Genomic DNA, 144179 nt, shown 5'->3' on the forward strand with positions numbered 1-144179 from the left:
CCTAGGATTGAGTCCCCCTTGGGGGGGGGGCCCTGCTCAGTGGGGAGCCTGCTTCTCCCTCTCCCTCTGCCTGCCACTTTCCCTGCTTGTGCTCTCCCTCTCTCCCTTCCTCCTCTCTCTCCTCACCCCATCAGATAAATAAAATCTTAAAAACAAAAACAAACTTGAAAGTACTAAATCACCAAAGATATCCTTGTCTCCTGTCTCCTGTGTATCTCTCTGTCTCTCTGCTATACATATTCAGAGATCAAGTCATGGTGTTTCTATAAGATTGTTCAGTCTTGGGATCTCTGGGTGGCTCAGCGGTTTAGCGCCGCCTTCGGCCCAGGTGTGATCCTGGAGACCTGGGATCGAGTCCTGCATTGGGCTCCCTGCATGGAGCCTGCTTCTCCCTCTGCCTGTGTCTGCCTCTCTCTGTGTCTCTCATGAATAGATAAATAAAATATTTAAAAAAAAAAAAGATTGTTCAGTCATTTGCAGCAAGCACATGAGAAATACATCATTATTTTATCACATAATTCATCTTATTCAGGCTTATTGGGAACAGGGTTTATTTTCTCAATAGACTGTAAGCCCCCTGAGGCTGCCGATCATACATGTTTGCATCCCATAAGCCCCTGATATGGTAGGAGGTGCTCAGCACCTAGGTTCAAACCCATCAGTAAGTAACTGTTGAACAAATTAATGAATAAGTGAGATTCCTGGTAACAAATTTGTCCTGCCTGCGTTAGGGTAACCTTCTGCTGACAGCTATAGAAAAGGGGGCAGGGTACCTGGGTGGCTCAGTCAGTGAAGCATCCAACTCTTGATCTCAGCTCAGCGCTTGATCTCAGTGTTCTGAGTTCAAGCCCCACAATGGGCTCCATGCTGGGCATGGAGCCTGCTTTAAAAAAAGTGGGGTGAGGGGTCAGGAAGCAGAGATGCAAAACTTGAGGAGAAACGCAGATTGTGAGCTGATTGAAAGTGTATCACTTTGAAACTTCCTTTGAATCTCCATAGGGATGTTGTGGGACAGAAAACATCTTTTTAAGGGCAACTATGTGTTTCAGTTGTGCATTTGGCCTATCTTGTTTCCAGAATTTCTTCTCCAACATTCCATCCGAAAGAAGGGAACCTAAAGGTATCCTGTTAACTTGTATTGTATTGTTTTGTATTAACAGCTGAATGGCACAATCATGGAGCTAGCAGACGCTGAAGATGATTGACACCATTGAGCCCAAACCCATGCACCTCCAGACAAATGGAAGGAAAATTAATCCTAAAACGGAAGTGACCACAGGAAAATCTTGTAATCCACCTCCGTATTTCAAATCATCCCTGAAAATCCAGGTCCAACTCAATCTTCAACATTTCCAGGAAAAGAGAATCTGAGTAGTATGTGCACGGCCATCAAGGGGAGTTTTAAAAGATGTACGTTAAAACCTCTTTCGGGTTCTAACAATGCCGGTTGCTAACAAATTTTGTGATGTAGCTTTTTAGGTCATGCATCTTTAAATCACTGCGACTCCTATTTGTCTCTTGTTCCAACTGTTTCCTGGTGTCTCTCTTGCCGAAATGGTTTCAATTAGAGCCTGGAAAGGCTTGATATCGAACTCTTGCATGGTGCTTGCCAACATGGGAATTGGTTTTAAACATTGCTGTTTTTCATCCAAAAAAAAAAAATCCCCCCTTCTTGCTTTTGAGTTAGAAGAGATTATTCTCAGACAGGCGTTTAGCTGATTTTTAATGTCAAAGAAACTTAATTTGCAAACTCGTTAGAAACTCTTTAGTAAAAGCTGCCTAGTAAAACAGATGATTAATACTGGTAAGCTCTTCATTTGCATATTAATTAGTCTCCATACTCAACTAATTAAAACTGCACTGCCTGTTGGAGGACTTTTCTCTAGACTGGTGGTCTTGTTTCTATGTACAAGCTTGTCTTTTAAATAAAGGTACTAATTATGTCTGTCCTTTCCTAATGTACTCATTTCCCCTCTGTGGCACTTAGGACTCCTTGGGAGGTCATAGAACCTTCTGAATCAGCCATTTCATTGGCCCAAAGATGACTTATATCCTAGAATGTGTGTATTTATTTAGGTTGTGATGGGAAGAAAACAGTTGGATTATCCATGACTGGTAATAATTGAAGATAAGTAAGAAAGACACTAAATTGTGTCTCAATATTTGTTTTCTTAAATCCTGCTCTGTAAAGGTAGCTGTCCAGTGTAACTTTTTTTTATATTTAATCTTAGCTACCCTAGTAATTTATTCTACTTTTTAATTTTTAATAAAGAATTATTGGGTGGGGGGGTCACCTGGGTGCCTCAGTTGATTAAGGGTCTGACACTGGCTCAGGTCGTGATCTCAGGGTCCTGGGATGAAGTCCCGCATTGGTTGGGATCCCTGTTCAGAGTTCAGAGGGGAGTTTGCTTGTTCCTCTCCTTCTGCCCCTCTCTCAACTCATGCTCTCTCTCCCTCCCTCCCTCTCTCTCTCTCTCTCAAATAAGTAAAAAAAATAGTCATAAAAAAAGAATTATTGGATGGGTAAATAGGCTAATCTGTTTTAGAAAATTATGCCTGTAGAAAGCTCAGTTATTGGAAACACAAGACCCTTGTTCTTACTGGAAAGAATGTATTTCCATTGTAGGCAAAACAAAACCAACTAAACAAACAAAATACCTATGTAAGTGAACAACCTTTGAGTAGAATGCCCTGAAATGAGAGTCAGGAGAAATTATATTAGTCCCAATAATCAAGAGACATTGGTCAAATAGCTGAACTTCTCTCTCATCTACAGCAACCAGAAACTAAATACTCATCGAATGTCTACATCAGGCATTGTCCTGTGACATTCTGTCCCCAAAATGAGTTATGTATCACTCCTAGGTTCTTCCATAACACCCAGACTTTATCCTTTGGATAGCCCATATCTGGCAGTACTATAATCAGATCTTTATTTTTTCAAACCCCTTACTGGATGTTTCTCTACGGCAAGGCCTTTGTCTTGTTCATTATTATATCTCCCTGTGCTTATCACGGAGTCTATGCTATAGCATGTGGTAATTAAATCATTGCTGAATAAATGAATAAACAAGTAATACATAGCTACAATAATAAATAAGTTATGCTTCAGTATCTATTATTACATAACAAACAGCCTCAGGACTTAGAGACTAAAAACAATAATTTATTATTTCTTATGACTCTGTGAGTTGATTGGAAAGTTCTTCTGCTCTTTTACATGAGCCCAATCATGAGTTGGGGGTCCCTAAGGGCTGGGCTTGGTGGGAATAGCAGAGAGTCTAGAATTTTCTCTCACTCTCAAATTTTGGCTCCTTGGACTTTCTAATATGGTGGTAGCAGTGTTCCCATTAACAAATCCTTGCTGAGCTTGCATCAAGTGTGCAGACATCTCATTGGCCAAAGAAAATCATGTGGCCAAGGCCAGAGTCCGGTGTGGGAGGGGATTGCACAAGGGCATGAGTACTTGGGAGGCCCTGAATGTAATGATCAACCACGACATGTCTCTACCTTAAGGGAGCTCCTAATCAAGGGAAATGATTGAGTATGTAACTTACCCAATGTGGTAAATGATGTACCAGAGATATCAACATACCGTTAAGGACATAAGTACAGACAGCATTAGGGACAGAAGATCTTAATTTGAATCTTTTCCCTTTTATGAACTGGTACACAACCTCCCTTAGGTAAGCTATTTACCTCCTAAAAGATCGGTTTTATAAAAATGGTTATTGGCCTTCTTGACATTTGTTGCAACCACCTTACAATATGGCTTCCTCATCTGCAAAATCTTAAAAAGCACAAAACTATATTCATTAGACTCCTTGCAGCTGAAGATCTTTATGTGACTTGGCTGCAACCAATCAGATTCACACCATGCAAGCCCATGTTGGGAATTGTGGGAAAATACGCTTGAAGGGCATCCACTGTTGACTGCCATGATCTAGCAGCTCCAGCATAGCTGTGGGGCCAACAGTCCTCATTGGAGTCATGTCCTGGCTGCACCGCTTTGATGGAAGGCTCTCAAAGTCTACAGCGGGGTGGGGTGGGGGCAATATCCAGAATCCTAGTACAGTCGAGGGTGCAGTTCCCATGGCAGCTTGGTTCCATGGTGGTGTTTGGGGCGCCATTATTCTTGAGGTCTTGTCTGAAGCTTGCTCACTGAGGCCTTTCAGTACTTTTGTAGGTACCAGATTCCCTTTCTGTTTAAAATAGCCCAAGTAGTTTTTGTTTTCTTCACTGAACCCTGATGGATATATCTCCTTCCAGGATTATTATGGAGTTTATGCAAGATATTTTATATGAAAGTGGATGGCACTTAGTGTGTACTTAGTAAATACTAATTTTGCTTCTCTTATAATTTGTATACAAAAAAGCACAGATGAATCATCCAGATGTTTGAAAGATTCTGATTACTCTCTCTTTCTCTTAGCTTTTCAGATGATGTGCAACACAATCTTTAACCAAAACCTAGTGTTGGAGCACCTGGGGGGCTCAGTCAATTGGGTGTCTGACTCTTGATTTGAGCTTGGGTCATGATCTCAGGGTCATAGGATTAAGCCTCATGCATCCAGCTCTGCCCTCAGTATTCTCTCTCTCTGCCCCTCCCCCCTGACCCCCCCAGCCTCTCTCTCTCAAATAAATAAATAAAATCTTAAAAAAAAAAACAAAACAAAAAACAAACCTAGAGTCACACCAATACACAAACATAAAAATAGAAATGCAAACTATATCATTCTTTTATTCATTCTTCTAACTAAGTCTAATGGACTATGTATTAAAATTAAGTACCTGATCTTAACCTTGAGCAAATCATTTTATCTTCCTAGGCCTCAGTTTCCTCACTTAAAAAAATGAAAGATTTAGAATGTATAAGTTCTAATATTTCTTCCTTCCTTGCTTTAAAATCGTATATTCTTTATATTAGTAAACAATTAACTCCCAATTCTGAGCTATACACATGCAGCTCCAGTTTGTGTCAGGACAAGAGCCTTCTATGGAGATTTGAGATTGGGTGAGAAGAATTGTTATGTTTTTATCTACTCGTTATGTCTCAGATCAACTAGGACTGCTGCTCCCTTATCAATAATAATATGTTTTCTTGACCAAATGGATCATGGATCTGACCTTTCTAAACACAATTCCTCCCTGTCTTCCGCTTTTAAGAAAGCACTACCATCATTATCATCATTGATAACATTTATTCAACAATTACTATTCATCAGGCACTTTATATTTTCTTATACACATGATTTATTGACCATGTAACATCCACTGTGCTTTATGTATTTTTTTGATATCATGAAACTGAGGCTAACAGTATTTAAACAAGTTGCCTGGAATCACGGAACTAGTAAGTGGCAGATTTAGACTTGACCAGGTTTATTTGAACTGAAACATTCTTTCTTAACCACTGCATTAGATGGCCTTTCAGTAATAATAATAATAGTAGTAGTAGTAATCACAATAGCAGTAGTAGTGGTTTTGAAAATAGTGTTATTTTTGCTCAACTTTTTTGAATATTTATTATATGCCAAGTACTCTACTCTTTTATTCATATTCTGAATTCTCGTAATTTGCAACCAAAATTTTTTATAACCTAAATAATTTACAACCCTATCATAACCCTCATTTTATAAATGAAGAATGGAGGCATATTAATTTCAATTGTCTTGACTAAAATTTTTCAAATTGTCCTTGGTGTAGCTTAGCTGAGAGCTTAGGGAGTATGGAACCAGAGTGTTTTTATGTGTCATGCCTTATTGCCTCCTGTTTCCTCTTGTGATGGTATTCAGGAAAAAAAACCTTGACTCTACCTTAATTTAGGGAAAACGTAAATTGTCTACATATTTAAAAGCCTTATAAGTACATACTTGTATTTATAGGCAACAAGTAAATGTGATGCTCCCCATAACTGACTCTGCCCAAAAGCATGCATAGACACCATGATGCCATAGCTGGGAAACACAAATAGTGAGACTTGTTGGAGGGAATGAACAGCACAGATGGAGGGAATGAATCAGTGATCTATATAAGTGAAAAGAGCTGTAGTCTGGATACATTCTCCTTTTTCTCACATTGGTATAAAGAACTATAACAACCCTCTTCATTATCCTCCCAGAACTGGAGTTTCTAACCCTGTTTCTATCAGGGTAGTGGTGATTATATTTCTGTTTGATTTTTAAAAAAGATTTTATTTATTTACTTGAGATAGAGAGCTAGAGAGTAAGAGAGAGGGAGAGCATGAGTGGGGGCAGAGGGAGAGGGAGAAGCAAGCTCTCCACCAAGCAGGGAGCCTGATATAGGGCTTAATTCCAGACCCCCAGGATCATGACCTGAGCCGAAGGCAAACGTTTACCTGACTGAGCCACCCAGGTGCCCTTATATTCTGTTTTAAACATAATTTCTAATGTTATATAGATTGTGTGTTTAAAACTCTTTTAGGGCAGGAGGGAAGGCATGGTCATTTTAAAATCCGAATCAATCTTTCAAGTGCCTACTAGATTTAATAAGGAGAAAAACTGTAAATCCAGGTAATTAATTATTAAACACCTAACAGACAAATATAGTACCTGTGGGCAGAGAGGTCCTCTCCTTTGAGGAGGTAAAAACTAATTGCAAAAACAGAGTTGCTGAGAAGTCACACTGGGAAGCATGGGGTGCACATAGCAGTTGTCGCTTTCTGTGTGTTGAGCCACATTAAAAGAAAGGTGGAGATCTAAGAAAAAATATTTAAAACCCCTTGGCGAATTTATTCAATAACTACACATGAAAAAGAATAGGTGATAATGAGAGCCAATGAGAAAGGCAGTAAGAGGATGTCTGTTCTGGGTTTCAGGGAGCTCTGTGAGTCGTGAAGTTTTCAATCCCTGAAAGATCAGAGATCTGGCACTTAGTGCATCCTCAAAAATAAAATTAAAATAACCAGCTAGAGGATCCTTGGGTGGTTTAGCAGTTTAGCATCTGCCTTTGGCCCAGAGAGTGATGCTGGAGTTCCTGGATCGAGTCCCACATTGGGCTCCCTGCATAGAGTCTACTTCTCCCTCTGCCAGTGTCTCTGCCTCTCTCTCTCTCTCTCTCTGTGTGTGTGTGTGTGTGTCTCATGAATACATAAACAAAATCTTTTTAAAAAATAAAAAATAAATAAAATAAAATAAAATAACCAGCTAATCAATGATGGATGGATGACTTTTCCCCCCAAGTTTGAGAAAAGAGAAATAATGTTTATATTTTTAAACGTTATTGACAATTGTGCCTGTTATATTTATGTCTCCTGCCCCCAGAATCACATGTTGAGGCCCTAACCCCCAAAGTCATGGTATTTGAAGATGTGACCTTCAGGAGGTCATCGGGGTTAGAAGAGGTCATGAGCATGGGGCCCTGGTCTGATGGGATTAGTGCTCTTGTAAGAAGAGACACCAGAGAGCTTGGGCTCTCTTGCTGGCTGCACAAATAAGAAGTGAGGTGAGGACCTAGCCAGAAGTGGGTCATCTGCAAGCCAGGACAAGTGCTCTCATCAGGAACCAGAAAGGTTATCACCTTGATTTTGGACTTAGCCTCTGAATTGTTAGAAAATGTTGTTTAAACACTTAGTCTGTGATATTTTGTTATGGGAACTCAGCACTTAACACCCAAGTCCTTAGATATCTTTAAGTCTTGCTCTACTTGGGAACACATATAATTATACCATAGTGTGTATATAAACACGTAGATCTATCCATCTATCAATGTATAGACATACCTATGTATGTCTATATATATATATATATATATATACACACATATATATACACTATATATTGTAAACTGTGTATACACATAATATAGAGTGTATTTATATAATATATATATACATTTATATATAAATATTGGTCATTTTAATGTTTTATTTTTTAATAAGTAGTTAACTTTCAATGTAAAATAACTTCCTAATTGAATGAAAATCACACTATTTTCTGACTTGGGGTCCACGTCTGAGGAGAAGTTGGCATTTAAGTCACAGGGCCATAACCAGGCCCTACAGTCAATGTGGTTGTACAATACCCAACATGTAAGCAGCATATCAAGTAAGAAATTCAAATTTCTATAATACGGGTGAGGCACAAATCTACACATTACAGCTCACTTTTTCTTGTTTTCTCTCTTTTTTTTCTCTCACTTTTTCTTTTATCTTTGTATTGGGCCTTTGGGATATATAATAGATAGAAAAAACAAAACCCACAGACCAGGTGGTCCCAAGATGGGATGTGCTGAATGCACTATGGGGCCGCCATAGCAAGAGCTTGCAGAGGAGGCTCAAAGCCCTTGGGCCTGCTTCCCGAGGTTAAGTTTCTGAGACTAGAGAGCATCAGAAGATGTAATTCTCTGAGTGTCAGTGTTCCTCACAATGAATACAAACCACTTCTGAATGTCACATAGAGTACCAACAAACCCCCAGGTAGGAGAGCTGTCCCTTCACCTGAAGAAGCAGCCCATTCCTTGGGTATACATAGCCAAGAGTTGAGAGATTTTTCTAAAATTTGTTGTACAAATGAGTACCTGGGAGCATGGAAAATAAAAGATTAGCAGATTCTGGAGACTAGGGTCCGTTCTCATCTGTAATTATCACCTGTGATCCTGAGTACATTTCTTGATCCTTCTGAGACTTTCTTCTTCTCTGTAAAATGGGGCAAATCATTTCTTCTCTACCTACTTCAGTTGAGTTGACCTGAGAAACAAGTGAGGTACGTTTGGGTATATGAAATCCTTTTGTGAAATATAACATCCTACACCGGGGGAGGCAACCACTGGCCCACAAGCCAAATCCATCCCACTGTATGTTTTTGTATGACCTGCAAACCAAGAGTGGTCTTTACATTTTTAAATGGCTGAGAAAGAGAATAACATTTTCTGACATGAAAATTATATATGATTCAAATTTCAGTGTCCATACAAATGAGTGTAAATGCATATTATCTGTGGCTACTTTAACACTATCACGTCAAAGTAGAGTATGGCCCACAAACCCAAAATATTTATTCTCTGGCCCTTGACAGGAAACCTTTGCCAGCCCCTGCTGTATACAATTCAAGGGATTATTCTCTTTTTATGAAATCGGTGCACTTTTATTTACAAGGTTTTCCCAAACAACCTGACCTGCCCATCATTGAAAGGTGAACGCTGACCCTTTTCTAGCCATAAAGTTGGGCATGCCCAGAAGTTTCATAACATCAGGAGAAGTGGTGCAGTAGGGCACCATCAGGAGAAGTGGTGTACAGGGCAGGCTGAAAGACCCTAAAGATACCATAGTCACAGGAGCAGAACCTTCTCCATGGCAGGTCTTTATCAATCCATAACTGTTGTCTTGGATGATGGGGGGAAGAAGATGTTGAGAGATGGCTCTGCATGATACAATGACATCAGTGAAAATGGATGGCACAGCATCATAGCCCTACTCACGGTGGTCCTGAAGGATAATCAGGAAAGAAAATCACTCCAGAAGGCAGAATTTCAAGAGGGACACCAGTGCATTTTTCTCAGAAGGAGACGTGGCCTGAGGTCAGGATCTATTCTGTTTCATAAACAGTAGCCAGTGATGATATGGTTGGAGGTCTGGGACTAAGAAAGCACAAGATTGGAGGATTGATTGCAAGAAAGTTTGGAGGAGTGGATGGTAGATTCCTGAGAATGGTCCAGAAATGTGAGACTATCAGTGTTCCATGTAAATGTTTACCCAAAAGTCCCTTCCAAAGTGGAAGATTTTAATCAGGTGGCCGAAATCATTTATTTGCTCTGCAAGTTAGTCACCCTCCTCCCCCAGGTACGCTAGGGCAGGATTCTGAACCACCATCACTGGCTATGATGGTAGAATCAGAAATAGTCCTAGGGATAACATCATGAACTGTCCTTCTCTCCTGCCATTGGCTCTTGCCACTTCTGAGTGCCAAACTAGCTCTCAGGTCTGCCAACATGGGAATATGATGTGGTGCCATATTCCTCAGAAGCCCATCTGATATATCCCTGTTCCCCACTGGTAACATTGAACTCCAGCCTTCAAGTAGGGAGTCAGAAATCTGTCCTCTCTGGAGTAGATCTATGCTCTGAATTCAGAATTATTTTACCTGTCCACCATGATTCTGCCCCCTTTGTTAGACAGAACGATGCCTGATGTATCGCCATGGTATCACACAGAGCATCGGTTCTGACCAAGGAATTTGCTATTCTCTGAAAGAAATAAAGCAATGAGACTCGCAGGATTTATTTCCCATTACCCAGAAGCAGCTGGCTTTATAGAATAGTAATGACAGCTAACATTTACAGATCTTCCTTGACTTAGAGTGGGGTTATGTCCCAATAAATGTATCGTAAGTCGATAATATCGTAAGTCAAAAATGCATTCAATACACTTACCCTTTCAAACACCATAGCTTAGCCTCGCCTACCCGAGGCATGCTCAGAACACTTATATTAGTGTACCCCTGAGCAAAAGCAGCTAACACACAGCCTATTTTATAGTTAAGTGTTGTCTATCTCATGTAATTTATTGACTACTGAAAGTGAGAAACAGAAGCGCCGCGTGGGACAGAATGGTTGTCAGTGTACCAGTTGTTCACCTTCATGATCACGAGGATGACTGGGAGCTGCTGTTGCCCAGCATCACGAGAGGGGACCATACTGCATGTCCTTAGCCCAGAAAAAGATCAAAACTCAAATTTCAGAGTATGGTCTCTACCAAACGCATATAGCTTTTGCACCATTGTAAAGTCTAAAAATTGTTCAGTAGAAGCATCATAAATCAGAGACCATCTGTATATTCCAGGGAATGTTCTAAGAACCTCACATGTGCCAACTCATCTAACCCTTATAACAGCCCTGTGAAGCAATTAAATCATTATACCAATTTCTCAGAATGGTCAATAAATTGCTTCTGGTCACCCAGTTAGTAAGGGGGGACTGAGATTTGAATCCAGATAGTGCAGCTACAGAGCCTGTGCTCATAAACACTACTATATACAGCCTACAACAGAGGAGTAGAAGGGTACATCAAAGGCCCAGTTATGGAACCTCAGTAGAAACTGCAGCAGGTGAGGTTGCAGTGTGGCCTTGGGAGACAAAGTTTATTTTCTGAACCAGCCGCCGATATATGGTGCCATTTCAGCCCTGGAGGAGATGACCCTACCTGGGAATCAGGAGTGTAGAAGCAGGAGTTATGCCTCACTACTACTTGTCAAATTCCACTTATGCTCCCCATAACTCAGCGCCCCACTGATGCAGAGAACTTAGAATCCAAAGAAGGAACAGTCCTGGGGGAGCAAGCAATAGTCCCACTGAATCAGAAGCGGAGACTGTCTCCGGGCCATTTTAAGCTCCTCATGACGATGGTGAACAGTCAAAAAAGGGAGCTCTGCTGTGTCAGGGTGCTTGAGCCCCACTGTTTAAGGGGAATACATCAGGATTCATTTGGCCTTAAGTAGCAAGGACAGCAATACATTAAAAGTGATCTAAATCGTAACCACCTAAATCGCGGGAAGGCTGGTGGGAGGCATTCAAGGGTGGATCAGTGGCTCAGCAATGTCATGCGAGAAGCAGGCTCTCTCCAGGCGGCCACTCCTCCATCCTCAATGCTTGGCCACATCTCTCTGTGGCGCCAAGAGGGCTGAGGCCCAGCCTGGAGGGAGGAAGCGGGGGAAGCAGAGCCAGACACGAGTGGGCAAAATACAGGGGGCTTTTAGGGCAGTGAAAACACCATGGGATTCTCTAATGGTGGATACACATCATTATACATTTGTCCAAACCCGTAGAACATGAATCCCCAAGAGTGAGCCCTAGGGTAAAGCAGGGACTCTGGGTGATAATGGTGTGTCAGTGGAGGTCATCACACGCAACCAATGCCCCACTCTGGTCGGGTGGTGGTAACAGGGGAAGCTGTGCAGGTACCGGGCAGATGGGGAATCTTTGTAACTTCTCAATTTCCTATAAACCTAAAACTGCCCTAAATAATAATAATGATAATAATAAAGTCTTTAAAAAAAAAAAGCCAAGGGATAGCAGAAAATGTATTCTGCAGCTGGCCCCAGTGGTTTCCAGGCCAGCAGTGCTTTGTGGCAGCATCAAGGTCCAGTGCTGGCGGGGTGCTGGCCCAGGCACCCCCTCAGCTGTGCAGGCAGCCCTGCAGGCTGTGGCTGTCCCTTCCTGCCTCCATTCATTCCAGATCCTTTTCTGGCCCTGATTCTCCAGCTGTCCCAGTGAGTCAGTCAGCTACCAACACCTCTGCAGCATACCTTTTTCCTGCTTCTATCCGCAAGAACCAATTTCTGTGGTGTGTAGCTAAGAAATCTGACTGATAACACAGCTAATCAGTTCGTTGAAAACGAAGAGGGGTTTTCTCTTTTTGTTGCGGTTCTTTTTGGCATTCCCCAGAGTTTTTAAAAGATGGCTAGAGAATAAATATACTTTACTGAAAGTTGTAGACTTTACCAAGTCTCTACGGTAATGGGCCCTCTGCAGTCAGAGGTTCAATTTCAGTTTCAGGAGAATTCAGTTTCAGAATTCAGGCCAAAACCATGTCCTCAGGAAAGGGGTACAGCTGCTGATAAATACCACATGTAGTTCATATGAGTACTTACTATGAGCCAGGTACTATGAAAAGTACTTAAGCATATAAAAGTACTTTACTTATAAAAAAGTACTTTTGAAGAAAAGGATTCCTATCAGCCCTATGAAGAAGATATTCCTGTGCTGTCTATGTCTGCAGTTAGGCAAGCTGGTTTGGAGACTGGTCACACTTGGTACACCCGACAAGTGACCCAGGTCTGTCTAACCCCAAAGGCCCCAGACTCTCTCCCGTGTACCAGACCATTATTTTCATTTCTTTATGCGATCAGAGGGCAAGACCAGAACTTTTACCCTCCCAATCCGCAGAGGACTGCTCAGCCATAATTGAAGTTAATGCCAAAAGCAGCTATTTTGGAGTCCATCCAAAGGGTTTTGCTCTGGAAGGACCATAAAGGCGTTGGTCACTGTTTAATGTAGAACACGGTCCTTGGCCCAGACACTGAGGTTTACCTGGAAAGTGTGGCTGCAGGCCATGTGCTCATTTTAACTCACTTCACCTGCCGTGTCTCCACTCCTTCATGGAGCATGTCCACCCACGTGCCCTGGAAGAGAACCTTCCCACCCCCATCGTCCCTGCAGCCGAAGCAGACGCCCTTACTACTAACCGCTACCACCAATGGGCGATGGACAGCTTGCCCAAAGGCCCGATTTTTTTTTTTTTTAATTCATGAGAGACAGAGAGAGGCAGACACACAGGCAGGGGGAGAAGCAGGCTCCAGGCAGGGAGCTGATGCGGGACTCGATGCGGGGACCCCAGGATCATGCCCGGGGCTGAAGGCGGCGCTAAACCACTGAGTCACCAGGCTGCCCAAGGCCACCAATTTTGAGACAGACCAGCCTGTGGCTCCTGTGGCCTGTGTTGAAAAGATGGGCCTCTCAGAGAGCTGTCCTAGGAATCAGGAATTGGGAAACGGGAACAAGGAATGAGGTAGAAGCGGAACTGAGGGTGAAAGGCGCCTGATGCCAAAAGGATGAGAAAACTCACACAGAAGCTGATGTTCCAGATAGACTAGATAGATAGAATCTATGCTCTGGAAAACCGAGGGTCGGGAGGCTAGTTGGTGGAGAGAAGATTACCAAGCAGATGCGCAGAGAGACACTCAGAAGCTCTGAGGGAGGACAAGGAAGGGGAGAGAAGTGGGAGAAAGCAGAGATGCCGAAAGAGAGACCTGGCCTCAGGCTTCTGGGACTTTCTGCATTTCCCAGGAAGTTTTGGGGGAGATCTGTTGTTTACAATCACATGATCCTGTTGGAAACTCTGCCTACTATTGAAAAAGGAAGCTTGCAAACTAATTTGTCTTTCATCATTTTGGTTTTACTCCATTCTTCCCCCTGTGACCTGATGAATAGTTCCAAAGGACGGAACCCCGAATGAGATGAAATGGAAGCAAGCCCCTGGGATCCTCCATAGACCTCAGAAGCAGACTCTGAGGGATAGAACCTGATTATGTGGTGCTGACACGGGGCCTCCGATAACCCCTCTGCTCCTCTCTGGGGATTAAAGGCGGAACTGAGAGCGTTTTATGTTCTTTATAGTCTAAAAGCAGAAGCAAAATGGAATTCTTTCTTTCTCTTTCCATTTCAGGACTATGAACTCAACGTGTAGGTCCATTTCCTTAGAAAAGGTATCGTTTTCTGATTCAATAACCTGCTGTACTTAGGCTAAGGTGGTCCAGACACACACATCTGGATCATTCGTCTGCCATGCCAGGCAGGTGGTGGGTGAGAAAAGATGCAGCGGGCTGTCCTTTTGCTATGGGCTACCTGGAAGACTAACATGTTCCTCCTTCACATGATGTTGCTGCAGACCCCAGGCGTCAGCTAACAAAGCTGAGGGCCTCTCTTGATTTCTGAGCTCACGATACTGACCTTCTGGAACAGCTCAGAAGCTGATGGAGACACAGAGGGTAGGTAGTTCCATCTTGGGCTGTGTGGCTTTCAAAGCTTCTTCAACCAGTCCACAGAGCCAGGTCTCCCGCCTCTTCCCTGTTTCTTTCCCCTCATATCTGCTACTGTCTTACTTTGCCTCCATAACACAGAATGTGAGTTGCAAAGAAGGAAATTGGGGCAGTGGGTAAGACCCCGGACCCTGGACACTTGTGCTCAAATCTTGTCTGTGCCACTTACGAATAGATCTCTCTCAACCTCAGTCTCTTCACCTGGGAGATGTGGATACTAGAGAGTTCATATTTGTAAAGGGTCTTGGAAAGTTCCCAGTATATAACACACCCTAGAAGCATTTGCTAAATCAGTAAACAAACCTGCTCCACCCAAAGGAGACGCCTCCCCAACAGAATAGCCAGGCTGGCAGAAACAGAGCTTGGCTTCAAAAGACCTGAATTGTGTTTCTTATTAGCAAGTGATTTTTTTTCCTTGCAGGAAATTTCCATTTGCTAATTAATCTTCACTAGGCCAGTGACTATTCTAAAGTAAGAGAGTGTTTCAAATTATTGGTAACTTGTTTTTAGAAAAAAAGGAAATTAAATACAGAAATGCACCATTTAGGTCAAGGTTAATTAATTGGCAATTGAGAGCATAGAAATCAGTGACAATGCAGAATGGAGGACTTGAGGGAGTTTGTGCCAAAAGACCTGGGCTGAATCCCAGCTCGGCAACCTTTCAGGGAACCTTTGGCAAGGCCTTGTCCTTCCCCAAGCTTCAGCATCTGCAAAATGGGGACACTAGTACGCAACTTACAGGGTGGCCCTGAGGATGTAGCATAGTGCAGGCCACAGAGTATGGCGCTTACTGACTCAGCCGTTTTTGGGATTTTTTTTTTAACATTTTATTTATTTATTCATGAGAGACACACACAGAGAGGCAGAGACACAGACAGAGGGAGAAGCAGGCTCCATGCAGGGAGCCCAATGTGGGACTCAATCCCAGGACCCTAGGATCACAACCTGAGCCCAAGGCAGACACTCAACCACTGAGCCACTCAGGTGCCCCCTGTGGTGTTTGGGTTTAAACCCCTTCAAACTTTCACTCAAAATGCATTTTTTTTTTTTTTTTTGCTGAGCAATATTTCATCTTGGTCATGGGCACAAGTTTCCAAGAGGCATGTACTCAGGAATAGGTACATGCTTCTTCCTTGAATGTCGACCCCCTGTGCACATATTTGTCTGTGTGCTGGCAGCATGTGAGTCCTTTGGTTTCCTCATACTTTTGTCAATGCTCAGTGTCAGCAGACTTTTAATTTTTGCCAGGCTGATAGGTGAAAAGCCACATCTTAATTTTCATTTCTGCATAAACTGAGATTGAGCATGTCTTTGTATACTTGTTAGCTATTCTAATGTCCTATTCTGAGAATTGTCTAGACATAGGTTTTGCCCATTTTCCTGTTGGGTTTCCTGTTTTTGTTGTTGCTTTGGAGTTGTTTCTGGTCTATTTTAGATATGGTGGACATTGGAAATATCTTCTTCCAATTTATCATCTTTTAATTACTTTTGTTTAGATTTTCCTTATTGAACAGAAATCCTGTGGTGTACTGAAGGTACCAAACTCAACTCAACTCCTGGCTATATTGACTTAACCCTCCGTCTCTATAGCCAGTCAGAAAAAAGCAGCATACCTATTTTTGGACATAAATGCTATTTATCTCAGTCGTGACTGTGTTTTTACATACAATGAGCAGCATTCAATAAAAAATTAGAAGACATACAAATATCAAAGGGTAACAATATTACTAAGACAAAGCAATCAAAGATCTTGACTCAGAGATGACCTAGATGGTCCAACTATCAGGCGAGGATCCTAAAGAACTATAATTAATGCGCTTAAGGATCTAGTGGGAAAGGAGGACAAGAAGCAGGAAGGAATTTCAGCAGAGATAGAAATCATAATAGTCCAAAGTCACACACATTCTATCTTTACTCTTCTATTTTCTTAAATTACTAAGACTTTTTCTTATGTTTATTTTTTTCTCCTCTCTCAATATTTTTTTGTTTCTCTCTTGATTTGTTTTGATAGTGTGGTGGGTTTGTCAACCTCTCTCTCACTTTTTTGGCATCCCTAGGGCTGAGATTAAGAGATGAAACAAAGTTTACCCTCTTGTCAGGAATCTGAAACCTCCTCCCGTGCCTCAGCTGTGATATTCAAACTCTGAGAAAGGTGGTTTCAGTGAAAATATCAAGAAATTGCCCCAGAGCTTAAATGGAGGACCTATATGATTTTTTGAAAAGGGTTAATTTGTTTTTTATTCAAGTAGAATATCTCATTCTCTCAAAGGGCCACAAAATGGAATACTGGTTACATGTAGAATAATATTACTAACAGGCAGTCAGATTGGAAAAACAAAACAAAATAAAAGCAGTTCATCAGCCAATAATTACTTGGCCTATAATTAAGTCCATTTTTTTCTCTCAGTACTATCAGACACTATGTGTTATGTCCATAGCCATGTACCCTGAAATACTCAGATTTGGATCAGATATTTTAACATTTACCAAGCTTTGGTTCTACTGCAACTTTTACATAGCTTATATTTCCCTCCATTCATTTGTTAATGGTTTTGATATAGCCTAGATTAGGCTAAAGAATGATTGCCAGAAGAAATGGAGGGTTGGGCACCTTAGTCAGTTCTACTCCATCTTGTTTCATCACTGGAAATCAAGAAAGTTGGACCCTTGGAGACAGGACACTGAGACACCTTCCTGCAGGCTATTTTTCCACCACATACTGAAGGCATGGTGCCATCAGCCTCTCAGTTTTTAAAGACTTTCAGAAATGTTTGAGACCAGAAAAAATTATTCTCTCTAATACCAAAAGAAACTTGTATGTTTGATACACTAGGATGGGGTAATGGGACTCCAAAGGAAAAGTGCTTAGGCTTTGCAAATCCTAAGACAGCCTTGAACATTCATAGTCATGATCTACCACCCACTTTGTTGTTTATCTACTGTGTTCTTTTTCTTGTTAGTTGAGAGCATTGGTTGATAGAGTACAATGGAGAAAAACAGAGAATGCTAATGTTTAATTCTGGAAGCTATGGTGGAGACCATCTAGTCAGAGTTTCAAACTGTGCCTAAGATGCAAAGGATGGTTGAGGCACGGGGCTCTGGTCCATCCTGCTCCCATATATACCCCTCATCTCCTTTCACTCTCTGTTCTCTCTGTTCTTCCTGCCATCAGAGTAGCTACTCTTGGATATTTTTAAAAAATATTTTATTTATTTATTCATGAGACACACACACACACACACACAGAGGCAGAGACACAGGCAGAGGGAAAAGCAGGCCCCACGCAGGGAGCCTGATGTGGGATTCGATCTTTGGTCTCCAGGATCACGCCCTGGGCTGAAGGTGGCGCCAAACTGCTGAGCCACCGGGGCTGCCTCTCTTGGATATATTTAATGTATTGAGATTCTCCATAAAGTTTTGTTTGGAAACAAGAGTTCAGGGGCACCCAAGTGGCTCAGTTGGTTAAGTGTCTTACTGTTGATTTCAGCTCAGGTCTTGATCTCAGGGTTGTGAGTTCAAGCCCCATGTTGAGCCCCACCTGGGATGTGGAGCCTACTTTAAAAAAAATAGACTTCTGGAAAGAGAGTTCACTGCTGAGCATGAAAAACACCACTGGCCTATCTGACTTCATCATTTTACTGATGAGTGCTCTGAGGTTCACACAATTTCAATAAGTTACCCAAGACTTCCCAACCAGTTATGTAAGCCAGGTTTTCTGACTCCCAGTTCAGGACTCTTTCTTTAGGCAGAGCAAGTTTATTCCAGAATCTGACCTATTCTGAGAGGGTGTGACTGCTGCCTTTGGGGAGCATGTGGTTTTTCGCTGGAGTCCTCATGAGGTGGTTCTATCACCCTTCCAATACTGAACACCTGCCCATTGCAACTGAGCCGAGAAGGCTGGAGTTCTTTCTAGAAGCAGCTTCCTCTTTGAGGGCATGAGACTAGGGTCTCCTTCGAAGAGCAGCTCCAAGCTTCCGGATTCAGGCACTCTCAAATGATGTGCCTCCAGGGAGTGACCATTAAAGTTAAGGATAATTTGACTTTCACCTGAGGATATGTAGCTGAGCAGGTTTTCAGGGGCTGCAGATAATGGCCTCAAGGGCCAACTAATTTCCTTGATTTTCAAGCATCAGTTGAGCCAAGTCAACAGCCGAAAGCTAAAGCACAAGACCCTAAGCAGTGAATTCCTCCCTCCCCTAGGTAGGAGGGGACTGGGTCTGCTAGGATCAGAAACATGAAAATGTGTCCATCAGCACTCTGCCGACCAGAAACCTCTGGGTGTTTTATATTCTACACCTCTAAGACAAACCTTCAATCAAATAAATATTTATTTAAGTTTTGTCTTACTAGAGGTAGCTTTCAAAAGAGACACCTGATATAAAACAAAACTGCTGTTATGTAGTTGGTATCATAATACATTTGCTCCTCCTTATAAAAATAAAGTTTTGGTCAATGAGAAATGAGAGGCAACTGCCACTTAGAACCAAAGTATGGGGAGGGCTGGATGGCTCCGCGGTTTAGCGTCTGCCTTTGGCTCAGGGCATGATCCCGCAGTCCTAGGATCAACCCTCATTGGGCTCCCTGCATGGAGCCTGCTTCTCCCTCTGCCTGGGTCTCTGCCTCTCTCGGTGTCTCTCATGAATAAATAAATAAAGTCTTTTTAAAAAGTGAACCAAAGTTTGATAAACATTGACAATTGCTGGAGTTCTGAAGAATAAAGAAACTGCTGAGCTCTCAAACCCCAAACCAAGCAAATAGAGCACCTGCTTTTTAAAAGAAGCAGTCCGGGATCCCTGGGTGGCGCAGCGGTTTGGCGCCTGCCTTTGACCCGGGGCGCGATCCTGGAGACCCGGGATCGAATCCCACGTCGGGCTCCCGGTGCATGGAGCCTGCTTCTCCCTCTGCCTGTGTCTCTGCCTCTCTCTTTCTCTCTGTGCGTGTGACTATCATAAATAAATAAATAAAAAAAATTTAAAAGAAGCAGTCCAAGAGAAATTCAAATTTCAGATGGGCCCGAGGTAGGCTGAGTGATGGGCCCTCAAAGATCCATATCCACACCCTAATCCCTGGAAGCTGTGACAGCTACTTTATATCAGAAAGGGGACTTTTGCAGATGTGATTAAGGATCCTTCTAGAGAAAGATTATCTGTGGTATAGGAAGAGGATCCCGGGTTATCCAGGTAGGCCCTAAATATAACCACATGTGTCCTTGCAAGAGGAAGGTAGAGGGAGACTTGACCACAGAAGAGAAGGCAAGGTGAACAGGAAGCCAAGATAGGAGTGATGTATCACAAGCCACGTTTTGTGGCAGCCACTGGGACCTGGAGCGGCTGGGAACAGATTCTCCCCTGGAGCCCCCAAGAAGGAGGCTGCTGACAGCTTGAGTTTAGCCCCATAAGACTCTTTCAGACTTCTGGCCTCTAGGACTGTAAGAGAGTAAATTGCTGTTGTTTTCAGCCACTACGTTGGTGGCAATTTGTAACAGCAGCAATAGGAAACTAAAATAGGACTCCAGTGACTTCACAAAATTAACCTAGAGGCTGAATATTTTTCCTCTTCAATCACATTAGTTTTTGCAAGCTTAAACCATGGAACATAGAAATATCTAAGGGAAAGGTCTTGGAAGAACACAAATCAAAGGGTAAATGTTCCAAATGGCATTTGCTCCCTCAGCTTTTCTATCATCCCATTCTCCAGCCCTCCCCCTCCCAACACTCTCCATCCTGAGTTCAGGGAATCATCCAGATGCACCCTCCAGGTGACTTCTATGTGTCTGACTCGCCAAACCTCCATAGTTTAACAAAAACATCCCGATGGTCCTTGTCAAGCTACATATGGTCTGATCGTTAATAACTATATAACTGTCAGCTCATAGATTTTTATACACATCCGTTCTTTTATTCAACAAATACCGACTGAGTGCCTACTCTGCCCGAGGCACTGTGCTAGATCCTGGCACACGATGAATGAGGTACATGTGCTCACACACACACACCCCGTCTTCTCACAGATTAGTAAAGAACCTGGGTTGAAGCAAGGAAACCACAAACGCATAGAAGTACTGCCTTCGGTCAAATGCTGTGGCAGAGACAGGGAATAGGGGAGCCTGCCTCTCTTTGGAAGTGGCACTGGGGTTGTAAAATGAGCTCACCTCCTAAAAACCAAGTGGGGGTGAAGGGAGCATCCCACAGACAGCATTCAAGGACCCAGGTGGGGGGAGAGCTTTGTCTGTTTCAGGGACAGAAACAAAACCCCTCTGGGCAGAGCAGGGTGGGAGGGGAGGTCGGTTGGAGAGGCAGGCAGCCCTTGATGATCTGGGGGTTGGGGGTAATGGCAGAGTGCCTGGTGCCTTTTCTCCTAGCAAACAGCCTGGAAATGTCAGGAGCTGAAAAGTGTCTACCTCAGCAATATGCCAATAGTTGAGGCTTTACCAAGAGAGATGCGCTCCTTTAAATTTATCAGAACATCCTCTAGACAAGCACTTGAACACATTATCAGTTAACGCTTCAGTGCAAATTCGCTTTCTGGACTCCTTTCCTTCATCCAGCACATTTTGCAATCCCTCTTGTATCAGATGGCCCCATTTGGGGTGCAGTGTGTGCCCTGGGTACCGGGGCTAGTAGGCCCTGGCCCTGCCCTTGTGGAGTACGGTGGAGGTAATGCACTGTGAGGGCAAAACAGCAGGGAGCAGAGGCAAGTGGCTCAAGGAGCCCCCAGACAGATCTGGGCGAAGGAAGAAGGTTCCTAAGAGGGGTGGCCCTTGAGCCAGGAACTGAAGGATGTATGGGAGTTGGCCAGGTTGGGTTACCTGTGGAGGGGACCCAGGAGCCACATTCCAGGCAGAGGGAGGCCTGTGGAATTAGCACCCCGGGGAGCAGGGGAAGCCCAGTGCTTAAGAATGAAGGATATAAGAGAGGGTGACAGAACCTGAGAGACTCCTAACTCTGGGACATGAACAAGTGTTGTTGGAAAGGGAGGTGGGCAGGGGGATGGGGTGACTGGGTGAAGGGCACAGAGGGGGCACTTGACAGGATGAGCACTGGGTGTTATGCTATATGTCGCCAAATCAAACTCCAATAAAAAGACATACAAAAAAAAAAAAAGAGAGAGAGAGAGAGAGAGAGAGAGGCCCGGATGGGTAAGCCGAGTAGGGACCTCACTCTAAGAACAAAGAGAAGCTGTTAGGGTTATAAGCAGAGGGGCATGGCATTAGGTTTGCATACCAAAAAGAGCACTCCTATTTTGGTACAGAGAATGAGATCAGAGGGAAACAAGATTTTAGGTGAGAGAATATCAAGGAGGTGATTATTGGCATTCGGGCAAGAGATGACAGGTGGCTTGGGTGAGGATGGTGGCAATGAGGACTGCCTGACTGCAGAGCCCCTTCATCTTTGCATTTACACTTACAATTTAGTTTAAACATCAAGTCTTATCAGTGACATTGTTCACATGCTGGGTATGATTTTTATTCTTTTGCAAAGGAGGAGCATATTGTTTTGTATATATGTGAAATTAATTTCAGTTTCAAGCTCTCATTCGTCTGGAAGTTGGCAATCTAATTTTAGTCAATTGGGGGGGGGGGTTTCCACCTCCTTGGTGTTGACCTGAGTTTAGTGGTCAAGGTATGCCGAGATCCTGTACAAGGCGGGTGTAGGGTGAACAATCTGGTCTCCTTGATCACTTTTTACAGCAGAGTCCTTGATCCCATCTGACCTATGGTGAGAGGTTCACCCGGGCTTCTGCTGTACCCTTTTTGTCCCATCTTGAAACCTACTTGTGTCCCCTCTTCCCTACACCATGTCTGATCTGTTCTCCAACAGAAAATGTTCTGCGTCTTCCAAAACAATCTGGCTGTGGACAACACTTTAAAGCTGTTTCAATCTTGCCATCCATATTAACATTCCACACGTCTCTCTTCTGCTCTAGAACCACACGTGGTGTATAGGACCAACAGATTCTTGTTGGATCTCCGAGACAGAGTCAACAGATATCTACCTAGAAAGAAAAAATGATTGTATTTGCTATTCATATACATCAAGGGTGAGGCTACAAGCATGACTCAGATTTTTTTTGTATGAGAAACTGGATAATGCCTTTTCATGAGACAGAATATGGGAAGAGAAGCAGGTGTAGGGCAGTGGGCTGGATTCATGAAGTCACTTTAGTGCATGATGTGTTGGACATACTCAAGAAGAGATATTGAGGATGGGGTTGGTAATGGGAAGTCCAAAGTGTGGAAAAAGCCCAGGATTGAGAACACACACCTACACACACATTGAGAACACACACCTCTCTTACAATGAAAAAAAAAAAAACAAAAACACCTTTTTTTTTTTTCATTGTAAGATAGATGGGCATGGAAGCCACAGCACAGCATGAGCTCCCCTGGAGAATGAGAGAGAGTGTAGAGTGAAATGGGAAGAGGGCTTCAGGAAAACAGTGAGGAATATTGAAAAATTAGGTAGGAGAACCAGCAAAATTGCCATGGAGGTGAGAGCAAAACAGGGAGAATGGCATGAAACCAGTCTCAAGAAGAGACTGTTTCAAGTAGGTGGGAGTGGTTAACAGCGTTAAGTGCTACCCACCAAGAGGTCAAGTAAGATGAAAACTGGAAAGTTTCCTTTGGATGTCAAAGTTATTGGTGTTCCCATAAAGAGCCATTTGGTATAGAAAAGGCAAAAGACAAACTGGTGAGAAGCGACTACCATGAACACCTGGGGTTGCCACTAGACACAGCAGAGGAATCATGCTTTTGTTGGAGGACTAAATTAGCCGTGTGGTAAGGCTACTCCAAACCCACTCCAGCAAAGCCTAAGGAAAAACTTCAAAAGGTCAAGCTGATGCACAAATAGATTAACTGCCTGCTAGAATAAAATCTAATATGCTTTAGCTAAGACAAACTCCAGTGCTCAATAACCAAACTTCACAATTTCCAGCATTCTAAAAAAAAATGTATATAAGAGAAAACAGGAAATTGGGACCTAATCAGGGACCTAAATCAATCAATACAAAAATAATCCACAAAAGGAAGAGATAACGGAATTAGATTAGCAGACAAGGACTTCAAAAGTTATCATAAAAATGTCCATGTATTTGAGGGAAAACATAAATATAATGAGAAGCAAAAGCTGTAAAAAATGAAAATCTAATCAATCATATGAAGATTTCCTTTTCCGTAAACCTCCCCCTCCCACACTCCCCAAAACCTATAACTAAGTAAGCCCTGCAGCTTCTTTCTATGAAAGATATTATTTCAGGTAAGTTTCTCCTTTGGTTTCCCCTTATGGAAGAATTTTTTTATTTATTTATTCATAGACACACACACAGAGAGAGGCAGAGACACAGGGAGAGGGAGAAGCAGGCTCCATGCAGGGAGCTCGATGTGGGACTTGATCCAGGGTCTCCAGGATCACATCCCAGGCTGCAGGCAGCGCCAAACCGCTGCACCACGAGGGCTGCCCTTATGGAAGAATTTTTAAATGATCTTGGGGATATCATCTATATCCTGAAGGAATAAAGTGACCTTGCAGGAGCTGGGGTATCAGAGAGATGGGTAGGACTGCCAGAGAGTTCCAGCGCACTCCTGCCCAGAACTGACATTGTAGCAAATACAGGACCTGGGGGTCTGTCTCTGTGCACCTGCATCGTGGTCCATCTGAACTTGAGGTCTAACAGTTCCGAGCCTGTTACAAACAGGTTCTATCTTTTTTGTAAAGATTTATTTATTTATTTGAGGGGGTTGGGGAGCTCAAGGGTAGGAGCAGAGAAAGAGAAAGTGGAAGAGCTGACTCTGCGGATCACGGAGCCAGACGTAAGCCAGATCTCAGGGTCCTGAGATCCTGACCTGAGCCAAAATCAAGTGTCAGTCTCTTAACCCACTGAGCCACCCAGTACCCCCAGAGCTCTTTAACTGCTGGCCATTTTATCTTTTTTTCCCTCCTTTGAGAGCTTTAAAGGCATTTTTTAAGGTACCCTTAACATTAAAAGAGAAACATTAATGAAAGGGAAAGCATTAACATTCAAGAGCTCATTTGAGATATTTGTGAGTCTTTAGCATGGCTATGCTGATTAGAGGTCAAATGGAGCATTTTAGGGGTAAAAGCAGAGGGCTGAACCTTCTCACCTAGCTCTGCATCCCCATCAAGGAGGTGTAGGTCAACTAGAAAGATATTCATCCCATAAACACTGCCCTCAAAGTTGAATTTTTCAGATGTGAAATCTCTCATATCATCAGCCTTTTCAAGTTTGTTCCTATGATGGAGAACGCATGGGGTTCACATTGCATTGGTTCAGAGATCACTCTGTTCCTAAAACATGACGACCAAGTGTCAGCTTTACAACTGTAACTGCTTGGACATATTTTTATTTAGAATCTTCAACTGAAAGCTCATTTATTTCTGCACTGCCCCGTGCCAGTAAGGGAATTAGAGATCCTGTTTTTAGCTATTCCCTGGATGAAGGGAAATAGAAACGTGGGTCTCAGTTGAGTGCACCAAGCTGTCATGCTTATATTTGGTGCCAGCTGGTCACCTGTTGGCAGGGCCAGAGAAGAGCCCCAGGATGAAATCCATCCTTGCCTTCTACATCCAGCTTCCAATAGAACATCTCCATCAGAATGCCCACTCCCCTGCAAGCCACTCCACTGAAGAGGAAACCTCTCTGCTTAAGTGATGTCTAGTTATCAGCTTGTATTTTAATAAACAACAAATTAAAAACTTAAATGAACTTTAAGGCAATATCTTCTCATTATATGTTGTTCAAAGAGACACCCATCTCCTTGCAACAGAGCATGTTTTTATCTCACAGACATACAGCTGGGAAAAGCCAGGATAAGAGTGAAGACACAAACTCCAAATGATGGGGATCTTTATTCAAATATCTCCATTATCATTTCTATGGGTTTATTTTTATGCCTCAGCCCTTGCACTCCTAACATCCTGCCTTCTTTCACCTACCTTAGTTCTTCCTTTGACCCTCCACAGACAGGTGAGGGAGGAAGATGGAAAGGAGAGGAAAGCTGGTCACCCGAACACTGTCATGATGATGACACATCATTAGGAACACAGCCATTTGACAGACCAGGCTGAGAATACGTCACTGATGACCTGGACAGAAGATTGTCATCTCCCATTATCATCTGAAATTTAAAAGTACCTCCTAAAAAACCGTTTGCTGCTTTGTCTGCAAAAGGTGCTCTGAACAGTAAACCAGAGACAAAACAGCCTTCAGTGGGTTGGTAGAGGACTTAAGGAGGTGTGAATTGTAATTAGCCATATGCTAGACGTTCACAGCCCAACACGAAATATGCCTGATGGTGCGGGATCTCTGTGGCCCAGTTTTATCAGGTCAAAAGCAGAATAGCTGTTGGGTGAGGAATCATCCACAAAGGAAAGTGACAACACTATTCCATTCTTCAGCTTCAAACACAACAAATGGGAGCTTGTTCTGCGTGTGCTTGTGATTGGAGCCACGTTGCTGAGTTATTACATAAACCCAACTAGAGCCCCTGGCTTGGGAGACAGGCAGGGAAGGTCTACTGAACTAATGCCCTAATCTTAACATCATTGTGGATTTGGGGACATGTTTACTCTGTTTACAGAGGAATCAGAGCACAGATGTGTTACAAAGATAATATTGTTCTGTATTAATATTTCCATGTGAGAAAAAAATGCTCAGAGATGGGACCTACCATCTGAGAGTGGTCTCTGGTAGTTTTAAAAACCAAAAAGGCACAAATTTTTGAGAAATGGGTTTTCATGTACTTCTCTACCAACCCTGTGACTTTTGTGATGTTCCTTTATCATCTTAAACATATGATCTAGGGGGTGCCCGATGGCTCAGTGGTTGACTCAGAGTGTGATCCCAGGGTCCTGTAATCAAGTCCTGCATTGGGCTCCCCACAAGAAGCCTGCTTCTCCCTCTGCCTGTGTCTCTCTTGAATAAATAAATAAAATCTTAAAAAAATATATGGCCTAATCTCTGATAGCCTTACATTCATCATTTCTATCATGTCGGGGCTGGACTTGGTGATTTTGAAAAAACAGTATTCCAAATGTGTGTATGAGTACACCCTGTCCTGTACCCTCATTTTCCTGAGAAAAACCATTCACTTGCATTAGATTTGCAAAAGGTCACGTGACTACAAAAAGGGTGATGGAAGCATCTCAGTCCTGGTAGGAGTGGAAAATGAAACTGAGAATACTCAAAATCCTGTGCTAGAATAGATGATTGACAGGAAGATCTGATTCGCTGTGTTTGGCTGTGAATAGGACATTCTCCTCATGCAAATGAAGGCTGATGAAGAGGAGTTTATATTAAAATACATTATGATCTTTTGGCTCAAATAGCTGTATGCCAGTAAACGAGGGATTCATTTGGTTCTGATGATCATGCAGATTCTTTTTGTGAATTTATGTATTACTGTAACTTTCTACTAAATGACTTTCACTACCGGGAGATAAAAGACATTTGGCTACCTTCTTCTTAAAGGAGATAAACACAGGGACAAGAGCTCTTAGACTGAAGATTGACTGGATTGCAAAGCCCCCTTTATGATTCACTTAATCCACATTGTTAGTTTGGATTTGGGGTTGATTTCATGATCAGATATATAGAGCAAGTGTGCAATTTCCATAGTTTCCAACTCCTCCTCTCTCTCCACCCAGGCCATCAGAATTGCAGCTAAGAAGGAAGTCAGAGGGAGAGGGAGAGGGAGAGGCTCTCCTGGTTTAATGCCATATTCCTCACACCCAGAACACCACCCAGTACAGAGGAGTTGCTCAGCAAGCGTTTGTCAAATGAATCTAATGCTTGCATTTTCAGAGTTTAGGATTGGCGACCTCTCTTTTCTGAGATTGAGTAGATCAAGGGTCTCACCCTTGATTCTCTGAAGTCTACTTTGGCTTCCTATTTTCTGCAAGCAGCGTCAATTGTTGGTTTTAACTGGAAGATCCAGTTGTGATTAACTCTCGATATGCAGGTTATCTTCAATTTTGGGCAATACTCACCAGCTAAAGTGTGTAGGCAGTTTCAACAGCAGCCAGATTTTAATCCTGGGCACCTTGGAAGCCCTTGTCCTTGTATGGGGTAAATGTTCATCCATCCTACTGCACTGTTGTCCCAGTTTATCAACCCCATGGGTAAAGCAAATTCATCATTTCGGGCTGTACTCCCTTGTTGGCTAACTTCCATGTAAGAAATAGTAGCAGCAACCCCAGAAACAGCAACATGGACATTTACATTAAAGTTGAGCACTTAGGAATGAATTTGTTGAATTAAATGAATGTCCTATTATCTAAGCTCAGTGCCTCTTGGGACAGACATCATGTAAAATTGGACTCTCAGCAAGCAAAACACTCTACTATCTAAATTCAAAGACAATGGCAAATTTCCCTCATATTTCATATTCTACCATAACCTCCTGAATTTTAGACTTAACTCTATTCATCCTCTTCTCTTGTTTTGTTTTTTTAAGATTTTTAAAAATTTATTTATTCATGAGAGACAGAGAGAGAGGCGGAGACACAGGCAGAGGGAGACGCAGGCTCTGCAGGGAGCCAGATGCGGACTCGATCTGGGGTCTCCAGGATCACTCTGAAGGTGTGCGCTAAACCGCTGAGGCACCCGGGCTGCCTTCTTGTTTTATTTTTAATTTAAATTCAATTAGCCAACATATAGTACATCATTAGTTTCAGTTGTAGAGTTCAATAATTCATCAGTTGCATATAACACTCAGTGCTCATCACATTATGTGACCTCTTTAATGCCCATCCTCTCTCCCTCTCTCTCTTTTTTAATTGCGAAGGTTTAAGACATGGGAATGGCCAATTTCTCCCCATTCATTTAGGTTTATTTTAGTATACATTTGTCATCCACTCAAAGATGGTTTTAAATGACAGTTGTTGGTTTGGGAGGCTAGTTGACCGAGACATGTTCATCCCCCTGCCAATTCCATCTGCTTTTTGCTTCTCCTCCCTCAGTCCTCTTGCTCCTTCCACCCAGGAGGGAGGCTTCCTTGTGATCCGTTTATTCCCATCATATTTGCTGTGTTTATATCATCTTAATGTTGACAGAGGTATTTGTCCTTTGGTTATCTTTATGAAGGTACGTTGCTGTGAAGTACTAACAATGAAGGGTTATCACAGCATGAAGGTTTATGCAGAAGGAAAAATGTTCTTCAGATTTTTAGAGAAGATAGTAATTCTCAGTACATTCAGGTGGGTCTAGACACTGATTCCCGAGGACTTAAACAACACTGGACGTGCATGACGCCTGTTACCTTGCAAATTTCAGTGGCCTTTTGGGACACCAAATTACCAACAGAGCAGAAGACAGGATACAGTGGTTAGGTGCGCAGCTTTTAGAATAATAACTTTAAAAAGATTATAATGATTGATTCTATTTGCCTCAGAGCTTTATATAATTTACCAAATCAAGTTTACCGTTTTTCTTCTCAGATCCCAAAAAGTATGTATTTGATAACCTATTCTAAACATTATTTTAATTTTTATTATCTAAAAAAAAAAAAATGAACCCCGCGATGCTCATTACTCCTGAGTGATAAAGGATAGATTCAGATTCAGGTACTATAAAAGTACGGTAGGAAAGGGCTTAAGAAAAAGAAAAATGAGAAAAAAAAAAACAGTCAGATGGGGAAAACAGGCTCTCAGAAAGGAACTCTTTGCTAAGAGCCACAGATGCAATACCTGGAGCCTCAGGAGAGCTTTAATTAGTCCTGCTCTTTCTTCCGCGCATGCTCAGAAGCTCGGCGCGGACTGTAAATTAGGGCAAGGAAATCCAGCAGGGGCCTGGGTGGGTTAAGGGGGGAGGGCAGGATCTTAAAGGGGCAACGGCCATTTAAAATAGCAATGCCTCTCAACAGGACCATTCCGGTCGGAGGCCCTGCAGCCCACCTCTCTACCAACCTACCCCACCCTCCGCGTTCCCTACCTCAGTTAATAGTACCTCCATTTTCTCAGTCATCAAGGTCAGAAATATAGGCGTCATTCCTGATTTCCCTCTCTTTTGCCTGTGCAAAATGCAGTCACTATCAATTTTTGAAATTTTACTTTTAAATCTGACTTCACTTCTCCATTTCTATTATTACTGTTCCCGCTTGAGCCCTCAGGTCCTCATTGGTTTTTGCCTGGATCATTACAGCAGTGTTTCAACTGGTGTTACATGCTCTTAACACTGCTGTCAAGTCATCTTTTAAAAATCATACCACTCCAGCTTAAAACACTTCAGTGGTTCCCCATTCCTTGTGGGAGAAAGTTTAAGCTCCTTAGCACTGCATGCATACCTGGCCTCTATCAACCCATCAGGCCTCATTTCTGACAATCCACAGGTTGCACTTTCCGCTCTCACACTAGCCAACTGCTTTTAGCATATATGTCTGATGTAAGATGGATTAATATATAAATTTTTAGGAAGTAAGATGAAATAACCAAATTTCTACTTAACAATTTATTAATTTAGCCATATATCGTACTATATTCGTATGTTTTCATTCCCCATACATCATGATGTCAAAGAATATTTTCAAGAGTTAAAAATATGACTCCCTTACCAATAGAGAATGACCCATGTCAAAGATTTTAATTGATGAAAGAACCAGTATTATGGTAAAGCTGGTGCCAAGAGCAGTTGAGAAACTGGTAATTTCTAGGGGAACAAAAGCATGTTAAAATAGGATTTCTAGATTTGTACAAAACAAATGAATGTTTTATAGGGTAATGAAATAATAGATTATCTTTTCTATCGAACATAATCATTTACATCTCCACTGAACAGAAATCTACAAATTTATATGGAGCTGCACAGTATCTAGAATCCAACTTGTAGTAAATACAAAGTTAAATGGAGATAAATTCTCTTACAGAATTAAATAATCCTGGGATACCTGGGTCGCTCAGTAATTGAGTATCTGCCTTCCATGTCTACCTTCTGCTCAGGGCCTGATCCTGGGGTACCGGATCCAGTCCAGCATTGGGCTCCCCGCAGGGAGTCTGCTTCTCCCTCTGCTTGTGTCTCTGCCTCTTTGTGTCTTTCGTGAATAAATAAAATCTTAAAAAAAAAATCAAATAATCCTAGGGTGGGCCTGTTAAACAATGCTTCATTACTACATTGAAAGGATACATAGTCCTCCTCTTGCTTTCTTATTATTTCCAAGTGCAGGTTAATTTTTCTTAACAACAGATAAGCTTTTTTTTTTTTTTTTTTTTTTAAGATTTGATTTATTTATTCATGAGAGACACAGAGAGAGGCAGAGACCCAGGCAGAGGGAGAAGCAGGCTCCATGCAGGGAGCCCGATGTGGGACTTGATCCCTGAATTGGGATCATGCCCTGAGCCAAAGGCAGATGCTCAACAACTGGGCCACCCAGGCATCCCAATAGTTAAGTTTTTTAAATAAAACATTTCACATGAATTTTCTCCACCAATGTTTTATTTATTTTTTATTTTTTTTAATTTTATTTATTTATTAGAGATAGAGAGAGAGAGAGAGAGAGGCAGGGACACAGGCAGAGGGAGAAGCAGGCTCCATGCAGGGAGCCCGATGTGGGACTCGATCCCAGGTCTCCAGGATCCCGCCCTGGACCAAAGGTGGCGCCAAACCGCTGAGCCACACGGGCTGCCCTCCACCAATGTTTTAGCACCACATCAGTAATTTCTTGAGTCACCTTATGAAATATTCTGGAATATAACATCTTTATGTCCTATGTTTTCTCAGATAAAGCATTCTTAGAATTGTTGGGGAGAAAACATTTTCCTCTTACCATTTGAGGTTCTTTTTTTTTTTTAAATATTTTAATTTTTTTAAGTTTTTATTTATTTATGATAGTCACAGAGAGAGAGAAAGAGGCAGAGACATAGGCAGAGGGAGAAGCAGGCTCCATGCACCGGGAGCCCGACGTGGGATTCGATCCCGGGTCTCCAGGATCACGCCCTGGGCCAAAGGCAGGCGCTAAACTGCTGCGCCACCCAGGGATCCCACCATTTGAGGTTCTTTTCTTTGGCTCGTTTAATAATAACAAAGCTAGATTAACAGGAGAAAAACATTTAATTTCATGCATACAGGGAATCTGATATCCAAGGACAAGTGGGGCACTTGAGGCCTATATGCTACCCTGAAATAAGGAATGGAATAGGGGCTTGGAGTAAAAGTCGAAGGGTGATTCATAGGACAGTAAGAAGAGCAGATAGTTGGTAATTACATTTGTCTTGCCATTCAGATAAGTCTTTCAGATAAAAAAAGTTATCTCTTAGTAATCATTCTCTTTCTGGGTTAGGCCTCCCATCTAAATTCTTTTAGGTAATTTAAGGAGAAAAAAATGTTTCTTCAGTTCGCTGTACCTCTATTGCCTTCTGCTAAAAATAGTCAACATGCTGAAGTGACACATTTTGGGGAGACTTGTTCTGTATGCCTTCAGAATCTTGTGTAGGTAGGTTCCTATAAGTTTGAAAAGAGAATAGGTGTATTAAGTGCCTATGAACATTAGAGAAGAGTGTGTAGTTATATAGATGCTAATAATATAGGAGTAACTACCAAAATAAATAATAATAATAATAATAATAATAATGCAATCTGTAGGTCCCCAAAAGAGCAAAAAGAGAAGGGCAGGATAAAAATGGCTTTTGGAGCCCAACAGATGGCCGAAAAGGAAAAGAAGGAAAAAGATGGCAAACAGAAAACAAAATGAAATGGCGGAAATAATTCTAAGTATATCACTCACAATAAATATAAATGGATTTAATTCACATGTTAAAAGATAAAGACTGTCAAATTGGATGGACAAAAAGATCCTCCTTCCATAAATATGCCTAGAACATAATGAACACAAAAATATGAAAATAAAGATCACAAGGAAAATAATACCAAAAGAATCTCTGATGCAGCAATATTAACATAGACAAAATAAAAATCAAGACAAAAAGCATTAAAAGGGAAAAGAAGTATTTTATCATGATAAAAGAAATGATCCAATTGGTAATTTTACAGACCTACAAAAATAAAAAGAACGTGATAAAAACTGCATAATGATAAACATTTGGAAGATTTTGACACAGTCATTAAAAACTGATATATCCAGTGGAAACAAACATTACTTGGATACAATCAACAAGCTTGATCTAATATACAGAGAACCTTACACCCAAACAAATGGAGAATATTTGCTATACATTCAGTCCATTTTTCTAAAATGACCGCATACTTGGTCCCAAGAAACCTCAAACAATATCCAAGATTTAATATCATCTCTGTTCCCAAAGCATTTAAATATTTAAAGTACCATTCAACAATAAAAGGATGGTTAAAAACAGCAATAACATCTAACTTGGAAAAAGAAAGAAAGAAAAGAGAGAAGGGAAGCAAGCAAGCCTTAGCAAACAGTTCATTGGTTTAAAGAGGACATTATGTCACGGAATATTTCAAACTAAAGGCAACAAAAGCCACATGACAAAAGTTGCAGGACAGAGCAAGGAGAAATGCAGAGCCTGAAATGTAATCATTCTTTAAAAAGTAAAATGAAAAGCAATTAAGCTGAACTTTCAAGTCATGTAGCTAATAAAACAATCACACAGTGATGAAAGTAAGGAGGAGTTCACATAATCCATAAAACAGAAAGCAAAGAAACACGGGAGAAAAACCACAAAATAAAAGTGGGTCTTTAAGAAAAAGAGAGAAACCTCTAGCACGACTGGTACGAGTGAAGAATAAACAATATTAACAATGAAAAATACGGCATAAACAGAGAGAGAGCACGATTTTATAAAGCCTAAGAGAACAAGATGAACAAGCCTACTACAAACCAAAAAAAGTGACTTAAGAACGGAAAGTCATAAAAATGTGCGCGATCTATCTCCATAATGCAGGGGATCACCGCGAAGCAAGCCAATCCAGAGGGTTCAGAGGAGGGTTTTACCGAACACTTCCAGCCCCCGCCGCGAAGCCGGGCGAGCTTACGGCCAAACGCAGACGGCGGCAGGGAGGTGGGAAGAAAAGAAGCCCGTCGGCCTGCCTCGCTGTCCTGGAGGCGGGAGCCCGAATAAAACATTCTGGGGCCCGTCGTCAGGGCCTGGACCAGGGAGTGCTGGGCAGCTCGGGGGGTGCGGGAACGAGGGACCTCCCCTTCCCCCCTCCCCCCCTCCCCCCCCTTCCTGCCCGGCCGAGGCCGCTGGGCCCCTCCGGCCCCTCCGGCCCCCCCGGCCCCCCCGGCCCCCGCGCTCTCCCGCAGTTCCTTTGCCCCCGGGCCGATTTCTATTCGCAAACGAATCTCGCGGCTTTGCGAGAACTTGTGGACCCGTGATCCCCAGCGGGCTCGCACCGCGAGGGCGGCGCAGGAACGCGGGCCAGCGCTCCCGTCCCGGGGCTCCAGCGCGGCGCCCCCGACTTGTACGAACGGACACCCCACGCCGAGCCGCCGCCAGGTCGCCGCGCCTTGCGCCCCCGCGCCTTGCGCCCCCGCGCCAAGCAGGGCCGGGAGGCGTCTCCATCCGCGCGGATGCCGCAGCCCGAGCGCACTCCCGCTTCCCTCGCCCCGCCAGGGCGCGCACCCCGGCCTCGCCCGGACGCACGGCCCCGCCGGGAAGCCCCGCGGTCGGGGCGGCGGCAGCAGCGCCCCGCCCCCGCCCCCGCCCCCGCCCCCGCCCCCGCCCCTCCCCGCGCTCGCTCGGGCTCCGCGCTCGCCCCTCCCCGCCGCCGCGCCCGCGCCCGCGCCCGCGCCCGCTCCCGCTCCGCGCCGCCGGGGCCGCGCCGGGGCCGCCGGGCCGGGCCAGCCATGGAGGTGGAGGAGGCGTTCCAGGCGGTGGGGGAGATGGGCATCTACCAGATGTACTTGTGCTTCCTGCTGGCGGTGCTGCTGCAGGTGAGTGCCCCGCCCCCGCTCCCGCCCCCACCCCCACCCCCACCCCCGCCGCGGGCGCGCAAACCCCGGGGGCCCCAGCCCCCCGTCCCCCGCCCCCCGCCCCCCGCGCGAGCGCCCCGGGGGCCGCAGCGAGCCGAGGTCGCCGGCGGGCCTGGCCTGCGAGCCTGCCCCCTAGGGCGGTTCCGCCCGGGGCCCCCGCCCCGCCGCCCGCCGCCCCGCCGCCCCGCCGCCCCGCCGCCCCGCCGCCCCGCGCGGGGGAAGGAGCCGGGGAGCTGTGCTTCAGCCTTTGAGCGGAGGATAAACGGTGCCCAGTTCCCCGGTTACCTGCGAGACGCGGGGAATGCGCCAGGGGATTGTCCTCACCTGTGGCTCCGGTCACCTTGGAATCCGGGGCCCCGGGAGAGCCCGGCCCCATCCCGAGCGGCCTCCCTCACGTCTGGGTCTCTGCTCACCGTCTTTTCCTGGATTCCAGGGGGCTTCCTGTTCCAGACGCTTTCCGTGAAGAAGCTTTATTTCACTCGGGTGGAAGTTCTGCTGGGTCATCCTGCCCAGAGGCCAGCCTCGGGCTGAGACTTTTACAAGCTGCATAAGGCCGTCTACGACGTGTGCTTATAGAATAGAATCGGTTCTTGGTTGCACAGAGTTCTCAGACTGCTTGCCCAGCCCAGCCCAGCCTAAAAATGTAGGTTTTAGAATGCTCAAGGTCACTATAGATAGACTTTGCCAGGCAAGAGTTACTCCTTTGCCAGCTTGAATGGGCCACTTAGCATCAGTTACTTCCCCCGATATTCTCAAGGCGCTTCATTCACACATTCTTTACTGGTTTCTACTGTGAGTGAGTCATTGTACCACCCCTTCATTCAACACCTGTTTAGTGAGTGCCTACTGTGTGCTTAGCAGGGGCTACAGTGGTGGACAAAGCAAAGCCCCTTTCTCTTGAAGCTTATCTTCTGGGGGGTTGGGGGGGAGAGGCGGGCAGACAGTTAAAGGAGTACAATGAACCTGCAATGATAATTATCCTGGGGAAAGTATAGGGAAGTCATGAGTCTAACCACCACTCCAACCAGTTGCTTAAATCCCACACAAGGCAACTGCTCAACAGGAAGATGGGGGTGGGGAAAGGTACAGGCTCTCTTACTGATTACTTTTTCCACTAAAATATTTGCAAGTTCAGCCGATTTTATCACCAGCCAGAAAAGCTATTCGAATGATGGACTGATAGAGGTTGTCAGTCCTTTTTCTAGCAAAGCCAGTTGTTAGTTCACAAATCTGCAGTATTCTGAAGTTCCTTTATGTTCGTTGTTTCAGCTTTAAATGCAATTTTCTTGTGGGGAAAAAGTATTTCCTAAATCACAAAAGAGTGAACAGAATTGTATCCGTGATGCCTGATGTTCATTTATAATATGTTTTCTTTGGGAAAATTCTTTTTCTTTCCTCTTCTAACCAAGCATCCCAGAAATATGACTCCTTTTCTGAACAGTGCCACCTCCCATCCCTGTACTCCACCTGCTGTCATTATCTTCTTACAGGCCTAGACAGGTATCCACGCACAGAGAAGAAGTTTATCTTGAGGGAGTGCCACCTTGGAATAGCCACTGATCTGAGTTCAGGACCTGTTGTTTCCATTGCTTACTCTTCTTTATGATTGACCCAGTTGGTTAGTGTTTATTTTATTATTTTTCTAATCTTTGTTTTTTTTAAGATTTTTATTTATCTATTCATGAGAGACAGAGAGAGAGAGGCAGAGAGACACAGGCAGAGGGAGAAGCAGGCTCCATGCCGGGAGCCCGACGCAGGACTCGACCCCCGTCCTCCAGGATCACACCCTGGGCTAAAGGCAGGTGCTAAACCGCTGAGCCACCCGGGCTGCACTGGTTAATGTTTAGTAGCAAAGAGCTCTAAGCCTGTGACTGACCGTCCACTGATGCCTGCCTGACATGTGGTCAGTGTTTGCCATCAAAGAACTAGATCTTTTTTTAAATTTTGAATTATTTTTTTTTATTGGAGTTCAATTTGCCAACATAGAGCATATCACCCAGTGCTCATCCCATCAAGTGCCCCCCTCAGTGCCCATCACCCAGTCACCCCAGCCCCCTGCCCACCTCCCCTTCCACTACCCCTGTTTGTTTCCCAGAGTTAGGAGTCAAAGAATCAGATCTTAAGAGTGTTGGGGGCACCTGGGTGACTCAGTGGTTGAGCGTCTGCCTTTGGCTCAGGGCATGATCCCGGGGTCCTGGAATCGAGTCTTGCATCGGGCTCCCCGCAGGGAGCCTGCTTCTCCCTCTGCCAGTGTCTCTGCCTCTCTCTCTCTGTGTCTCTCATGAATAAATGGATAAAATCTTAAAAAAAAAAAAAGCGTTGGGAATAAGTGATATAAGTGATGTTTATTTTGTAGGTGTGGCTGGGAGGCACCCTGTAGCTGTGTCTATCCCAACAGGGTAGATGGGTCCATCCAGACAGAAGTGAATCCTTCATAGTGGTACCTGTTTATGAGGACCTAACCACCCCATTGAGATACATGATTCAGGTGGTCCTGAGGTCGCCCATAGCTATCCTGGATATGACAGTGACATCACCAAAGATCTCTCTACCAAGTCTGTTGGAGATGGTTTCAGCTAGGCTCGGCCTGTGGAGTGGGAGTCCTGGGAGCCTTATTACACAGTTGTAAAACGATGCTTTCATTATCTTGTGGAGGTTGCTTCTTCCAACAGAGGAAAAAGTAAGAAGCCCTATTCAGGGTAGGCTCAGGTGGGAAGTTGATGTTTGCTTTAAAACCCAAAGCCCTGGAGTGCCTGCTGGCTCAGTTGGTGGAACCTTGATCTTGGTGTTGTGAGTTCGAGCCCCATATTGGGTATAGAGGTGACTTAAAAAAATTCGAAGATAAAACCCAAAGCCCTGGTGTACCGTTGCCCAAGGAACGAACAGACCACCTGCACAGCAGCAGTGCCAGGGAGAGGGAGCCCTGCCAGGGAGCCCTGCGCGTTGTAGATGGGATTGCCAGAGAGAGAGTCAGCCAGACAGGGAGCCTCTGCTACAGCAGGAGCCTTTTCTGCATCTGTGGTTTGGTAATGACCAACCCCAGCTGAGAAACAGAAAACTAGAGAGACAGAGATAGCAGGTTTTTTTTTTTTTTTAAATTTTTTTTTTTGTTTTATTTATTTATGATAGGCACACAGTGAGAGAGAGAGAGGCAGAGACACAGGCAGAGGGAGAAGCAGGCTCCATGCACCGGGAGCCCGACTTGGGATTCGATCCCGGGTCTCCAGGATCGCGCCCTGGGCCAAAGGCAGGCACTAAACCGCTGCGCCACCCAGGGATCCCCGAGATAGCAGGTTTTATATCCTTTCCTTTATTTCCTTCTGGGGCCATTATTATTATTTTTAATTAAAGGTTTTAACTGCCTTTACTTCAGACGTATCCCAAGTTCAAACTAAAAGAACAAAACCTGAGGACGCCTGAGTGGCTCAGTGGTTGTGCACCTGCCTTGGGCTCAGGGCGTGATCTCAGGGTCCAGGATCGAGTCCCGCATTGGTATCCCCTTGAGGAGCCTGCTTCTCCCTCTGCCCGTGTCTCCGCCTTTCTCTGTGTCTCTCATGAACAAATAAAATCTTCAAAAAATAAAAATCAAAAATCAAAAGCACAAAACCACATTACAAAGCCAACTCTCAGGGTCTTTAGGTTAACTGTTTTCACGGATTATTGATACCATCTTGGAGCTCATCAAAAGTTACCTCAATATCCAGTTTCCTTCAGCTAGGAGACTTAACATTCACGCTCTTTGTAAACACAATCTTTGAAATCTCTATAGTGGTCAGCTTTCAGATACATGAGGAACAGATGTAGATTTTGTAGAGTTCTCTTTATATGATGCAGATGCCCCTGATAATAGTGATAATGTGGTTTGAAAGTTCATAAGCAAAAATCTAAAGGAAAAAATAAGTGCCTTATGTAAAAATAGTCTTATGAACAAGCAAGCGGTAGTGTTTACAGTTTTGCAGTTAGTGAAATTCTCACTCTCCAGAAATGTGTGCCTTCCCTTGGGTAAGAGCTATTTGTGGTATTTAAATATGAATTATTCTGTGTACTTTGTTTCTATTTCCTGACAGTGATTCAGGGTTGACACCATCATCATTATTTGGTGTTTGTGTATGTGTGTGTTTGTTTGCCAGGCTGTCTGGAGGAGGAGTGTTGGAATACAATTCTTTGTTTTTGGATCCCTTTAGACACAGAGTGAAAATGGATCCTACTTCTTTGTTCTAAGCTATAGGCTCCAGCTCCTTCATTTTCCTAGGGATCACGAATCACAGATTGTAGTATAATTTGCACAGGGCCTAAAACATCCATTAGCAAACAAGAACCTGTAACCCGTAAGAAGCATTAGTTTCACCAGCAAAATTGTGATGTCAGTGTGAACCAGAGCTTGAGGTATGTATGGTCCTCAGGTGTCCTGATGTGCATTATTTTAATAGAAACTCTTAATAACCCCAACCTTATTTATCAGATCCAGTGCATTCAAGTCATTTACGCAATAAATACCTTCTTTAGGAGGTCGAATGATTGACCAGGTAGTGTGCAGAAGAGAAGAGTGCATTAGTCAACATGTGAAAAGATGTTTACCTTCGGTAGTCATCTGGGACAGGTGTATTAAAGGACTATGAAATATCATTTCACACTTATTAGATTAGCAAACATTAAATAGTCTAACAGTACAGGTGTGATGAAGATGAGGAGAAGCGGGGACTAGCAGTTTAGAGAACAATTTGGCACTAACACAATGAAAACCCAGCATTGGACTCCTAGTGTACATCATCCCGCTGTCTCTTGAACATGTGCATAAGGATGTTATGCACATCCAGGATGTTTATTGCAGCACCATTTGTAATAACAAAAGTTAGTAGCCACCTGAATGACTCTCAAAAAGGGACCAGATAATTAAAATGTGGTAGAAATTTGATAGAATATAACAGTTGAAGTAAATGAACCATTTATAAATAGCCACAGGGATGAATTTTTAAAACACGACGTTTAATGAAAAAAAAACAAAAAACAGCCAGCGTGATGTGTACAATGTGATACTTAGCTCTTCATAAAAATTTGTAAAAACATAGGAAACAATCCCACATTTGGTTTATGAATGTAAATGGACAATGTAGAAGTATAAACACATGGAGTGGAAGGCTCCACGCTCAATTCAAAAGGTTGGTTACCTCCAGGGGATGAAGGGACAGGTTGGGACTAGAAAGGCTATCAGCGAGATTTGCTCTGTATTCGTAATACTGTATTTTAAAAATCGGAAGCGAATATAATAAAAGAAACCAGTTAATTGTGTGGGTGGGTTGATGAATTTTATTTTGTTTTGCTTCTCTGTTAAGTTTTGAAAAACAAAAATGTTTAGAAAAGAAGATGTCCATACTTAGAAGAAAATTCACCGTATGTGAATACCCGTCCACTCTCCCATTGCTGTTCCTTTAACCAGTTAGCCTTGGAAATTGCGGTCAGTGAATTTCACAGTTAGGAGCTTGGGGTCGAGGGAGTTTTGTTCAGGGAGCTTTACCAAACTCTGTATAGAGCACTGGCACAACGAATGTCTCCTGCCTGCTTGCATCTGCCTCCGGGTCTTAATCTCCCCAGGAGATGCGTGGAAAGACTCCCTTTGGTGAGATAGCTCTAAGGTGGTCCCAACCCCTCCACCCTAAGCAAGTTCCTACAGGAAACATTAGTGAAGACCTCTCCATGTTAGTCATTAGGACCAGTCCCTGTGCCTCAAGGGATTCTCTCTCAGCACCACCAGGCGTTCAGCTGGGATGAGAACCTGTGGCATCAGTTAGAGCTGCTCTATCCTGACTCCAAGAACATCGAGCATCCACCATGGTTTGCAGCTAGTTTGAGCAAGTTTTATGCTGCCCTACCCTCAGATGTAGTACTCTCTGCCCTCAGACTGTGGCCGTCAGTTGGGGTGATAAACTGGGGACCCTTTGCTCGTGTTCTTCCATCACTTTAGGTGAATGGGGCACCATAGTTCAGAGAGACCAGAGCTACACTTGGCCCCAGTCTGTCCTCAGGAAAGCTGTTGTCTATAGACAGACACTGCCCCCTGGTGTAAAGCAGATGAAGTTGCAGACCAGATTTCCATCTAGGGCGGTTATGGAAATAAATGGAGCCTCCAGGAGCTTTAAGGAAGCTCCTCTGAGCCTCGAGCCTCGGGCATCTCAAGAATTGGAATATGCCTTGGAAAGCAAAGCTCAACACCTCTGCAGCGCCCACATCCCAGCAGCATGCCTGCCAGGGCCACCCACAGCACAGCTGCTTAACATGTGCCCTGACACAGAAGGTATTACCTTAATAAGACAGTACACACACACACACAGGTCATTAAAATTGTGAAGACAGTAAGACCACCAGACTGGAATGCTGTGACCCTCTGCTGTGAGATGGCTGAGGGCGTCTCTGTAGATAGGTCTCAGTCATTACTGTGCTCTGGGAAATGGCTGGACCATGAGTGTCTAATTAATTTGTTTTGCAAGTTCACAATTTCTTAAAGTTGCCCAATGCCCAGCAGTTGGTTGGCATTGTGTCAGTGTCACCTTGAGGTCTGCAGAATATGAGCTTGATTCATCCACACAGTCAGAGGCTGCCTTAGGAGGGAGAGCCAGCAAATCCCAAGACACACACAGGAATCTCGTCTCTGGTTTCCTTAACCAAATATTCAGGCAGAAACAGACATCTGCACTTATGGAATCATGTGATGCTCATCAAGTCATATACAGTGATTGTACAAAAAAGGGAAAATATAGAAAAAAGGAAAAAAAAACCCACCAGAACTTCGACCACCCAGACATGAAACATGCTCCCATTTCAGTGGATTGCCTTCCAGACTTTTTATTATACGAATGTGTACATTTGTCTTTTTTTGTGTGTAAATTTGTATCCTAATCTGATTTTTGTCTCTCAGTGGTATTGTGAATGCCTTACTGTGCTCATAAATGAACAACCACATATTTTCTAATGGCTGTAGTGTGGTGTTCTGACATATGGCTGTACTGTAGTTTGCTTATTCTGTTCCTCTTGTTGCAAATGTAGGCTTGTTGGTTCCTCTTTTTCACAGCTCTGAAACCCATGCACCTTGGGCGGTAGTCTTCTCCTACTTGGGTGTTGACTACCCTTCCTAAGCTCAGATTTCTCTTGACTCCATTGCTCCCTTTCTCCCCAGATGTTCTTTCTTTCAACTTTATGGGTGGTATAGAAATGTCAACTTCCTAAATACCCCTTCCTTTTACTTCAGAATTTTTATTCTGAATGCTCACCTAGCATTATAGTTTTCCACAACGTCCAAGAAGAAGACAACTCTACCCTCCTTCCAGGGATATCCCCTGACCTTTGTTCTTGATTCTATATTACTCCATTTCATTAGTCATTTCTAATCTAATCTTTTTGTTTTAAAGATTTTATTTATTTATTCATGAGAGACACACACAGAGTGAGGCAGAGACTCAGGCAGAGGGAGAAGCAGGCTCCATACAGGGAGCCCGATGTGGGACTCGATCCCAGGACTCCAGGATCATGCTCTGGGCCAAAGGCAGGCGTTAAATTGCTGAGCCACCCAGGGATCTCTGTTTTGTTTTTTTTTTTTTTTTAATTTAAATTTTGTTAGTTAACCTACAGGGCAGCATTGGTTTCTGGAGTAGGATTCTGGGATTCATCACTTACACACAACACCCGGTGCTCATCACAAGTGCCCTCTCGTCATTTCTAATCTTTTATCTTTCTGCATGACATGATGTCCCAAAGAATGGCTTGTGTGGTAGGTTTAGGGGTATATGGAAATAGTATTAAATTGCATCAGCTAATAAAGTGACAGGGTTATTCCCTCTTTAGTTCTTCCTTAATCTCTATCTTTTATCTAAGAGGAAAGTCTCCTTTGGTGCTAGCACTTCTCAATACATTTGCAAATATTTCTGTCTGAGCAAAGGGAATGGATTAGAAGTAAGGCTTAAAGAAAGCTCAGACCTTTCTGAGCTTTCTGAGCAGAAAACATTACCCTGTTGGAATTTAATAACTTTATTCTGGTTTTAATTTATTTACTATACCTTTTCTTTTTTTTTCTTTTTTTTTAAGATTTTATTTATTCATAGAGACGCAGAGAGAGAATGAGAGGCAGAGACACAGGCAGATGGAGAAGCAGGCTCCATGCAGAGAGCCTGACGTGGGACTCATCCAGGGTCTCCAGGATCACACCCTGGGCTGCAGGCGGCGCTAAACCGCTGCGCCACCGGGGCTGCCCTTTACTATACCTTTTCATTTAAAACTACTTTTTTAAGTTCTGAAACATTTCAAACAAAATACAGGAAAGAATGTCATAAACATACGTATATCTACTTCCAGATTTGATAAGTGCTAATGTATCATGTTTGTTCAAGGTGGTGTCAGTCACAGTTCAGCCAGAGAGGCAGGAAGCAGAACTCCTGGGATGGGGACACATGTAGGTGTATATAAATGTGTGTGTTTATCATATATATTTGTATATATTATTATGCATGTAGTCAATGAATTATTACAGAAATTTGACCATATGCAATTGGGGGAGCTGGCTAAATAGTCCCTGTGAAGTTGCTGTCTTTGTGTCTGATGTTAGAGCTTGAGTCTGCAGGGAAGGCAGTCTGGAAGGGAAACTGACCTGGAAGCCATCAGAATTGACTGGAAACTGTGTCATTCTCACTGCCTTCAGCCTTGATGAAGCACCTGCCTTTCATTGTAGAACTCAATGCACACCTAGCCCAGGAGTCAGAGATGCTGAGGGAGGGTCCAGGGGATTGTGGCTCAACTGCAGGCTCAGCTGCCCTGTTCCACCAACAAAGTGAACCAACAAAGAAGTGGGAATGTAAGGGAGGCACAGAAGCACCTGCCCCAACCTTCTGAGCGTAAAAAGCAAGAATGGCTGCTCCTTTGCTTTCACTCCTCCCCCCAGATCTTGCTTGAAAATATCTCTTGTGGCTCACCTTTTTTTTTTTTTTAAAGATTATTTATTTGTGTGTGTGAGAGAGAGCAAGAGAGCCAGAGAGCACAAGTGGGGGGAATGGCAGAGGGAGAAGGAGAAACAGGCTCCCTGCTGAGCAGGGAGCCCCATGTGGGGCTCAATCCCAGGACCCTGAAATGAACCGAGCCAAAGGCAGATGCTTAACTGACTGAGCCACCTAGGTGCCCCTCTTGTGTCCTACCTTACATAAAAACATACTAGGCAACACTTGAGATTATGACATGGTGTTTATTTTTGTAGTTCTATTTGGTCATATCTCTGTTGGTATAAAATTGTATTTCTCAGCAAATTTGCTTAAGTTAAAAATTTTTAATTGAATTTATAGATGACATAATCTGATAAAGGCTTAGTATCCAAAATATATAAAAAACTTCTAAAACTCAACACCCCGAAAATGAATAATCCAATTAAAAAATGGGCAAAATTGCAGCCTGTGTGGCTTAGCAGTTTAGCGCCTACCTTTGGCCCAGGCGTGATCCTGGAGACCCAGGATCGAGTCCCACTTCGGGCTCCCTGCATGGGGCTGGCTTCTCCCTCTGCCTGTGTCTCTGCCTCTTTCTCTCTGTGTGTCTCTCATGAATAAATAAATAAAATCATTAAAAAAAATGGGCAGAAGACATGAATAGACATTTTTCCAAAGAAAGCTTACAGATGGCCAACAGACACATGAAAAGATGTTCAATATCACTGCTCATCAGGGAAATGCAAATCAAAACCACAACGAGATACTACCTCACACCTGTCAGAATAGCTAAAATCAACAACAAAAATAATAACAGGTGTTGGCAGTGATATGGAGAAAGGGGAACCCTCTTGCACTGTTGGTGGGAATGCTACTGGTGTAGCCATTCTGGAGAACAGTATGGAGTTTCCTCAAAAATTTGAAATTGGAACTACCCTACAATCCAGCAAGTGCACTACCAGGTATTTGCCTGAAGGATACAAACATGATAATTCAAAAGGACACAGCCCCCCAGTGTTTATAGCAGCATTATCTACATTAGCCAAATCATAGAAACAACCAAGTGTCCATCAATTGATGACTGTATAAAGAAGATGTGGTGTGTGTCTGTGTGTGTGTGCATATACACACAATGGAATATTACCCATAAAAATGAAATCTAATAATTTGCAGTGACATGAATGGAGCTGGAGAGCATTATGTTAAGCAAAATAAATCAGTAAGAGAAAGACAAATACCATATAATTTCACTCATGTGAAATTTAAGAAAACAAATGAGCAAAGGGAAAAAAAGAGAGGCAAACCAAGAAAGAGACTCTAAACTCTAAAGAACACACTGATGGTTACCAGAGGGGAGAGGATGGGGGGTGGGTGAAATAGGTGATGGGGATTAAGGAGTTCACTTGTCAGGGTAAGTACTGAGTAATGTATGGAAATGTAGAATCCCTATATTATACACCTGAAACTAATATTACACTGTATGTTAACTGACTGGAATTTATTTTTTTTAAGATTTTATTTATTTATTTGAGAGAGAAGAACACAAATGGGGGAGAGGGAAAAGCAGATTTCCCACTGAGCAGGGAGCCCAATGTGGGACTCTATCCAGGACCCTGGGATCATGCCCTGAGCCAAAGACAGCTACCAACTGAGCTACCCAGGTGCCCCAACTAACTGGAATTTAAATAAAATTAAAAGACTTTTAAGTAAATAATAGAAAATGGGTACATAAAACTCTTGCAAGGGGGTAACCAGATGACTGAAATTTGGGAAAAACTCAGTGAGCCCTGTAATACTTCTTCAGAGAACACTAAAAATACATTCTTTGCTTTCCTGACTCCGATTGTCTTTTTTGTTTTTTGGGGGTTTTTTGGCCTAATAACCCCTTACAAGTTATTCCTAGCTTTTACTTCCTAGCTCGGGTGTCAAGCAAGCTTTTCTTTATTCTCCCAGTTGGAATTCCCATTCACTTTCTTTGTGTTCTCATTAACCTCATTTCTACCATGGCTAATACCGCGTTTGTCAAAATCGGCCTTGTGTTTGCAGCTTTGTGCATATTTGTTGTCCTCGGTTGAATGTATTTGCCTAGAAGGAAATAATTGTTTCTTATCCATCCTTGTTATCACCTGAGGCTCATAATATAATGTGTTGTAAAGTGTTGGTACTCACTACAATTTTTTAAGAATGAAGCAGAAGTAACAGAAGGAAGATGGTCAGGTGGTGGTATTCCCATTTTATTTGAAAGAAAAGATTGAGAGGGAGGAAAAAACAGATGCAGATTAAATCACTGTTTACCCAAATGCTTAATTTGTCCAAAATCTTAATTAGTGGTTGGAACCAGGATTAGGTCCTGGAATTACTAGGTTGTCATCCATCATCATCTATTTTTCCCCCTACACCATCCTGTAAGGAAGTAGTTAACAAAATGTATCCTAGGCTGTTATGTATACAGTGGTATGTTGGGTTAACTTGGAAGGATAGAGAAATGTAAGCTAGGGTTTCTTTCCTTCAGGATATGAGAAATCATTAACAAATTAGAATTTCACTGTATCTACAATGTGCAGAATAATACTTCCCCCGTAAATAGTGCAGCCACCCAATGGATGCTTTGGAAATTAAGAAAGGAGCCATTGGTGTCAGGAGTGGCTTGTTGAAGACTTCAGAGGGACTGAGCTTAAGCTGAACTTTGGAGCTTGGGTTTAAAGAGAAATGGGAAGGTCATTTCAGATGGAAAACCATAAAATTGGAAAAAACATGTAGAAGAGAGAGTGGCCTGTACCCTTGCCCACACAAAGTGTGGTCCAGACCAGCAGCCTTTCACTCATGAGAACTTGCTAGAGATGTGGCACTGGGTCTCCCCCAGGCTGTGGGATCAGAAAAGTTTGGGAAGCGCTGATAGATACCATTTGTAAGGGGCTGTACAGTTTATGGTTGGGTGAAGAAACATCCCATTTGACACTCTGAATAGATTAATTAGATCCCAATGAATTAGATCAAGAGGTGGACTACTAGCATTCAATCTCACTGAAAGAAAACATGAAGTTTGGAGAGGTTTTGATTTGCTGTAAGTTTACTAGAGTTGAGGTTCTGAGGAATAGAGATTCCATGTGCTTTTTATACCATGTGATGAAAAGTCACATTTGGGGATTTAAGTAGACTAGGACAGAAAGCTTGAATGCAGATTGGGTGGCAGTTGGATCATACAGTGGAGATCCGGAATGTTAGGGCATTTGTCACTTACCCATTAATAGGTTTTGGCCAGAAGAGCTTCATGAGGAGCATCTCAGGGAGACCAATCTGATGGCATCACATGGATGAATTAGAGTCAGGAAGAAGCAGGACTCGAGGCAATAACTGAATATATTTCTTAAAGATTTTATTTATTTGACAGAGAGCACATGTGTATGTGAGCACTAGCTGGGGGAGCAGCAGGCTCTCCCATGAGCAGGGAGCCCAACTCAGGGCTTGATCCCAGGACCCCAGGATCATGACCTGAGCCAAAGGCAGACTCTTAGCCCACTGAGCCACTCAGGTGCCCCAATAACTAAATATTTTAAATTTTAAAAAAGTGGTATTGGTAAGTGACCCAACAAATATTTATTGAATACCCAATTTGTGCTGGGCACTGGGCGCTTGGTCCTGTAGTTCCTGTTGTGCTCATGTAATGCTACTGGTTGAGTCAATTACATAACTGAGTCGGAAGTGGTGCAGAAAAGACCCAACAGTAATGACAATAAAGTCATCTTTGATTTTTCCCATTTTTTTTTTTTTCCTTTCTCTGAGGGAATCTCTGGCCTTGAAGTCTGGTGACTCCCATTCTCATCCTGGTTTTGCTATTATTCTACATGACCTTGGATGATTCACCTAATTGTTCTGTTGCCCATTTTTCCTACTCAAAACATCAGCATCATACTTACCATGACTTCACAGCACAAGGTATTGTGATGAGATAATTTATGGGGGGCATTTTTGGTTTCCGGAGCATTACATTATAATGCCATTGACATAAAATCATTTTTGAAACCTTCACTTTCTGCAACTTCAAAAATTTCAGTCCCCTAGTGCATTTTTGTCACTTTTCTTATTATAATGATATTGAGGGGGGGGGAAATGTAGCCATCTGTGGCACTTGTTCTTTCCTGGAGTTAGTGTTGAAGAAGATAATGGTCTCTTTGCGATGTTGTTGGCCTCACTCCGAAGGAGCGCGGGTGGTGGTTTCTGATTGTGGCTTTAAGGCCCATCAGCTGATGGATGTGGTCATTAGACAAGAATATGTGGGTGAGTGTGTGCGTGGTAACTGGTAATAGCAGAGACATGATGGAGAGAGTATTTGGACTCTGGGGAGAAAAGCGTGTGTGTGTGTGTGTGTGTGTGTGTGTGTGTGTGTGTGCATGAGGGTGGGGTGGGCCCTGGGAACATTGTGAGGGGTGGAAGGAGGGCAGAGAAGATGAGAAGGTCGAAGTGCTCACTGAGGCTACAGGTTGCTATGAATAATACTGATCAGGTTTCATTGCTCCCTTCTGTGAATTCGAGTATGGATCAGCACCACCTCTTTGTTTCTGAACTGCTTTCTTTTTTTTAATTTTTAAATTTAAAATTGTAATTCCACCAGAGTTAACGTACAGTGTTATATCAGTTTCAGGTGTACAATACAGCGATTCAACCCTTTTTTTTGTTTTTTTTACATCTCCCAGTGCTCGTCACAGCAGGTTCCCTTGGAAATCCCCATCATCTGTTTCACCCGGCCCTTCCCTCTGTTGACTGTCCTTGTGTTCTCTGCAGTTGAGTCTGTTTCTTGTTTGTCTCCCTCTTTTTTTTTTTTCTTTGCTCATTTGTTTTCTTTCTTAAATTCCACATAGGAGGGGATCCCTGGGTGGCGCAGCAGTTTAGCGCCTGCCTTTGGCCCAGGGCGCCATCCTGGAGACCTGGGATCGAATCCCACGTTGGGCTCCCGGTGCATGGAGCCTGCTTCTCCCTCTGCCTATGTCTCTGCCTCTCTCTCTCTCTCTCTCTCTCTCTCTCTCTCTCACTGTGTGCCTATCATAAAAAAAAAAAAAAATTCCACATAGGAAATGACGTCGTATGGTATTTGTCTTTCTCTGACATATTTTGCTTAGCATATGCTTTCTGGCTCTGTCCATGTCCATCCTATTTTATGGCTAAGTAATACTCCATTGTGTGTCTGTGTGTGTATGTATCTCACATCTTTATCCATTCGTCAGTCAGTGGATACCTGCCTGCTTCCATAGTTTGGCTAATGTAGATAATGCTGCTATAAACATTGGGATGCATGTATTTTCAGACCTTCTTTCTTTCTTTCTTTCTTTCTTTCTTTCTTTCTTTCTTTCTTTCTTTTTTTTTTTTTTAAAGATTTTATTTATTTATTCATGGGAGACAGAGAAAGGCAGAGACACAGGCAGAGGGAGAAGCAGGTTCCACGCGGGGAGGCTGATGTGGAACTTGATCCCAGGACCCTGGGCTCATGCCATGAGCCAAAGGCAGACGCCCAACCACTGAACCACTCAGACGTCCCTCAGACCGACTTTCTACACATTGTAGCTATTGCTGAGAATGGTATTTTTCCATGAAGAAACACACCTCAGAGAACCCTTTGAGCATTTCTTCTCTTCCCTAGACTATTGCTTATCTTAGAACAATCCAGATAAAAATATGATATGTTAACATATTTCCAGCAAGTACTTTGAACAGTGCCTGGCACATAACTAGCATTAAAGAAATGTTTGCTGTTGTTATTAGCATTACATCCTGGTCATTTTTTCATTCATTCACTTGTTGAGTGTGTGCTATCATGTATCTAGAAGGTGAAGTGTTTGCTTTGGAAGCCCAGGGCTGGATCATACAAAGATCCTGTCCTCAGGGACAGAATGTTCCAGTAGGAAAAAATAAGATGAGCAAACACATAAATATAATGGAGTAAAGGAAAGGATATGCCTCTAGGAAAAGTCTAGGATGGTGCTTTTGAGGGGTGAGCAGAAGCAGGAGAGGGCTTCTGGAGGGTTGGAGAGAAGGGTGGGTGGGAGGAAGTGCTGCTGAGTCGCATCTGGGAGGAAGGGAAAGGTTCAGAGACTCTGCTGGCCCCTGCAAAGTGCTTTCCAGGTGAAGTGAATGGTAGGAACAAAAGCAGAAAATAGCATATTTAGAGAGAAAATAGAGCTAGTTTGTTTTGCCTGATTGAAGGCTGTGTTTTGAACATGTGTTTTGCCTCATCTCCAGCATTCCCTTGTCCCATAATTTTTCACTTCTTTACCCATCAGTTAAGTTCAGCAGATTGTAAGAAGGAGGGGAAGTTACTAAAACCATGCAAACGGCTTTGCAATTCTAGTGGCTGCTAAATGTGCTATCTGTGCTTGTAATTATTAAGGTTTTTATTTTTATAAACTGCCTCGTGTTCTAAAACTTCCTTGATAGTATGCAAATGGAGGCCAGGAAGCATTATAAATCCAGAAACATGATTTCCTTTGTATTCTACAATAAATCACCCACGCAGACTGACCCTCGAGAGGCCCACCATCATTCGCCTCAAAATAGGGGGCTGCCTTACATCCTCGCAGCCTTTCCCTGAATGCAAGAATCACAAACCTTGGGTTTTACATTAGCTTTCTGCTCTGACACAATGTCACGACTTCTTTTCTCTTTCCTTGACAGTAATTCTGTCATCTGCCTGTGATAAATCATTTTGCCTTTGGTGTTTTAGCTTATTCACCCTACAACTGAATATGCCCCTATGGAGTGTGGTGGAAGAGGCTCTAGGTTCATTAATAGTGGGGGGTGGGGGGACTGTTGAAGCTGTTGGCAAGTCGCCAACTCTTTGTTCCTCAGTCAACGCATCCATCCAGTGGGGCTGTTGCTGTATGCTGTGGAGAAATCACAGCTTTGTATTTTGGAAACACTTATCTGCTTAAAGGTATTTTAAGATACCAGGTTTGTGGTTAATAGGGATAATTTCTAAAAATAAGATTATCTCATTTAGTGAAATAATTTGCACTGGAACAGACAAATTCTGTGTTTTCCTAATTCATCTGCAGCTTGAAATCATCATCCAACAATGAGAACTAATATAAATGGAAATTCCTGGCATAAAAAGGCTGCAGAGGGCGCAACAGCTTATAAACCCAATTGTGAATCACTATCAGGCCCAGAACAATCAGAAGCAAGTGGCATATGTGCTTAATAAAATTTTGTGAATGATTTTTTTTTTTTTTTTTTTTTTTTTTTTTTTTTTTTTTTTTTTTTTTTTGCTGTGGGAGTGCAACAATGTTTAGATTGAACAATGATTAAGTAGAGCTAAGGGTTATAAAGTGAGTATCCATTACTGGGATTTTGAATTTCTTTACATTTTGTAAGTTGTATACTGTTTTTAAAATAGTACCTAATCGGGACGCCTGGATGGCTCAGTGGTTGAGCGTCTGCCTTTGTCGCAGGGAGGGATCCTAGGGTCTAGGATCGAGTCCCACATCGGGCTCCCTGCATGGAGCCTGCCTCTCTCCCGGCCTGTGTCTCTGCCTCTCTCTCTGTCTCTTATAAATAAATAAAATCTTTAAAAATAAAATAAAATAGTATCTACTCAAGTACATATTATGATTACCTGCTTTAATAAAGTATTTTCGTTGGTGCTCACTCTCCTTATATATATAATCTGTCTATCTGTGTATATGCTGTCTCTGTTTTTTTCTGTTTATACTCTGTATACTCTTATGCTCTCTATATATACATTGTATATACTCTCTTCTCTATATGCATATACTCTATATATATTCCTTTACTATGTATATATATATGTGTGTGTATATATATGTGTGTGTATGTATATATATATTTTTTCTCTATATATATGCTGTTTTCTGAGACATTTATGTCACAGTTGGTTTTGTTTAGATTGTGAAGTCAAAGCCAAGATACTCTTGGGCTCTTGTGCCTGCTTACCTGAAAGGAGGGTATAGTGTTGAGGGGAAATAGCTGGAATGTCAGTCTTCCAAACCAGAGCCAGTAGTATCCCCCCCCACACACCTTCTCCAGGGTTGAACCAGCTGTGTGCTGTTTCCTGAGCATCAGAGGTATCTCAAATGTAGAAGAAAATTCCCTCCACCGCCCCGAAAAAGCCTAGGGTGCTTTACAAGTGAGGTCACTGATGACTCTGTCGGTGGTAGATTGGGAAGCTTCCTTTTCATGTTTCTCTCCTTCGCTTCTGACCCGTCTCATTTCTGTAGCTCCTAGAAACACAAAAGGCGCGAGACTGGCCTCGTGAGGCCCGCAAGCCTGCTGATTGTGATTCCAGCGGCGATGGCTCTGTGTGTTTGCTCCTTCAGCTCTATGTGGCCACCGAGGCCATCCTGATCGCGCTGGTGGGGGCCACGCCGTCGTACCGCTGGGACCTGGCCGAGCTCCTGCCCAACCAGAGCCACGGCAACCTGTCAGCAGGTGACGACCGCGCCCTGGGGCACTGGCTGCTGACGGCCAACGGCAGCGAGGTCCGCAAGCACGTGCACTTCAGCAGCAGCTTCACGTCCATTGCCTCCGAGGTAACAGCAGAGGGGGGTGCTTGGGGGGGATGGCAAAACAAAGGCAGGCCCTTCTGACGGCCAGAGGAGCGCTTCTCCCCGTCCACACGGAACTGTTTCGTGTGCTGGTGTTTCAGATGTCAGCCACTTCTTCAGATGCTGTCTAGTGACTTTGAGAGTTCAAGGAGGATGTCCTGTGAGAACACATCCTCTTTCCTTCGGGCCTTACCAAACTGGTGAGATGAAGTAAGATGCCAACTCCAGCAGAGCCGCATGCCCGTTATAGTTCCCTTGAAAAAGTGAATCCAAACTTGCATACTTTTTTCCCTTACCTACCCCCAAGTTAACAAGGTCAAGAGAGGGGGATGCTATGGCCATGTACAACACCTGCAGCCCCGTGTGTTGGGCCAGTCCCGTGTGGAGGCCATGTGGGGCCCGGGGATGGTACAGCACAGGATGCACATGGCACGGCCTCGTGGGGGCAGGAGGCTTTATGTTCAGGGGAGGCTTTGTGGTCGAGATGTTCTGCTGAGGAAGTGCCTGCTGAGGCAGCCTGAGGTAAAACAAGCTGAAGATAGATCATCTGGTAAAGAAAAGCCTTGGGCTAAGAGGGTCAGGGCTCTTGCTCAGGTGGCAAGCATGTGTATTGGTTGTTAAAAAGTTGGAAATACCCAGTTCTTTGCATGCTTCCAACAAGCTGTCCGTTTGCCTGCTGCCACCAGGGCCCAGGCCTTGGAATCAGGGAGCCAGTAACTATGAGATTAATGCCTGGTGTGCAGGGGGCCTCCACAACCCTCTCCAGCAGTTAGTGTGGACTGCCATGCTAGTTAGCTCCCCCCATATCCATTTGGCTGCTCCCCTGAGGGCTACCAGAGGGCTTGCCAGATGTCCACCCTCTTCTCTGTGTGCATGTGCGTCTTGTGTGTGTGTGCCCGCACCATGGCATCAGCTGTCTTACCTATTGTTGATTATTTTCATTATCACCGTTTGAGTGGGACGTGCTGCAAACAAGAGACATGAAGGCAGTATTTGCCTGGCTTTCTTAAGAGTTTCCATTTAAAGGAATAATTACTGGATTGATTTTTCGAGCGACTGCCCAGGTGGTATATTTCTATTTGACAACAGTCCAGTCATGTCGCCCCACACTCAGGACCTCCAGTGATTCTCCCACTGGACACAGGAAGCTGTGAAACCCATTCCATACCAGGTGGTGCATTCAAGATCCTTTACCCTCCACAGCTTGGTCCAGCCCTATCTGTACTTCCCTCTGCTACCTCTGTCCCACACAGGCCCTGAGCACTTGGCCCACCCACCGGTCATCTTGGTAGGTGACTAACCTTGGCATGCCCTCACCTCACCCTTGTGTCCACCTGGTGAAACACTAACCTACCCTCATGGCTTACCTTGACTGTCTTCTTCCCTGGAAAGTCCTTCCCAATCTACTCCCCTGAAGACGTAAATATGCTTGTTTCCACCCCACTAATGTCTTATTTGCACTCATGTTGCATACTTTAGTTTGTGGTTCAACTCTATTTTTTAAGTCCTTTGAGGTCAGAAACCATGATTTGGTTATCTTTTTATCTCTGGGCCTATTGGAACAACTACCATCATCACAAGTACTAACCAAGTACCACCACCGATAATCTATTGAAATAGCAAGTGACATTGTGGAATGGTGACTCCATGCCAGGCATTGTGATAGTTTACAGTACTGAACTCATTTGTTTTGTATTATTTATTTTTTATTTATTGTATATTTTTTTTATTGGAGTTCAGTTTGCCAACATATAGCATAATACCTAGTTAACTTTCAAAATGATTTTATGAGATAACATTATTTTCCCCATTTTACAGATGAAGAAATGGAGACTTCTTGAGGTCAGGTCAGCTTATAGGGGCAAAGTTAGATTTGAACCCAGATATGTCTTAACTCAGGGGCCTATGCTCTTAATTATTGTACGTTTTGGGAACCTATCCAATCCAAGTTGGTATGCACATTTCCTAGTTCCTTTTGATAGGTTATTACCTAGTAGCCAAAGAACTTAAATTTTTAAAAATTTGAAGTAATTTCAAAGTAATGGAATTTTTAAGACTCATACAGAGAATACCCTTATATCCTATAATTTCATTTATCATTACCATCTCAATTTTTTTTTAATTTTTTTTTAATTTTTATTTATTTATGATAGTCACAGAGAGAGAGAGAAAGAGGCAGAGACACAGGCAGAGGGAGAAGCAGGCTCCATGCACTGGGAGCCCGATGTGGGATTCGATCCCGGGTCTCCAGGATTGCGCCCTGGGCCAAAGGCAGGCGCCAAACCGCTGCGCCACCCAGGGATCCCACCATCTCAATTTTTAAAAAAGATTTTATTTATTTTTTCCTGAGAGATGCACAGAGAGAGGCAGAGACACAGGGAGAGGGAGAAGCAGGCTCCCTGCGGGGAGCCCTACGCAGGATTCGATCCCAGGATGCAGAACTCGATCCCAGAATCCTGGGATCACGACCTGAGCCAAAGGCAGATGCTCACCCACTGAGCCACCCAGGTGCCCCACCATCTCAATGTTTTAAAGCCTTTTGAAAGTTCCATATACAGTACTGTTGTTCTTTTATGCCCAAATACTTCAGCATGTGTTTCCTGAAAATAAGGGCATTTTCTTATATAACCATAGTAATCAACTTGAAGATATTTAGCATTGATTCTATAGTTAAATAGGGGGAACCCGAGTGACTTGGTGGTTTAGCGCTGCCTTCAGCCCAGGGTGTGTAATCCTGGAGACCCAGGATTGAGTCACACGTCAGGCTCCCTGAATGGAGCCTGCTTCTCCCTCTGCTTGTGTCTCTGCCTCTCTCTCTGCGTGTCTCTCGTGAATAAATAAATAAAATCTTAAAAAAAAAAAATAGACCACCTGTACCCAGTTTTGTCACTTGACCCAATACAGTCTTCAATAGCATTGATTCCCCATCCTGTAGTCAATTCCATTTTAGGGTCACATGTTACATTTAATTGTCATGACTCCTTGGGTCTTCTTACCTTCAGCTTTTTCCCTTTTATGACACTAATACTTTTGAAGAGTACATAACCCCTCTCTTTTAAAAAACAAGAATGTTCTTCATTTTGGGTCTGATTATTTCTCATTAAGGTTGTGTATCTGAAGTCAGAATAGTAATAAGTAACGTTGTGTCCTTCTGGATCACATCTGGGCATACACTATCCCATCTGCCCCTTTTCGGTGATAATTTTGATCTTCCACTCCAGGAATTGCTTGATTTCTCTCTTGTACAGTTAATATCCTTTTCATTTAAGGAATAAGTAATCTACGGAGAATCACTTTAAGATTATGCAAAGTTTTTATTCCTTATCAGAATCTCCCCACTCCAAATTTAGCATCTTTGGATGATTCTTTTGTAAGCCAAGCTAGATTATGATGGTTGCAAAATGATTTCTTTACCACTTCTCTGTATTTACCAATTGGCATTCTGCCTTTTTTTTTTTTTTTTGAGGTGTAATTGACCGATAACGTATAGCTTTCAGGTATACAACATGTTTCATGTTTGAATGCACTGCAGGAAATGATCACTGTAGGTCTAGTTAACGTCCACCACCATATATAGTTACATTTTTTTTTCTTGTGATGAGAGCTTTTAAGATGTACTCTTAGCATTTTAGCATCTTTCAAATATGCAATTACAATATTATTAACTATACTCACTGTGCTGCACATTACATTCCCAGGATTTATTTTTTTATAACTGGAAGTTTGTGTCCTTTGAACTCCCTTACCCATTTTCCTGGCTCCCAGCCCCTGCCTCAGCCACCACCAGTCTGTTCTCTGGATCTATAAGCTTGGTTGTCTTGTTTTGTTTTGTTTTTAAGATTTCCCTGGCATTCTGCTTTCAGCTGTAAGCAAAAGCCCATTCTTCTCCCTCATCTGTTTGTATACCTGCCTATCCATATCCATCTACCTACCTACCTACCTACCTACTTACCTACCTATATATCTATCACTAGTATGTACTTAGAGATTTCTATTCTTTTCAATTACTTATAATTTCTTACGTTTATTATTTTGGTGCCCAAATTACCCGCAGGTTACCATTAGGAACTTCTTCAAGCTGACTTTTGTGTCCTTTTTTCAAAACAAAAGTTTTTGAGATGATTGTAGATTTACATGCAGTTGCAGGAAATAATACAGAAAAATTTTGTGAACCTCTATGCAGTTTCTCTCAATGGTATCTTGCAAAATCATAGGATAATATCACAGCCAGAATAACGACATTGATATGGCTAAGACGCAGAACATTTCCATCACCACAAGGGTCCCTCATGGGGGTATGTGTGAGTGTTTGCATGCGTTTAGCCACAACCACTTCCCTTCCCTACTTGTTCCACATCCCTGGTAACCTGTACGTTAACTGTGTCATTTCAGAATGTTGTAACAATGGAATCATGTTGTGTGTAGTCTTTGGGGATTGGATTTTCTTATTCAGCATGATTCTCTACAGATTCATCTCAGTTTAATTGTATTACTTTACTTACAAGTAAGTTCTGGAATCGAGTAGATTGATTCCCTTTTATTCTTTCAAAATTGTTTTAGCAATTATAGTTCTTTGGGCATTCCATATGAATTTTAGAGTAATTTTTTCTATATCTACAAAAAATCTTTTTGGGATTTTGATATGAGTTGCATTAAAACTATACATCAATTAGAGGGGAACTGGCATCTTTGCTATGCTGTGAGCACTGTATGTGTTAATAATAATTAGAGATTCTTTGATTTCAGTGTTTTTAGTCTTTAGCATCTAAGTCCTGTACACACATGTTTTGTTAGATTTACACCTAAATATTTTCCTTTTTGGAGTCTTGGTAAATGGTATTGTGTTTTAAATTTTGATGTGCACATGTTCATTGCTAATATATAGACATGTTGATTTTTACATGTCAATCTTATAGCTGAACTCACTAGATTTTCTAGATAATCACGTCAAAAATCTCCCTTTCCAATCTGTATGCCTCTAATTTCGTTATTTGCCATATTGCTCCAGCTAGAACCTCCAACACTGTGTTGAATGTGAGAACTGACATTCCATGTGTGTTTCCAGCCAGAGGGAAGCTTCACTCAGTCTTTCACTGTTAAGTACAATGTTGCCTGTAGGTTTTGTAAAAAGTTCTTTATTCAGTTGAGAAAATCCCCAATTCCAAATTTTTTTTATTTTAAATAGGAACTGAATTTTGTCAAATAAACAACTTGTAATTTTCTACATCAATTGCAATGATCATGTGATTTTTTTTTTTTCCCTTTCTACTACAATGGATTGTCTGGATTGACTTTGAATATTGAACCAGCTTTGCCTCTCTGGATGGTATAACCTCTTTATATATGGCTGAATTCTGTTTGCTGTATTTTGTTAAGAATTTTTGCTTCTGTATACACGCAGGATATTGATCTCTTATTTTCTTTATTTTTTTGAACATTTGTGTGGTTTTGGTATCGGATACTAGCTTCATGAAATGAATTGAAAAGTATTCCATCCTTTTCTATTTTTTGGAAGTGATTCGGTAGAACTGGTGTTAGTTCTTCAAATATTTGGTGGAAATCTCCAGTAAAATCATCTGGGCTTTTTTTTTTTTTTTAAGATTTCTTTTTTGGGAATTTTAAAATTATGAATTCAATTTTCTTAAAGGTTATAGGGATATTGGAGTGATTTGTTTTGAATTGTGAGTGGTGACAGTTTGTGCTTCTCAAGGATTTAGTCCATTTCTTCTAAGTGGTCAGATTTATGTATAGAGTCCTTCAGTGTATCACTTTATTATCCTTTTGATGTCTGAAACGAAATCTCCCCTTTTATGACCTGATATTGGTAATTTGCGTCTTCTCTCTGATTTAATTATTTGTCTGTCATACAGATTTGTCAACTTTACTGATCTTTTTAAAGAACCAGGATTCATTGATTTTTTCCCTATTATTTTTCTATTTTTAACTGTATTGATTTTTGCTCTTACCGTTATTATTTCCTTTCTTCTGCTTGCTTTGGGTTTCTTTCTTTTCTTTTTTTTTTTCTTTTTTAGGTTATAGACTTGGTAGCCTAGATTTTTAATGAGTTGTCTTCTTTGCAAATGTAAGTATTTAGTGCTATAAATGTTCCTCTCAGGACTGCTTTAGCTGTGTCCCACAAATTTTGATATGTTGTATTTTTATTTTCCTTTAGCTCAATTTATTTTTTTTCTCCTAAAGACTTCCTCTATGACCCAGGAATTATTTAGAAGCCTTTTATTTAATTACCTGTGTTTAGAGATTTTCCTATTAATTTTCTGTTTCTGCTTTCTAGTTTGATTCCATTATGGTCAGAGGACACTGTATGATTTCCATTCTTTTAAATTTGTTGAGATTTCTCTTACGACTCAGGCTCTGGTCCTCTTGGTATATGTTCCATTGACACTGCAACCAACTTCTGCTGTTGGGTGGAGTGTTTTATAAATATTGTTTAGATCCTATTGGTTGATCGTATTGTTGATTTCTTCTGTATCCTTACTGATTTCCTGCCTAGTTGTTCTAGAGATTGTTGAGAAAGGAGTATTTATGTCTTCAATTATTATTGTAGATTTGCTGAATTCCTCTTTCACTGTTCACAGTTTTTTCTTCATATATTTTATAGCTCTATTGTTTAGTCTACATATACTGGTGATTGCTATGTCTTCTTGGTGGATTTACTTTTTTTAAGAAAATTATTTTATAATGTACCTCTATGTCCCTGCTAATTTTCTACGTTCTGAAATGTGGTTTGATACTAATCTAGCCACTTCTGCTTTCTTCAGTTAGTGTTGTTAGCATGATATGTATTTTTGCCTCTTTTACTCTCACCTTTTGTACTGTTATGTGTGAAGTTCGTTACCTGTAGACAGCATAGAATTGGGTCAAACTTTTAAATCCACCCCGTCAGTGTCAGTCTTTATTTGTGTTTTTAGATAATTTACACTTAATATAATTATATGCTAGAAATTACCTCTTCTAGTTTATTATTTTTTGTTGTTTTTGATTCTCTGGTTTTTTCTTTAATTTTTCCTATTTTTCTGTAGGTTACCTGAACATTTTTTAGTATTTTATTTTGACTTATAGTGTATCTTTTAAGTGTATCTCTTTGTATCACTTTTTTAATGATTGCCTTTGGTATTGCATTATATATACATAATTTACCACAGTCTACTGATGTTGTCAGATCTCCAGTTTGAGTGACATACAGAAATTCTACCTCAGTTTACATTCCTTTGCCGCCTTCTGTTTATAATACAATTGTCCTAAATATTTTCCACATATTCTTAGAATCACATTACAGAGCATTATGTTTGCTTCAACCATCAAACATCATTTAGAAAACTCAAGAGAAGGAAAGTCTGTTGTATTTATGACAACTTTTTCTTGTAGAGTTCCGTTTTCCTTCCTGATATTCCAAGATCTCTTTTTTATGTTTTCTTTCTTTCTTTCTTTCTTTCTTTCTTTCTTTCTTTCTTTCTTTCTTTCTTTCTTTCTTTCTTTCTTTCTTTCTTTCTTTCTTTCTTTCTCTTTTTTTTTATGATAGTCACACACACAGAGAGAGAGACAGAGACACAGGCAGAGGGAGAAGCAGGCTCCATGCACCGGGAGCCTGACGTGGGATTCGATCCCGGGTCTCCAGGATCGCGCCCTGGGCCAAAGGCAGGCGCCAAACCGCTGCGCCACCCAAGGATCCCTGTTTTCTTTCTTTTTAAGAGAACTTCCAGTGGCCATTGTTTTAGGGTAGTTGTGATGGCAACAGAATCTCTTAGTTTTCCTTCATCTGAGAATATCTTGGTTTCTTCTTCATCTCTTGTTTTCACTGGTAATAAAATTCTTGGTTGACAGTTCATTACCTTCAGCATTTAAAAACTCCAGTGCCACTTTCTTGTGGCCTCCATGGCTTCTGATGAGAAATATGCTGTTATTGGATTTGTCTTTTTCCTATAGGGAAGGTGACATTTTCCTCTTGTGATTTTCAAGATTTTGTAGTGTTTTAGTCACTGGTGTTTAGAAGTTAGACTATGATGTTTCTTGGTGTGGATTTCTTCAAGTTTATCCTCTTTGGGATTACTGAGCTTCTTGGATCTGTAGGTTTATGGTTCTTGACAAATTGAGAAATTTTCAGCTATTATTTATTCAAGTACTCTTTTTTTTTTTTTTTTTTAGCCTATCCCTTCTCCTTCCCTTCCAGAACTCCAATGACAAAAATATTAGTTCTTTTGTTATAGCTCCATAGATTTCTGAAGCTTTGTTCATTTTCTTCTGTCTGGTTTTATCTTTGCTTTCATATTGGATATTTTCTATTGTTTTATTTCCAAGTTTATTGATTCTTTCATCTGTCCCTTTCATTTTGCTGTTGAACCCACACATTATATATATTCTAAATTTCCATTTTGTTCTTTTAAAAATATATTCTCTTTATTTGGTGAGACTTTCTGTGTTTTCACTGAGTCTCTTGACATCAGTTTCGAGCATGTTTGTAGGTGCTCATTGAAGCACTGTTAGGATGGCAGCTTTAACTTCCTTCTCAAATAGTTCTGACGTCTCCATCATCTCAGCATCTTTTTTCTTTCCACTTTGAGATTTTATTTCCTGGTTGTTGGTATCACAAATTATTCAGGTATTAACGTGAAGTCAAGGGGATTATGTTAAGTGGTTCTGGGTCTTAGTTAAATCTTCCTGTTTTAGCTGACTCTCTCCGACATAGCTCTGGCAGAGGGAGAGGAGAGGGGTGCCTCATTACTATCTCATGGTGGTGGAAATCCAGTCTCCCCATGTGATTGCACTGACACCAGGGGTGTTGGTGGTGGTAGTGGTTGTGGTGGTGATGGTGATGGTATGGAGGGCTCCTCAATGCAGGTGGCATGAATGAAAGTGCTGGCTCCCTGCTTGTCTTTTTCTGACACATCCAAATGGAGTGAAGTGCAGTGACTTGTTACTGCCCAGCTGGGGAGGATATTTAAGCTCCCCACTTAGTCTTTGTTCCTGTGGTTGGGGTGTAGCCATAGTTTTATTTGTTTGTTTTTGTTTTGTGGTGGTCATTGGCTGGAATAAAGCAGTTCTTGTCTAAAAGTGTTCTGTCTTGCTGGGCTGCCCCTTTCCTGGGCCTCTGGCTGGAGAGAGCAAGCTTTGTTGGGGTTTCTTTTGTCATTCCTTTTAGCATTTCTGAGTTGCTGTCTTCTCCAGCACCCAGTCTCTGGTATGTGAGGCAAAGAGAAACCCTTTTAATGTGTCTATCACTTTGGGGTTTCTTTGAGCACTTAAAACATTTTTGGCATAACAAGATATTCCAGATTGATCTTTCACACCCCCTCCCATCCCAGCTGTGGAATCAGCCATTTCTCTGAGAGGCTCTTGTTCTGTTTATTACACCCATTGGATTTTGCAGTGGGTGCGAGCCTTAGGTCTGCCCTCCAACAGGTCCATTACCACATTACAGTGAAAGTGGATCTCAGGCCAAACTCTGCCACATGTAGAAACATTTATTAACACATTTCTTATTATCGGAGAAGCACAAAATAAAATACCTTGCAGGCTTGAGAAATCCTAACTCTGTGGTTCTGAATACTTTTGCACAACAGGTCACTACAGAAAAATGCCAATTTTCCACAGGGATGGTACTGCTACCTCCCCTCCTCATCAGCATCTAGCAGGTAGACTCTTCCAGAATTCATAATTGTCTCAGGAACAAGGAGGGGTTTCAGCCCTAGGGCATCACCCCCATATAAAGAATACAGAATACACTGATTGTCTCAGAGATTCACAGATGGGAAGTGAATGTCTCTAAAGTATATTGAGCTAATTCATGTATCTTGAGTATCTTTAATTTTGTCAGAGAAAGCCCATTTTTTCATAGTCATCCCTGCTAGTCAGCAGGCCACTATTTTAATCAGATAGAAACATAGCAAGCATTGTTGAAAGAGACCGTGATGACTCAAATCCTTGTAGGAGCTTCCTTTGGAGAATGGGCTTTCTAAAGAGAAAGACAGTGCAGCCTCGACTAGAATGCTCATACACCAGGGTGGAAGCTAAGTAACATTTATCTAGAATATCCCACAGTATGTGCTTCATACTGTGAAGTAAATCAGATACCATAGCAACACTGTGCTTCAGCGCAGCAAACCTCAACATAGTTCAGTGGAATTGAATTAAATTAATGCTAATGAAATCTATCATTAGGAGCCCTTTTACATATCACCAGAGGGACACCATTATTAGCAAATATTCCTTGAGCAGCTACTACTTGCCTGATGCCAGAGAAAGCCTTCATACAAGCCACAGAGGGAGAGCGCCATTGGACCTATACTCCAGGACAGCACACCTCCTGTGCTGGCACCCAGGGGCTTACTCTTCATAGGGCTCCCTGGGGGCGGAATATGGAGACAAGGGGGCCCAGAGAGCTACTGCTCCCCAAATATAAAGAGTTGGTAGATGCAGGAGAAATGGGCTGGAATAGCTTCCCCAGCAAGTGTTGACGATGTTTAAAGCAGCTCTGAGAAAAAAAAGGATGATGGGCCAAGACAGCCTCACCTTATCCACCTGTCATGTCCCCCTGGACACCGCTGGGGCGCATCTGTGAGTCAGTGTCCCTGTTGCCATCTGGCTTCATTGTTACATCGTCTCTTCTTTTCTTCTTTCTCCTGGTCCCTGTCATTTGTCTTTTGGTACCTGTGTTTCTCTGTGCACCGCTCTATCTGAGTCCCTGCCTTTCTCATCTGCCTCTCATTTCTTTCTCTTTCTTTTCTCTGTGTCTCTGTCTCACCAGCTATCTCTGTCTTGCCCTTTTCTCTGTCTCTTTCTCCCACGTTTCTGCCTGATTCTCTCTGCATATGTCTCCCTGGTTTTCTCTTTATCTCTCACCCTTTCTTCCTCACCCCCTCTCCCTCTTCCTGTTACTCATCTGTCCTTTCTCATTCCTGAGTTGCACATGTACTTGGATATATATGCTGCTATGCATCTGGATTAGATGTCTATCATTACAGGTTTTTTTTTTTTAAGATTTTATTTATTGAGAGAGAGAGCATGAATGGGGGGAGGAGCAGAGGAGAGGGAGAAGCAGACTCCTACTGAGCAGGGAGTCTGATGTTGGGCTCAATCCCAGGACTCCAGGATCATGACCTGAGCCAAAGGTAGATGCTTAACTGACTGAGCCAGGTGCCCCAATTATTATGGATTTATAGATCCTGCTACTTTCCTCCCCCACGAGAGAGGCACACATCAGGTTCCCATCCCATCAAGAGGACAGACAGTTATCTACCTCAGGGGTGGTTCTCAAGGCACAAGTATTCTCTGTGCAAAGAATGATCTTCAGTCTCCAGCAGGTACTCCAAGATGTGTCCAGAACAGCGGGTCGGGGTGGGGTCATCCAGCTGCACACTTGAGGGTATCAAGGCACCACTGCTCTACAGGATCTCCAGGGCGTGCTTCATGGGGATGCCAGCATCATGATTTGGGATGAATTATCTTTGGAGCATCTGGATGCTAAATGGGCTGCTTTCAGCCTGAGTGGGCTCATGATGCTTTGCCAAGGTGGCCGCTCTATGGATGGAGGAGTACAGGTGGCACTACTGGCTGCACAGTGATACAGAAGCCCAGAGTCCTCACTGGATCCTCAGCTGCAGTGAGACCATTCCAGACCAAGAGTTTGTGGGTGCAGATGAGTTTTATGAGGCTCAGTAGGTAGAGGACAGTGAAGAGGCAGGTAACTGTGACTACCTTTTACTTTGCTCCTGTGTGAGAGGCTGTCTCCCAGATACCCTTCCTCATGTGCTGCTTAGTTAGTCTAGCCCATAACCCTATACTGTAGATGAATGACTGGCATGTAGACAATTTAAAGAGTTTGCCCTAAATCACGTATTTAGTAAGTCACTGGTCTGGGTTCAATGAGATTATATTTTTTCCACTATCCCAGTAATTTTCAAACTTTATCTTTCTTTCTTTTTTTTTTTTTTAAACTTTATCTTTCTTAACAATCAGAAGCCTTTGGGTTTAATGGTATCTCAGTGGCATTTCAGTATTTAAAAGAACAAGGTACTTTGCTGCTGTCAAAGTGAAGAGGAGCGGGGTCCAGGGCTCCAGTACCTCTCCAGCCACTGCCAGCCGTCCTCTGCAGCTTAGAAGCGCTTACACGCAGAAACAGGGGAGGAGCTGGCTCCATCTGGGAAGAATGGAAGCAAGTGTGGGTCAGTGGATCGATGGGAATGAAAGTTGGCCAAGTGACCTTAGCACAGTGGCACATGATACATACACACTGAATGGAAAGCCAAGCAAAATAAATACTCACTTACCCCGGGCTGTCCATCCCCTGCTTGGATCTGCCTCTGACAGAATGAATTCTAAGGAAGAAGGGCAAACAGTCATAATGTTTGTATTGTGGCTTGCAAATGAAAAATATCAGAATGTGTGGGCTCAGAGTAGCTGGCAACTTAGTGTCACACAGTAGATGGAGGAGCCTGGCCACAGATTCCCTGGCCTTTCCACTGTGGCATGTGACCAAAGAAAAGAGGGAATGAGCCTACCTGTGAATCTGTCATGAGGTTGTCTTCCCCAAGGTGATCCTGCAACTCTCAGGATATTGATATCCATCTCATGAGGATCCTGGCTGGCGGTCCCCCCAGCCCTCCAAAAAAACAAAACCCCAAACCACACAAGTACTACCAAAATAGTAATGATCCCATTAAGCTTGAGTAATTGTGAAGCCCAAAGAAACTTAGCGGTTTACTGATTTAGCCAAAATTAGACAAGGAGACTTAGGTCGGATGAGCAGCAGCCCCCGTGCTCCACAGAGGTTCGCCTGCATCAGGCCCAGCAGCCAGCTGCCCTCACACTGATGGTGCCACTGGTGTCTCTCCTCCGAATATATCCTGGAAGAGCCAAGAGGACACTCGTCTGCTTTACATTTTTAGAGCAGATCTCATGTTTTCCCCGAAGTCATTTCATATTATTTCGGGGCACAAATAAAATATCCAGCTTGTGTACCCTCGTGCTCACCACTCAGGCAGCGTGAGTCCCATGTGAATTCCCACACTCTCCTTCCTTCTCCAGCATCGGGGCTCCGTGTGGGTGGTGTTCCAAGTCCTGGAGTGGTTCGAAGCAGGTGGTATGGGTGGCTTCCAAGTTTCCCGCTGCCACTACCAAAATGACAAGAGGTAGCAGAGGGAAGACTAAAGAGAGTGGGGATCAAGGAGCAGCCCAGGGCCCCAGTGCTGGATAGGCTGGCAACTGCAGCCACTCTTTAGCCAGTGCGTTTTTAGGGGCTGCTTGCCTCTGTGCCCCTAGTCGAGCTCATTCTTTGTTTCGGTGGATGTGGTTCCCAACCAAACCCCTCATTAATTTCTCAGGGTTAATTCAGTTTTAATTATTTGTGTAATTTTTTGGTTGCTCCTCCAAATCTCCAAAGTGGTAGTATTGAAACTGGTACCTGGACTTGTCAGGTAACTTACCCATTAGTTGGTAAATACTCTTAATATGCAGATTTGTAATATATTGATACTCTGGTTTTTATTGAGAATGTTTGGTATAAAGTAAGAGTTTAAAAAAAAAAAAAAAACAAGTGTAAAGCCCATTGACCAATCACACACTCATATAAAATCCCTGAAATAAATATCAGGATAGGACCTGTAGAACCATATGGTTTAAGGGGATTGTGTTAAAAATGCATATTTTAAAACTCCTACTCCCCCCTTTAAACTCCCCCCCTCCCACTCGCACACACACCTTATTACATTAAGGTCAGGCCTTGCAGAAGTTATTCATGGAGGGTTTGGAGAAGGGTGAATAAAAGGTTATGTAGATGTGATTAACTTGGTATTAATGCAGAAAAGAACCCTTCTAATCTAGAAGTCTTGACTATTTTAAAATGAGCTAATAGCCATTGGGGTGAATTTATGTAGCAAATTGCTATCTGCTGTATTCAAATTATTCCCCGAGCTCTGACTCATTCAGAAAGTACCAAATATCACAGAGGCACACAATTATCATGCTTAATTAATGTTTGCAACCAAAAAGAGTAAGGTTGGAATCTTTAATACCATCGTTGATATTGAAGAACTGAAATTGACTGATTATTATCTTGAGATTAATATATTTTCCCCAAGCCATACCCTGGGGTCAAAAGACCGAGTATTAAAACTATTTGAAAAATTCACTGCAATAATTGCTTTAGGGGCTAATTTTTTTTAATGTCTTGCTTCCTTATGCCTGTACTACTGATTGTTATAGTCTGCACATTTCACCCATTAAGTGGTAATTCAGAGTGACAACTACATTGAAATGAAGCAAGTTAGTTAATCACCATGAAACCATCCCTGAAATACCCTGTCCAACTACTCCCAAGTCACTGGAGGCCTCTGATTACCTGATTTTCTACTGAAATGAGATTTTTTTCTTTACGAAACTGTAAATATTTTTATGGGAATTCAGGACTGTGGGGGCTGCAGTTTGGTTGGAGCTTGTTATCAGAGCAATCAGAATCTGCCAGAGAGCAGAAACTGGCTTGCTGGTGACACTGTGCAGATTCCTCAGGGATGTCCTGCAGGTGCCCGGTGTGGGGCAGGCAGGACCATTGCTTATTCCAGCCCTGGAGCCTCGAGGTACTGACCAGCTGAGGGTCTGGGTGGGCTCTGGCTTGGTTTTCACCAAAGCCGGACTGGGGGTGACAGAGAACTCTGTCAGGAAGCACCTGCACAGTTTCATCTGCCTGTTTTGGCTGGCCTGTCTGGACTGCTGGGAGAAGAAATTCCCTTGGTCTTCCTTTATCTTTATGATCAAGTAGGCTGTGCCCTGGGGTCTGCACCCCCTGTAGGGAAGTCTGTTGGGTCTAGTGGTGGACACCAGGCTCGTGAACCAGTTCACCCTTACAAGAGACACAGCAGCCATGCATGGGGCTTGGGTGCCACTCAGAGACCTGCCATGGCCCCTGCCATGGCCCCTCCCTGGCCTGCGGTCTGTGGGTTGTCCATAGCAGTGTTCTTACTCCTCCATGCTTCTCTCTGTGGGGGTATCTGTGGTCCAGTGGAAGTGCTTTCAGGGGCCACACTTCTGTTTCACCGGCTTTGGGAAGTATGTTTCAGTGACACAGATGCTCCCTTTCTAGCTTAACATAGAGGCTGAAGATAAAGCCAAAGTATTCTATAGGTCAGATAGAAGAAGGGAACCCCTCTGATTCCACAACTCCCTCATTCTTCCTGTCCTGAGAACACCACTCCTGGGTGACTAGTATGGCAGCTCCTGCCCTGCCTGTCCATATACTCGCAACTCGATTCGTGAGGCCATGACATTGAGATGTTGCAGGTGAAGATGCCTATAAACCATAGCGCTCACTCTTGTTACAGAAATAACTCAGCAAATACCTCATTAATGCTGGCCCCATCAGGTAAGCACTTAGACACAAATATATCCTTAAGAAGCTCACTGCATTGTATGGGAAAGACAAGTGAACATGCAATTCACTGAACATTGTATTGAAGGCAACAATAGGGAGAGATGATAGGATGAAGAAGGTGGTCAGCTCCAGTGGATCACGCAGGACCTTGCAGGATATATAGGAGCCAACCGGGCATGAGATGGGGCTGGGGTGAGTGTGGGCAGATGGGGCACAGCCTGAACCAGTTCCTGGAGGTGCCAGGCTTCATGCAGAAGTGGAGTGATGGATGTTTGTTTGCTGTGGGGAGCCATACCCTCCCTTGGGCTCTGCATGGCAGTGGCCCTACATTATTCACTTGTGTTTGAGGCCTTATTTACATTCATCTACTGTGGGCCAAAACGAGTACTGGCATGCCACAGCCTCTGTAGGGAAGGGAAATGACCCACTGCTTGGAAAAGCTTAGGGTACATGGTTTTTATTTACCATTCACTGTCCCTTCCATTAGAGGGGTCTGTGGCTACAGCATCTTTCTCAGCTCCTAGTCTGTGAAATGTCCCCTTACATTGGCAGGGGATGGGGAGAATGGACAGTTCAGGTCACAGGCAAAAAAAAACTGGAGCAGAGACTGACAAATTTGTGACATTGACAGAGCCAGTGAGAAGTTGCTCAGGGCAGAGGCTGGATATGGATCTGAATTCTCAGAGTTAGTGTAAGAGGGGTTCTTTTTGCTTTTTCGTTTTCCTGATATTCACGACCAATTTAAGAAGCATCTTATAATGTGTGTGCTAGTGCCACAGGGAAGGGATAGTGGAGTGCTGTTCAGCAGAGGGGGAAAAAAGCAGACAAGCTGGGGGTACATTTTTGTGTCATGTGGGTATACTAGGATGTCACATAGTGCATCAAAGTTCAATAAAAAATATAGAACGTTTAGGGGCTCCTGGTGGCTTAGTCAGTTGAACATCTGACTCTTGGTTTTGGCTCAGGGCATGATTTCCTGGGCAGTGGGATGGAGCCCTGCATCTGGCTCTGTGCTCAGTGGGGAGTATGCTTGAGATACCCACCCCCCAACATGTCTGTGTGCACACTCTCTCTCCCTCTCTCTGAAATAAATAAACCTTAAAAAATATATAAATTTTAGGTACTTGTATTTATAACATATACTGTGGAATACAGTAAATCCCTCCTTCCCCCAAATAAAACACTTTGGAAGTTGGTTATTAAGTACAGTATACTGTTCTCTGCACCTTCAGCCTTCTCAGGTTCCCAAGTTCACGGGCCACATGACCTTAACTTCCTATCTGACATAGGACTTTCTTTTTCTCTCTTTGCCCTCTCCTTTCCAGGAGCCCCTGATTCTGTTACCCTAAGCCAGAAAGACCTACATGTTTCTAGTGTTCCTTCGAATACTGTTGATTTTTTTTGTAGCTTCCTGGATGGAACATGTGAAGAAATAGTATATGGTAACTGCTGTGCTTTGAATTTAACACACTTAAATGTAGTGTTATGTATCACTGGTTAGCTCCAGAATTCTCAGGCTTAATTAATTCAAGCATACAGTATTCAAAGTAGGCGATTTTGAGACCGATGTCAGCATCAGGTACAGGCTCTCTGGTTTACTCTAGGATGTTCCTGTCTGATCTATAGCCGCATCATCTAGAAAATGGGAATAATAATGATAATACCAATTATAAAAGGTGGTTGTTGGGATTAGGGGAGAATACTATGTGAAAGTTGATGGTTTTTTTTTTTTTTAAGATTTTATTTATTTATTCAGAGAGAGAGAGGCAGAGACACAAGCAGAGAGAGATGCAGGCTCCATGCCAGGAGCCTGATGCAGGACTCGATCCCAGGACTCCAGGATCGTGCCCTGGGCCAAAGGCAGGTACCAAACTGCTGAGCCACCCAGGGATCCCCAGTTGGTTGGTTTTTAATTATCTGGTTGTAAAGTACTGAGCCTTCCCATTTGATGCATCTTTGGTACCTGTTTTTCATCACTTAGATGTTAATTTTGTTTTTAGGATTGTAGAAGCATGAAGTTCACTTTAAAGCAATAAAATTTTTTTTAGATTATCCTGTTTCTGCCATGTCAGAAAAATGACTGCTTTGACTTGTGACATTTCCATAAAGCTGAAGGTTTGATGATTTCAAGGGAGATGCTAAAAACACTCTTTGTAACTTCCTTTAAAACTTATCTTCTAGCTTTATTTAATCTGTGACTGATCTGTTTGGTGTCAAATGATAGCTATTTATGGATGGCTCAACCCAAGTCTCTATTTCCAGCTTGAATCCTTTCTGTTCTCTGAGGTCCCAACCCTGTCCAAGCTGGCTTGGATCACCATAATGACCTTGATGGGCCTATTCCAGTCTTGTGTTGCAGCTAGAGGACCTTTTCTTGACATACGGAATACTTCATCCCTTTGTGGGGGTGCCATCTCATTCTTAGCCTCTGAGCAGTAAGAATCCAAATATTAAAAAGCCTCGTGGGAATCCCTGGGTGGCACAGCGGTTTGGCGCCTGCCTTTGGCCCAGGGCGCGATCCTGGAGACCCGGGATCGAATCCTGCGTCGGGCTCCCGGTGCATGGAGCCTGCTTCTCCCTCTGCCTATGTCTCTGCCTCTCTCTCTCTCTCTCTGTGACTATCATAAATAAAAACAAACAGAAAATTTAAAAAGCCTCGTGGATGCTTCACTACTTCCATGTCAGTAGTCAACACTCTTCATTTCTGCTGGCATGCCTTTTTTCATCCTTAAGAGCTGGATGGCTCTGCATGGCACCAGCTGTACCATATTGGAACGCTGTACTCAACACCAGTGTTCGCCATATTTATGTTTCTTTCATCTTTTATTCTTGAGGCACCTGCTGCTAGGGTCTGATTTTCTCTCAGGTCTACTTTCTTTTGATGAGTGAATGATTGTGTCTTTGCCTTTAGTATTATCCCTCTCAAATCCTTTTTGAATATATAGTATAATAAATGCCCATCTTATGAACTCAGTGATTGTGGTAAGCGTATGATCAAAAATAAAGATGTGGGTTAGAAGACAAAAATAGACTTAGCCAGGTCATCCTAAAAGACTGAAAATATTGTATTTTTATATTCTTCCTCTTCTGTTAATGTATGGGAATAGAAGATTTCCAGCTTTTTCAATTTGCAACTGATTTTTCAGTTTGAAATGAATTAGTATAAAAAGAACATGCTAGCTTTAGAATTTGACTTATCATTAAAAAATAATAGGAGAGTCATCCCTTTAATAATCTCTAGCCAATTAAGGGCTTGAGTGGCTTATATATTTATGAATTTTATAATTTAAAGCTTCACAAAAAACACATTTTTTGGAGAATGTAACAGCCATCATATTTAGTTTTATTATAGTTTAGTTTCCAATGTCCTGGTGATATCCTGGTTTGGATTTTACTTTGGTACTAAGTGTTGACAAAGACACAAGAAAAATGTGCTAGCAGTTGAGTCTAGTCTGGTGGAAGACCTCTTTTCAAAAGTTTAAAAATAGGTTACACCAGTACACTTCTCAAATACTGTTGGGACCACTATCATAGTGTATCTTGTCTGAGCTTTGAGAAAATAGAACTCTTCAGATCACATAATAGGTATGTGATAAATATATAAAATATATTTGAAAAGTTTTAAAAGTTGGAAGCAAAACATTTTTTTAAAGATTTTATTTATTTATTAATGAGAGACAGAGAGAGAAAGAGAGGGGGAGAGAGAGGGAGGCAGAGACAGAAGCAGACTCCATGCAGGGAGCCCAACATGGGACTTGATCCCGGGACTCCAGGATCACACCCTGGGCCGAAGGCAGGTGCTAAACTGCTGAGCCACCCAGGAATCCCCGGAAGCAAAACATTTAAACCAAAGTCTCACATGTTAAGGGATGATGCATATGGAAAGCTGGTTGTAAACATATTGTCCTAAGTCCTTGAGTTGACATTTTTGAGTCCACCATACCCAGTTTACCTAGATTTGTCAGAGAGTTCTGCGTTCCAGCTTCACATGCTTTAATTTGCTTTTTAAAAACTTGACAGTGAATTTAGATTTTTCTACCCATTCCTGAATGTATTCTAGGAGAAATAAGGAAGGGTACTACCCTAGTCAGCGTTGACATGAAGAAGAATTACGAGAAATTTCCTTGATACATGAAGCTGGCAGCCTGAGAATAAGAATTTGGAATTTGCCGGTCAAACATCTGGTGGGCCACACTTCCTAAAACTGCCATCCAAGTTGGCGGCTTTCCAGTTGTTGGAAGGATGATTATTATGGCCTTTATGGTGGATTTGAGAAGTTCTGCAAATGTGGTCAACAGAACAGTTGATTACTGGCAAGACACATCAGCCATTTTTTGTTAATTAAGCATAAAACAGATCAGTATGAGCTTAAACATCTTGGCCATATAAACAGACTAGCACAAATTGAGGTATAGGATAATCAAAGCTAAAGGTGCAGTCTATATTTTAGAGATATGAAAATACCAAAGCAAACACTAACACCATAAAAAAAAGTTGTTTGAACTTCAAGATATTAAAAATTAGTACAATGAGGCCTTCTTTATTGGCCATTGTAGGAGAAGGAATATCCTTGTAAGAAACACAGTCCTCTATTTTGTAGGGCAACCAGATATCTAAGATTTGATTTATTTTTCTTTTTTTTCTTTTATCTTTTTTTTATTTATTATAAATTAATTTTTATTGGTGTTCAATTTACTGATTTATTTTTCAACCTGAGAAGTATCACCATAGACATTTTTCATGAGTTAAAAATCTACCATAGAACTATTTATAATCCAAAAGAGTTAATTTTTCACAAAATAAAATTTATCCTTCAAATTCCAGAGCCCTTCTAATCTCTTATGTGAAACTTTACAATATATTTTACCCTATTCTTTACAAATCCTTAAATCTTCTTACCATGATTTATTTATTTTTTTGCAGACTCAGGCCATACTTACTGTAGAATGTGGTGACCAGGGATCTTGAGGAAGTTCAAGAATGTTTGGAGTAGGGTACTGGGAGAAGTAAATTAGAAGAGTAGGGGATAGGAGGACATAGCAAGTAGGATTTTAGAGATAAAGCAGCTATTGAAGATGATCAGGTCTAAGACAGGGGTTCTTTTTTTTTTTTAAAATAATTTTTATTTATTTATGATAGTCACACACAGAGAGAGAGAGAGGCAGAGACATAGGCAGAGGGAGAGGGAGAAGCAGGCTCCATGCACCAGGAGCCCGACCGTGGGATTCGATCCCAGGTCTCCAGGATCCTGCCCTGGGCCAAAGGCAGGCGCTAAACCGCTGCGCCACCCAGGGATCCCTAAGACAGGGTTTCTTAACCTGATTGCCTATGAGAATCATCTGGAGAACTTAAAAAATATGACAATGCCCAAGTCCTACCCCATTGTTCTTAGGGACCCAGGCTTCTCAGCTTTTAACTTAACCATATCTAATATGTGGCCCTTATTCATCATGGTCCCAGATAAAGCTCCAGCTTTCATGTGGACATTCTAAGTAGTAGGATAGAAAGGAAGAAGAGGCAAAGGGTAAATCACCTGTCTCTTAAGACAAAGTCCTGGAAGCTGCCACATGGTGCTTTTGCTTACATTCATTGTGTAGAACTTGATAATGTGTCATACCTAATCGTGAGGGAGATTGGGACATTAGCCTTCAATCTAGGTAGCCATATGCCCAGCAAGCATATTATTACTATGGAAGAGAAAAAGAATGGTTATTTCAAAACAAGCAAGCATCTCTATCGGCTCTAGAAGGGCTGTGGATTAAAAAAAAAGAAGGGGGGGGCGTGGATTACCCTGTCTGGTAATATGATCTTCAGGCAATTTGACGATTTTGGAGTTTGGTTATCTTTTCCCATCCAGGCTCTCAGGTCCATAGGTGTAAAAGGAAAAGCAGCCTCCAGGTAAGAGGGATCCAGTTCACTGGGTGATTTCTGCAGGGGATCATCAAGTTTCAGTTAGGGCAAGAATGGGAAGTACAGGAAAGTTAATGATGTAGGGGATTTTCCTGATGATGAAATTATTTCTCTACCCACCTTCCCCCTCTGCCTTTTCTCCTTAAATAGCATATATTCCATTACTACAATAATCACTCCTTTGTGAATCCCCACAGTGCCCCCTGCTGCCTCTCTTTCTTTATAGTACTTCTGGGAAGTCCCCAACTCAATGTAAGCTTAACTTCCACCATCCTCCTCACAGAATTATTAACCACAAAGCTTAAATGTGTATTCACCAAGGCCTGGCAATCCCGCAACATTTCCCTTGAATGGGTCACATTCCACTCCTGAGAGGAGTCTGTCTGTTCTATTCCTCCTGAAACTTGAAATGACCCCTCCACTTCTGCTCTCCTTCAGTTCATTTGATACTCCAATAAAACAGAAATGAAGCAATCGGGTGGGAGTTTCCCGCTGCCTACTTCTGAGCCTACATCCTGCCTTCCTCTCTTGATCACCTTACAGTAACATCTCCCAGCTTCTCTGAAAGGCCGACCTATGCCCTCAACCCTATCCCAAGATATTTTTCTCCTGCAAGGATATCTTCTCTGTCAGCTCGCCCTCATGAACACGGGGCCCAGTCTTGAACCCCTTCCCTCTCTCTAAGTTCATAAACCCTCATAACCTCTTTCTGGAGCTCAAGGCTCATGTCCAGATATCTGCTTGGCATCACCACTTGGGTATTCTCTAGGCATCTCAACCTCTGCAAGTCTAAACAGAGCTCTTTTTTTTCCCCACCACATACCAGATCCCCACTTGCCACCTTCTCCATTTCAATAGAGGTCATCCACTGAGTGGCCAAAGTTATAACACCTTAGGTGAAAACCTAGATTCTCCATCCCTCACCCTGTGTCATTCATCAGCAAGTCCTGCCAGTTCTACCATAAGGTTAAAGTTCATCTGTGTCCTAGCTTGCCAAAAATCTCAATCCTTTTCAAGTCCACGTAATATTTTACTGTGTGTGTATACCATACTTTGGTTATCCTTCATTCGGCTTTTGTGAGTAGTGCTACTGTGAATGGAAGGGTACAAATATTTCTTTGAATCTCTGCTTTCAGTTCTTTTGTGCCTATACCCAGAAGTGGAATAACTGGATCATATGGTAATTCCATGATTAATTTTTTAAGAAAAAATGCAGAAGGGACTTATTAAAACCCATCAACTTATTAGAGAAAAGGACTGTTCATTGATTGCTTCATATATGTCCTATAGTATGTTAGGCATCAGAGAAATGGGAACGGATGGATCACAGCTCCTTCTCTCAGGAAATGCAGGAGTTTAGGAGAAGGAACGTTATCACCAGATGCATAAATGAAAGTAGCTCTTATATACTATATTTAGTGCTGTAATAAGATATGTATAGAGTGTTATGGGAGCACAGTAGAAAAATAATGATTTGTAGTTTGTTTCTGAAGACAAAACTTCTTTGGAGTTTATCCAAGATAGGTGATCTACCACATTTTGGTTAGTAGTGGGTAATGCAGTTGAGAATTTACAGTGTACAAGTTTTGGTTGCACATTTGTTTTTTTAATAGCTAACTCAGTCCATCCACCTGTTCTGTGATCTCAATGTCTCTTCTGTTTTTTCTTCCCTTAGTGGTTTTTAATTGCTGACAGATCTTACAAAGTCAGTGCAGCAAGCTCGTTCTTCTTCAGTGGTGTGTTTGTGGGAGTTATCTCTTTTGGTCAGCTTTCAGATCGCTTCGGAAGGAAAAAAGTCTATCTCACAGGTAATCAGTTAAGCATGTTCATGAAATGAATAGGAGGACTTATTTCCCTAAGGTTCTTGGAGAATTGCCTTGTTGATACAGAACTGATTTTTATTACACTGGTAAGAGGCTACACTGCGGCCAGAGTTGATGCTGGCCAAGCGTTTTAAAGGGACCAGCACCATACTTGACGGAGGCCATGTATTTGCATCTAAGCCTTTCAGAGATGATGGTGCTTTCTGCAACTCCCAAATTCTAACTTAAGGCATGTTTCTAAAGAGAACAGAGACTGAGCCAGTGTACTAAATCCATTTCCGTGTATCTTGTATGTTGGTTCATTTCAAACATGCTCTATAAGGCCCAGCATAGTTCTCTTGACAAGCTGAGCATGAGCTGGGATTTTTCTATTTCCAACATTATTGTGAATAATTGAAAACTGTGCATGCCTGGCAGATGCCAACTTGTAACAAAGATAGAGAAACCTTAGTTTTTCTTTATAGTTTTTAAGAGAACATTTTTTTTTTAAGATTTTATTTATTTATTCATGAGAGATGCAGAGAGGGAGGCAGAGGCACAGGGGGAGGGAGAAGCAGGCTCCCTGTGGGCAACCCAGTGCAAGACTCAATCCCAGGACCCTGGGATCATGACCTGAGCCAGAGTAGATGCTCAACCACTGAGCCACTCAGTTGCCCTAAGAGAAAATGTTCTTAATGAAAAAAGTATAGCTTAGGAAATTTAAGTTTACAAAGGTTTATCTTTAAAAATGTAAAATGAGTATAATTTATTACTTTGATCAAATGCTGTTTTACATCTAGATTGTTGACTACTGTTCCTCTCATTCCAGGTTTTGCTCTTGACATCTTATTTGCTATTGCAAATGGGTTTTCCCCCTCCTATGAGTTCTTTGCAATAACTCGCTTCCTGGTGGGCGTGATGAATGGAGGAATGTCCCTGGTGGCCTTTGTCCTGCTGAACGAATGTGTGGGCACCGCCTACTGGGCACTCGCAGGTACTGCTTCACTCCATGCAGATAACAGACTGTGAGCTGCCCCAGAAAACCTCACAGGGAACCAGTTTAATCCCAGACTTGGACTTGAAGCACTCTATCTAAGCATTACATTTGCTTTCCAGAGTTTGTTCTGTATGACCTTGCACAAGTCATTTTATTCCTATTTCTCTCCCCTGGAGCCTGCCTCCTGTAGATGGTGAGCTTGCCTCCCGTCCTCACAGACTGCCTCCAGATTATCCCGAGAGTCTTTTTCCTAAGAAGGGTATTACCTGTTTATACCTTAAACTGAAAAATAGTGCGGACATAAGAAAGCCTAGACACTTCTTTTCCAGCACCGTCGTGTTTTTTATTAAATATTTATCTCATGGACATTGCGAAGGAACGGCAAGTTGGAGGGACCAGATGATGTAGGGCCTGTGCTAGGCCAAGTGAGACATTTGTTTTTATTTGAAGTGCAATGGGAAGCCAGTGGACGAATTAAATAGTGGAACAATAGCATCAGGTGGGATGCAGAAAGATGACCCTCGCAGAGGTATGGAGAATGGACCATTGGAGGGTAGAAGGAGAAATTGAGGGGCCATTCGGGAGGTAGTTGTGGTTCACCCATGAAACATGATGGGGGCTTGCTTAGACAAGGTAGGGGGAGAGGAGCAGGGAAGACGGCCACTTGAGCTGGATTTTGGTGGGACAGTGACTTACTGAAGGATCAGAGCAGGGAGAAAAGGTTCACCTCACGGCTTTGCTTGAAAACTGAGTGGATTGCTGGTACCATTGACAAAAATGAAGTCTAACCTGCTGAAATGTAGTTTTTACTAGTGCACACTGAGCAAAAATAGCAGACTTGAAAATTATTTAAAATAAGCAGACTGGAAATCTGCAAAATAGGATAAATATGTAACATCCCATAAGCAGTTATAAAACCCCTCCAGAATTAGAACATGCAAAAGCAGTGATTTGAAATGTTCACTTTTTAATTAATTTTTTTAACCAAATAACCTACAGCCTTAGCACATCTCTATCTCCACACCTTACCTCTGTTGTCATTTCTAGGCATACATGGGTAGCTTCTTGCTGAACATAAGATATGAATGGTCAATTGGACCCTCAAATAAAAATTATTGCTTTCTTTTACCTAAGATCTTCATCTTCTGGGACCTCTATCTATGGTAATGTCATCACAGAATTTAAGGTTATTCAACTAGGGTGCCTGGTGGCTCTGTCAGTGAAATATCTGCCTTTGGCTCGGGTCATGATCTCAGGGTCCTGGGATCGAGCCCTGCATCAGGCTTCACACTTGACATGGAGTCTGCTTGGGATTCTCTCTCTCCCTCTGCCCCTCCTGCTTGTGCAGTCTCTCTCTCTCTAAAAAAAGTAAAAATATTTTTTTTTTTAAGAAAAAGGTCATAATTTTTTTTAAAGATTTCATTTATTTATTCATGAGAGACACAGAGAGAGAGGCAGAGACACAGACAGAGGGAGAAGCAGGCTCCCTGAGAGGAGCCTGATGCGGGACTCGATCCCAGGACCCTGGGATCATGACCCGAGCCAAAGGCAGATGCTCAGTAAGGCGCCCCACATTATTTCATCCTAAACTAACAACCACTTCAAGAAAACTGAGGCTCAGAGAAGTTTAGTGATTTGCATGAGATCACACAGCAGCAGGTGGCAGAACTAGGGTCTGAACTCAGTCCCTCTGAAACAGTCCCATTCTGTGGGCCGTTTTCCTTTTGCCTACATTGTTGTCAGTGGATACTAAATGCTGGGAGCTGTTCTGAGCAATGAAAGTGCTCAGAAAGTGTTATTCTTGGAAGCTAGGTGCGGTCTGATGCACCATAATGAAGCTATAATAGCTATTGATTATCTTAAATTCCCAGGGAAATCATAGCATCCCCACTCCCTTACTCATCAGACCACATGTTTTGATTGGGTGTTCTGACATGCTGGCCATCCTGCCACTTCAACTCCCCCTCCTGCTGCCCCCCTTTCCTCACTGGGGGCACAGAGTGTACAAGTCATTATTGCTAGAGAATTGATCATCTATGGGCAAGAACACAAGAACACATTTCTTTCACAAAATTGTTGTAGAAAGTTCTTGTAACAAGATCGACAAGGTCCTGTGCCATGGGTTCCCCGCAGAAGGGTAGAGAGAGAGGACTGGAACAGCACACAGGCTCTGCAGTCAGGCACACAGGGTACGGTCCCAACCATCCTGTGTGCAGCTCTGTGTCCTAGACAGAGGCTCCTAACCTCTGTGCTGTTTCCTCTTTGCATATGGCCCATAATGGCACCTGCTTTATAGGACATTGCATGTAAAAGGCTTATTAATGCACAATAGAAATAGCTAGTATTACTACTGGTAGTGTTAGAAAGTGTGTCAGAGGTATAAATTCACAAGTATATTGGGCAAACGAGTGGACTTAATAACCATCTCAACACTTCGAAAAGCATAGGATTTTAACAATCCCGTGGTTGTTTTTTCCTGTCAGCATGCTGGCAAAAATCCATGTTTCGGGGAGGCAGACAAGAAACAGATAGCTGTGAAATATCATGTATCTGGTGCTGATACACGAAATAGGGAAAGGCAAGAGGGAGAATTGAAGAGCAGCCTGGGATTTAAGATGAGGCTTTGAGGCACAACTTTTGTGAGAAGATCAAGTCTCAGTACTGCGATGATCTTGTCACCTAAAAAACCTTATCATCACCCAGCAAAACCTCTTTCTAAGCTTCAGCACATGTTCAGGTGGACTGCAGGAGAGCATTCAGTGCAGAAAGCACTTGGGCAAATGGTTAAAATTCATCTTGACCACACGTAGTTTGTATTTTTCACCTTTCCTTCCTCCTTTTCCACTCACTCACTGGCCTCTCTTCCAGTTTTAGCATCTATGGTCAGTATTTGTGGAGGCCTCGTCTTTTCTGCTGACACCTCCCGAGGACGGTGTTGGCTCTGTGGCTTGGGTTGGAAGGGATGGCATGGATGGTGCATTTCTCTAGTAACAGGTGTCTTTTCCCTGAATTAGGATCGATTGGTGGCCTCTTCTTCGCAGTTGGCATCGCTCAGTATGCCCTGTTGGGATACTTCATTCGCTCCTGGAGGACCCTCGCCGTTCTGGTTAATCTGCAGGGAACAGTGGTCTTTCTCCTATCTCTGTAAGTAGTTTTTCCTCATACAGGTTTAACTGAATAAGCAGAAGGAACATCTTAAGAGGATGTGGGTCAGTGAGCAGCGTTATTCCCTTTCAGGAGTTTGCCTGAACTGACTTTGGTGAAGAGCTAAATCCCGCAAGCGCTCCAATGCTTGGCAGCTGCCGGGAAGAGAGATGCTTAATTAATTCAGAATGCAGGTATCCCTTGTTTCAAGTCATATCTCCATAGACTGTATTTTAACATTCTAGTTGTTGCCACAGGGTACCAGTTTCTTTTGTAACCTAATGCCTCAAGCCTAAAGATCTTCAAGCTGAATCAGATCGGGTGCTAGGTGTCCGACTCAGGTATGAGATTGCAAATATCACAGTCCATTCATATAGAATATGTAGCAGCAACTATCCATCCAATAGGTGACTCTTATCTCAGGGCCTCTAAATGGTTGTGGATGTGGGAACTCTCAGATGTGGGAGAAATCCTTAGGGTGAATGGACTCAAAGCAGTAAAAGGGTGATTCCCTGGTCAAGGGCAGTATGCTCCAGACAACTTGCTCAAATGTCACACCGTGGTGCTCTAAATGCTGTAAGGCGAGCTACCAACTTAGAGCTGTTTTATCAGTTCTTTCTTCCTGTAGCAAATACTTTATTATTAATTATATTAATTATTAATAATGTTATTAACAGTGTTATGTAATAATATACAATATAGAATAGAAGAATATTGCTTATTAACATCAGCCCTAAATAGCCTCAGGCTCCAGTAACAATAGAACATATTTAAGACAAACTTACAGAGTTCTCCATAGAACTAACATTCAATACTGACCATCTCATTGGCACTTAGAAACCCAGTTTCACTCATAAATACTGTACTACATTCTGATCTTTAGTCACAAAGAAATAATGCTATTTCCTTTCTTTTTTCATCATTTTAATGATGTGCTTAAGAAGTTTGACTTTTTAGGGGTGTCTGGGTGACTCAGTTAAGCATCTGCAGTTGCTCAGGTCATGATCTCAGGGTCCTGGAATCGAGCCCCATGTTGGGCTCCTGCTCAGTGGGGAGTTTGCTTCTCCTTGTCCCTCTGCCACTCCCCCTGCTTTTTTTTTTTTTAATTTTTATTTATTTATTTATTTATTTATGATAGTCACAGAGAGAGAGAGAGAGAGAGAAGCAGAGACACAGGCAGAGGAAGAAGCAGGCTCCATGCACCAGGAGCCCGACGTGGGATTCGATCCCGTATCTCCAGGATCGCGCCCTGGGCCAAAGGCAGGCGCCAAACCGCTGCGCCACCCAGGGATCCCTCCCCCTGCTTATATGCTCTCTCTCTCCCTCTCTTTTTCAAATAAATAAAATCTTTAAAAAAAACCAAATGTTTGGGGATCCCTGGGTGGCTCAGTGGTTTAGCGCTTGTCTTTGTCCCAGGGCGTGATCCTGGAGTCCCGGGATCGAGTCCCATGTCAGGCTCCCTGTAGGGAGCCTGCTTCTCCCTCTGCCTGTGTCTCTGCCTCTCTCTCTCTCTCTCTCCTTGTGTCTCTCATGAATAAATAAATATAATCTTTTAAATCCTTAAAAGTTTGAGTTTTAGCTTTATTTCACCAGAAGTTTTAACGTGCTTAGGAAAGACTTTCTCCTGAGGTATCAGACCTCTAATTTTAATCATTAAAATCTTCGGAATAAATAAAATTTTCAGCCAATGGTACCAGCTTCTGTGCCATAAAGTAAGGGACATCTGTAGTAGAATTTTCCTTCAGATGCTTCTTTAGTAGAGTCGTTCTTTATTCAAGTTCTACTAATTGAGGTTTGGTGGATTGAGGATTGAACTAAAGTCTGTTTTTGTATTCTCTTTGAAATAAGAGAATTAAATGTAAAAATGATTGTAATAATGGGGCTCCTGGCTGGCTCAGCAGAAGAGCACAGGACTCTTGATCTCAGGGTTGTGAGTTCAAGCCCCATATTGGGTGTGGAGATTAAAAATGAATAAACAAGCTTTAAAAAATGAATATAATATGGGACACCTGGGTGGTTCAGTGGTTGAACGTCTCCCTTGTTCCCGGAGTCCCAGGATCAAGTCCTGCATCGGGCTTCCCCAAGGAGCCTGCTTCTCCCTCTGTCTGTGTCTCTGCCTCTCTCTGTGTGTCTCTCATGAATAAATAAATAAAATCTTTTAAAACAGAGAGAATATAATAGAAATGGTTTGCCTATACTTAAAAGAGCAAAATGTATTAAATGTATTTACTTATGTGAATTGGAATGAGATAATTCTACCAGAAAGGGAAACTAACAACCTTTTATTAGTTCATGTATTATAAATTTTTGCGATAAATGGGTGCCTAGTATTGTCTTTGAATTAATAAGCATTCATGTAAATGTGGGCAGATAAATGAATCTTCCTTTTAAATGGCTAATAAGTCTCTTATTAGAGCAACTTCGATGGATGGCATGAGCTGTTCTGCCTTTCTTTCCTGAATGTAGTCTGAGTTTGTTACAGCCTAGTGCTAGGTGGGGACGTCCACACCCTAGGAAATGAATTTAGGTCAGGAAAAAATAGGAAGCAGAGAGAAAAGAGCATATAAAACTGAAACACATATTTATTCCATTAGGCCTTCCCACAGCCAGCCTTCAGTGTATCTTTTCGGATCGTCTTCCAGCTGGTTTCCCAGACCCTGTGCTCCAGGCACGGCAAGCTGCCTGTAGTTTGGCATCAGCTTGTGCTGTCCTATCCGGGCCCCCTGCTTGCTGCTGCCCCTGCTCTTCCAATACCCTGCTCTACATTTCTTCCTATTTAACTCCTGGCCTTCCAGGTTTGTTCAACTGCCACCCTCTGCAAACTTCACCCCATCACATCTCCAGCTACACATCATTTGCTTTTGTTTCTGAATTCTACAGCACTTACCCTGTGTGCCTCATGCCCTTTGAGCAGTGCTCTTATTCCCACTCACGTGGGAGACCGTCTCTTTTTGCCCCAGGAGCTCCCTCCCGATGGCTGCAGGCTCTCTGCTCGGTTACATGTCCCCCAACAGTAAAGCCCAGGGCCTCCCGCACAGATGATCTTTCGTATCCATGGGACAGGTGTTGGCACAAAAATAGCTGGAATTAACCTTCAGGATTAGCTGTCAGCGACATAAGAATAAGTCATGTTATTTTAGAGTTATACCTTGGGTTTTTTAGTCTTATTAGAAATATTATTGCAGTGCTTAAAAATTCCTCATTTTCACAATACTTGAATTTGAACAGTTTTACTCTAAAAATCAGTGCCCCCCAAATTTACAAAGATTTCCCGCCTTCTAAGAAATTCACAGGACATGTTTTGAGCAGAGGCAAAGTTGTTAAATTAGCACTACAGCTTCCAAAGGTGGCCCCAGCACTGTGGAGGGGCAGCATGTTCAAGACTGCTTTTTCTTTTAAAAACACATCCTGTGGGGCGTGCGGTGACTCAGTCCATTAAGTGTCTGCTATCTGCCTTTGGCTCAGGTCATGATCCTGGAGTCTGGGGATCGAGCCCTGCATCAGGCTCCCTGCTCAGTGGGGAATCTGTTTCTCCCTCTCCCTCTGCTCCTCCCTCTGCTCATGCTCTCTCTCACTCACTCTCTCAGAAAAATAAATAAAATCTTAAAAAAAAATAAAAATTAAAAAATTAAAAAACACATCTTGCTGTTTGCTGTGCAAAATCTGCATGTGTTAGAATTTCTCTTCCCAAGTCCACCCATTGGCAGCGAGTGAGCCTTTGTATAGTTTGCCTTCTCCAAATGTGGGAACATTTGGGGTCAGGTTTGTGTACATGTCAGACCCTTTCCCTCGCACAAACAGTGTATTAACTCAAGTTTCCAAAGCTTGACTATCTCTCAAGTATAAAAATGATTTATAAACATTTATCAATAATGTAAATATTTATAGAACAGTCATTTACAAACATTTTAACAGTGATTAATGCTTATCAACAATTCTGAAAACAGGGAAATTTGGAGAAGAAGGACAGTGACCTAAGTTCCCCAGAGATAGTGATTATTAGTATTTCCGCTCTTTCCTATCTCTTTTCTCTCACCTCCCCACCCCCCTCAGTTTTAATTTTTATTGCAATGGTCTTCTGGTATGTCACTTATTTTTCCTTCCCAGGCATACTTTCTCTATTCATCACAGTAGGCTTCGTTTATGTTCTTTGTATTTGCATTTAGACTCAAATAAGTGGTTTACATGGTAGCTCATAAGCGGCCCAGTGGAGAGGGTCAGTGGGTCCCCTTGATGATCAGCAGACCTAATTTCCAATAGAACAATATTTTACTTGATTATCTACTTGTGTATTAGTAATAACAATCAAGTGGTAATGAAGTTGCAAATCAAGGGATTTTTCAGGCTGTTGTAGAAGGCCTGTGTCCCTGCTTTCGTTGACAATCAAATGCACGAATGTGCACAAATGTTCTCTCCCCACTAGCAAAGCTCTCAGAGGATTCTTGCCTTCTTGTTTCCTCTGAGCACCTACTGCATTGCTCGATACAAAATGAAAGTGCTCGACAAGTGGTTATCGATGGACTGGCCATCAATGAAGTTCCAGATTCCGTGGCATTTGTTGCCACTTCACCATCCTTTATGGAAAGGCATGGAGAATTCTAAAAGGCATCTTCCACAGCTGGTGGTACTTATAGAAGTTTCATTTTATGCAAATAATGTCACAGTAGATCAAAAGATACTAGATGCTGTATTTAGTAAATAAGGCATCTCTGTTCCTGTCCAAGTTTGTCTTTGGCAAGTCCTCTAGACCTGCACACAGAAGTGTGAAGAGGAAAAAGACACATCAGAGAGTTAAGTCTTAAAACTATTGGAAAATATCAGTGGTGATATAATTGTTCAATACTTTGTAGTTAGAGTAGAAAACAATTGTTTGGTACCTGGAAGTTAACCAGGAAATGACTTTTATTCTTTAAGGTCGTGGGGGACAGGAAATATCCTGAGGACAGAGTGTGTCAGCTGATTCAAGTGTTTTGAAGCAGTAAATGCTCGAAAGTAGTTGAGATGTGATAAACCCTGTTTAATTTTTATGTAGTCTTAAAATAATCTCTGCCTTCTTAAAAACATATCACTATGTTAAAAACATTTTTTTAAAAATTTATTTTTTTTCTGATGAGTCAATAAAAATTGTGAGGCTTTGTCAGAACTTAACTACCTGCTATCTCTGTAGTATTATTTTCTTTTTTTTTTAATTTAAATTTTAAAATTTATCTATTCATGAGTGAGAGAGAGAGCAGGCAGAGGGAGAAGCAGGCTCCATGCAGGGAGCCTGACGTGGGACTTGATCCCGGGTCTCCAGGATCACACCCTGGGCTAAAGGCAGGCGCTAAACCACTGAGCCACCAGGGCTGCCCCTCTGTAGTATTATTCTCACACTTTGTTAGGATTTAGAACCATCTCTCTGACCTGTGCTTTATGAAAAATTTGTATGATTCATTATTTTAGGTTTAACTTGCCATTCATCTGTTAAAATTTGTTTAAAAAATAAATGCATACTGCTTACCTTTTTTCTTTTTTTTCCACTGCTGTTTTAGAAGTATGTTCTTGGTTTCCATTCCATTCATAAAGCAGGCTACTTTTTAACACTGGCACACTGTTGAAAGTGGCCCCCTCTCTTTTTCACCTGTCCTTGGGAGAGTTAGTTTGAAATCTCACGTGGGGGTCACCTGGGTGGCTCAGTTGGTTAAGTGGCAGCCTTTGGCTCAGGTCATGATCCCAGGCTTATGGGATCCAGCGCACATTGGGTTCTCTGCTCAGCGGGGAGCTTGCTTCTCCTTCTCCCTACACCTGTGCCTACCCCTGCTAGTGCTCCCTCTCTCTGTCAAATAAATAGAAATCTTAAAAAAAAAAAAAAAGAAAAAGAAAGCTCACATGGATTCTGGTTGTGGTGAAGGAATCCATATATTCCAAGGTGAATTCTCTCCTCCCTGTGCCCATGTTCCTCTATGAATACACAGCCTTTAATGACATCTCTTTCAGATTCATTCCTGAATCACCTCGTTGGTTATACTCCCAGGGTCGGCTGAGTGAGGCTGAAGCCGCTCTGTACCTCATTGCCAAGAGGAACCGCAAGCTCAAGTGTACGTTTTCACTAACACATCCGGCCAGCAGGAGCTACAGAGAGACCGGAAGTTTCCTGGATCTGTTCCGTTACCGGATCCTCTTGGGGCACACACTGACCCTGATGTTCATCTGGTAATTACATCTAAGGGCTGTTGTCTTGATCCTCACCTCTGGTTGCTAAAAGGGCTGTTGATATTATGTTCCTTCTACGGGGTTACAGAAAATTTGACCTGATTTGTCAGCTTGAAGTTGTTTTCATAAGAACACATCTTCTCTCCTCTGCTTTTGCAGCATCCTCTCCCGGTCAAGGAGAAACCCATTGTTTACCCATGGAACATTTACTGAACTTGAGTAAATAGACAGCAGAAACACATCTTTGCTCCTGAGCTCTTCAATGTAAATATTTAAGTATCCGCCCACCAACCTCAAGTCAAAAAAAAAAAAAGAGGAAAGAAAGCATATTAGAAGAGTTTCTAAATAGGAGCTTAAAGTACCTCCCTTTGGTTTTAGCAGCAAGTGGTCAGTTACCATGCTCTAGTTGTAGTGCCCTGGGCTGTACTTTGTGTGGCATTTCCACTTGCTAGCTCACTCACTCACTCCTGGGAGTGGGTAGGCAGTGGTGTTCCTTGCACAGATGGGATCCTGAGAGTGTGAAACGATGGACTCAGAGTCACATGTACAAATCAGTGAATGAAGAGATTGGCATTCTCTGAACCTGATTTTCTTGTTTACTTTATTCCTTCCTGCCTCTCAAAATGCTCTTAGCATTCATGTGAATCACACTGAATGATTCAAGATGGTTCCACTTAAAGCATGAAGTGCAAAGGAGAGAAATGGATGGGCAGTGAAGAGAATATATGAACTGCATGTGTGTTTTAGTACTGTGTAGGCCTACCACATTTTATTGTGCTTCTCAGATACTGTGTTTTTTACAATTGAAGATTTGTGGCAACCCTGTATCAAGCAAGTATACTGGCACCATTTTCCAACAGTATTTGCTCACTTCATGACTCATTTTGTTAATGCTCACAATATTTCAAAACCTTTCCACTATTATCATATTTGTCATGGTAATCTGTGATCAGTAAACCTTGGTATTACTATTATAATTGTTTTGGGGCACCATGAACCACACCTATATACGACAGTGAATCTAATAAATGTGTGTGTTCTGACCATTCCACTGATTGGCCATTCCCCTGTGTCTCTCCCTCTTTTGTCTCTCTATTCCTTGAGACACAACAATATTGGAATGAGACCAGTTAATTAGGCCTACCATGATCTCTGTGTGTTCAAGTGAAAAGAAAAATTGCATTTCTCTTACTTTAAATCAAAAACTAGAAATGAAACAGCTTAGTGAGGAGCCAAGACCGACCAAACTAGGCTTCTTGTGCCAGTTAGCTGAATTTTCAGTAAAAAAAAAAGCTCCTAAAGGAACTGCAAAGTGCTACTCCAGTGAACATATGGATGATTAAAAGCAAAACAGCTTTATTGCTGATATGAATAAAGTTTTCATGGTTCAGATAAAAGATCAAACCAAGCACAATATTCCCTTAAGCCAGAGCCTAATCCAGAGCAAGATCCTAATTTTCTTCAACTCTCTGAAGGCTGAGAGAGGTGAGGAAGCTGCAAAAGAAAAGTCAGAAGCTAACAGAGGTTAGCTAGTGAAGTTTAAAGAAAGAAGCCATCTCCATAATATAAAAGCACAAGGTGAAGCAGCAAGTGCTAACAAAGAAGCTGCAGCAAGGTATCCAGAAGATCTAGCTAAGATAATTTACAAAGGAGGCTACACTAAAAAACAAATTTCCATGTAGATGACACAGCCTTCTTTTGGAAGAAGATGCCGTGTAAGACTTTTATAGCTGGAGAGGAGAAGTCAGTGCCCAGACAGTTTGACACTTGATAGGGGCCAGTGCAGTTGGTGACTTTAAGTTGAAACCAGTGCTCATTGACCATTTGGAAAATCCTAGCTACCTTAAGACTACACTGAATCTACTCTTCCCATGCTCTCTAAAGGGAACAACAAAGCCTGGATGACAGCACATTTGTTTACAACATGGTTTACTAAATATTTTAAGCCCATTATTGAGACCTACTGCTCAGGAAAAAAAAAAAAAGATCTTTCAAAATATTACTGCTCACTGACAATACACCTGGGTGCCCAAGAGCTCTGATGGAGATGTACAATGAAATTAATATTGTTTTCATGCCTGCCAACACAACATCTGTTCTGCAGTGCATGTATCAAGGAGTCATTTCAACTTTTAAACCTTATTATTTAAGACATGCATTTCATAAGGACATTGGTGCCATAGATAGTGATTCCTGTGATGGATCTGGGTGAAGTCAATTGGGAACCTTCTGGAAAGGATACATCTAGATGACATTAAGAATATTCATGATTCCAGGCAGCCTGGGTGGCTCAGCGGTTTAGCACCTGCCTTCGGCCCAGGGCATGGTCCGGGAGACCCGGGATCGAGTTCCACGTCAGGCTCCCTGCATGGAGCCTGCTTCTCCCTCTGCCTGTGTCTCTGCCTCTCATTCTCTTTCTCTCTCTCTCTCTCTCTCTCTGTGTGTGTGTGTGTGTGTGTCTTTCATGAATGGATGAATAAAATCTTTAAAAAAATAGAATATTCATGATTCCTAGGAAAGGGTCAAAATATCAACATTAACAGGAGTTTGGAAGAAGTTGATTTCCAACTTTCATGGATGACTTTAAGGGGTTTGAGACTTCGGTATAGGCAGTTACTGTAGGTGTGGTGGAAACAGCAAGTGAACTAGATAGAATTAGAGCCTGAAGATGGGACTGAATTGCTGCAATCTCATGATCAAACTTGAATGGAGGAAGTCACTTTCTTACAGATGAGCACAGAAAGTGGTTTCTTGAGATGGAATGTACTCCTGGTGAAGATGCTATGAAGACTGTTGAACTGGCAACAGAGGAGTTAGAATATTACATAAACTTTGTTGATACAGCAGTGGCAGGGTTTGAGAGGATTAACTACAATTCTGAAAGAAGCACTGCTGTGGATAGAATGCTATCAAACAGCATCACATGCTACAGAGAAATCATTCATGAAAGGAAAAGATCAATCGATGTGACAACCTTCACTGTTGCCTTAGTTGAAGAAATTGCTCCAGCCACCCCAGCCTTCAGCAACCAGCCCCCCTGCTCAATCAGCAGCCATCAGCATGGAGGCAAGACCCTCCCCCAGCAAAAAGATTATGACTGCCTCAGAAGCTCAGATGGTGGTTAGCATTTTGTAGCAATAAGATATTTTAAATTAAGGTATCTACATTGTTTTTTTAGATAATAATGCTTTTGCACATTTAATAGACTAGAATATAGTGTAAACATAACTCATATGCACTGGGAAGCCACACAATTCATCTGACTTGCTTTATTGCAATACTCACTGTATTGTGGTAGTCTAGAACCTCACCCACAGCATCTCCTAGTTATGCCAGTAGATTCTGCTAGGGTGCCATAATTCAGGTCCGTTGTTAGGGTGTGAACATCATACTTACTGGCTTGAAGGACTGTTGTGCTGGTTGGTATGCATTTGCCATGAAGGCAGCGTGGAAACCAACCTTTTTCATGTGGGAATTAAGGAGCATAATCTATGAAAGTGATCTTAGATAGAAAGCTGTAAAGAACAGCAGATTGAGAGGAAGATGCTGTGAATATATTTTTCTATATCATGGTTCTCTTTTTCTATGCAGCCAAGCACTGGCTGCCACCTCTATGGTTAGGGGCCAGGGCCACACCAACTGCTGCCTTCCCCACAGACCCAGAACAGTGCTGGAATATCACAGATGTAGAATAAATGTGGAACAGAGGACATAAGCTTGGAGACATGGAGATTAAGGGAACTTTTAAAAGCAAACCTGACAATCTGGCACAGAAGCTGATCATTTGAGGATCTGCCTATTGCAGACACTTAGGAAATATGTTCAGGTGCTTTGGGCTCTATAAAATTCCACATTTGCATGTCATATAGACAGGCAAACTCTCTGCCTACTTCTTGAGGATAATTTACTTCTTGTTTTTAAAGTTTTTGGGGTTTTTTGAGGCATACTAAGTTTTGGATTCTGGCCTTCAGGGGATAAAAAACAGACGAACAAACAAAGTAGACTGGGAGCCAGGGAGAATGTCCCTGTTTATTTTATATTTTACACAGCCAAAGGAGTTCTTCTCAAATAAACCTCTTCCCCCTGGGCTCCAAATGCTAAAATATGCCATAATAGAGACAGTGTCATTGCACATAACTGCTGTTGTTTTTGAAGATGCCATAAAATTCTTAAGTCTTTTCTGTGGATCTGTCATCGAAGAAGGCCCTTACCAGGGAGTAAAATGATACCTCTGTGTTTCACATCTGTTCCTTTGGTTATTTCCCACACCAGTACTTTTTTTAAAATAGTTCTTTGATGCCCTAAATATACTGTTAAATATTTTGCAAGCATTCTAAATTTTTATTGAAGCCCATAAAAAGGATTGAAATGATTTTAATAGCTGTAATTATGTATCCCAATGACCCACTTGCCATTAAGGAACCTCGTGAGCAGAGTCCCTGCCTTGGGACCATAGTCCCTCCTTTCCCATGCTCTCCCACCACTGGCAGGTTCTGCATGCCTCTCATGTCCTGAACTGGCTTAGTTTATTTGTGTCTGACTTGCTACTATTCAAACTGTGTTTAAACATGTATGTGTGTTTCCATGGCTGGAATTACTTCACTGGGTTATTTATTTATTTATTTATTTATTTGGGTTTTGTGTTGTTTTTGAGAGAAAGGGAGCATGAGAGCAAGCAGAGAGAGGGGTCGAAGGGCAAAGAGGGGGAGGGGGAATCCCAAGATGTGAGGCTTGGTCTCACAACCTGAGATCATGACCTGAGCCAAAATCAAGAGTTGGATGCTTAACCAACTGAGCTACCTAGGAGCCCCAGGATTTCTGTGTTCAGTGCAGAGTAGTCACACACTGATACACACAACACATGGCAGAAGACGGTGTTTACTGCAGGTAGAAAGGATTTTTAAAATAGTTTAGAAAGCTGCATGGGTTTAAATTTGTTTACCTTACTGCTTGCAGACAAGCTGCTAGGGACAGGGAACACAGACAGCCCAGTGTCACCTTGCATCCTCACACATGATGGCCTGGCTCCGACACTGCTCATCATCCTTAGTACACGAGTGACAGCTCCACCCAGTGAGCTGTAGCAGGAAGTAGCTGCTGCCACTGGCTCATTTGCCAGGGAGGGATGACCCATTAAGCAGTCCATCTCCGGCCCTTTCGCCTCCTTCTGTCTCTCTCCTGTTCCTGCAGCCCCTTCTTAATAGCCCTGGACACATGACCCACTTTGCTGTTTTGGCAGATATGGAAAGAAAGCTTTCCGTCTTCTGCTTAATCTCCTTATAGCCATAGCTCATTGGATGTTTTCTAAGGAAACCTAAGGGAACCAAACAGGAACTTCCCTGTAATAAACACCTGTCAAGCTGAATTGCAAAAACATAAAAACTGACGGATTTCCAAAGCCTGCAGTACATTTTGTAGAAATGTATGGTTTACTAAATGTGTTCATAGACTAGTAAAGCCTAGTTTTAGGGTTTTGCTTTTGTTCATTCTGTTCTGTTTCATTTTATTTTCAATAATTCCATTTCCTAGGCACAGACGTTTGTTTGTTTCTCTGTCTGAGAAAGCCCCAGCTTGGAGCTTCAGGATGGCACTTTGTTGGGCTTATGAGCTCCCGGGCTCCTCAGTTCCTGGCCCATGGGAGGTAGGATCAGTACCTGGCACAGTGCCTGCTGCCTAGCAGGCTCTCCCCAAGTGTTGCAGCAAGAGCATGCAGAAATAGACTGACGGCTTCTCAAAGGGTCCTTCCTCAGCTGCTCCTCCTGGAGGATCCAGCCCCTGCTGGGCTCCTGGTCTTCTCTTTCCCATCTGGATGTTGGCAGCATAGACACCTGGCAAATGCTGGGCGAGTTGAGAACCTGGTCAAGGGTTGGAGGGCCAGTCATTTCTGGCCTGCAGGTGACCCACTGGCCATCCAGTCGCTTCTCAGCACTCGTTCTCAACACCATCCTCTGTTGGCTTTCCCCTTGGGAGCTCTTTTCTAGAGTCATTTTGACAATATCACAGCAGTCGCCTGTGGCAAGTGTTCCATAAACTGCCGGATTAAATAAAGCGAGAATAGTCATTGTCTTCTATTAAATGCAGATATGCCTGATGAAAGGACAGACAATGTCTTTGCCCTTTTGGGAGCCGGCTGAAAGCATCTAACTGTAGCTCAACGGCCCCTTTCATTTGTATTTTTTTTCCTAGTATAAATGTACATTGAGATAGGAAGGTCACTGGGAACGTCAAGCTTATTGCTTTAGACAGATGACATTATACTGAGCTAGTGATTGAATCTTCTCTGGCAGATTCTCATATGCTTTTTCTGTTGGCTTTCTTGTCTCTTATCCCCAACTGCAGGTTTGTGTGCAGCTTGGTGTACTATGGCCTCACTCTCAGTGCAGGCGATCTAGGCGGAAATATTTATGCCAACCTGGCCTTGTCCGGCCTCATAGAGATTCCCTCTTACCCTATCTGCATCTACTTGATTAATCAAAAATGGTGAGTATAGATGAATATGAAATACAGCACGTAGGGTACACACATATACATGCCCTTAAATCCATAAGTACTTAAGTTCTGTTGTCTTTGTCCATAGGCAGTATCTGCTAAGTGCTCCGTGGTGATTAGAATGCTTTTCAGACCAAATGCAGTTGGAATTCATTTTTTAGTGTGGTATTTCTTGGGTTTTGTGTTTATGAGTTTTTCTGCAGGATATCAATCCAATATGGAAATACACTACCACTGGAAGGTTTTGCATAGTCTGTGTGTAATCTGAGAGCCCCAACAGATAAGGTTATTGACTCTCTGGAGACAGAACTCCATGGACCCAGCCCCTATCATCTAGAAGTCCTTACACAAGGCATAGAACTGGAGGACCTGACAAGACTTTTCTTAACCTCTTAAGGCCCACTCGACTTTGTTGAGGGGAGGAATGCATCCTGCTTTTGCTACTTGTCAGCAGGCAGTTTAGCAATGCTTTTTAAAAGCTCTTTTATAGAGCACCTTTCTCAGTTTCCTTAGGTCGCTTCTGTTACTGAGCCCCTGACCAGGGCAACTGAGTATCCCACTCAGGGTGAACCAGCTGGATTGTGCCATTTCTTATTTTCCAGAAATCCTCATTTTAACCCAAACAGCATTCCTTTTGCGTGATGCACGGTGCTATTGTCGTGGATAGCGGGCTCAGTGCGTTTAGAAGGGCAGGTTGGGATTCTGTTCAGCTGAAGGCTTTTCTCTGGGAGCCGTCCCGGTCATCTCCGCTGACCCCTCTATTAGTGACTGAACTTGCTGTCATCGCAGTCCAAGAGCCAAGTCCGGCTGCATATTCAGAAATCTGTCTGCATCACCTCTGGGGTGCCAGACATCCCTCATTTGTGTTGTTGCAGCTTCTGTGCATGCCTCTGATGACCACATAAGGTTTTAGAAGGATGCCATCCCAGGGAATAGCCTGTATGGCTTTGTAGCCCCACTGCCTGCCTAGCATGGTGCCCGTCCGTTGAAAGGCGTTCAGTACTGATGTTAAATGAGGTGCCATGAACTGGAGACTCACATGCTGTCCCGTTTCCCAGCTGTAGTTTTATGGCTGTGCCAGGGGATGGCTTTGACAAGTTAGCTTCCATGTACTTATCCTTAAACTAGGACTTATAAAATTCCCTGGCAGAGTTGTTACAGAGGTCACAAGCACTACCAGAGTTTCTCCAAGGGACCTACCACGTCATAGGCCCTTAGGGAGGGGAGGCTTGTTAATGCCAGTCCCTTTCCCCCAAGCCTCCAGCTCTTCTTTGAAAATTATTTCCCTTAATAAAGTGTGCAACACACATCACTTAATTCTGACATACTAGCAAGAAATGTCTTTCAGTTTGTATTTTTAAGAGAGAGAACTTTGTTTTACAGTCTTTAAAATTTGCAGTGACGTGGATGGAACTAGAGGGTATTGTGCTGAATGAAGTATCAGAGAAAGACAAATACCCTATGATTTCACTCATATGGGAAGTTTAAGGAACACAGGGGAAGGGAAGGAAAAAATAAGAGGGAAACAGGAAGGCAAACCATAAGAGGCTTTTAACTATAGAAACAAACTGAGGGTTGCTGGAGGGGAGATGGGTCGGGGGTTGGGGTAACTGCATGATGGGCATTAAGGGGGCTCATTACTTGATGTAATGAGCACTGGGTGTTGAATACAAGTGATGAACACTGAGCTCTGCCTCTGAAACTACTCATACACCGTATGTTAATTCATTGATTTTTAACTAAAATTCAAAAAATGAACTGCTAAAAGATTGATGTAATGAGGAGAGGAAGTAAGCTGGAAGATTCCGCTCTCCATGGTTCATTTGCATCCTCTGGGAGATGTAGAGCAGAGCACATGCCATACAGGTTCATAGTGAGGATTAAGTAAGATACCCAGTGGAAAGCATTCAGCACTGCCTGGAACACAGTGAACCTCACAGAGATAGAATGATTCTCTGTTCTTTTCCTGCACACGCCATTCCATTCTGCCATCCAGCTGGTTTTCCTTTCTTTTGTGATGGTTATGTATTTTATGTCCTGGTCAGTCACATTTGCCACCCATTCCTTAAGCAACGATGAACATATATAATGAAACCAGGGACATTTCAGAAAGAAGGTTCAGGAGATGAAGCAGATGAAGTTATAAGATCCTCCAGAGAAATGTGTCATTTCTTTCTATTGTTCAGGTTTGGTCGGAAGCGCACATTAGCAGCATTTCTGTGCCTAGGAGGACTGGCTTGTCTTATTGTAATGTTTCTTCCAGAAAAGAAAGGTATGCCTTTCAGAATTCTACAGAATGGTTTTGAACAGCACTTTTATTACAATGAATCTCAATATAGTAGAGAGATTACCATATGCCATGCTTCATTTCTGTGATTGCATATTATTTAGTGATTGTGTGGGGTATAATGGGCCAGATTCTTCCCATTGCCTAAACTATTCTCTGGGTGAATAATGTGCTTAGAGGTGCACTATTAATTCTTTCAGGCGATTAAGCTACCATCTGGGGTGTCTGGGCTGCGGTACCGGTGATGTTAGAGTTGTTTATTTGATGATGGGGAGGACCATTTAGCTCTGCAGAGAGAGAAACTCCATCCAGGGCTACAAATAGCACTCCCCATCCCAGCCAATCACAGATTAGAGGTCAGAGCTGCTGATTCTCAAAGGCAGCCTTGGCACCCTCGGCATATCCATCCATATTCCCAGGGCACCCTGATGGTAACAGTATAATAAGAGTGATAGGGACTCCTGGGTGGCTCAGTGGTTGAGCATCTGCCTTCGGCTCAGGGCATGATCCTGGAGTTCCAGGTCAAGTCCCGTATCAGGCTCCCCTGGGGGGCTTGCCTCTCTGCCTATGTCTCTGCCTCTCTCTGTGTCTCTCATGAATAAATAAGTAAAATCTAAAAAAAAAAAAAAAGTGATATTCACTGTTGGTGACAACTGACATTTTCTCAGTATTATATAAAGTATGAACAAAACATCTTTAGGAAATCTGGTGTTTTTTATATATTTGTAACTTTGCTGTGCATCCTCCTCTAACTTGATTTCTGCCCCTCTATAGACATTATGTAGACAGTGATGGTTCTCAATCTTTTTTTTTTTTTTTTTGCTCTAGCACACCTAAGGAAGGCTATTGTGTCAAAGACTGATTTCTGGCAATAAAGAGTGGATTATAACACACTGCAGCTGGGGCATATGGTACAACAAAATCCCTCCTTTGGGGGCTTTGGGATCTTAATAGGCCTCCATCCTGGAGCTTTTACTTCAGTGCAAATCATTGTGAGGAAGTTTATATAAAGTTTGACAGCTGCTAGAAACACAAGAATTTACTTCCTGACACAACATATCACATATGAAACACTCCTTTGATCATTGCTTCTCCTTGAGATTCAGTTGTAGCAGTGTCTCACTGAAGACCCCCAAGGCCACATATTCTAGTTCTGTAACCCTCCAGAACACTTGCTGTGCTGCTGGTTGCCATCTCAAGTTCTATGCCTTGAGTCCAGGGGACAGTTTGCTCCCTACTGTGGATGTGACTCATATTTAGAACAACCTTATAGTGATTTTCATGGAATCACAGAAACTAGAAAATTCAGTAAGTTTGCCTAGTTCTTATTCTCCAAGGAAATCGTCACCTCTGCTAGTGCCAGAAAAGGGAGAGTCCTCAGCTCTCACCTTGCTGTGGGTTTATAGAACCAAGCACCCAGTTCTGTTTGTCTGGAATAGGCTGTAGCAGGCTTAGAGTCATAGGTTGAGATTCAGATTTTGTTTTTCCTAGGCAACTTGGAAATTTGTTTCTTTTCTTTTCTTTTCTTTTTTCTCTTTTTTCTTTTCTTTTCTTTTTTCTTTCTTTTCTTTTCTTTTCTTTCTTTCTATGAGAGACACAGAGGCAGCAAGAGAGGCAGAGGGATGAGCAGGCTCCATGCAGGGAGCCCGATGTGGGACTCGATCCTGGGATTTTGGGATCATACCCTGAGCGGAAGGCAGACACTCAACCACTGAGCCACCCAGGTGTTCCAGTTGCTTTCTATCTGTAATAGTCCTGTGTTCTCTTTGTTGCCTGTAAAGAAACATTTTTCCTTGTTGCCATAAGCACCCCTGTAACCTGTCACACCTCTGCCAGCCTGCCCAGTTAATGTCTTTCTTCCTGCCACATAGCTGTGCACTTCAGGGAAATGACCCCCCAACCCAACACTGTGCACATGGCCCTTTCTACAAAAGCCCAAAGTGAAAGGAGATGTGAGATGTGTGGTCTCCATCCAGACCCGTCCTCACTCTCTGCTCACTTCAAGTCGGTTTTAAGAGAGAGAAGCTCAAGCCCTTAGTTTGGCTGTGCCCCTGGGTGACAGGGAATAAGGAACAGCTAGCAGGATATCTTTCGTACTCCAGGAGCATGTCTCAGCAACTTGGTACCTCTGTTATACCTAGAAAAGTAGACATCCGGTCAATTTTTGAAGATTTCTAGGAAAAGAAACCTCACTGTGTCCCTTAGAAAATTCTATTTTTAATAGCCATTAGAACGGGCCTCTTCCACCACAACTGAGCCCATTTCCTTTCCTTTTAATTCACCACCAGAGATGGAGAACAGATGGCCGGTCCCTTTTCTTGCATAATCCTTTCTATATTTGCTGGGAGTGTTCTTAAGTATTCCTGAATCTTTTCTTTTCTTCATTGAGCTGAAACAATTTGTTCTTTAAACTTTCTTTGAACCTTTCACACTTACTCCTTAGAGCGTTTCGACGGCTCAGTTTTAAATCTGTTTTTTCAAAGTTCTGAACCTTAAGCTACTTCTTATAAAAGTTCTGATAAATATATATTAAGAGAGAGATCTAATAGTTTGAAAACCTCTGTTAGCATCTTGTGTGAGCTTGGAGACCACACATCTTCTCACTGCTTTTTGTGTCCATTTTCCCTTACTTTTTCCCACTAAACACATTCACTGTCTCCTTTCTGACAATGTAGATGTCCCAGTGCTGGCCGACTTTTGTTTTGGTACCTGTGTATGATTGTGGTTCTCTGTGTCTGAGGCGCAGACAGACATATAGACAGATACACCCCTAGAAGAAACAGCCAGTAAACTAGAAAACAGATGATTTGGCATTCCTTAACTTGTGGTTTATAGTTATTAGGCAAAGTAGCCTGCCCAGTGCATATTTGCACATTGGTTGGCCTCCAAGTAAATGTTCTCCCTGGGGACAGTTTACCAGGTGGCCACTAATATTTTTCTACAGATTTCTCATCATTCATTTTACCTGATTTCTGTCCTTGCTCAAAAGACCCTAATTAAACCTACAGTACTGTCATTTATAAAGGTTAACTATATACTGGGTTCTCTTCATATATAGAAGATAATATGTAATATCCCCATTTCATACAGCAACTAAAGTTTAGTTGGGTCAAGTAACTTGTCTGAGTTTGCATAGCAAGTAAGCAGCACACCCAGGATTCAGATTTCAGGTCTTTCTGACTCTAAAATCAGTGCTGTTTGGGGGAATGCTGTTTTGCCCACTTAGAGTTTTATAACTAGAGTATTCATTGCACATGGTGAAGCTCTTGTCTTAGAGAATTAATACCGACTAATTAGAGCTGGTTCTTAACTCTTCAGTAGGCAGGTCTGATGGGAATTGGCCAGGGTTCAAGAACCTAGATTGTCAGAGTGACCCTGAGCTCTTGTTGGCAAGGTCCTGGCAGTTGTGGTCCTGCCAGAGACCAAGTAATAGGGAGTCATAGCACACAACCAGATAAACGAGTTTCACAGATGAAAGAGTGCCCTCAGACTCTACTCTGAGCTCCTTTATATCTCATTTCTTTTATCAACCTCTGTCCATTTTTTATTCACTTGACTTCTCTAGTGCTTGCTATATACAGGATGCTATTCATAAACAAGACCTAAACCCTTGACTCAAGAGGCTTACAGTCTGTTAGGGAAAATGAGTGATTAGAGAACAACAACAACAACAATAAAAGTCAGAAGGTACCATGTGAGAATTGACAACAAAATGCTATGGGGACTTTAACTTCAGACCACAATCTTAATGGAGACCAGCTTTCCTCCTGTGTTAGACAACTGTAAACCCAGACAAACTATAAGAAGCACTGTCAGACACTGGACAAGAGGCTACACAGGACAGACAGTGATCCCTGATAGGAAGGAAATAAAGTGCTCCCTAAGAGTTACATAGCCTAGCATCTCTGAGCCACTGTACAAAGACTGGGAGCCCAGCAAATCTCAGTGCTTTACTATATTGAAAAGACAGTATTAAAACTTGAGGAGGCCAAGATTTCAAGAATTGGCTGGAAAAAATACTGAAAAGGAATAAGATACACAGAGGAAGAACTCCAGATATCTGCAGAAGGAGCCTCCGAGTCTTTGGCTGCTTACTGATCTCTGTATGAGTTTGAGGAAGCTACTGAGGTCACAGAGGACCACCAGGAAGCAGCATTCAGAGCAGTTCTTGGAACCCAAGGCCATGCCTAGTTTCTTTTCAGCCAGATATGCTGTGCTAGGTAGAGACCTCCGGGGTCAACATAGCCCTACACTAAAGGCTGTTCTATGCTTGCCCTCAAAGTACTTTAAAAGTCTGAGAAGGATGAAGTGATTCCAAATAACTTAACTGCATCCCAGAACAAAGAGCAACAGTATTTAAAGGAATACAGCAATATCCAGCGCCTAACAATATAACATCCACGTTGTATGGCATCCAACCAACATTACCAGGCAGGAAAATACCACCAGCAACCAGGAGAAATATCAATAGAAACAAAGCCAGAAATGAGCCAGATCAAATGAGGAGACAAGAACTTTAAAACAGCTATTATCAATATGCTCCACATTTTTAAGAAGATAGAAGAAAGTATGATCATCCTGAACGGAAAAGTAGAGGATATAAAAAAGACATCGTGTGACATCTAGAGATGAAGCATACATTATATGAAAAAAAAATGCAGTGAATGAGATTACCTAGAGAAGAAAAGATCAGTGAAAAGACAGAACAAAAGAAAGTATGCAAAATGAAGCAGGAAAATATAATTGGATGAAAAGTTAACCAAAAAAGCATCAATGAGTTGTAGGACAATACCAAGCCTAACATATTTGTAATTGGAGTCAAAGAAGGAGATAGTCAAGAAAAAATTACTTGTAGAAAAGATGGTCAGATATTTTTGACATTTGATGAAAGCTGTAAACACATAACAAGAAAGTTTGTTCATCAAGGAGATGTAAACAGTCCTGACTGTGCAGGCGTCTACAAAATACATGAAGCAAAATTGGATAGAATTGAAAAAATAGACAAATCCGAAATTACAGTTCAATATTTCAGTACCCTTCAACTATTGATAGAAAAATCAGACAGCAAAACTACAGATATGAAGACTTGAACTTGACCTAACTGCCATTTGTCAAACCCTCTGCCCTAACACAGCAGAATGTGCATTCCATCTGAAGGACACATGGAACATTTACCAAGTGTTTGGGCCATAAAACAAGTTTCAATAAATTGAAGAGAATTGAAATATTCCAAAAATAGTTATTTGATGAGAATGGAATTAAGCTAGCCATCAGTAACTGAAAGGTATCAGGGAAATCCTCATATATCTGGATTTAAAAAACCACTCATCTAAAAACCCACAAGTCAAAGAAGAAAGGAAATCACAAAGGAAATTAGAAAATTTTAATTGAACAATAATTAAAGTTTAACATATGGAAGTTTGTGGGATGCAGTAAAGCGGTGCTTAGAGAAAAATTTAATTGAAAATGTCTGAATAAAGTTGTCTTCAAATTAATGATTTAAGCTTCTTTAAAAAAAATAGAAGACAAACTTAAAAAAATGACAAATTAAACACAAAACAAGGACGAGGAAGCAAATAATAAGCAAAAATCAATGAAGTAAAAACAGGAAAACACTAGGGGGAAGAAAATCAATGAAACCAAAAGTTGGTTGTTGAAATCCATAAAATCTGTAAACCTCTAGCCACATGAATAGAGGAAAAAGAGAGAAGATGCACATTGCCAATATCGGGAATGAAAGAGGGGAACCTATAGTATCTGTCTCCATTTATAAGGGAATATTGTGAACATTTTTATGCCAGTAATTCAAATTGGGCAAAAATGGATCAATTCCTTGAAAGATACAAGCTACCAATGTATACTCAAAAACACAATTAGCCTAAATAGCCCTCTATCTAGTCAAGAAATTTTTTTTTTCTATTCAAGAAATTTAATTTGTAGGTAAAAACATTCCTACAAGAGAATTCCAAGCCCAGATGGCTTCACCAGTGAATCCTGTGAAACACTTAAAGGAAGAAATAACACCAATTCTATATATTCTCCCAGAAAATAGAAAAGGAAGGAGTACTCTTCCAACTTAATTTGTGAGGTCAGCAATTATCGTGATGCTAAAACCAAACAAAGACTTTACAAGAAAACTGTAGATCAGTATAGATGCAAAAATCCTGAACTAAATATTAACAAATTGAATTCAACAGTGCACAATAAAGGGTAGTATGTCATGACCAAGCAGGGTATATGCTACCAATGCAGGGTTAGTTTGACATTCAAAGGCTAATTGGTGTTAATCACCATTTTAAAAAGCCAAAAGAAAAAAAATCATATGATCCTGTCCATACAAGTAGAAAAAGCACTCGTCAGAATTCAATATCCATTCATTATAAAAACCATAAGAAACTGAAGTAATTGATAAAGGGCATCAAGGGAAAGCCTACAGCTAACATCACATTTGATGGTGAAAAAGTAAATACTTGCTCCCTAAGATCAGGACAAAGGCAAGGATGTCCATTCTTACCACTTCTGTGGACATTGTACTGAAATTACTGGTGAATATGACAAGGCAATAGAAAGAAATTAAAGGGATCCAGGTTGGAATGAAGAAGTAAAACTGTTTTTATTCACAAGACTACATGGTTGTCCCCATAGAAAATCCTAGGGAATATACAAAAAAAATCTACTAAAATTAATACATATGAACACTTTTATTTCTATATATTAGCAACAAACAAAACTGAAAGAAAATACCATTTATAATAAATAAAAATGAAATATATTTAGGGGTACATTTTACAAAATATATTTGAGACCTGTAGAGAACTATGAAATACAAAACATTGATGAGAGAAAGTCAAAGAAGATACTAAATAAATGAATTGGTGGTGATTAATAATTAATTAATAATAAGTATTATTATTACATAGAGAAATTACCATGCTCAGGGTCAGAAGATCTTGTTTAAGGCATCAGCTCTCCCCGAATCAGTCTATCTTCAGCACAGTCAATCTCAATACAATTTCCAACAGAATTTCTGTGGAGAAAAAGATTGACAAGTTAATAACAAATTTTTTTATGGGCATGTAAAGGATCTAGAATAACCAATATAACTTTTATCAAGAAAAAGAAAGTTGGAGGATTAATCCTACCTGATTTTAAAACTTACTACAAAGTTAATCAGTATATTATATTGCAGATAGGAATGGCTGTATAGATAATAGAATTTAGTATGAAATAAACTCATGCATACGGTCAGTTGGATTTTTTTGTTTGGTTTGCTTTGGTATTTATTTTATTTTATTTTTATTTTTTGATTTATTTTATTTTTTGGCCTGAGATTTTGATCACTTATTAAAAATGTTTTATCCAATTGTAACATACATAAAATTGCACACAGTCAATTGATTTTTAGCAAAGATGACAAGTCAGTTAAATGAGGAAAAGATAATCTTTTCACCAATTGGTGCTGGGATAATTGGATGTCCATGTGCAAACAATTTTATATCAATTTGCTTGTCACATCATATACAGTAATTAACTCAAAATGGATGGGAGACTCAAACGTAAAGGCTAAAACTATACAAGCTCTATAAGAGAATGTAGAAGAAAAACCTTACTGCGATTTCGGCAAAGATTTCTTAAATGAGACAGAAAACGAAAAAAAAATTTATTAGTTAGACTTCAAAATGAAAAACTTTTGTTTTTTGAAAGACATAAAGAAATGAAGAACAAGGCACAGACTGAGAAAAATAATTACAAAGCATATACCTGATAAGGACTTATACCCAGAATATAGAATTGGACTCTTGCAGCTTAATAATAAGAAAAAAATTGGGCAGAAGATTTGAACGGACGCTGCTCCAAAGGGACAAGAAAATGGTCAATAAGCATGGGAAAAGATGTCCAATCATTTGACATTAGGGAAATGGAAATCAAAACCACAATGAGATATATACCAGTATGCACCTGTTAGAATGGCTAAAAATAAAATTAAAATTACCGTCATTGGCAATGATGAGGAAGAACCAGGCTGACAGAAATGTAAAATGGACACTTTGAAAAACATTAGTAGCTTATTTAAAAGGGAAACATACACTTACACTTGCACTCACTTTTTTTTTTTCCTGTTGGAGCATCAGTAACTTTCAGCACACACTTGTTTGAAACAGAGGTGTACCCCCACCTCTTGTCAGCACCCTCTGACAAGGACCTTGACACTCATGCCTGTATCTCCAGCTCTGCTTGGCCCAGCATGGAACATGCTTAGCCTGCACACACGGAGGGGCGAGAGGATGGGGAGCGTGGCAGCATGGAGTGGCCTGGGCACCTCGAGGACCAGGGTTTGTTCTGACTCCGGGCTGTACGGGAGTGTGCCCACAGCAGGTGCTCGGTGCGTGTGTGCTGAGTGTGGCTGTGTGAAGGGAGAAAGGCACACTACTTCAGGGGGTCCTAGGAGGGGCCTGGGCTGAAGGGCAGACAGTGCAGTGGGGCCCAGGGATCTCCAACCAACGCATCAGCAAGGGCTTCCTGAAGGAAGCGGGGTCTTGCTAGGCCTTGGCAGGTAGAACTTGGCCTCGTGAGGGGGGGACCAAGGGGGCAAAGACCTGCTACAGCGAGGAGGAGGCAGGCACACAGGCTATAGAGGGGGTTCGTGAGGCTGAAGATTCAGAAGGGCCGTGGGTGCAGCTAAGGCTCTTGAAAAGTCCTCTTGGGATTCTGGAACTGAGTTCTTAGCAGAAAGGTAATGGGATTAAAGCAGTGCTTTGGAAAGGCCACTCTGGAACAGAGGGGAGCAGCTGGGGACGTGGTGGAGCAAGCAGGAACCAGCTTTGGAAAGCAGAGGAGAGAGGAGGCCTGAGCTGTGACAGCCCCACGAGGGGGAGATGAGGGATGCCATAATCCTCATCTTCGCCAACAAACAGGACCTGCCTGATGCCATGAAACCCCACGAGATCCAGGAGAAACTGGGCCTAACCCGGATTCGGGACAGGAACTGGTATGTGCAGCCCTCCTGTGCCACCTCAGGGGATGGACTCAATGAGGGGCTCACATGGTTAACCTCTAACTACAAATCCTAATGAGCATTCTCCACCTATCCCCCGGAAGGAGAGAAATCAGAAACCCATTCATAGGATTATCGAGTTATAACTCACCATTACCTAGTGAATCAGGGACGCAGATTTACACAAAGACTTTGATGCAAATGTTCATAGTGGCTTTATTAATAATAGCCCCCAAGTGGAAGGAACCCAAATACCCATTGGCTGAAGAATGGATAAACAAATTGTGGCATATTCATACAATGAAATATTGCTCAAGAACAACAACAAAAGAATTGAACTCTGACCTACCGATACACACAACATGGATAAATATCAAAAACATTAAATGCTAACTAAAAGAAGCCAGACACAGAAGTCTACAAATTGAATTATTTTATTCATGTGAAATTTTAGAAATGGTGAAACTATAGTGACAGAAATTTGTGCATATATGTTATTTTTCTTTAAAAAAAAAAAAGTATGGAAAGCAAATAATTTGGGGGAGTTTTTGCCCACCTGTGTATCATAGCAAAGAGCATACTGCTATCTTAAAGATATTTAACATATGCATGAGCAACCAGAAATGAAGCAGATAATTTTTTAAAAAATTTGTTTGCAAGAGAGAACATAAGTAGGGAGGGGAAGAGGCAAGGAGAAGCAGAAGGAGAGAGAGAAGCAGGCTCCCCGCTGAGCAGGGAGGCCATTGTGCTCTCTCCCAGGACCATGGCATCATGACCTGAGCCACAGGCAGGTGCTTAACCAACAGAGCCACCCAGGCACCCCTGAAGTAGATAAATAAGTTGAATTTTTACTATTTGAAGTCAGTGAAATATGACTATAACATACTGAGAATTTTTTTTTTCTGGCAACCTCAGATGGACTCTGAGAAAACTTTCAGATAGCTGGTTCTAAAAATAATGTCCTTAGAGCTGCATCATTGGAATAAACTTAAAACCTCTCACATTCAGTGCTATAAAGGATATGGGTGTTTTGAGAATTACCTTTTTTCCCCTCACCAATAATTGAGTTTAGTTTTCCTTTTTAAATTACCTTTTTTTTTACCCAAACAGTCACTTTGGACATTTGCTGGTAATAGCCAGTAACATCTGATTTTATTTTCAGATAAAGAACCAAAGTCAGGAATCAAAGGAACCAGCCCAGTGGCTGCAAAGCACTCCTGAACATTGACTCAGGATGACCAACAGCCCAACAACTCCCCAGGCAGGAGCCCCAGAAAGGATAAAAAATAATTTTCTAATAAACAGAACTATCTGACATTGATATGGGCTACCTTGGGATAAGGTAATCTCCCCCAGGTTCAAGTGGTGACTGCAGACTCCATTGTTAGGACCACAGGAGAGAAGTTTTTTCAGGCATCTGATGAGATGTTAGGCTGACGTGAGTGCTCTGTGCATATGTGGCTGGACCCTGGCTCCCCAAATGGGTTACAGCTGGAAGCGTCCTGAGCTTTACATGAAAGACTTCTTCCAGCTTTGGATCTTGTGGGTGTTTGGACAAAAGCCTTCTGTGGTGTGCCATTTGAATTCAATTTTTGGGATAGCAATCCCCTAACCTGTTGTTAAAGATGTTACAGAGTGTTGCTATACAGCTCTGAAAGATGCCTTCATATGGGTTGAAAACAGTCCCAGAGATCATTTGCAGTAAAGCAAATGGGCATATTCATGTTTGCTTCAAAGCTACCGAATACCTTTTCCTGACACACTTAAGTTTTCTGGAAAATAATTGACGAATTGCCCTTATAATTGTTATAATGGAAGTGATTGTTAGATCTCAGGCGCAGACATATATCTTGGAGTAAACGCTGAAGACAGAGTTCTTTTTCCAGAAGCATTTATGGCTTAAAATAATATATTCAGTACTTAAAAAGCTAGCATCTTCTTCCAAATGGCCTGGCAGAAGAGGAGAAAGCCCCAGATGGTCGGGTTTTGCAGTGCCTTGGCCAGTGTGTCGAGGACACCATCTTTAATGTAGATGAAGATTTATTTCATAGTCCAGCCGGGAAGGTGAAGCATATTTTAGGATGGGGTATTAAATTCCTTCCTTAGAAGTTGAGAGAGCATGAACACAGATTCTTTTTCACTAAATTAATCCCTACTGCAGTCCTTCTACTTATTTGTTCAACAAATGGCAAGCACCATGGAGTATTGTACTATGGGAGATGGTGCAGGGGGCACAGATACAAACGAGATACCAGCCTTCCCCTGAAGTATCTTGAAATATATTTGGGGCAGATGAGATGGAAGAGGAAGCAGCTACAGGAGTGTTTCTGAAGCTTGGCAGTTGAATAGATCAGGGACTAGAGATAGTGGAGGTCAAAGGAAGGAAGGAATATTGCTTTTGAGTTATTTAAGGGAAGAGTGGTTTCTATGAGCCATGCAGGCAGCCCCAAGGAAGGGGACAAGTGTATTCTATTTGGCAGAAATGTCAAGGAGGATGAGAGGAAATTACTTTGGTGATTAGGACCTCGCTGTTGACCTTCAGGAGAAGGACTTTGAGGAGAGCATGCTCTCAGAAGCCAGATTGTAGTGAGCTACAGGGCAGAGAAATTGGGGAGATGGAGGATTGGTCACTCATTGATGATGTCTGCCGGTGAAGGGGAAAGTACAACAGAGTCAATGAGATTTTTTTTTTCCTCAGGAGGAAAAATTGTTATTTTGAAAGCAAAGGCTAGTGTGTTATTGAAGAGAGAGGTTAAATATGTTTGAAAGGGAATAATTACACTGTAAGACCCCAGGGAGGATAACGTTAAGCAAGGAAAGAACCACAGGATAATCAGTAGTATTTTGATAGGAAAATGAACAGCCCTAGTATGTATTTTTGCATTTTATGGAAAGATGTCACATTAGGAAACAAATAGCATTAGTGATCAATAGATTCAAGTAAGAAGTTGAGCAGGAAGAAAGATTAAAAGTAGTTGCACATTTAGAATCTTGTTCTTTAAAGAACGTGAACAATTTATACCCTCTGGTAGTAATTTAACAGGGTTATTCCATGTCTACCAATGGAACACCAAGAAATGCAAACTGAAGAGAGTTGTTTTCCTGGACCTCGCCTCTGCCTCTTGTATCCATCAGACTTACTCTGTACCAGTGCCAAGGCTTGTCATGCTAACCACCATTTCACCTCACTGGTTGTTGAACAAGGTTGAGAAAGAGAGGCAAGGCGCCCCATGGTGGATGCGACTTAATGATCCCCATGAAGCTTGCTTTACTGCAGGGCAGAAGTGTTCCAAGAGCCTTGTCATTGAGGAGTAAGCAATTTTCATCATCCATAATGACCACCCTTGTGGAAGATGTCATGGGGACAGCCAGGACACTTGGAAAGTATTCATGTGTGTGTGTTGTGAGTGCCTACCAAGCCTTCTGAATGTGTTTTCCGTTATACCCCCTCCTCCCATTTGAGATCAATATTCATGCCTCTGGCTCCTTCAGAATTAACTATGCCATTTAAAGAAATTTTTCTCTCTCTGAAGGACCTCACGGGTGTCACCTTTGTGCTCCTCAGACACAGGTGTGTTTGCGGTGGTGAACAGCCATTCCTTGTCTCTGCTCGGGAAGCTGACGATCAGCGCTGCCTTTAACGTGGTATACATCTACACCTCCGAGCTGTACCCTACCGTCATCAGGTGCGCCTCCCACATCCTGCATGTCTTGCTGTGGGTGCTTGCAGCAACAGAGGCCCAGTACTCATTCCACCGGGCCCATGGTTAGCGTGCGCCAACAGCAATTCAACAAGCAGGTGTGAGCCCAGAAACTAACTGTGTAAATGATACTCGGGCTACTTGGCAGAGAAAACATAGCTGTAGTTTGGCCTGAGTTCCCTCCTGTAAATCGTAAGAGAAGTACTGTCCACTGAATGCATCCATCACCCAGAGAGTGCTCGGACGCCATTTTGATTTCAGTGGACTGGATTTGTTCAGTCACTCATCCTGTGTCAGGTACATGACAGGCAAGGGGATGAGTCCCTGTTCTCACAGAACCTACATTTTAGCTCAAAATAAGACACATTTTTAAAAAGGTAATTCCACCCAGTAAGAAGTGAAGATGAGGTGTACCTATTAGTTGTTAAATGTGGTTTCTAATGTGTAGGACATGCTTGTGTCAAAAAGAACATATGAATTTCCCCTTATAAGTCTGAAAACAAAATGTGAAGGGCAGGGATATAGCTCAGTCTTCTTAGAACTGGCTCTGTTGGCCCAGAAGGTATTCCCTAGCTCAACATCTCCCTTGTCTTTTTCAAGATCATTCCAGATGTTTTCCCTCATCCATGCACACTTAATGATTTTTTCTACCTATTAATTTAAAATCTCTTTCCCTCCAATTTTTCCTAGGCTGTCTGTTATTGGCTGGTCATTTCCTAATTATTCCTCTGACCTGTTTTCTCTGGCTGCTGGCTGTGGTACTGGGGGTGACCATTTTGTCCAAACTGGGGTGTTACCAACAATTGGGCTGGGGTGAAAGGGTGATGGGTGGCCACCCCAACTGCAACCACTCTCATTCCCACTTCTTCCCACCTCTTCCATGTCCATACTCCCCAGGAAGGTAATGTTCCTGGTTTCCTGAGAATATGTGCTCAGTTCCTAGTCATACGCCTGACCCTTTAATCGTCAATTAGTTGAAACTAAATAAATGGGTAGACATCTCAGATAATAAACCCCTGGCTCTCCATGAATATATTAGTTCATAGGATATCTCACACACAAAAACCCCCAAGAACATCTGACAAAGAAATACATGGTCATTTCTGTACTGTCCTCTGTAATAACTACGGTGTCTAGTATTATTAACCTCATGTGGCTATTTAGATTTAAATTAATTAAAATGAAGTAAATTAAAAATCCACTTCCTCATTCTCACTAGCCACACTTCAAGTGTTCATAGGTGTGGGCATCTAGTGGCTTCCATATTGGATAGTGCAGTTACAGAACATATCCAGCATTTCAGAATGTTCTAGTTGGCAGCACTGCTTTAAAGGAGCCTGTGTTCCCTCCACTTTGGGATTTATTATTACTATAGGCCTTTGTCCCACAGGGTCTTTACATTCCCTTCCTAAAACTTTACTAATGTTTCCCCCTTTTTTATGCCTTTCAGGAATGTTGGACTTGGAACTTGTTCTATGTTCTCCCGAATCGGTGGGATTATTGCTCCCTTCATCCCCTCACTGGTTGGTTTGTACCTCCTGGTTTTGTTTTTCTAGATTCTCTGCTTTGGAAATGCTTGTGCTTTTGAGTAGAAAGTGGTAATAGGGGTACCTGGGTGGTTCAATTGGTCAAGCATCTGCCTTTGGCTCAGGTCATATCCTAGGGTCCTAGGATCGGGCCCCACATCAGGCTCCCTGCTCAGTGAGGAGTTGGCTTCTCCCTCTGCCTCTCCCGCTGCTTCTGCTCTCTTTCAAATAAATAAATACATTCTTTAAAAACAAAAACAAAAACAAAAAAACAAAAAAAAGGAAAGAAAGTAGTAATGAACAACTGCTACTTAAGATCAGCCTGACCAAGTGTAAACCTTCTATCTTTTAGATTACATATCCCTCAGGGCAGATGAGGTGTTACCCAGGATGCTTTTACCCTGAAGGCTGAGTGGTTGCTTATCTACATTCATTGTGGAGAGTTAGCAACAGCCAGCTTGCCCCCTCCTAGGAAGTCACCATTCATAAGTTAATCAATTAGTGAATGTTTATTAAGCTTCTGCTGTGTGCTGGGCCCTGTGTTGAGCTCTTCAGCACACAACATCTCATGTAAGCTTCACAATAACCATGTGAGGTGGGCATTGGTATTACCCTTTATTAAACATGAGAAATTCTTTCAGAAACAGGTCAAGTAACTTGCCCAAAGGCATACCACTCAGAAAAGAAAATTGGAAAAGAAACATGCCTGACAGTGTGTCTATTAAGAGTTTTTAGCATTTTCTAAATTTCATAGTCAAAAGAAAGGGGATAGACTTAATGGCAGCCCTTAAAGTCCTTCCAGTCTTGAAAGGTTCGGATTCAGAGATGGAATCCATGGAGCCCCTGCGCCTGTCTCTGCTTGGTCCGATCTGTGGCCCTTGCAGCCAGAGTTCATCAAAGGGTGACTAGATTTGCTGTGTAGACAACTGTTCTCCCCACTTCCTAGCAATGCTGGCAGGTTGGGTCCAAGGACCCAGGGAGGGGAGGTTCCCACAGGACCAGCCAAGAGGGTCCTTGGCTTCCTGCAACATGAAAATCAAATGTGAGCCAGCAGGAAGTGAAAGCAGAGTTTATCGAAGATCTAGAGAGAGTAGATACAGATGGAGTGACTGGGAGGCTCAGAAAGGAAAGGAGGGAGTCTCATCTTTGTTCAGGGGGCTGGAGGTGGTCTGGTGTACGTGTCCTCTGAGGCATCCAGGGACTGGTTAGAACTGAAGACAAGGGCCCCAGTGTTATTCCTTGGAGCCAGGGGGTCTTGGTGTGGAGATGTCTAGATGTCTAGCTCCCAGTAGTCTGGAATGCGCATCTGATAGCTTCAACTGGTCATTCTCACCTGGTCCTTCCTTAGACGTTATCTGTTCTAGAGAAATCATTAAGTGTTGGCCCCTTACAAGGAGGACCTATGCTATTTGCATTACAAGACCTGTGTCAATCAGAGAAGGACAAACATTATATGGTCTCATTCATTTGGGGAATATAAAAAATAGTGAAAGGGAATAAAGGGGAAAGGAGAAAAAATGAGTGGGAAATATCAGAAAGGGAGACAACATGAGAGACTTCTAACTCTGGGAAACGAACTAGGGGTGGTGGACGGGGAGGTGGGTGGGGGGTGGGGGTGACTGGGTGACGGGCACTGAGGGGGGCACTTGATGGGATGAGCACTGGGTGTTATTCTATATGTTGGCAAATTGAACACCAATAAAATATATATATATAAAGACCTGTGTGAAGTGGAGTGAGGGTGCAGGTCCTAGCAAGAAGAGAAGCCGGAAAAGCAGCAAAGAGCAAAAACAGCTTTTTCTCTCATGGTGTCCCTTTGGTTTTCCTGTCTCACCAGTACAGGAGGATATCTCTGGAATGCCGCTGTAGCCTTTTCTTTCTTTCTGTCTTTGAGTTGCAGTGTACTTCCTTTACATAAGTATCTCTTTCCATGTTTCATGCCTAATTTTACACTATAAGACCATTCTCTAATATAAATTAGTTCCATTCTGCCAAGTGTGTCAGACATTAGGTGTTTAAATCTAAAGATCTGTGACTCTGGATGGTTCTCCCAGAACATTCAAATACCTAGTACTGTGTCTCTCTTCCTGCTCAGTTGAAAAGCGGTGAGAGTACTGTGTCCCCCTTGCTTCAATGACACACCCACGGTGTTTGACCTCTGTGTGCGTGTGGGTTCCAGAGGTGAGACTCCCCCTGTCCACCTCCCCCCCTCCACCCGCCTTCTCCATCATCTCTTTACTTCAGAAAAATCAGCAACCCATTCATTATCTGAGAGGATATCCTAACTAGTAGCGGTTCCGATCCACACAATGCGGAAGCCCAAGTGAGAAGATCATAAAGCTAAGCAACTCCTGTATAGGAATTCAAGAATATTAGCTCAGAAGGACCCTAGAGCAACACCCCAGTTGCTCTAGAGCAACAGTTTTCTATGTTATCTTTGAACCTGTTTGTGTTTAAAGAAACAAATTTTCCTGAGAATGTCTTCTGGGTCTCAGAAACGATGTTGTATCACCATGTTCAGTTCAGGTTGTTTCCAGACCACATGGATATTCTAGGGCTCTTGAGGCTTTTCTTTTTTTTTTTCGGGGGTAGAGAGTCCTACCTTTAACCCCTGTCCTTGAGGTATGATGCTGTAGCGGGAGAGCCAAGATTTTGTCTCATGGAGTCACAGAATGAATCTCACGGACAAAGGAGAGCAAGTAAAGTGATAAAGAGTTTTTATTAAGCAAGGATACAGAAAAAAAAAAAGCTCTCAGGAATGAGAGGGGTCCTCATGAGTTTGCCACTGAGGGTTTTTAGGGTTGGTCTTTTTTTTTTTTTTTTTAGGGTTGGTCTTTTATTGAAAGCTAACCAGGGAACGTAAATCTTTTTAGTGTCTCCACCGACAGCACCTTTGTGTAAGGACTAGTGATAACATCTTTAATGCCTTACAGTTTTTTAGGGTTTGGTTATTCTTTGTTGGTCACAGATGGCTGTCATAAAAAAGCACCCCCCCCTCAGATACCTAGGGCAATTTATCTCTTGTTTCCTTATACTTCCTCATTTTTGAGATTTCTGTGAGCCTGATCCCGCAGTCCCCTACCTATCCCTCCCTACTGCACCCCACCTGTCCCTTACTCGGTGCTAAGTGAGTCAGCCACCGTATATGGGATCCTTTCACTGATTCCAGTGTTGAGAACTTTAACATTTATCTTGAGTATTTGGGGTGTTGCCCAAGCCAAGAGTATGTGGAGATCCCTTGTCTTAGAAGTGAATCTCTAGCAGTGAAAGCAATACCTCCCTCCCCTACTGCTTCTGACCCGCATACCTTGGCTGCTTTCTGTGTACCCACTCCCACTTCTGCGTGCCTGAGCAGCCACTCTGTGGCTTTCCAGGGTAATTCGCCATGGGGCGAGAAGTGGCTTGTAGTGGATTCTGGTGGGAAGGCATGAATTGGGTAGTAAACACAGCCATCCCTCGGTCATAAGACTGCTGATTGTCATGTGGCGGGAAACGGATACTAATTTTTTGTGTGTTTCTGTTCTGTTCCTTGCCCTCACAGAGGTATGTGCAGGGGTCTCTACCCTTCGTTGTCTTTGGAGCTACTGGCCTGACTTCGGGCCTCCTAAGTTTATTATTGCCAGAAACCCTTAACAGCCCATTGCTTGAGACTTTTTCTGACCTTCAGGTGTATTCCTATCGGAGGCTGGGGGAGGAAGCGTTATCTTTACAGACCTTGGATCCCCCACAGGTATGGCATAGTTCTTTTGATCATTCAGTTGTACCACTTGGATGATGATAGTTTTCTGGGTGTGGGGGAGAATGTTCTGGTTAGATTTAACAGAACTGAGCAAAACTGTTGAAAAACAAAGATACGGGATAAATAGCAGCTGGTTGGTTTAGAGGAACAAAGACAGCCAGTGAGTCATTTGCTCTCTGGCTTTCTTAGAACACGGCAGGGTAAATTCTTTGGAGAGTAGATGTCATGAAAGTGCGTTTGTCAGTTGAGCGTCAGATAATAATTTTCATTTTAGAAATGTCATGTCATCATGTGACCATCCTTTTCTCCTTTCCTGTCTCAGTCTGTTGACAAGGACAACACTTTAGGCAGTGAGAGTGAGGAAGAAGAGGAGTTTTTTGATGCCGATGAAGAAACCCAGATGATTAAGTGAAGAGCCTCGGATTCCCCCTCCCAAACAGATGGTCTCCTTGTCTCTGGCCAAGGCAAGGTTTTCCAGGAAACCTAAGAGAGTGGTGGAAGTGCAGGCTTGAACATACGTGGAAGGTACTCAGCATGGGCTCATTTCTTCTAGGCACAGAGGAAGCTGGGGAAGGGATTTCATGAGAGAGAATATGACCATTCTGAGGGTACAGTCACTCTTTAGTCCAAAATTCTGGTTTATTTCTGATCCATGACTTCTGGCCAGAGAGCTCAGAAACACATGCCGGAGTGGAAAGCTAATTTGAAAAAAAAAAAAAAGGAAAGCTAATTTGTTTCTGGAAGTCTGATCATGTTGCTTATCCTTGATCATGACCTAAAGGCAGACATGTAAAATTTCTTCGCACTGCGAAGTGGGATAAGATAAACCATCCTTAATTAAGATTTCATCCTAATACCATATTTGACGCCTCACCAGGAATCTCCTGAGGCAGACTGCTGTTCGCCTTTCAGTTTTGTGCCAGAGGAGGAGCACCGAGAGGTGATTGATTAAATGTACCCCAAGGCCTCTGGCTTTCCCCTAACTGATGAAAGGTGGGTCTGCCCCTTGGTTTGCAGGCTGAGGGTTGGCTTCACCTCCTGCCATTAGCTCCAGAGACGATCCCCTGGGAAAAACCAACTGTACCGATACGATTTTCTCAGAGCCAGAAGTGTGGCTGTAGAGCCCTCTTAACTCCCTTTGACATTCCACTTGTATCACCTCATCAGTTCTGAGGTGCACCTCCAGGAGGTCCCACCTCAGATTCTAGTACCAGCAAGTAGCTTCAGAACTGTGCTCAGTAAGGAATGAAGTTCTGTAAAGGCGGAGGGCAGTTACAAAGTGACACGTCAGACCCTTGAAGAGGTGCAGCTTTTAGAAGGAATAAAAGGAAACCATCTGTCACGAGTTTTTGTTTGGTCTGTTTGGGCATTGTGCAGCGAGGGGCTTGGGCAACATTTAAGACCTTGAACACTTCCAATCCCAGATCATTCCCTGCCTCTGGAGTCCAAGTGGAAAGCAAGTAATTTCGGAGGAAATATTGGTTTTTCATGAAGTACCACCAACTTTCAAATAAGTCTGCCACACTTCAACTTCCAAAACCATGTGCTGGAAGTATCTGTTTCCCTCAAAACTTGAACACTCTCTCAAAGTTGGAGTATTAGCCTGGAGTCAGCAAGCTTGCACAGCATGGCTTTGGGCCGCTTTCCCAAGTGGGAACATTTCTGTGTCTTCAGGATTTCCCATTCTACTAACTCTCGCAGAAAAGGAAGTTGCATCGGAGATGAAGGGAAGACGTCATTGGGACTGCTTCTGGATGTCTTGTTGGCCTTGCCCCCGATTGACTCTGACCCTACCTACCCCATCCCCTTCCACATCAGCCTCTTGGTTTACACTCTGTCAGGCTGTACCTTTGTACCTGTTAAAGTATTTTTATGTCCTTTATGCCCTTGGCTACGTTTGGAGCTCTTCATAAATAGGGGCCATCTTTATTGCTGTTTGTTTCTATCTACTGTTCCCAGAAGAATATGGACTAGACACAGGAAAGACCTAATAAATATTACTGTTTCTAGACATGGAGAAAACTAGGGAACTCCTTGCAGTATCATTTGTATATCCCAGGCAAATCTGACCCACACCCCCAAACTGTGGAATCCTGCCTTTCTCTGGCAATTAGAGAGACCCTGCCCACCACCAGGAGAGGAAGAGATGAGGAACTTACAAGGACTCTTAGAAGCTCTTCTTAATGATCAGGAGTTAAAAATAAAGCAATGAACTAGCATATATGTGCTCTTTAGTCAGAGCGCTCTTTGCATTCTAAGAGCAATACATCCCATTGCAGAAAATTTGGAAACCAGAAGTTAATAAATTTGTCACCCAGAGGCAGCCAGTGTGATAGCTTCATTCTAACTGAAGACCAGTTGGGAATCCATTTCTCTGTTGTCACTGGGGTTCTCTCTGTCTCTGGCTAAATAAATGAGGATTCCATTAGTTCCCTCCCTGGGTATCCTGCTTTCCCAGCTATGGGATGGAAGAAAGGAAGGGGGGATGCACATGTTCCTTACAAAGCCCAGGCAGGCCATCAGCTGCCCGTGTCTTTTGTGTCACTAATAAGGTACTTGTTTCTTTCTAGATGGTCTTTTGGCAAAGTTTCATAATTACTGTTTTTTTCATCCTACCGCCGTTTATAAAGACAGATTGTTTTCCTTTTGATATTAAGTGTTGAAGAATAGGATTGTAGAGAGTGTGTACATGTGTATATTTGCACTGATTAAATTCTTAGAAAGCTTTGAATTTATAGGTAACATAATTTGTGCAGATGATTTGTAAAAAGCATCCTTTTTACTTTTTTACTCTATTCAAAATTAAATGTTTTTCTCTTCAAAAGCAGCAAGAAAAATGTAAGACACATAAGAAACCCCCAGTTTCTAGAGTCAAAGGTCTTAAAACAGCTTGTCCAGAACCTTGGTACCACACTGATATGTTAAAAGAAACAGTGTTGAAGTTTCCTGATTTGGTGAGTTGAAACCATTGCCCATTGAAAATGCAGTATTTGTCATTTGGCTGCTTTCAAGCAATATAGATATTCTTTAGTATTTAAAAATGAACAAAGAGGGGCCCCTGGGTGGCTCAGTCGGTTAAGCATCTGCCTTTGGATCATCAGGTCATGATCCTGGAGTCCTGTCATCAAGCCCTACATTCAGCTCCCTGCTCAGGGGGATGTCTGCTTCTCTCTCTTCCTCTGCCTACTGCTCCTATTGTCTCTCTCACTGGCTCACTCTCTCTCTTTCTCTCATAAATAAATAAATAAATAAATAAATAAATAAATAAATAATAATAAATAAGTTTTTTTTTTTTAAATGAGCAAAGAAAATACAACAAATGCGGAAATGAAAGTTTTAGGGACATTGCTTAAGTGATTTTAATCTAGGTAGGTATTTTTGTGGAGGTCAATTTGATGAAGAAACTGTTAGTAGATTTATATTCTCAACAAGAACATGGAAATAATTGTCCCTGGCAAATCAGAATTAAAGTACGGTTTTCCAATAGGACTTATTTTCCACTACAAATTCTTATTAAATCATTGGTTCTGGAATTTGAAATATATCTATAAAGGATTTTTTAACTAAAGTACAGATATTTTGGCTTCCTATAATTTAGGAAAGAATCACAAATCATAGGCCTTTTTTGTTCTTAGAGAACGTGTCAGGATGTGTAGTGGCAACTTTGGCAAACTGGACAAATATAGAATCTGCTAGAAATTACAGATGGTATGTGGTACAAGAACTGTAGCAAAGTAAGGGAGTCATGACAGGTAGGGCATAATAGGCAACTATAAAAATATTTTTAGAGGGAAAAAAATGCAAAGATAATGGGTTGTCAGAAAATTCGTCAACGTAGTATATTAAAGGAAAAACAACTTGTGATTACCTCAATATATATGTGAATATTATTTGGCAGAATTCACCTATTCAAAATAAAAGCTATTAGCAGATGAAACTTCCTTAGTAAAATAAGGGATATTGTAGTCCATGTGGTGAATTAGCACAGTGTCTCTGCACTTTCCTTAGGACCTTGGCCTTCAAACTTTCTTGATCATGACCCATAATAAGAAATGTTTACTTTATACACACACACACACACACACACACACACACACATATATATTCTCTTTCTCTCACCCCTTATATATATAATGTTTAAAATATTTTATATATCTGTGTATATGTGTATATATGTTTATGTATATATTTTATTATATATAATATATAATAATATATATATATATATAAAAGAATAAGTGTTGTTTTGGGATGCCTGGCTGGCTTAGTCGGTAGAGCATACAACTCTTTTTTTTTTTTTAATTTTTATTTATTTATGATAGTCACACAGACAGAGAGAGAGAGAGAGGCAGAGACACAGGCAGAGAGAGAAGCAGGCTCCATGCACCGGGAGCCCGACGTGGGACTCGATCCCGGGTCTCCAGGATCGCGCCCTGGGCCAAAGGCAGGAGCCAAACCGCTGCGCCACCCAGGGATCCCGAGCATACAACTCTTGATCTCAGGGTTGTAAGTTCGGGTTCCACGTTGGATGGAAAAGATGACTTTAAAAAAGAATAAATATTGTTTCATAGAAGTTCTATATATATGTAGTATATAGTTTTATATATATATTTTTTGGGGGGTACCAAATTACTTTATTTGAAGAAATGATACAAATGAAAGAAGTAGATGTTTTGGTACAACTTATAGAAAAGTATACATAAAACTTTAATAAAACAATATTCTTGCTAGGCACACTGATAACCTATATTCTGTTATTTTTTTTAAGATTTTTTATTTATTCATGAAAGAGAGAAAGGCGGAGACATAGGCAGAGAGAGAAGCAGGCTGTCCGCAGGGAACCTGATGTAGGACTCAATCCTAGGACCCTGGGATCATGCCCTGAGCTGAAGGCAGATGCTCAACCACTGAGCCACCCAGGTGTCCCCTGTTTCATTTTCTTAAATACCATTTGTGATTTCATAACCCACTAATAGGTTGCCACCTATAGTGTGAAATCCACTGTTTACTACTGTATACTGCAGAGGCTTTAAAGCTAAAATGTACATTTCCCAAAGTCCCTTGCAGCTAGGCTTCCATCCTGAGCCAAAGGCAGATGTTCAACCACTGAGCCACCCAGGCGTCCCAAGAACAAGATTTTTAACATAGAACCTGGCAAAATAATTCTAGTGTTTATATGGAAAGGTAAAGATCCAAAAATATTTAGGACAATCGTAAAAAATAAGAGCAAGCAGAGGGACTTGACTCTCCAGATAACGAAACTTATAAAGAATCTATAGTATTGGTGCAGCAATAGACAAGCAGAACAATTGAACATAAGAGAGATCCCAGAACAAGACCAAGCATATAAACAATTTGGCATTATAAAAGATGGTATCACAAATCAGTGGGAAAAGAGCAACCTATTCAATTATGAATGTGAGAACTACTGTGTTTCCATATCAAAGAAGATAAAATTAGGTCCTTTCTTTTTCACCATAGTAAAAAAAAATTCCAGGTGAATTAAAGACCTAAACAGAAAAAAGCAAAACTTTAAAACTATTAGGGATATAGGAGAGGGGTGCCTGGGTGGCTCAGTTCAGTTGAGCATCTGACTCTTGGGTTTAGCTGGGGTCGTGATCTCCAAGTCAGGAAATCGAATTCCACTTTGGGCTGTGTTCTTAGCATGGAGTCTGTCAGATTCTTTCCCCCTTCCTCTCCCGCCCCCCTCGGCACCTCCCACCACTCTTGTGTGCACATGTGCTCTCTCTCTCTCTCTCCTCCCTCCCTCTCTTTCTCTCTCTCTCAAATAAATACATAAATAAATAAACTCCCTTTTTAAAAAAAGTTATATAGAAAAATATTCTTATGACCTTTTGAGATAGATGGATTTCTAAGACAAAAAGTGAAAACCACAAATCATTAAAAAAATTGATAGTTTGATTATATCTAAACTTAAATTTTCCTTCTATATGACTAAATATACCACAAAGTTCAAAGAAAAGCAATAATTTGGGAAAAAATATTTGCAACACCTATTAAGAGATAAGGATTAATATTCAGAATGTATCAAAAGTAAGTACAGCAAATTACCAACATCAAGAATAAAAGAATAGACATCACTAAGATCCTATAGGTGGTTAAACATTATAAACAACTTTATTCAGTAAATTTTATAATTTAGATGAAATGGAGAAATATTTTGAAAGACACAAACTGCTGAAGCTCACCCAAGAAAAAATATGTAACCTGAATACCCTTTATCTTTAAAAGAAATTGAAGTCATGGTTACAAGCCTTTCCACAAAGAAAGTTCGAGGCCCAGGTGGCTTTACTTGTGAATTCTACCAACTATTTAAAGGAGTAATGTTACCAATTCTACATAGTCTTTCAGAAAATAGAGGAGAGGGAACATCCCCCACCTCATAGATCTAAAAAACTTACAAAAAAGCTACTACAACTGAAAAGTTGTGCAAGCTGGGGCTCCTGGGTGGCTCAGTTGGTTAAGTGTCCAACTCTTGCTTTTGGCTCAGGTCATAATCTCAGGGTTGTGAGATGGAGTGTCTTATCAGGCTCAGCACTCAGCAGGGAGTCTGCTAAAAATTCTCTCCTTCTCCCTCTGCCCCAGCCCTAGCTCGCTCACACTCTCTCTCTCAAAAATCTAAAAGTTGTACAAGGAGGTGTAGATAGTTTAGCAAGGTGACAGGATGTAGTCCATATGTAAAAATCAGTTGTATTTCTATGTCCTAACAACAAACAATTGGAAATTAAAATGAAAATGTATGTCATTTCAGCAGATTACAAGCAAAGCCATAAGAATTTTATAATTAAATTGCCTGGGTGTAATTCAGAACCTTGTCATTTACTAGATGTGTAATCTTAAGTAACATTTAAGATTTTTCTTTAAAAAAATGCATATCAGAAAAGTAATAGGAAGTTTACAAAAATGTTGTTAGGCAGTTCACAGAGGAAAAGATGCTCCACTTCACTGGAGGGTCAGAGAAATGTAAATTGAAATGACATTAAGATATTGTTTAAAATCCATTAGATTGAGGGGGAAGTTTAGGAAATCAAACTTTAAAAATATGAAGAAAAAAGAATTCGCTTATATCTAATAGAAGCATAAATTTATTCATCAACTGGATTGTTAATAGTGAGGCAGGTTGAAAATGTGCATATTCTATGATACAGAAATTGTGCTTCTGTGTATTTATCATAGAATGGTTTTCAGATATTTTTGACTAACCCATTATAAGAAAAGTGTTTTACACTATGACACACATAATACACACATCTGTGTACATAGCCATATACATAAAAAAATAAAGTTTTGTAAGATAATCCTTACCCTTTGTATATACATTGCTTTGTATTTTATAACTTATTTCACTTTAAAATGAAAAGAATGTTGATAAAGACACAGAAAAGTGATTTCATAATTCATAAGCAGGTCAAAACAGCTGGTAAAAGTAAAAAAAAACTTGGTAAGCTTAGTATTTGCCTTACTACTTGCCTGATGCATGTGTGCAAGGAGATGTGTATAAAAATTTCCATTTAGTTATAAGAAAACAATACAATTAAATACCTTCAGTAGGGGGATGTAAAATACCTTCAATTTTATACTCAGACAATGGAATGAATCAGGAGTTTTATATATCGAAGTCTCCACACACTTGAACAAAATAATGTTGGTGAGTTTTTGCTAGACCAGAGTCATGTCATGATTAAATTCTTTAGTGAGCAACTGGAGTACTTGCTAATTGTAGAGATTCAAATATTTTTAAGCCATAGTTACAGTCAAGATTGATACTCTGTGACAAGAAAATAGAGAAATCTCATTGTTATTCCCATTTATCCCTCTCTATAGGGTAAAAATTCTCTTGAAAAAGAGCTTTGCACCTGTGGAAACATTTAGACAGCTTCTCAGCTGAGACCCTAGAGCTCTGTCATACAGAGCTTAGAAGAGATTACTTATTTATTGAAAAACGTCAAGGACAGATGTAGCCAAATTAGTATTAAAATAACTTCAGTCCAGACCCCACAGAACAATTGACTTTGAAGAGAATAGATTCTGATGGAATTGCTTTGCCTCAAAATATAACTTCAAGGAATGGAATGAAATAATTGTATAAAATGGGCAAAAAGTACTCAGCTCAGAGGAGAGTTTAATAAATGAATGATTTACCAAGATGTGGGCAGAGCTTCCAGAAACCACAGAAGAGGAGAAGAAAGGCCATTGATAATAGTGGACACAGGTCAGCCTTCTGGGGCTCAGCGCAGGTGAGGAGTGGATCCAGAGAAGCAGACAGGAGTTACTCAACACTGGGAGGCACCTGAAAGTTGGTGAATATCTGTCACATCAGATCATTAGGGTTTTAAAATCATGGAGGTTAAGCTGTTCTTGCAGGTGGTGATACAACAGACTCATTTGCTTCCTAGAACCACTTTAATGATTATAGATGCGTTTCATATTACCTGATGTTTCCTCTCCTGTTTGCTTTTGCCGGCGGCAAGCATCCATCTAATTTTGCAGCACGATCAAGTTATACGTTTATGGATATAAACGTTTATGGATATGTTTATGTAGAAAAAGAGGGACTGGAACATGTGTTACACTGCCTACAACTGGAGTGGGCTCTGCCACTCTTATATCCCCCCCCACCCCCACTAATTTCCTTAGTGAGCACTAAAGAAATACTGGTAATCTCAAGGGTGGCATCTCACCACATTGCTGATCCTTTTGGGGGCAATAAAGATTGTCATCAGCAAATAATTTAAAGCCTCATGTCTCTCCACCCCCGCACTAATCCTGATAACAAATAGAAAAACAGTGATCTGAAATGAACTGTTATGTCTATAACATGCCTGCCTCTAATGCAGCATAGATTGAAAAGCATAATTCACAAGTTTATAAGGAAGAAAAGTGGCAGAGAGCAGTAGTTCACTTTCAAGTAATCTTCCCAAATTACTTACTGTAATTAATTTTTCCATTATAGTTTCCTCTGAATAGACACTATAATGAAGGGAGAGGAGGAAAATGAAGAGTATTTTGCTTTCATGGGAAGAATGGCAACAGGAAAGACCAGTGGAAAGGAAATGCCAGTTCTACTAACCTTTCTTTCTTTTTTTTTTTTAACTTTTATTTATTTATGATAGTCACAGAGAGAGGGAGGGGCAGAGACATAGGCAGAGGGAGAAGCAGGCTCATGCACCGGGAGCCCGACGTGGGATTCGATCCCGGGTCTCCAGGATCACGCTCTGGGCCAAAGGCAGGCGCCAAACCGCTGCGCCACCCAGGGATCCCTCTACTAACCTTTCCATAAAGACTCCCAAGGTCCTTTTTGTTGCCATAAGTAATAGGGTGTCATGTTAGTTTCCTGTTGCTCTAACAAGTTACCACAAACTTAGTGGCTTTAGATAACACAAGTATATTCTATGATAGTTCTGGAGGTCAGACTACAAAATGAGTCTTCAGGAACTAAAATGAAGATGTCAGCAGAGCTTGTTTCTTCTAAATTTTCCAGGGAGAACTCCATGCTTTGTCTCTTGCAGCTTGCAGAAGCCACAACAAACCTTGGGCCTGGCCTCATCACTCCAATCTCTGCTTCTGTGGCCACGGAGCCTACTACTTCTGATCTGCTTCTGCCTTAAAAGGGCCCACCTAGATAATTCAGGCTAATCTCCCCATATCAAGATCCTTACCTTAGTCACATCTGTAGAGTCTCTTTTGCCATAAAGGGTAACATTCACAGGTTCTGGGGATTAGAATGTGGATGTCTGGGGGCAACTATGTAGCTTATCACAGGTGTTTAAAGTGTACGTTGTCAGGGGATCCCAAGTAGACAGGACTTGCTGGCTCAGTCTATGACTGTAAGTTTTCTAGAATAACCTCATCATTGCTGGAGAAACTAGACTCAGACCATGGCTAACACCTTCAAATGTACATTTATTGTTGACCTCACTGACCCCGTTGGCTAAGCCTGAAGTTTTTTACTTATTGTTTGAAAGAATGAACTGCTTACAAAAGTATTTAAATCTACCAAAACTTTCTTTTTTTAATTTTTTTTCTAAAACTTTTTGAGTTTTATTTGTTGCTGTGTCTTATCAGTTTCCAGGAGTCTCTTATCAAAATCTATTCTATTGTTAGTTCTTTGTCATGTTTTATGTTTGTTATGTGCTCTACTTTTGTTATGTGCTCCTACTTTTGTTATGTGCTCTTAGGCATCCTATATTTTTCCATTATAGTGCTTATTGTATAATTTAATAAATGGTGATGTCTTCTCTAGGCTGCTCATAGGCCATAAGCTCTATAAAAACAAGGCACATGACTTTCTTTTATTTTAACTAAACGCTCATTGTGCCAGCCCCCACATGTCCTAGGCATTCAAACGTTTTTGAAGGTATACATGAATATCTCACCACTCCTCCACATCAACTCTATTGCTACACTGTATTCAAAAGCAAAAAAAACTGTATTTTTTTCACTTAGTAACTAAGAACTGACACAGTATTTGTGACACAGTAGGAATTTAACATTTTAAACCAATGCCCAGACAGAAGACGGTCAAGATTAGCTTAACTGGTTTATCAAGTAATGTACTCCAAAGAGATCTTATTCCTCAAAATTAACTTGACAAGGGGTTTAAGGATTACTTAGCTGAGAAAGCTACTTGGAGGTAACCTGAAAGATCTTCTTTCCACTTTAACCATCTTGCTACCTAACCTCACCATTTTGTACAAAATTAGAATTAGGACAAGAATACATTCAAGAGAGAAATAATCCCCTTTAACCAGGTCTGAGACGTCTATTGAAAATGCAAGTAAGCAAAGAAGGATTGATTATTAAATGATCTTTTTCACAAAATAACAAGAAATAAAAAGTGTTGGTGAGGCTGTGGAGAAAAAGGAAACCTTGTGCATTGTTGGAAAAGCAAACTGGTACAGCCACTCTGGAAAACTATAGAGATTCTTCAAAAAATTAAAAACAAATGTTATATGATCCAGTAATTCCACTATTGAGAATTTACCTAAAGAAAATGAAAATACTAACTGAAAAAGGTATATGCACCTCCATTTTTATTGGAGCATTATTTTTTAAAGATTTACTTATTTTAGAGAAAGAGAGACAGCAGGGGGAGGGGCAGAAGGAGAGAGAAAATTCTGAAACAGACTCCCCACTGAGGGCAGAGCCAGACGCAGGACACTGAGATAATGATCTGAGCCAAAATCAAGAGTGGGCTGCTTAACCAACTGAGCCACCCAGGCACCCCTGAAGCATCATTTACAATAGCCAAGATATGGGAACAACCTAACTAGCCATCCATAGATGAATGGATAAAGAAGATGTGGTATATATATGGAATGGAACATTATTCAGTCATAAAAAAGAATGAAATCTTGCCATTTGCAACAACTGGGATGGATGTAGAAGGTATTTTGATAAGTGAAGTAAGTCAGAGAAAAACAAATACAGGATTTTACTTATATATGGAATCTAGGAAACAAAAAACAAAAACAACCCCATAAATACATAGAACAAACTGATGATTGACAGAGGGGAAGGGGTAGCAGGGTGGGTAAAAGGGGAAAAGAGAGTGGGAAGGACAGGCTTTCAGTTATGGCAGGAATAAGGCATGGGGTTGTAAAGTGCAGCATAGAGAATATAGCCAATGGTATTGTAAAAAAAAATAATAATCTTGTCCATGTACTTACAGACTTTTACCAAAATACCATTCATCCTACTGAGTTACAGAATAAATGGGTTTGGTGATTTCTTTTTAACTGAGACATTTCCCTGCCCCCAGAGAGAGGCAATGTATTATCTAAATTCCTAAATTAAGGAATTTTTGGCACAACCATCAATGTTGTAACATTCAGGTCTCCTAAAATAATTCATCTAATGGAAACATGTAAAAAGTTCAGAAATGGTGTCAGTTTGACTCCAGGCATTTGAGGGATCAGCATATTCAGAAAAAAATATCATTAGGAATTGGATCAATGTCTAGATTTTTGTTTCCTGGGTAACTGAGAAGCTGGCTCTTGTATGTTGACTAATATATAAGTCACCTTTGATTTATCAGAGGAATGCTTTGTCAGAGGAATGAATACATACCTGAAAACAACTGGAAGTAAACCCTAAGGGAGATGTTGAACAATAAATAATTGCCTTTATTTCTCCAGTCTGCCACATCCCAGAAGACGCTATTCATTAATTTATAAGTAGCTGCCCAAACATCTTCAAGCAGAGACAAATTTCTCACAGTGAAAGAATTTATTATCTTCCCAGTCCAGTCCACCTAGAGAAGGATGAGGCTTGATAAGGAGGTGGCTGATAAGGAGAAGGGGGAACAGATCTAGGGAGGCAGCTGAGAATTTGGGGAAAACGTTTTTCAAGGAGAGAAGTTTGTGTTGGTTTTGTCTTGTAGAACAAAGTGTTTGAGTTAAGCACAACAGTAGAATCAAGTTTAGGTGACAAGGTGTCATAAAATGGCATCTAGTGAGGAACGGACTGGCTACCTGGGCTTTGTGTGTCTCAGTTTCCTTTCAAGCATTTCAAACCATCTCAGCTCCAAGTTTATCCTAGGATGCTGTGCACAGAACATCAAAAGATTTCCTTAACTACTTTCTAGTATTTCAAAGATTATTTCAGGAGGAAAAAAAATCACATTTATTTATTCATCAAATATTTTGAGTATTTACTGTGTGCTGCATTCTATTCTGGGTTCCAAGTTAAAAGAGATAACACGTATTGAGCATCATTTTAAAAATTTATATTCCTTGGCACATCTAATCCTCAGAAAGAAAACTATGGAATGTATGCTATTGATTCCATTTTATGAAAGAGAAAACAAGCTCCAATTAAGTAACTTTCCCATCATGCAACTCATCATTAGCAAAGCCTGGATCATCAGACTTCACTTCTTAAGTGACTGCTATACTGTGAATTCTTGCAGGTTCTTGATTTTAGCCAGGCTGTTCAATGATAATGTTATTGGCAGTGGGGATGGTAACTGCCATGCATCAAGTGCCCCATGCCATGTCACCATGTTAAATGTACTTCTCAGAACGACTCCATTAGGGAGGCTTATAATCCCTCCTCTGTTGGTGAAAATAATAAATTTAGAGTCATTCAGTAACTTTCTCAAGGACACAGCTAGGTAGTTATGCTAGGTCTAGATCCCCTTTGTCTCTTGCCAAGGTCCATGCACTTAATTATCCCTTCTGACCTGCCTCCTGTGAAAGAGTTAATTGAAGGAAAGGGGGCACATCTCCTTCAAAAACTGTTTCCAGACAAGTTTCAGGGCAAGAACAGTAATATGAGAAGAACAGACACTGGTGGAATCCTTAGGAAATCAAGATGCAGACTTTGTATGTGTGGGTATGTGTGTGTAGTTGATATACAATGTTACATTAGTTTCAGGTATAAAACTTAGTGATTTGACAAGTTTACTCATTATATTCTGTGTTTACCACAAGTATAGCTACCATATGTCCCATTATATTGCTATTACAATATCACTGACTGAATTCCTTATGTTCTGCTTTTAATTCCTGTGATGTTCATTCCATAACTGGAGGTCTGCCCCCTTTACCCATTTTGCCCAACCCTCTGTCAATCACCAGTTTGTTCTTTGTAGTTCTAATTGTTTTTTTGTTTATTCATTATTTTTTAATTTATTTTATTTACTTTTTATTTTTGAGAGAGAGAGAGCATGAGCAGGAAAGAGCAGAGAGGGGGAGAGAGAGAATCCCAAGCAGGCTTCATGCTCAATGCAGAACTGGATGCAAGGCTCAATCTCCCAACCCTGAGATCATGACCTGAGTCAAAATCAAGATTTGGATGCTTAACCAACTGAGCCACCCAGGAACCCTATTCATTATATTTCTAGATTACATTTATGAGTGACATTACGGTATTTGTCTTTGTAGTGTGACTTATTTCACTTAACATAATACCCTCTAGGCTCATCCATATCTCAAACGACAGGACCTTATCCTTCTTTATGGCTGAGTAATATTATACTGTATTTATACATTTTCTTTATTCATTTGTCTACTGATGGACACGTAGTTTGATTCCATATCTTGGCTATTGGAAATAATGCTGCAGTGAACATAGGGGTGCATATATCACTTTGAATTAGTAAATACCCAATAGTGAAATTATTGGATTATATAGTATTTCTCTGCTTAGTTTTGTGAGAACCTCCTTATTGTCTTCCATGGTGGCTGCACCAATGTACATTCTCACCAACAGTGCACAAGTGCTCCCTGTTCTCTATATCCTCACCAACACCTGTTGTTTCTTGTCTTCCTGATTTTAGACCAAGGCTCAGACATTTTGATTGGGCTCCTGCTGGCAGGCCATTTTAAGAGAGATTCTAATTAGTATATTTTAGAACCATTGAGATTTTTTTTTCTTCAGAATTAAATGAGTTGGAATTCATTTGTCAATAATATGAATTGGAAAGCTTGTCAAAATTCAGACTCCTTATTAATGGATCAAATCCAGTTATGATCTTGCAGAGGAGATGAAAAAGTTCTCCATGTCTCTAGGGTGCCCTTTGGGATTACTTTCATTATTCACTCTAGGGCTACTATTAACCTGCCATTCCACCAAGTACATTCAAGAAAGATTGTGGCTTACTGTGTGCCAGTCACTATAATAGACTTGGCATTGTCAACAATCAATGAGGGTTGCTGAAGCAGTTAGCCTTCCCAGAGTCTTTGACCTACATGGGATGTGGAAGGGGTTGCTTTACAGCAAAGGTGAAAAGGCCTGTGGAGACATTATAGTCTCTGGGATCCAAGTTTGGGAAAGCTAGAAATAGAAATGGATTTCTTTTTTCAAAGAAGAGTTTCTTGAGAAGTAAGATCTATGGCTGAGACTTCTACTGGTGATTTCAAGGGAAGTCTAAGTCATATAGCTTCTAAGCTACCCCTCAATGTATGCCTTTAATTATGCCAATAATTAAAATTAATTAACAGACTAAACCCTGTCATTTGGGGAAGAGAAGCTTGCTGCTAACAGCAAAGGGAAACAAACATTTTCTCTTATAAATACTCTCCCCTTATCAGATTAGCCATGATACAAAGCCCAGAGCAAACCGACTAGGCCCTCCCAACTGCCACCACTTTTTTCTCCCACATTTTTCATTAAACATTTTTATTTGATATTTAATAAATTTTAGCTTTGTAGTAGTTCAAAATATCCCCAAAAGATATTTCAAGTACTTTTTATAGTCTTCACAATATCACATGAATGTGGTTTTAGAATCAGGGAGACTTACTCTCATTTTCTTCTTTAACATGAAATGTTGATAATGCCATTTTTTATTATGTCTGTTATGCTGATTACTACTACACAATATGCATGTAAAATTCCAACTGCCAAGTAGGAGGGCTTCAATAAATGGTACCACTGAGGAACTGCCAAGGATTTTAAAACAAGGACTTAATACACACATTTTTAAAAAACAACAAAAAAAGGTGAACTCTCATAGTGCCATGTTTTTTCCAAAAATGTCATTGATAAAAAATGTTTCAAGAAAACATATATTCATCTGATCCACTTTATTTGCCAACTAATCATGTAGCTTAGGAGATAAAATTTTTGTAAAGCTATTTCCCTGTTTATTGTACTTGAAGATCTGCATTTCCCATAGAAGAATGCCTGGAAGCTGCCTCCCTTTTCTCCCCCACCCATTTTTCTGAGGAGTCCTGGGTTGGGAGGAGGCAATAGCCTCCAGGTGGGGTGGGAGGGGTGGAAGGATTTTTAAAAAATCACTTCCTCTAGCCCTGCTCAACAGATCTTCGTTCTTCCCCTTTTGGACCCAGCTTGGAGGGGTAAGTGTGAGAGAGGTCTTTGGGAAGGGTGTGTGTGTGTGTGTGTGTGTGTGTGTGTGTGTGTGTGTGTGTGTGTGTGTTGTTTCATCTAAACCTCTACGAGGGACCTGGGGAGATGAAGCCAGGATCCCTGGTTGCACCAAGATCTGGGCCACAGGGGAGAGAGAATGATCCTTGAGGATTCTTTGGATGTGCTCGGTGTTGTGCCCAAGATTGCGAATCCGAGAAACCACCAAGGAGCCGACACCGATGCAAACACACGAGGGTTTATTTACAAGCTCAAGCTTCAGTCCAAGTGTACCCGACACAGCAGAGCAGGGACTTGGGCCCCCGAAGTGGGTTTCAGCTTAGTTTTAAGGGCTGGTCTAGGGGACCTCCAGAAGGGGTGGAGGAATTTCTCAAGTTCTGTTTACATTCTGATATGGGGCTTTCAAGTACATTGAGCTCTGTTCTCATTCTAATAGGGGCTTCCTGCCCTTGGCTTGGGCTCTGTTCTTATTCTAATATGGGGCTTTCTAGGACATTAAGCTGTAAGTTGTTTCCTTCCTGTAACTGAATAAAGTAAACTTCAGCTCTTATTCACAGGGGCCTGGGATGGTGTACTTGTGCTAACGCTGAACTTAAAGTGGAATGGCCTTAATTTTCTTGGCCTCCACATTTCCCCCTCTCAGAGGAACCTAAGGAAGGACCAGGTTGCTCTCAGAGTGAGCCAGGGGGAATGATTAAACCAGGATTCCAACCAACCTCGTTGCTGTTCTTGCTTCCATTTACATTTCAGTGAAGAAGCAACATCCTACGCTTAAGGCAGCACAGACCCCACGCCCACCCTTTGTTGTAAGAAGACTAAATCTAATCCCCTTCTATTTTGAAGGACAACCTCAGACTAGAGAGTCTTGGAGGTGGGAAATAAGTGAGAACCGGGCGCAGTCTTAGCTTTAGGGGATTGTCCTTGTCCGGTTGACTTTTCCATTCTGGAACAAAGTCCTTGAGAACGATGGGTGTAGTGGACCCAGGGAGTAATCCCGTCGACCTTGAGAGCGGTGGGAGTGGTCAGGATCACGATGTAAGGTCCCTTCCGGCAAGGTTGAAGTGTCTGGTGTTGGTATCTCCGCACGTACACCCAGTCACCTGGCCGATATCGATGGGGGCCCGGGGGTGGCCCAGTCTCGTAGAGGGCCCTCAGCTTAGGCCATACCTGCTCATGGGTTCGTTGTAACATTTGGAGGGAGAAAAGAAGTTGGTGATCATCAAATTCAGCAAGCACCTCAGGTTTTAAATTGGGGATAATAGGTGGAGGAAGACCGAACATGATCTTATAGGGAGTCAGTCCCATCTTATATGGGGAATTCCTCACCCTATATAGGGTGAAGGAGAGGAGAGTCACCCAGTCCCCGCCAGTCTCCAGGGCTAATTTAGTTAAGGTCTCCTTTAATGTTCTGTTCGTCCTCTCTACCTGTCCTGAGCTTTGGGGCCTATGTGCACAATGTAATTTCCAATCTGCCCCAAGTATTTGTGCCACTCCCTGAGACAAATCCTGAGCGGTTGTCTGATCCAGTTTTAACAGGAAAACCATATCTCGGTAAGATGTCTTCCAGCAGTTTCTTGGTCACGGTCTGTGCCATTTCATGTTTGGTGGGAAATGCCTCTGCCCATCCTGAAAAAGTATCTACAAACACTAGTAAATACCTGTATCTGTATTTTCCAGGTTTTACCTCAGTTAAGTCCACTTCCCAGTAGGATCCTGGGCGGTCCCCTCGGAGCCGGGTGCCCAGGTAAGATCCATGGGCGGTGGCATTAGTTAACTGGCATGAGTGGCAGCTCGCCACAATCTGCTCGATCTTTGCTCGAGAGTCTTTAATGGTGAGTGATCTTTGCATGTCGTATGAGGTCTTCCATCTTCCGTGTCCCCATGTGAGTACTCCGATGCATTTTGGATTAGGACTCGCCGTCCCAGTTCCTCTGGCAGGATGATGCTGGAGTCTGTGGCCCTCCACCAGCCACGCAAGCACTGGGTCATAGGCAAGCGTTGGATCCAGTGTAAGTCCGCATCAGTATAGTTGGGGGTGTCAGGCAGGGTCGGTGCCCCCGGATCAGTTAGTGTGGTTGCTAAGACCTGGGTCACCAAAAGGGCCACCTCCTTTGCTTTTAAATCGGCTCGCCGGTTTCCCCTGGCTACTGGTGTGTCTGCCTTTTGGTGTCCTGGACAATGGATGACGGCCAGGGCCTTGGGCAGCCAGAGGGCCCTCAGGAGTTCAAGAATCTCCGTTTTTAACAGTCTTTCCCTCTGCGGTCAGCAGCTCTCTCTCTCCGTACAGGGCTCCGTGGATGTGAGCGGTGGCGAGGGCGCACCTGCTGTCGGGGTAGATGTTGATTCGTTTACCTTCCCCCATGGTCAGCGCCTTGGCCAGTGCGGTCAGTTCTGCCCATTGAGCCGACCTTCCGGCTGCCAATGGCTCCGCCCAGATGGTCTCCGTTTCCAAGGTTACGGTTGCCCCCGCGTATCTGACTCCTTCTCGGACAAAACTGCTGCCGTCCATGTACCAGGCGGTGTCCGCATTCGGCAGTGGCTGGTCCTGGAGATCAGCTCTGATTCCGTGCACCTGTGCCAAAATTTCTAGACAGTCATGCAGAGGCGGGTCCCAGTCTGGGTTAGGGAGACGAGAGGCTTGGGGTATTGGCGGCCCCTGACAGGGTCTGACCCCGTCTTTAGTTCTATGTATATGGCCGGTCGGTGCCAGGCCAGCCCAGTTCCCCCAGCTTCTGCCCATGCTTGGGGAAATTCCTGCAGCCAACGGTCAGTGTCAGTCATTGGGGCTGAGGGCGTTTGGTGGAGATGATATTTATCTCCTAAACTCAGGACAAGCACCTGAATCGGGTGCCCCTCCTTGTTTAGGACTTTTGCCCCTTCGGGGTAGAAGTAAATTTGTGCCCCCATCTTGGTGAGCAAATCCCAACCTAACAACAGGTAGGGACACTCAGGGATGACCATGAAGGAGTGGGATACCCAGCTCATGCCGAGATCCACAGGTCTTCGGGTAGTCCATGAGTACTGTTGGTGCCCGTGGCCCCTTGCACCCATGAAGTCTTGTTTGCCAATTTCCCTTGGGGCTGTAATAAAACCGAATGTTGTGTCCCAGGGTCCACTAGAAATTCAACAGTTTGCCCCTCCACTTTAAGAGTTACCCTGGGCTCAGGGAGGGGTGCTGAACCCCGAATCCCCTAATTGTCCCAAGTTCTCCATTTGCCAGATCTTGGCAGGGGCCTTAGATCTTTTGTTAGGGCAGTTTTTCACCCAGTGGCCCTCTTCTTTGCAATGAGCACATTGGTTTTTGTTCAGCTTAGGGCACTCCCGACGGGGACCAGGGCCATCCTCCTTACCTGTCCCTGAAGCCAGCTTCTTGAGGTGCCTCCGTCTTTCCTGTGGGTCGTCCATGGTTGTGGCCAGCTGGATCTTGGCCAGGTTTCAGGTCTCCCAGTCACTTAGTTTGGTTTGTTGCGCTTCCAGACTCTTCTATTATTACAGACTCTTTTGCTACTATTACTAAGTCCTGCAGGCTCTTCTCTCCTAGTCTCTCTACTCTTTGCAATTTCTTTTTAATGTCCGGAGCGGCCTGGTTTACAAAAGCCATGATAATTGCAGCCTTTGTTTCCGGGGCTCCTGGGTTCATAGGGATGTACTCTTTATGACTCTCTCTAAGAAGGCTGTTGGACTCTCATCCTTGCCCTGTCTCACATCATACACCTTGGCCAGATTGGTAGGCTTGCACGCAGCAGCCTGGAGACCTGCCCCTAGAGTCTGGCTGTGGACCTGAGTCTCTCCTTACCTTCAGCCGAGTTGTGCGCTTTGGGGGGTAAAAAGGGTTTTAGCCAAGGAGGGGAATTCTGGATCATGTCCTGCCAGGCCAGAATGTTAGGCACCAGGTCAGGGTGGCCGTCCGGTTTGTCCCTGAAGATCACGGCCTTAACCTGTAGGAGAATAAGTAGGTGGAAAGTTCCTTCTTGGGGCTATTCCACATCAAAGGTTGGCCATTCTGATATGCAATAAATTTGAAATCTCCCTCTTCTTATGTAAACAGTTATGACAGTTAACAAAGACAAAGTAACACAGAGAAATGCACAAACAGTTAACAAGGACATAGTAACACAGACAAACGTGCCAGTGCGGCCGCGGAGACAAAACAGACACAGTAACCCGAAGGGCTGGCAGCCGGCCCTCCTTACAGATGAGGACCTCCTTCCTCCTTACAGACGAGGACCCTGTCCTCCAGGCGGGGGCAAGGGACGTCTCCTCAAGACCCCCGGTGGTCGGCCCGCCAGCGCATCCGCCTAAGCCAATGCTGACCCAATACAGATTGGAATTCCTACAGGTAAAAGTACAGTTTAGAGCTCTCAGAAAATATGCGCGCAAAAGGTGGGAAAAGCTGAGTGCACTCACCGCGCGTGAAACCCTCCGGATGGGGTCCTGGGGGTTTCTCGGATCCCGGACAAGCCCCCAAATGTTGTGCCCAAGATTGCGAATCCGAGAAACCACCAAGGAGCCGACACCGATGCAAACACACGAGGGTTTATTTACAAGCTCAAGCTTCAGTCCAAGTGTACCCGACACAGCAGAGCAGGGACTTGGGCCCCCGAAGTGGGTTTCAGCTTAGTTTTAAGGGCTGGTCTAGGGGACCTCCAGAAGGGGTGGAGGAATTTCTCAAGTTCTGTTTACATTCTGATATGGGGCTTTCAAGTGCATTGAGCTCTGTTCTCATTCTAATAGGGGCTTCCTGCCCTTGGCTTGGGCTCTGTTCTTATTCTAATATGGGACTTTCTAGGGCGTTAAGCTGTAAGCTGTTTTCTTCCTGTAACTGAATAACGTGAACTTCAGCTCTTATTCACAGGGGCCTGGGATAGCTGTACTTGTGCTAACACTGAACTTAAAGTGGAATGGCCTTAATTTTCTCTGCCTCCACACTCAGGAAGAGTGTGCTCTGAGTAAGATCTGAATTTAAACCATAAAAACCAATTCACTTTTTGCTCCTTTTGGAGCAAAAGGTTGTTTTTTTATCCATCCTGGTTGTTGGTAGAATTCTTTGCTTATCATTTAAATTATAAAGCTTTGCTTGGGTGTGGAATGCCTGGGCGGCTCAGTGGCTTGAGCTTCTACCTTTGGTGCAGGTTGTGATCCGGGGTTCTGGGATCCAGTCCCACATCAGGCTCCCCACAGGGAGCTCCCCACAGCCTACTTCTCTCTCTGCCTGTGTTTCTGCCTCTCTCTTTGTGTCTCTCATGAATGAATAAATAAAATCTTAAAAAAAAAAAAAAAACGTTTGCTTGGGCATGTCTAAATAATCTTGGCTCTTCACTTACATTGTAGGGAACACACGAGTCTTTTATTCCCTGGATTCAGGTATTGTTTCACTGGATGAAGGCTTCCATTTTTTATTTAATTATTGATTCTGTTGTACTCTGGTCTCTTCTGAAGGTACACCAGTTTTCTGCATTGGGTTTCCATCTTCTTTCCTTCATATCCATCACTTTCTCATCATTTTAATATTTTTGTCTTTCTTCTTTGCTATTATAGTAGAGATTTTTCAAACTTGTTCACATGATTAATTTGACTTTCAGGAACACAGATTATTCTCTTTCTATTTTTAATTCTGTTTTAAATTCACTTCTGGTAATTGTTATATTTCTTATACTCCTTTAACTCAGTTTAGACAGATCCCTCTTTGTTGCTTTTGAAGATCATCATTCATTAATCAATTCCACATTTTCTTGAATTTTGTACACACCATGAAAACAGAAACTTCCTAAATCTTATTTCTTTTTTTAAAAAAAGATTTTATTTATTCAGGAGAGACACACACACAGAGAGAGAGAGGCAGAGACACAGGCAGAAGGAGAAGCATGCTCCATGCAGGCAGCCTGATGTGGGACTCGATCCCAGGACTCCAGAACCATGCCTTGGGCTGAAGGCAGGTGCTAAACTGCTGAGCCACCCAGGGATCTCCTAAATCTTCTTTATTATAGTAAATCCTCCCATAAGTATTCTCATTCTCCATGTCTTGAATGATGCTTTTCCTTCATGTTTTTATATTGTATAATATTTGCACAATTCTTTGTTCATTTTTAGCTCACCCATGAACCAAAGGGTCAAATCTAGTCATGATGCTTGCCAGCAAATTCGTTGGATCCTTATTGGATCCCCTCACCTGGATAGTATTAGAATTTTACTCCCTGGATTTTAACTTTGGGAGATGGCTAATCAAAGTTTACCTACTAATTCAATGTACCATGATTTTTGGGAGGGGTAACAAATGGAGCTGCATGGTATTCCAGCAAGGGAACTTTGTCTCCTCCAGGCCGGGTGAAGCCTCTGAACCAGGGTCTGGTTTGATGAATTTCATTTTCTGCTTATCTTGACTGCCATCCCAGTTGGTCATGTGGCTATATTTAGATCCCTTCTAGGATACTCTCTCGGCTTTAAAAGGATCAGTGTCTGGTTTGACTTCCTTTCATCTAGGGGCTTCCAAAGCAATAGCTGGGAACTGGGAACCAGAGAGGTGAAGCCTCTCTCCTTTGCTCAGTATCCTACCTTCTCCTTCCAAATTAGGGAATATTAAAGGGTTTTGGAAGAACCTATACGTACCTACTATACTATAACATATCGAGCCTTACCCTATCAATGCAGGGAATTGGTTCTTGGTGTCTTCCCATTGGTGTCTATCTGTAGTTTTTGACATATTAATAGTATCACTCTTTAGTTTCAATGTGAATCTAAAAACAAACATATTTTCTTTTCTTATTGGCCATTTCAGTTGATTTGGGGGTGAGCGTAGAGGAGTGATTTTGATGCCTGGGCTTATTTTGCCATTTGATTGGAAGTGGGCTGTCCTTCAGGGTCCTTAAAACTTAATTATCTCTGTTCTGCTATCACCTTTCTTTCTACCATCAGGGGGATTTATTTATAGATGCAGATGTTATTTTACTCACAAACTTAAAAACTCTCCATGGTTCCCCATTATCTATAGGACAAAATTCATTTGCATCTTCACCTTAGGCTCAGCCATTACCTGAACACTGCTGACTTCTAGGGTCTCAAATCTTCTCACTTTCCTCCTTTCTCCAGCAACAACAAACTCCTTCCAGTCTCTGGAAGAGACTCCCTTCCATATATTGCAAATATATGCACATAAATTTTCTTAAAATATTGACTTAAGCCAACTTTCTGCTAGGCATTATGCTGGACCCTGGGAAAACAGTCTTTCTGAGAAATTCTACCCTCAAGGATCTTATAAGATTGATTGAGGAGGGAGACAAGTGTATCATTAATTACAATCCAGTTTTGATAACTAGTGTCCTGTAGGTTAGCAGGAAGCATACAGAGAATGCTTTAGGGAAATTGTTATGTTTCCAGGTTTTATTTTTTGATTGAGATACAATTCACATGCCATAAATTCCACTCTTTAAAAATGTAGGATTCAGAAGGGTTTTTTTAAAGCATATTCACGAAGTATGTAATCATCACCACTAATTCCAGAATACTTTCATCACCCTTAAAAGAAACATTGTACCCATTATCAATCACTCCCCATTCCTACCTGCCCCATCCACTGCCAATTATTAATTTACTTTCTGTCTGTATGGATTTGCTTAATTATAGATACTCCATGACTCCTTTTGTATCTGGCTTCTTTCCCTTAGTGGGTTTTCAAGGTTCTTTCATATTGGAGCATGTATGTGACAGCATTTAATTCATTTTCATTGCCAAATAATATTCCACTTTGCCATTGCCAATTTGTATCCATTAACGATAATATACCATATTTTATTTATTCATTTATCAGTCAGTGAATAATTGGGTTGTTTGTCCTTGTTGGCTATTATGCATAACACGGCTATGAACATTCATGGACAAATTTTTATGTGAACATTAAGTTTTCACTTATCTTGGATATATATAGGAATGGAGTTGTGGGATATATGACAACTTTAAATTTTTTAAAGATTTTATTTATTTATTTGACAGGGCACAAGCAAGGGGAGCAACAGGCAGAGGGAAAGGGAGAAACAGGCTCCCCCCAGAGTAGGGAGCCAATGTGGGGATTGATCCTAGGACCCTGATATTGTGACCTAAGCTGAAGGCAGATACTTAATCGACAGAGCCATCCAGGCACCCCTCTAACTCTACATTTTTCAAGTACTGCCTGGGTGGTTTAGTCAGAGGAGCATGTGACTTGTCCTCAGGGTTTTGAGTTTGAGTCCCATGTTGGGGGTAGACATTACTAAAATTTAAAAATAAATAAATACATTTTTTAAGTATTGCAAAATTGTTTCCCAGTGTGGTTGCACCATGTCACACTCCCACCAGCAGTATACAAGAGTTCTATCTTCACATCCTCCCAGTACTTGTTATTGTCTGTCTTTTTCATTAAAACCATCCTAGTAGATATGAGAAAGCATCTCATTGTGGTCTTGATTTGCATATTCCTATTGACTAATAATGTTGAGCATCTTTTCATGTGCTTATTGACTTATTTGTATGTCTTTGTTGAAATGTATATTCAGATCCTTTGCCTATTTATTTTTTATTTATTTTATTTTTTTAAAGATTCTATTTATTTATTCATGAGAGAGAGAGAGAGAGAGGCAGAGACACAGGCAGAGGAAGAAGCAGGCTCCATGCAGGGAGCCTGACATGGGACTTGACCTTGGGTCTCCAGGATCAGGCCCTGGGCTGAAGGCAGCGCTAAACCACTGAGCCACCCAGGCTGCCCTACCTATTTCTTAATTGTCTTTTTATTTTATTTTTTTTATTTTTTTAAAGATTTTATTTATTTATTCATGAGAGACACACAGAGAGAGAGAGAGATAGAGAGAGGCTGAGACACAGGCAGAAGAAGAAGCAGGCTCCCTATAGGGAGCCTGATGTGGGACTTGATCCTGGGTCACCAGGATCACACCCTGGCCTGAAGGCAGGTGTTAAACTGCTGAGCCACCCAGGGATCCCCGTTTAATTGTCTTTTTATTGTTGAATTTTAAGAGTTCTTTATATACTCTAGATACAAGTCCCTGTCAGAAATATAATTTGGGATTATTCTCTCTCATTCTGTGGGTTGCCTTACATTTTGACAGTGATCTTTAGAGCATAATAGTTTTTAATTTTTGTGAATAGTCATTTATCTATTTTTCTTTAGTTGCTTGTGCTTTAAAGTGTCATATCTAAGAAATCGTGCTATTCTTAGGTCATGAAGATTTACATCTATATTTTCTTCTAAGAGGTTTATAGTTTTACCTCTTACATTTAGGTCAATGTTCTGTTATAAGTTAATTTTGTATGTAGTATGAGGTAGGGATCCAGATACTTTCTTTTGTATATAGGCATCCATTGTCCCACACCATTTGTGAGAAGGACTACTATTTGCCATCTAATTGTCTTGACACTCTCGTTGAAAATCAATTAGCCAGATGTTTGGGATTTTTTTTTTTTTCATGAGCTCTGAATTGTATTCTATTGTTCTGTATGCCTATACTTATGCTAGTATCACAGAACCATAATTACAGTGGCTTTGTAGAAAGTTTTGATTAAGAAGCATGAATTTTTCAATTTTGTTTTTCTTTCTCAAGATTTCTTTGGCTATTCTTTGTACCTTGTATTTGCATATAAATTTTAGAACTACTGGTCAGTTTTTGTCCCAAAAGGTAACTGGAATCTTTATAGAGATTGTGTTGAATTTGTAGATCAATTAGAAGAGTATTTCCATTTTAACACTAGTAAGTCTGTCATTCAATGAAAACGAGATTTTTTTTTTTTACTTAAATCACATTTAATATCTGTCAGCATTTTATAATTTTCAGTGTAGAAGTCTTACACTTCTTAGGATAGATTTATTCCTAAGTATCTTTTAAATTTTTGATGCTCCTATATATGGAATTGTTTTTCTTAATTTCATTTTCAGGTTGTTCATTGCTAATAGTGTATAGTAATAAAAATGACTACTGATTTTTGTGAATTGATCTTGATCTTTTATATACCAGCTTTGCTGAACTAGTTTATATCTTTTTGGTGGATTCCTTATGATTTTCTATATATATATAAAACATATCATCTGCAAATAGAGATCATTTAACATCTTCTTTTCCAATATGGATGCCTTTTATGTTTTTTTCTTGCCTAATTACCCTGGCTAGAACCTTCAGAACAATGCTGAATAGAAATGATGAGAGTGAACGTCCTTGTCTTGTTCCTAATCTTAGGGAGAAAGCTTTTAGTCTTTACCATCAGATATAATGTTAGCTGTGGATTTTTAGTAGATGGCCATTTACATAGATACCTCATAATATGTTGCTTATCTTTTTTATTTATCATGAAAAGGTGTTGGATTTTGTGAAATACTTTTTCTGCCTCTACTGAGCTTATTGTGTGGCCTTTGTTCTTTATACTATTAATATGATGTGTTACATTATTTGATTTTTGTATAATAAAACAGCCTTGCATTCATGCAATAAATCCCATTTGGTCATCGTGTGTGTATGGTCCTTATATACGTTGCTGGATTTGGTTTGCTTGTGTTTTGAGGATTTTTCAATGTATACTCAAGGAATATTGGCCTATAGTTTTTGCTTATGATGTCTTTGTCAGGTTTTGGTATTAGATTAATAATACCTCATCAAATAAGTTGAGAAGTGTTTCCTCCTTTTTATTTTTTTGGAAGAGTTTATAAATAATTGGTGTAAATTCTTTAAAAAAATTTATTTGGTAGTATTCACCTGTGAAGCCATCTGGTCTAAGGTATTTTTTGGGGGGAAGTGTTTTGATTACTAATTAAAACTCTTTAATTGTTTTATGTCTTTTCAAATTTTCTGCTTTCTGGGATCAGTTTTGGCAGTTTGTGTCTTTTACAAAAATCTGCTCATTCAGGTTATCTAATTTGTTAGCATACAAGTATCATAGTGTTCCTTTATTATTTCCTGAACTTTGTAGGGTCACTAGTGATGTCCCCTCTTCCATTCTTGATTTTGGCATTTTGAGACCTCTCCCTTTTCTTCTTGGTCATTCTAACTTAAAGGTTTGTCAGTTTCATTGGTCTTTCAAACAACCAACTTTTGGTTTCATTGATTTTTCTTTATTATATTTCTATTTTTTTTTCATTTATTTCCATTCTCATCTTTATTACTTATTATTTTCAGCTTTCCTTAAGTTTAGTTTGCTTTTCTGTTTTTAGTTTCTTCAGGTAGAAGTTGAAGTTATTGATTTGAGATTTTTCTTTTTTTTTAATGTAGGCATTTACAGCTATGAATTTCCTGCTAAACATTGTTTTACCTGCGTCTCATAAGTGTTGGTATGTTGTGTTTTCACTTCTAGTCATTTCAAAGTATTTTAAAATTTATCTTGTGATTTCATTTTTGGCCTGTTTGTTATTCAGGAGTGGTGGCTTAATTTATACTATTTTTAAAAAGATTTTATTCATTTATTTATTTGAGAGAGAGATAGCACAAGCAGCAGGGAGGGGCAGAGGGAGAAGAGGAAGCAGACTCCCCACTGAGCAGGGAGCCTGACACAGGGCTCCATCATAGGACCCTAAAATCATGACCTGAGCCAAAGGCAGATGCATAACCGACTGAGCCACCCAGGGGCCCCTTTACTATTTTTGAATGTCTCAAATGTCTTCCTGTTATAGGTTTCTTTTTTCTTTTTCATTTTCTTTAAAGTATTGGCTCCATGCCCAGCATGGAGCCCCATGCAGGGCCTGAACTCAAAACCCTGAGATCAAGACCTGAGCTGAGGTTAAGAGTCTGGATGTTCAACTGATTGTGCCACCCAGGTGTCCTCTCTTATAGATTTCTAATTTAATTCATGGTTGAAGAACATACTTCAGGTGATTTCTGTTCTTTTAAAAATATTGATTATTTTATGGCCATACATATTGTCTCTCCTGGAGAATGTTCCATATGTACTTGAGAAGAAAGTGTATTCTCCTATAGATAGGTGAGTGTTCTATAGATGTCTATAAGATCTAGTTGTCCAAGTCTTCTGTCTGCTTGTTGATTTTCTGTGAATTCTTCTATCCATTATTGAAAGTGGGGTATTGGAGTTTTCAATTATTATTGTTTAATTATCTTTTTCGTTCTTTAATTCCATCAGTTATTGCTTCATTTATATTAGGAATTTGTTGTTAGGTTTAAAAATATGTTTAAGACTGTTACATCTTCTTTATGAATTGACTTCTTTATTATTTAAAAATATCCTTCTTTATCTCTAGTAACAATTTTTACCTTGAAGTGGTATTTTGCCTGAGATTGATATAACTGCTCTAGCTTTATTTTGTTTACTGTGTTTTGTTTTGTTTTGTTTTTGTAGTGTTTTACATTCAACCTATTTATGTTTTTGAATTTAAAGTATGTCTCTAGGGGCAGCCTGGGTGCCTCAGCAGTTTAAAGCCTCCTTTAGTCCAGGGTGTGATCCTGGAGACTCAGAATCGAGTCCCATGTCAGGCTCCCTGCATGGAGCCTGCTTCTCCCTCTGCCTATGTATGTGCCTCTGTGTGTGTGTGTGTGTGTGTGTGTGTGTGTGTGTGTGTGTGTCTCATGAATAAATAAATAAAATCTTTAAAAAAAATAAAGTATGTCTCTAATAAATGCCATGGAGTTGGATCATAGTTTTTAAAATCTATTCTGTCATTCTCTGCCTTTTTATTAGTGTCTTAATCCATTAATATTTAATGTAATTACTGATAAGTTAGGATTTACATTTGCCATTTTGCTACTTGTTGCTGTACATTATGTCCTTTGGTTCCTGTGTTCCTCCATTACTGCCTTCTTTGTGTTAGGTAGATGTTTTCTAGTATACCATTTTAATTTTTTTGTCAGTTTATTCCTATATACATTTGACTTATTTTCTCTGTGGTTTCCTTGAGGATTACAATTAACATCTTAGCTCATAATCTAATACAGATTGATGCTAATTTAACTTGAATAGTATACAAAAACTTTGCTTCTGTATAGTTCTATTCTTTACCGTCCCCCTTTATGCTTATTGATGTATAACTTACATCTTTATACTTTAAGTACCCATAAACACAGATTTATAATTATTGCTTTATGGAGTTATCTTCTAAATCAGGTGGGAGAAAAGAGTCAGAAACTAAAATATATATTTATATTCTATTTCTATTTGCCTGTATAAGTACTTTTACTGATACTCCTTATTTTTTTTATGGATGCTACCTACTGTTGTCTTTTATTTTAGGTTGGAGGACTTCATTTATTATTTCTTTTTCTTTTAAGATTTTATTTATTTATTCATAGAGACAGAGAGAGAGAAGCAGGCTCCATGCAGAGAGCCTGATGCGGGACTCGATCCAGGGTCTCCAGGATCACGCCCTTGGCTGCAGGCGGTGCCAAACCACTGCGCCACCAGGGCTGCCCACCATTTATTATTTCTGCAGGTCAGTCTGCTAATGTTAACTTTTCTCAGTTGTTGATTTCTGTGAATATCTTCATTTTTGAAGGATAACATTGCTTGATATAGAATTCTTGGTTGACAAGTTGTTTCTTCCTTTTCTTTTTTATATTGGAGTTCGACTTGCCAACATATGGCATAACACCCAGTGCTCATCCCGTCAAGTGCTCCCCTCACTGCCCGTCACCCAGTCACCCCAACCCCCTGCCCACCTCCCTTTCCACCACACCTTGTTTGTTTCCCAGAGTTAGGAGTCTCTCATGTTCTGTCACCCTCTCTGACATTTCCCACTTGTTTTCTCTCCTTTCCCCTTTATTCCCTTTCACTATTTTTTATATTCCCCAAATGAATAAGACCATATAATGTTTGTCCTTCTCCAATTGACTTACTTCACTCAGCATAATACCCTCCAGTTCCACCCATGTCAAAGCAAATGGTGGGTATTTGTCATTTCTAATGGCTGAGTGATATTCCATTGTATACATAGACCACGTCTTCTTTACCCATTCGTCTTTCAATGGACACCGAGGCACCTTCCACAGTTTGGCTATTGTGGACATTGCTGCTATAAACATTGGGGTGCAGGTGTCCTGCTATTTCACTGCATCTGTATCTTTAGGGTAAATCCCCAGTAGTGCAATTGCTGGGTCGTAGGGCAGTTCTATTTTTAACTCTTTGAGGAACTTCCACAGAGTTTTTGAGAGTGGATGCACCAGTTCACATTCCCACCAATAGTGCAAGAGGGTTCCCCTTTCTCCACATCCTCTCCAACACTTTTTGTTTCCTGTTTTGTTAATTTTAACCACTCTCACTGGGGTGAGGTGGTATCTCATCGTGGTTTTGATTTGTATTTCCCTGATGGCAAGTGATGTGGAGCACTTTTTCCTGTGCTTGTTGGCGATGTGTATGTCTTCGTTGGTGAAATTTCTGTTCATGTCTTTTGCCCATTTCATGATTGGATTGTTTGTTCCTTTTCTGTTGAGTTTAATAAGTTTTTTTTTTTAAGTTCTTTATAGATCTTGGAGACTAGCCCTTTATCTGATATGTCATTTGCAAATATCTTCTCCCATTCTGTAGGTTGTCTTTTAGTTTTGTTGACTGTTTCTTTTGCTGTGCAGCAGCTTTTTATCTTGATTAAGTCCCAATAGTTCATTTTTGCTTTTGTTTCCCATGCCTTCATAGATGTATCTTGCAAGAAGTTGCTGTGGCCATGTTCGAAAAGGGTATTGCCTGTGTTCTCCTCTAGGATTTTGATGGATTCTTGTCTCACATTTAGATCTTTCATCCATTTTGAGTTTATCTTTGTGTATGGTGTAAGAGAATGGTCTAGTTTCATTCTTCTGCATGTGGCTATCCAATTTTCCCAGCACCAATTATTGAAGAGATGTCCTTTTTCCAGTAGTCTTTACTGCCTTGTCGAATATTAGTTGACCGTAGAGTTGAGGGCCCATTTCTGGATTCTCTATTCTGTTCCATTGATCTGTGTGTCTGTTTTTGTGCCAGTACCACACTGTCTTGATGACCACAGCTCTGTAGTACAACTTGAAATCTGGCATTGTGATGCCCCAGCTCTGGTTTTCTTTTTCAATATTCCCCTGGCTGTTCGGGGTCTTTTCTGATTCCACACAAATCTTAAGATGATTTGTTCCAACTCTCTGAAGAAAGTCCATGGTATTTTGATAGGGATTGCATTAAATGTGTAAATTGCTCTGGGTGACACTGACATTTTCACAATATTAATTCTTCCAATCCATGAGCATGGAATATTTTTCCATCTCTTTGTGTTTTCCTCAATTTCCTTCAGAAGTGTTCTGTAGTTTTTAGGATATAGATCCTTTACCTCTTTGGTTAGGTTTATTTCTAGGTATCTTATGTTTTTGGGTGCAATTGTAAATGCAAAATTGTAAATGAGATTGACTCCTTAATTTCTCTTTCTTCAGTTTCATTGTTAGTGTATAGAAATGCCACTGATTCCTGGGCATTGACTTTTGTATCCTGGCACACTGCCGAATTGCTGTATGAGTTCTAGCAATCTTGGGGTGGAGTCTTTTGGGTTTTCTATGTACAGTATCATGTCATCGGCGAAGAGGGAGAGTTTGACTTCTTCTTTGCCAATTTGAATGCCTTTTATTTCTTTTTGTTGTCTGATTGCTGAGGCTAGGACTTCTATTACTATGTTGATTAGCAGTGGTGAGAGTGGACATCTCTGTCGTGTTCCTGATCTTTGGAGAAAAGCTCCCAGTGTTTCCCCACTGAGAATGATATTTGCTGTGGGCTTTTTGTAGATGGCTTTTAAGATGCTGAGGAATGTTCCCTCTATCCCTATATTCTGAAGAGTTTTGATCAGGAATGGATGCTGTATTTTGTCAAATGCTTTCTCTGCATCTATTGAGAGGATCATATGGTTCTTGTTTTTTCTCTTGTTGATATGATTTATCACGTTGATTGCTTTACGAATGTTGAACCAGCCTTGCATCCTGAGGATAAATCCCACTTCGTCATGGTGAATAATCTTCTTAATGTACTATTGGATCCTATTGGCTAGTATCTTGTTGAGAATTTTTGCATCTGTGTTCATCATGGATATTGGTCTATAATTCTTCTTTTTAGTGGGGTCTTTGTCTGGTTTTGGAATTAAGGTGATGCTGGCCTCATAGAACAAGTTTGGAAGTACTCCATCCCTTTCTATCTTTCCAAACAGCTTTAGTAGAATAGGTATGGTTTCTTCTTTAAACGTTTGATAGAATTCCCCTGGGAAGCCATCTGGCCCTGGACTT

At 41.8% G+C, this 144179-nt stretch overlaps 1 protein-coding gene across 3 annotated transcripts; it reads left to right on the forward strand.

Annotated features, from left to right (window-relative positions):
- The first annotated feature begins 34272 nt into the window (after positions 1–34272).
- On the forward strand, positions 34273–115347 carry SLC22A15 (solute carrier family 22 member 15). 3 transcript variants are annotated; one of them, XM_055312255.1, is made up of 12 exons: positions 34273–34419; positions 51743–51955; positions 74935–75067; positions 75891–76055; positions 79073–79202; positions 85179–85394; positions 91734–91874; positions 94070–94155; positions 106731–106851; positions 108317–108389; positions 111934–112122; positions 112454–115347. In XM_055312255.1, the coding sequence occupies exons 1-12, from the start codon at positions 34333–34335 to the stop codon at positions 112541–112543; spliced, it is 1644 nt and encodes a 547-aa protein (XP_055168230.1). In that variant the 5' UTR covers positions 34273–34332; the 3' UTR covers positions 112544–115347. The 3 variants fall into 3 exon arrangements, with proteins under 3 accessions (XP_055168230.1, XP_055168231.1, XP_055168232.1); XM_055312256.1 differs by having other exon boundaries at positions 112060–112122; XM_055312257.1 differs by lacking the exon at positions 112454–115347 and having other exon boundaries at positions 108317–108393; positions 111934–112116.
- Positions 115348–144179: the final 28832 nt, after the last annotated feature.

Source organism: Nyctereutes procyonoides, unplaced genomic scaffold (genome assembly GCF_905146905.1).
Source record: "Nyctereutes procyonoides isolate TBG_1078 unplaced genomic scaffold, NYPRO_anot_genome, whole genome shotgun sequence".
Lineage (NCBI taxonomy): Eukaryota > Metazoa > Chordata > Mammalia > Carnivora > Canidae > Nyctereutes > Nyctereutes procyonoides.

Coding starts and splice junctions, on each gene's coding strand:
- SLC22A15 (XM_055312255.1), top strand. CDS start 34,333: ATGGAGGTGGAGGAGGCGTTCCAGGCGGTGGGGGAGATGGGCATCTAC. Junction 51,956..74,934: donor TCACGTCCATTGCCTCCGAG/GTAACAGCAGAG, acceptor TTCTTCCCTTAG/TGGTTTTTAATTGCTGACAG. Junction 108,390..111,933: donor CTCCCTTCATCCCCTCACTG/GTTGGTTTGTAC, acceptor TTGCCCTCACAG/AGGTATGTGCAGGGGTCTCT.